Below are 144,179 nucleotides of genomic sequence, written 5' to 3' on the forward strand. Positions count from 1 at the left end.
TGTCAACGCTTCGTTAAAGGAAGGGGTCTTCCCTGTTGCACTCAAAGAGGCGGTGGTTCGACCCCTCCTTAAGAAGCCTAACCTGGACCCTGACATTCTTAACAACTACTATCCAGTCTCCAACCTTCGCTTTTTAGCGAAGGTTGTTGAGTCCGTGGTGGTGCAGCAATTCCCTCAATTCCTGGAGGAAACAGACTACCTCGATCCTTACCAATCTGGTTTCAGGCGTGGCCACAGCACTGAAACGGCATTGGTCACCCTAGTAAATGATCTCTGGTGGGCCAGGGATGGGGATGTTCCTCCATCCTGGTCCTTCTTGACCTCTCGACGGCTTTCGATACCATGGTATCCTGCTGCAGCGGCTCAGGGAGATGGGGTTAGGAGGCACTGTTTTACAGTGGTTCTCCTCCTATCTCTCTGGTCGCCTGCAGTCTGTTTGGGCAGGGGGTCAGGGATCCTCCCAGAAGCCTCTCACTTGTGGGGTGCCTCAGGGATCGGTTCTCTCCCCTCTGCTCTTTAACATCTACATGAAACCCCTGGGTGAGATAATTCGTGGTTTTGGGGTGAGGTATCATCAATATGCTGATGATACCCAGCTTTACATCTCCACCGCTGACCACCATAGGGATGCCCTTTCTGTGATGTCCTACTGCCTGGAAGCGGTGCGGGTTTGGATGGGGAGGAACAGACTTAGACTCAACCCTTCCAAGACTGAGTGGCTGTGGATGCCGGCATCCCGGGATTTGGAGGTTCCATCTTTAATGATCGGGGGAGAAACTCTTGCTCCCTCCGATAGGGTCCGCAACTTGGGTGTCCTCCTGGATTCTCGGCTGTCCTTAGAGGACCATCTGACGGCCGTAACCAGGGGGGCCTTCGCACAGATCTGTCTTGTGCGCCAGTTGCGCCCTTTTCTAGACTGGGATGCCCTCACCATGGTCACTCATGCCCTCGTTACCTCTAGGTTGGACTACTGTAACACCCTCTACATGGGGCTGCCCTTGGGATGCGTCCGGAGGCTCCAGCTAGTCCAGAACGCAGCTGTGCGGGTAGTTATGGGGGCGTCTAGATACTCCTGTGTAACATCTCTCCTGCGTGAGCTGCACTGGCTGCGGGTGGCGCTCTGGATACATTTCAAGGTGCTGGTGCTCACCTATAAAGCCCTTCATGGCTTAGGCCCGGGGTACTTGCAGGACCATCTCCAGCCGCTCTCCCACTATCCTGTGCGTTCTCACAGAGTTGGCCTCCTCAGGGTGCCGTCGGCCAAACAATGTTGGCTGACGGCCCCCAGGAGGAGAGCATTCTCTGTGGGAGCCCCGACCCTCTGGAATGGATTGCCCACCGAGCTCAGGACAGCCCCCGACCTTCTTTCCTTCCGTCGCGAGCTGAAGACGTGGCTCTTTCGTCAACTCAACTGATCCGTTTGGGGGTACATTGTCATAATTTTAAACTGTTTTTAATAGGGCCTCTGATTTTAATTTTATTTCATTGTGATTTGTATTGGAATTTGTCATTTTGTAAGCCGCCTTGAGTCCCCAGGGAGAAAGGCAGCATATAAATCGCAATAATAAATAAATAATAATAATAAATAAATTTATATCCCACTTCTTTTGATTTTATAAATACCTCAAGGCACCACATGTACCTAATCCTCCTTCCTCCTCCTATTTCTCTCTGTGAGGTGAGCAGGGGCTAAGAGAGAGTGACTGGTCCTAACGGACCCAGCTGGCGCTCATGTCTATGGTCGGACTAGAACTTACTGTCTCCCAGTTTCTAGCCTGGTGTCTTAACCACTAGATCAAACTGATCTCAATTTTTCAAGGAATTTCCAAAGTGATAAAAATAACTGTTTAATTCATAGTTGTCCATTCATTAAACATTATGATATTCAGATCTTACAGATTTAAGAATAATTTTATAGACTATTTCTAATTTTCCTGTAGAATAACAAAGGTGCTCAATTTTATATGGAAGCATTCAACTGAAATTATAAGGATTTATTTTTATATTATTCTGATTTTTATTGTAACAAGTTCACATTTTAAAAAACATGATCTTTACAATCAGATTGTCACTCTGAACTATATAGGTAAACTAACTCTATAGGTCCGTGATGGCGAACCTATGGCACACGTGCCACAGGTGGCACGCGGAGCCATATTAGTGGGCATGCCAGCTCAGCTCTGGGGCGCATGCGCGCGCCGGCCAGCTGATTTTCGGGCCTTCTGGGCCCACCAGAAGTAGGGAAACAGGCTGTTTCCTGCCTCTGGAGGGGCTGGGGGGGTGGGGAAGGCCCGTTTTTCTTTCTTACCTGGCTCCAGATCCTCTCTGTGTATCTGGGAACGGCAAAAAACAGCCTTTCCCATTCCCTTGGAGGCCCTATGGAGGCTCAAAAGGCCCATTTCCCCACTCCCGGTGGGACAGGAAGTGACGTTTTTTCCTATCCTCAGCCTCAGAGACTCCTAGAGAGGCTCCTAGAGACTCCTGGAGAGGTCACTTCCTGTCCCACCGGGAATTGGGAAATGGGCCCTTTCAGCTTCCGTAGGGCCTCCAAGGGAGTGGGAAAGGCTGTTTTCGCCGTTCCCAGATACACAGAGAGGATCTGGAACCAGATAAGAAAAAAAAACTGGCCTACCAGGCCATCATGTGCCAGGAGTGGGGGGGAAGGGGGGAGGGGGTTGCACACACATGCGCGTGGGCACGTGTGCGTGCGACCCTCCCCCACCCCCCCTCTCCTGGCACACGATGGCAAAAAGGTTAGCCATCACTGCTATAGGTAAAATCTAATCATACAAATAATCAAAATGTAACTTTATTGGAATACAGACATTAATATATAAAGGTAAAATATGTAACCTACAGTCTATGGAAAGCATCTTCTTATAGAAAATAGATTTTCAAAATCCATTACATCATAGATTCATACATGAGCATTGAAAGCCAATAAATCACTTAAACTATGATAAAGAAACTCTTTTAAAATTTGCATCTACCTATAGTAAATACTACCATGTTCTTTAATAGCTTGCTACTGCAATCTTAGCAAGCTGCTGATTTATGGTTGTGACAGATTTTCAAAATCAGAAATCCATCACTGTATCCTATCTACTTAAAAATCAGTTCACCTTATGTTACTCAGAATTTAAATCTTACGGGTATGTAAGATAAAAGTCAGAGCAAAAGATACTATATTGTTCATGTTATTTTCTTTACTATCCAAATATAACGATATACAATAATTATTTCTTAAAACAAGTGTCATTTTAAAAGATTATTGAGAAAATGTTTTAACATTTGAGCATAATGAAGCACAAAAAAGAATATAACAAAACATTTGTGCAAATTTTCAAGCCTAAAGACACTCTATTTTTTTTAAAAAAATAAAACTAAATAATTGGCATTGCTTACCTAAATTATAAAATTACTTAAATTTATCTTCAAAATATTACTAAACATTATCAAGTGCATTTTATCAAACTTATACAGAAATCTGTATTAAAATCTATACTTTAAGAATGCAAGTAATGCTAATTTTAAAAATAGCTAATTTGTTAAATACTTGACTAAAATAAGTGGCTGTGGTAAATAAATTAGATACCATTAATTTTTTCAATTTATTATCAGAAAATATAGGATGGAAAATCAATAGTGGTATTCAGCCATTATCTACATGGAGTTAATGAGGGAAATGTTTTTTTAATGGTTTTTTAAAGTATTTTAACAGCAAGTTTTCCCTAACTCCGTTTCTCAGATTATTAAACTGAGGTGATGTGGATGCTGAACAACGTATTTCCATTGTGGTTTGGCTGAAAGAGTTATGATGAAAGTACTGGTTATAAACAGGGGAATTCAATCTGTTTTAGATCCCTGCTTTTGGCCTCCATTTTCTTTTGTGGGACCTTGTGAGAAGCCACAGGGTGCTAGGGCTGAATGCTAAGATCAAGACGAATAAGACCTTGATAGATTCAAGGATAAACTTTATTTGTATCACTGAAGACTGGCTAGGAAAGAATATATAATGTGAAAGGCCCCCTCTGTTTCCCTCTTACCACCCTTGTGTGCTTCCTCTTGTTGTTGATGAGGCACATCTGGCCAAGCAAGTTCTTCGCTCCTCCGCAATACCTCCCCATAGTCTGGAGAGGCCTTCATGACGCTGTGCCAAGCCTTGCAAAGTTGTAGAGAGGCTTCATGTAGCCCTGCGAAGGCCAGCAGCTGCTTTGGAAGTGTGTGCCTCGTCAACAGCAGGAGGAAGACAACAACGCTTGATAGGGAGTTGTATGGGTGCCAGAACGCAAGGTGGCCAAAAGAGCAGGGATAAGAAGAAAAATAGGTGGGCAGAGGTAGTTGAATTGCATGTTGTGGGGCATAAATATGGAGCTGAAATGCCTGAATTTTCATCACGTGACTACAGAAGTGCTACAATAGCAATAATTTCAAGGATCAGTTGTAACTATCATTCATTCATCACCACAACTCTGAACAATCCCTGAATGAATAGTCGTTAAGCAAGGACTACCTGAAACACTAGTAAAACTATGTTTATATTCTCCATGTTTCCTGCTCTTAGAATCTCCTGCCATTTGTAAAAGCCTGAAAGCACTCCCCTTCAACAAAGCCTAGGAATAGCTCCACACCCTACTAACCCCTTTCAATCTGACTATGCATGATGGGCTGAAGATACAAACCTAACCCATTATGGGTTTTGCCCATTATACTTAACATACTGCAGAAGTTAGATCTGCCAGAAGCATGCCCTAACTTTAGAGCCTGAACTCCTGTTGAATGTAAAGATGACCCATTTATCAAGCAGATGGGAGATTATGACAATGTTTGAACTGGGCCACCTTAGAGAAAAACTCAACACCCTCTAACAGAACATAAAGGTAAAGGTAAAGGTAAAAGTTCCCCTCGCACATATGTGCTAGTCGTTCCCGACTCTAGCGGCGGTGTTCATCTCCGTTTCAAAGCCAAAGAGCCAGCGCTGTCCGAAGATGTCTCCGTGATCATGTGGCTGGCATGACTAAATGGCAAAGGTGCACGGAATGCTGTTACCTTCCCACCCTATTTTTCTACTTGAATTTTTTATGTGCTTTTGAACTGCTAGGTTGGCAGAAGCTGGGAGAAGTAACGGGAGCTCACCCCATTATGCAGCACTAGGGATTCGAACCACTGAACTGCCCACCTTTCGATCGACAAGCTCAGTGTCTTAGCCACTGAGCCACCCTGTCCCTAAACAGAGCATACATAAGCAAAAGTAAGTCTCTGTTAGGGTCTAGATTAGAGGAACTGCGAACCAAGATCCTTAGCAGGTGGTAACGAGTTGCATTAAATCAATTGCCTTGCATGACTAAGGCTAGGAGAAATAACAGAAATGGGAAAATAAGAACGAAATTCTTGACATCTGTTTTAACACAAGGCACAATTACAAATGAAGTCAGTGGCATTAAATACCAAAAATGTCCATCCAACAAACTGTCAAGACAGTGTTTCACTATCCTGAAGGAATTGAGAATGTACCAGTGGCCATTATGGCACAGTTTCTCTCGCATCCTGAAAAAAAGGTACAGAGTTGTACTAAGAGGAAATGAAAATTCTAAATTACCCTTGGGCCATTCAGTGACTATCAACTATTTGTAATGACTACCACTCCTGAGTGACAATAGATAAGCAGTTCCTCAATAGCAGCTTCAGCCAAATCTGTACCTGTTTTGAAGAACCTCCAGTTTACCAGTCACTGAGTCCTCTTTTCTCTATCTCTCCCATGAAACATACTTCTCCCTTCTCATTTTTCATACTTAATCATTAATGACAGTTGCACATTTACATTCTGTGTTCCCACTTTGAGAATCTTTTACCACTAATGAAATACAATACCAGAATCAAGCAGATTGATTAAAGTTGTTCCTATTTGCTTCATTTATATATGCTGTTTAATGCTATTCTGGTCAAGTTTTATATTAAAATCCACAGAACTTTTGTTTGCTTCATTAAAGATAAAGGCATGAGTGCCACCTAATGGACACTAGAAATAATGTACTACAAAGAATATTGGCAAGATTCTTATATTCAGATAAGGAAAATTGTTCAAAATTCCTAAAAATTAACAAAAATCAGTACTGCATAAAATGTCAACCACAGTTTCATGATTTTAGAAAATACATATGAAAATTTTTCTTTCCTTATAAAAATACATATACCTCTTTTAAAATATAATAATTCAAACTTGTTATGTATCATAGTTTATGCTTCTAGATAACAATCCTATACATGCTTGCTTTTCAATTAGTACTATTAACTTTAGATAGAGAAATATATTTTAAATACATTTTGTTATTAAGCTTTATTAAAAATAGTAGCACTTTTGTTTGAACATGTATAGAATTGAATTATAAACCTATTATACATAAACATAAATCAAATTTTGCTATTCATAATATTTCTTTTGTTTTGGTTTATTAAATATATTCTGCTTAGTAGTAAGTTGAGCTTTATCCCCAGTGGTTTTTTTTTTCATTTTTATACAGATGTGAACCAGTAAGAAATATTAATCAGCTGATATTAAAGTTAACCATTAATTCCAATTAATGTCACTTAGACAGGCACCTCGTTCTCAAAAAGAGCCCTGTGCTACAAATTTTTCTTCTATTAACTTAAAGACCTGATAGCTTTCACTGCAATTAACTGTGATCTGAAATGTAACATAATCAACAGTTGATTTCTCAAAGATTCCCTGCATTTATGGTCTCTGATGGGTTTGGTTGTAATGACAAATACTTGTCTGTTGCCATGAAGGATTTCTCAATTTAATGGATACAATCATAAGCTACCCATTTGTCCAGGAGTTGGGCTTTTCATTAAGCCATGATTGGCACAATCAAAATACTTACTGATTTAGCTATGATCTCCTGAATTTATTTATCATTTGGGTAAAATGAAAATCAAGCAATTTAAATCTGTAATTTATAAACATGTTCTGAACAGCTTTAATGATAAAAACAAAATAGAGCAGCAGAAATGTAAGGAATGCATAAATAATACAACACTGACATTTCTTTAATGATGTTTAGGAAATGGAGATGCAATCTGCTTGTGGGATGTATACTGGCTGCCTTGTTCTAAATAAAGAACATTACTATCTATCTTTAACTATTTATGTTTCACACAGTCATGTACAATGTGAAAAACTGTTATTTTTTAAGTCATTCTTTGCACTAACATCTGATTTCTATAGCAGCACTTTAGCAGAAAGAGTTGTAAACAATTATACTGCTTGAGTAGGTCTTCGATAACTACAAGCTACTTAATTATAACAAACTGTACCATTTATTGACAAGATGTCGTGTTCTACCGCATCCAATTGTAACAGAGGAACAAGAAACAGGTTGGAAAATCGCAAAGAACATGAAAAAAGTATTCTGAAATGGTTAATTGATACCAGATGTAGGATTACTAGATAGCCTATTCAATTTTGAGGAGCTTGATTATTCATTGTTACAAATCAGGAAATACCAAAAAGAATTGAAAAAAGCAATTAATAAACTCTCCCAATTATAATGTCAAGCATATTCCAACTTTGTCAAAGAACCTCATTTGACATCAGTAAAATGCTTCACAATCACAAAGTCTCCTTACTTTGTTCTGAAAGTGGAGTTCTGAGTATGACTGCACTCAAATAGTCTTCCAGCAAGAATGAAATCCTATATTATATATCCGCTTAATGAAAAATGCAAAACAATCAGATGCAAATTCAAACTAAATATACTAATTGAAGTGAATAGTGATATTAATTTATAATCATGTTAATTCACAAGTCCTGACCATTCAACAAGAAAGCATACTTCATTCAACACAGAGAATATACTTTTGAGGCTAATTTTGTTAATGTTGGGATCATACTTTAATTAGAATATGCTTTCATCAGGGAAACAATGTAATGTCAGGATCATAATGTACTCAAAAATCAAATACTGTAGCTGCAGGACATCCACAAAGAGTAAACTGTCATGCCATGAAATGCCTACAAAATAGCTATTCTCAGTCTGCTAAAATTATTAAGCATCTGGGACTTGACACTTATAGGTAGGTTGTTCTACTGCTGGCCTGCCTGCTACTGCCTGTAGTTTTTGCAACATACCAAAAATCAAAAGCATGAGACAACTTCTAAAAGGACAAAATTTCTCCAAGCAAAATATTTGGCTTCATGGCAGACTTTAACAAAACATATTTAGAAAGATAGTATGATAGCCACATCACTTTTACCATCCAAGTTCCTTTGGATCATAGTTAAGGTTCTGAGAGCCATTATCTGTATTTCAAATGGGTCTAAATCTTAAGACAACTCACCACAACCAATTCACCATAGCCAACAAGCCATGGCCAACTTGCCACAGGACAATTCACCACAGCCAACTTGCCATAAGGTAAAGGTAAAGGTTCCCCTCGCACATATGTGCTAGTTGTTCCCGAATCTAGGGAGCGGTGCTCATCTCCGTTTCAAAGCCAGCACTGTCTGAAGAGCCAGTGCTGTCCGAAGTCATCTCCGTGGTCATGTGGCCAGCATGACTAAATGCCAAAGGCGCATGGAACGCTGTTACCTTCCCACCAAAGGTAGTCCCTATTTTTGTACTTGCATTTTTTACATGCTTTCGAACTGCTAGGTTGGCAAAAGCTGGGACAAGTAATGGGAGCTCACCCCATTACATGGCACTAGGGATTTGAATCGCTAATCTGCCGACCTTTTGATCAACAAGCTCAGCATCTTAGCCATTGAGCCAGCACGTCCCTTGCCATGGGACAACTCAAAGTGGGACAAAAGTTACATAATATCAAATAAATGGTGCAATAGAATCATTCAAGAAAGAATGCAAAAGGAGGGACAAAAGGAAATGTGAATGAATGAATGTGAATTTTTAATTATTTTAAATAATTAAATAAAATTGTTGAATTGTTGCGCAGCAAGTTGGCTGTGGCAAGCTGGCTTCAGCAAGTTGACCATGGTGAGTTGGCAACAATGAGTTGGCCATGGGAAGTTGGTAGTGGCGATTGTCCCATTCCGGTTTGAAATATGGAAAGCAAACAAATTCTATTATTCCATTTTGTGATAGACACGTCTAGATTAAAAATAACATATGACATTTTATCTATATAAGCTTCAACTACATTCTGTTGTCTTCATATGTTGAATGAACCTTTAAGAATCCCAAGTGGGATGAAAGAGATAAAAGAGAAAAAATTGAAAACTACATCAACATTCAGATTAAATGATCCCAAACCAAACTTTCACAAAGAAGTGTTCCAAAAGTCAAGTGACAAGTTGAGATGCATTCATAAAACCGTCTCCCTATTCCTAGCTAGAACCAATATGAAAGCGAAAGTGACATACTATAATTTAAAAATGAAAATGAAACTTAAAAATAATATATAAATAGATTAATGTGGTTGATAAATCCCACAAAATGGAAATCTTTGTTGGATTCTGTGTCCTTTTGCAGCTAGATTGGATTGAACATTTATCACATCATTTTTAGTCCTAGCTTTTTTGAAAAGCTTAATATCAGCTTTTTATTTTTCTTAGCTTTTACATTTCCAGGTTCCTTGATCTGTTCGTATCACTTTTTAAACTGCATTTTCATTATTTAATGCCCTTTTCTCAATTAAGTTCTACTGCTTTATCAACATGGCTTCTCAAGTTGTATAAACTCTTTAAAACTGCCTTTTGACTAGCAATGGGGAAACAATCTAAAATTCTAAATGGCACGTTTTTTGAACCTTTGCCCTATTTCGTTGAGAAGATTCTTTCCCTCAGTGCAATTGCTGACAATGGCCTTATAGAAGGAGGACTGAATCCAGAACTAGTACTATCAGCACCTTAGTCTTAATGGTTGTATACAGCTTTCCGAATCAGAGACAACATGCCTTAAATACCAGTTGCCAAGGAACAATTGTAAACAAAAGCCACCTCCCTTTAGTTTTGCCTGTTAATTTCTCTATGTATCAGCCAATAAGAAATCTATATCAAGGTAAATTTCTTTAAAGTTTACCACTGGTCCTGAAATTCGGAGCAAGAAAAGTAATCACAGTAGTATTTTGCCAAATCATAAATAAAAACCAGTCTTAAATATAGCTGCTTCATTTATAAAGAAAAGCTGAGGAATGACACCTTGAAAAAAATGAGTGAGGACAAGCCACAACTTTCCACTATACTGTGCTTGTATTGAAAACTGCAGATGAAAAAAACATTCCTTAAAACATTTCAATGATTTTGTTGAAATACAGGAAGTCATACCATGCTTAACACCAGAAAAAAATGATAAAGGAGATAATGAAGTTAAGTAGATGAGATGCAGCATGTATCTCATCTACATTTGGCTTAAAATTTGTAATTGGTTAATTTTATAGGTAAGGGGTTTTAAATTGGGGAAGCCAAATTGATTTAATTATTTTTTAAATTATTTTAATTTTCATATTGTATGTATTTTAATCCTGGCTGTTCAGCGCCCTGAGTCCTTCGGGAGAAGGGCGGTATAATAAATAAATAAATAAATAAATAAATAAATAAATAAATAAATAAATAAATAAATAAATAAATAAATAAATAAGTAAGTAAGTAAGTAAGTAAGTAAGTAAGTAAGTAAGTAAGTAAGTAACAATTATCATTTGTATCTCAAGTGAGAACTCTGTTTTTCTTTGCTTTCTTTATTGTTAATGGTGTTCTCAGGAGTTCTCCAACATCAAAGTTCAAAAGTAACAATACTGTTTCTGTCCTGCTTCTTCAAGGTCTGGTGTTAAATTTATAACCTGTGAATTTGGGAATGTACAATTTCATCACATCTGGAAAGCATCAGATACAGCCTAAAGCTCTCTTCAATAGTCACACAAATGATTACTGACATAAGATAAAATAATTTGACATACTGATATAATTAATGTTTGGCTAATTCTAACATTAGAACATTTCAAGAAAAATTTAAATTTCACTATGAAAACAAAAATTAGAATCATTATTACTTTGGGCTTAAAGGCAAGAGCAATACTTAATTGTTTAGAGTTCCATTCTTACTAAACTATAAAGATAGAAATTGGACTAATAAGGAAATACTTGTCTGATACTGTATACTACCTGAAAGTGAATAGGAATGTAAAAGAGATGGTACAGAAATATGGTTTATACTTATCTAATACCATCGTCAAAATTATGTCAGCAATTCAATCCTTCTTTCCGAGGTCAGTAAAATAAGGACCCAGATTGTTGGGAGCAATATGCTGACTTTGTAAACCGCTTAGAGAGGGCTGTAAAGTACTGTGGAGCGGTATAAAAGTCTAAATGCTATTGCTATATTGAATTATATATTGCATATATTATAGCAATTCTCCCTATGTTTTTTAAACTCATGAAGCGTTCAGAAGAATAATAAATTTTAGAAATATTAAATGAGAATAATGCCTCCCATCTTCTTAAACCAGAGAAAGCTAGAAGTAGAAAAAAGTTGGAAACACTGTGATGCATTTAATATAAGCTGTATATTAATCAATTAATGTCCCAAGAATTACTCTAATACAGATAGTTGATTTATTTAATGACTGTTCAATTTATAATGGCATTGAAAAAAGTGACTTACAACCGGTTCTTGCAATCACGTCATCAAAATTTGCTTGGAAACCTGTATTTTCAAAAGTTGTAGGTATGAGTCATGTGATCAACATTTACAATCTTCCCAGGGCCTTCTGACAAGCAAGTCAATGGAGAAAGCCTTATCTGCTTAATTATCTTATCTGCTTAATTACCATGAGTCACTTAATGACTGCGACAAAAAATATAATAAAATTGGTCATGACTCATTTAACAACCGCACTGCTTAGTGATGGGAGTTCCACTCCCAATTGTGATCATAAATCGAAGACTACCTGTATTTAAGATTGTTCCACATTTTTGTTTACTACATTCACCAATAGACAATTAGCCCTCTGAAATGAGATCTGCAGAACTCCTCCTGACAGTGGCAAGACTCTTCTCTGGGGTAGGAGAAATGCCCCTTGTTAAAGGTATTCAAGATAAAATATATGTCTTTATTTTACTTATCAAGACCGTGATTCTGATACTTCGTATTGCTTTATAATATTAAAAGTGGGATCAGAAGAGTATTGACTCTTTTCAGCTTTGATGTTGAAGAAGATTTCTGAGAAAAACCACATACAGCCAAGGAAACATATGGATCACTGAACAATTCAACCTAAAGTTCTCATTTGAGGCACAAATGATCAGGTTCACGTAATCCTATTCTGACAAAGTATGCAAAGACCCAGTTCTCTGGAAACAACGTGAATGCCAGGAAAAGTAGCTGGAATCAGTTACAGTGGCAATGGGTACATCGTTGGAAAACCTGAAGGATCAGTTTAGAGACGGATTATCATGGAGAAAGTTTGTATGATTGCAGAGTTAAACCAAACTGAATGCACATAATATATCTGTACTTTTGTTTCTCCATTTGACTTGAATTATGGGTAAGCAATTTTGAAACAAATGACAATAATAATTATTTGAAACTGCATATCCATAATAAAACACTATGTAACTTGTTCTATTCACTTGTAGCAGCTTTACAGATGACTTTAAAAACTAAATATATTTTCTGTTACAATATTATTTAGTACTATGACCGAAAAAAAATGGAAGAATAAACAGCCTATTCAGACTATAATGGAAGAATAAACAGCCTATTCAGACTATAAGAAAACAGCATATTAAAACTTTTTGTATGTAAGCAGGATGGTGTAGAGCACGGGTGTCAAATTTGCGGCATCACATTGCCATCACATGATATTTTGTAACATTTTTCCCATTCGCGGAACTGGGGTGAGTGTGGCCTGCTGCACATGATGCATATGGCCCATGGGCCTCCAGTTTGACACCCCTGGTGTAGACAGAAAAAAAATCAAAATTCTGTTTGGGATAGCACACAGGTTATTTCTAACGCTACTACCTATCTTTCAAGAACTGTTCTACCTGTTTCCAATCCTCTGACTCTTATGCATGTGAGATAAAGGATCTCTATATGCTGCTTTCTGAGGATTAAAGTATAAAATTTCAAAAAAGGAAATTAATTTCAAAAATACAAACCTCCTGGTCATCTAATATAGAGGTATATGGTCAGGAAAACCAAATCTTTATTGGGAAACAAACCAATCTCACAGATAAACAAAAGCAAACTTTATTTTAAAAAGTAAATAATAAAAGTTAAATTTTAAATATAAAAATACAAATATTCAATCCTGAAGAAGCTATTGGTAGAGCTCTCCAATCATACTAAAAGCTGTTTAAAAGAAATGCATAAAAGAAAATGCAATATTCCAAAAAGATTATAAGACAGTAGTGTTTTGTCACAAATGGCTCATATTAAATTTATTTTATTTTGCTCTAAAACAATTCTTCCTGACTCTGGGTAAATTACCCAAAATTGCATAAAAGTGGTTTTTCTTTATTGTTAAGGACACCTTAACAATAATCCCATTACTAATCACAACAGAGACATTTAAATTTACTTAAAATTTTCATATGTACTAAAATATATTAAAAATCTCCCAAAATATCCCTATTAAAGTGAAAACCAATGAAATTACCAATAGTAATTATTGAAATGAAATGTCATAAAGTTTATTCAATGATATTGTTTTTTTAGTACAAGTAGTCCTCAAATTATGACCATTCATTCAGCAACCATTTGAAGTTATGATAATGCTGAAGGAAGAGACTTACAACTGACTCTTAAAATTCAGTAAGACTTTCTGATAAGTGTTTTTGGGTAATGAAGGAAAAATTTTGGGAAGCATTTTTCTAAAGCCTCATAAAACAACAGAACTGGTTAGGCATTTCAAATTAATTTGATAGGTTACAAGAAAATTATATAGAAAATTGGTATCTTCCATGCACAACCTGTTATGGAGTTCTCTGAGGTTGAAGAGTAAAACTTTAGAGGTCTCCCAGCTTGCAATTCAAGAGGCAAACAGTCATTAGTCACCTATGAATGATAGGTAGGATTCAGTGCAGGTGGCCACTGAATTCGGTAGAAAAGAGCCAGAGACTCTCTTTGGGAAAGTACCAAGCACTAAATCATATACTAAAATAACAGTGTTAACAGTGGAGGTCAGCACAGTTCTGTAAGAGATATTTACACTTCTCATTAAGTTCAGTCAGCTCTACAACAGGAAACTTAAACTTCCTTGTTGGAAAACTGTTTTTTGTGGATTTTTTTTTTTAGTGAATCTGATGTCTGCTTTGGCTCCTCTTAACATTCCTGTCTCTTAACTCTTATTGTATTAGTTTGTGGTGTTACATAATTTACTAGCCAAGCAAAATTATCTCTGAAGGGTCCAAATATTTGACTAAACTATTACCGTGTTTCCCTGAAAATAAGACCGTGTCTTATATTTTTTTGAACCCTGAAATAAGCACTTGGCCTTATTGCCATGTGCTCAAAAGCTCGATTGGGCTTATTATCAGGGGATGTCTTATTTTTGTGGAAACATGGTAGCTTTAGCTTCGCCTTGGCTACTAGTAGATACAAACATACACACACAGTCTGGTTTGTGTGTATTGGAACAATGATACATTTTTTGATATTTGAGCTACCATCACACTGAATCTAAAATGAAACACTCAAGATGTGAGTGAAGACTCTCAACTTTAATTTAAGAGGTTTGAAAAAAGTACAGCATTAACCATTGAAGGAATTACAACTATTTTAATACACCCAACCGCATTTTTGATGGCTCATAAATGATGGACAAACAGAATTATAAATATAAGTATTGTTTTTAATACTTGGATGAAAATCCTTTGCACTCAATGACTGCCTGAAGTCTAGAACTCGTGGACTAGCCTCAATGCTGAATTTCCTCCTTTGAGATGCTTTGCCTGCTTTTTACTGCAGCTGCCTTCAGCTGTTGCTTGTTTGTAGGTCTTTCTGCTTTCAGTCTTGTCTTCAATAAGTAACAACGTGCTCTATTGGGCTGAGATCAGGTGACTGACTTGGCCAGTGAAGAATATCCCATTTCTGTGCCTTGAGGAACTCTTGGTTGCTTTTGTTGTATGTTTTAGGTCATTATCCATCTGCAATATGAAGGGGCATCCTATCAGTTTTGCAGCATTTGGTTGAATCTGAGCAGAGAGTGTAGTCCTATACCCTTCAGAATTCATCCTGCTACTTTTATCAGCAGCCAGGTCATCAATAAACGCCAGTGACCCAGGTCCACTGGCAGCCATACATGCCCATGTATAACACTGTCTCTGCCATGTTTGACAGATGATATAGTGTGCTCGGATCATGAGCTGCTCCTTTCCTTCTCCATATTTTTTTCATCTTTATAGTACAAGTTAATCTTGGTATCATCAGTCAAAAGAATCTATTCCAGAAGTGGGAAGGCTTCTTAAGGTGTTTTCTGACAAAGTCTAATCTGGCCTTCCTGTTCCTGAGCATGGCCAGAGTTTGCGCCTTGTTATAAAGCCTCTGTATTTACATTCATGACTCCGTCTCTTGGCTGTAAACTTTAACAATGACACATCTACCTCAAGAGTGTTCTTGAGCTAGATGTTGTGAAAGAGTTTTTCTTACCCAATGGCAGAATTCTGTAGTCATCCACTTTAGTTATCTTTCAGGACTTTCCAGGCCTTTTGGTGTTGTTGAGCCTGCTAGTTAATTCCTTCTTTTTAAGAAAGTTTCAAAATATTGTTCTGGCTATTCCCAGTGTTTTTGCGCTCTCTCTCACAGACTTTGCTTTTTTAGCCTAATGATGGCCTCTTTCACTTTCCTAGACACCTCTTTGGACCTCATGTTGAGTGTTCTAGTGAACAGCTACCAAGTGCAAATGTAACACTCAGAACTTCATACTTTTATCTGCTTGATTTGTCAGAGTAACAAGGGAGCAGGCCACCCCCACCATGAAAATGTTTCTCAGCCATTTATCCATCACCAAATACGGGGATTGGTATATTAGAATGGCTGTAATCCCTCAGTGGTTATTGTCCCAGTATATACAAACCTGATTCTCTTTTTTTCATAGTGTGTGTTTGTGTTGCCAAAATTTTCCTGGACTTTCCACAACTGAAAATTCCAATTTTTAATAAGATGCTATGGGGAGATAGTAAACCATTTTTTTCTAGCTTCTCAAGTCAAAAGTTTCTCTAGTGTTCTGCCCTAATAAGAGTGTTTTTATACTAAAGCTCTAATAGAGGAACCATGGTATCTGAATCAGAACATGACCAAGAGTCACATCACACTGCACAAGATAGGGAACATATTCAGTGGCAGGAAAGGGACGGTATATGAGCCCTGTCCATTTGGCAAACTATTTATCTTAAATAGTTAAAATAAATGCTTCAGAAATTTTCACTATTAAATATGATTGTTTAAAAAATAAACAGTCGTGACTCATAGAAATGAATGTATTTTCCTTATGAGGAAGGAAAGCATTGGCTTGTGGAAAGAGTATATTGTACTTCTCAAACTGAAGTCCAACTGTAGCATTACACATTACATTATTTCTCAGTAGTAATAAAACACATCTATACCTGAATTCCTAGAGAACACGTCTAAACTTATATCCAGACTAATGTCAAAGTATTCTAGATGGAAGATGCCAGATGGAGATGGGATTGGGTAGAATATGTGCAATGAAACTGTTTCTTTGCTTCAAGTCCTGCGTATTATCCACCTCCCAAAACACTATGTTTGACCCTAAAAAATGTCTACCATTTCACAAAAGAAAAGACAATCATACTGGACAACATTTCCCACTCTAAGTCCTCCCAAATATTTCTAGCTGCATCCAATTTATATAGTCTATTCACATATAGAAATATGCCAGGCAAACATTGACAAAAATCCAGTTCACTGTAAGGTACACCTTGGAATACTCTAATGGGAAAGGGCGGGGGAAATTTTATATTTAGTTTCTGCATATAATATAATTCAATTTAAATCATTTTTAACAAAACTCATATTGCTAATATGACTTATAATTGTTTTCATATAGACTGAAATAAAATATACTAAATTGCTGATACAAATTGCTGATACACTATACACTTGCAATACTGTGTACAAAATGCTGCAATGCTCTAGAGAGTTCAACAAACTTTTATATATTCATAAGCATAAAAAATATGACTGTCAAATACTTTCTGAACCCAGGAATTAATGTGTGAGGTCTTCTGCTACTGCTATAGAAAAAAGTGATAATATTTTGGATTTTTAAGTCAAAAATCCACTAGTTAAAGACAATGGAGACAATGCAATATATATAGACTAGAATAATCACTTTATGTTTATGGCATAATAAAGCTAGGCCACAATTAATCTTGACAAATCTTCTATTTCTGCAGCTTACTTCTAGCAAATACTTAGGGATTAAATGAATATACATACATAACCTCTAACTCACACTTCAAAGTAAAGAACTATTATAAATATATCAGGAATAAAACAACGCAAAATTTTCTCTTTTTATACTTTTACTACATGTTTTATTAAATTAGGAATGTTCTTTCTCTTATTTACATTGCAGAGTCTAAATTTAAGTAAACATTTCAGATTTTATCTAAAACAAGTTATATCAAATTCAAGTAGAACTTTGTGAAAATGTAGGCTATAACTTTTAAGCAAAGATCTCATGTGGAATGTGAAATGGTGCATATTGTGTACCCAGTTTTATTTCAGCTTTTAAGACCATTTCAGATGCAAGACATGGTCTTAAAAGTCAGGCCAATCATTAATTCTGACTGAGCCAGAGGAAGTAATTATTCTCACATTCTAAAGATCATGCAATATATATTGCCCAGATTATCATATAATTACTGTTCTCTACCACCAGACTGTAATACTCAAATCTAATGTCATATTTCCTCAAAGCCTAATATGTGTGTTTAATATTAATCAGCCTAAACCCTTTTCTAAGAGAACTTTCACTTAGGAAAATTTGAGAATACAAGAAGTTGAGGGTCTGCAGTACAAATAATTATATATCCTATAGATCACGGGTGTCAAACTTGCGGTGTCACGTTGCTGTCACATGACATATTGTGACATTTTTCCCTTCGCGGAGCTGGGGTAGGTGTGGCCTGCACCTGATACATTCAGCCCGTGGCCCACCAGTTTGACACTCCTCCTATAGATATATCTATACATCTGCAGAGCCATCAATTACAAACTTACAATAGGATATATTAGACCAATATTACAAACAGATAAAATAGCATGTTTTAGGGTGTAAATTTTAACATCCACCTTGTGCTTTCATTATACATTTATAAAGTTACAAGTGGCAGAAAAGTTGTTTGACAGCAAGAATTTGAAACAAAGTCCCAGAAAATTCAAGCAAAAATAAAAACTATGAGGGAAAAAAAGCAACACAACCTTAAGTGAGTTAGTTGGCTTTTCTTCCAGGAAAATGCAGCAGCTTGCTAGACTCACCACCCTGGTATAAATGGCCAAGTGTGAACATTTGTGTTTAACCACAGTAATATGAACACGGGGAGAATGTACATTATTTCATCATCATATGCTTTTCTTCATTTGGAGAGGAAAAAAAAGAAAGATAAGTGACTCACCAGATTGAACACAGTTTCTACAATATCCCTGTTGGATACTTCCCCAACTTCCACCAATCCTGTCAGAACAGCAAATTTCATCCTGATACCCCGGATAGGGATGCCTGGATTCAAAGACTGCTTTTCAGCTGAGCTTCCATCTTTTCCTTGCCCAGTAGTACCACCACCACCTTCGCCGCGGCCTCCTCCTTTATCATCCCCCGTTGACGGCGAGGAAGAGCTCTGCCTTTCTTCACTAGCCATAGTTAGTTCACTTCCAGAAACACAGAACAGCCACTCTAGCCTGGATCTTCAGGTCCAGTTCTTAAAGCACCTTGAAAGGCAGCGCAGCAAACTCGAGTCGCGACTCCTCCTTTTCTTCACTCAGTGGCAGGGCCTGGGCAATGGTCTGTTGAAAGAAGGTCATTCCAGAAAGACAACAGTTAAGCATACAGGGCATTTTGTTAAACAATATCTACAAGCCTGCCATCTACCTGGCTATAAAACTCTGCTCCCTTCTTGAAGCACACGCCTCCCTCTCTCCCTCAATAAAACCAGGAGCAACCACACCACACAGGTAAGCTCCTCCTCGCTGCAAATGTTCAACTTGCTCGCGCCCGAGAGGGAGAAGGTGGGAAAAAATGGTTTCCTAAAAGACTGTTCTTATTTTTTTTTTAAAAAAAAAAAAGATATTGTAGATCTGAAGAGGCAGCACCTTCCCCGGGGCTATTCTCCAGCCTCTGCTGCTGTCCTTGTCTTTCAGCAGCTCCGGTAGGAGCAAGCGCTCTCCCTGCTTCTTGCCCCTCGCGCGCGCAGTCACAGGTGCAAGGACGAAGTCGGGCCAGCTGGGAAGTTCGCACTCACCCAGCCGAGCTCTCCGCTCCCGGGACGATCGGGGCCAAAGGGCAGGGAGACGCGCCTTCTAATGCCCGGCGGCTGATCCAGGCATGGAGATAGATGTCTTCTTTCGTTTCTCCGCCACCAGACTGGCGCTATGCCGACCTGAATTGGATGGAAACCAAGCGGGAGGTTCCGCTTTATGGGAGGGGGAAGACGCCTGAAAGTTTTTTGGGTTTTTGTTTTTCCCCTCCGTGCAGCTACTTCACTCTGCAGTCGCCACGGTTAGCTCGTCCATCGCTTCCTGCTCGCTCCGGTTGCTGCCGCCATGATAGCGCTAAGCCGAGCCCGAGGAGAGTTGCCGGGCGAGTCACAATGCGCCTGCGCGGTCAGGAAACAGGCGGGGCGGGCTACGAGCGGGAGGCAGCGGGCTCGGAAAAGGAGGCTTCCGCGCAGCCTCAGGTGAGTTAGGTGTGTCCAGGTGAGAGACGCAGCGTACAAAGTAGAAAGAAGAAGAGGAGGAGGAGGCTGGCCTCTGTTTCCCCCTACGGGAATGGAGGCAGCTTCCAGTTGAAAACCGCCGTTAAGAAGGAAGATGTAAAATCCGTTTTTTAGTATTGAATGAGACGCTGAAGCGAATCCCGTTTCTCCGTTGTTTGGGGAAGGAAAGAGTCGGGTGGAATATTAGATGCTACGGTTCATTTGGAAGTGCACTAAGGATTTGGGTTTTAATCATATTGAATTCAGCAGGAAATGTATTTTCTCTTGAGAAAAAAAAAAATCAGGACATTACTACAGAGGGAAAAAATGTCGTTCTCTGCTCCTGGGATAATTATAAGAACATGAAACTTCATTTGGCTTGGCTGCAGTTTACAAATAATTTTTAAAGTGGATCCCCCCCCCCCTGCATTTGTGTCATACTAAATAAGGTGGTTAAGGCATCAAAAAAATTTGAAATCTGAAGGCTATGAATTCTAATCCTGTTTTGGGCACAAAGCCAGCTGGACGGCCATGGGCCAGTTGTTTTCTCTCAGCCCTATAAACAGGGCAATGTCAAACCATTTCTGAATAAAACTTGCCAAGAAAATTGAAAGGACTTGTCCAGGCAGTCATAGAACTTAGAATAATAGAGTTGGAAGGGACCTCAGAGGCAGTGGTGAAATCCATTTTTTTTTACTACCAGTTCTGTGGGCGTGGCTTGGTGGGTGTGGCTTGGGCATGGCAGGGGAAGGATACTGCAAAATCCCCATTCCCACCCCACTCCAGGGAAAGGATACTGCAAAATCCCCGTTCCCACCCCACTCTGGGGCCAGCCAGAGGTGGTATTTGCCGGTTCTCTGAACTGCTCAAAATTTCTGCTACCAGTTCTCCAGAACCTGCTGGATTTCACCCCTGCTCAGAGGTCTTCTAGTCCAATCCCTTGCTCAAGCAGGAGAAATACCATTGCAAACAAATGGTTGTCCAGTCTCTTTTTGAAGCCTCCAAAAATCACCAAGAATCAGACATGGTTGAATGGAAGAAAAAAAACATAGGGCTTGCATATAATTGAAATAATTTTCTTTGAGCATCTGAATCTAGATTCAACATGTTTAACCTCCCAAAATCGCTGAAGCAATTGCAAATAAATAAAATCTTTGTTTGGGGATGAATCAATAAACATTACTAAAAAGGGGAACAATAGCCCATTGCTAAATTGCATGTTCTGCACAATCAAAGACCAAGCATCTCCAAGGTTAGAAAATGGGTTAGGGAAATAAGTTTACATTCTTTGGGCTTTGAATGTATTTTATACATTTTGCATTTACTGAAATAATGAAACACACATAAGCAAATAGTTTTAGTTGAATGCACTGGCACATATTTTTATATTTTTATATAGTTAAGAATCTGGAAAAATCTAAGCATATAATTAAAGCAAAATCTTAGCATATAATTCACATGTAATAATTCAAACAAATAATTCAGTATGCAAGTGACTGATGAGTTGCAAAGTCTTATTACATATAATAACCTAGCTTTCAGAATAGCTGTGCTCATTCGGAGAACCTGCATGGTTTTGCAAAACCACATACTTTTCATCTCATCTTGAATTTCCTGTTTTCTTATGTTTTAAAGTGTGCAAATGCACAACAAAATGTAAATGATATATTGCAAGCACAGGTGTTTGCAACGGGGTAATTGATGGCATGTTGAAAAAAAGGTGATTTACATGTTGGTTGTGATGCAAGTACTAACATGAATCCTTCACATGACATTGTGCCCTTTGCAAAAATCCATAATGAAAAATACTTTTAAAGTACCTCAAAGTTTTTGTTACTGTTATACTCCCATTTTATTACTGTTCTTTTAAGAATATTGGTAGTCATCTTTAAAGCCCTTCATGGCATGGATCCAGGCTACTTGAGGGACTGTCTCATCTCATTAGGATTGGCCCATCCCATGCATCCTGGCAGAGAAGGCATGCTGCGGGCCCCGATTATTCCAGCTGGCAGGGTCGAGAAAGGCCTTCTCTGCCATGGCATCTGCTCTCTGAAACATCTTGCCCCTCCCATGTGAGGTTGACCTCTTCCAGTTAGTTGGGGCCCCAATGGGGGAGCATCACAGTGGTTGATTAACAACAGATCCCACTTCCTTCCACCCTGCTCCTCTCCCCATCTGTAATTGGATCAAAGCGTTTGCGGGTATTTTAGTGTGTCTATCTATCTATCTATCTATCTATCTATCTATCTATCTATCTATCCTATCTATCATATTTGCAAGCCCCCAGAGTTACCTTGCTAGTAAGATGGGTGGCCAATAAACTTCATAAATAAATAGATAAATAAAATAAAATTGCATTTTATATCTTAATTCTTGCATCAATGCAGCATTTGGACTTTTTTATTAAAAATGAAGTCTAAGCAAGTTAATTTACCAAGATTAGGGTCAGTAGGCTTCTAAAATTTCATATAGTTTGGGCCATATGCGAGCACAACACCTCTTTGCTATGAATTAAAGCAAGCTTCCACCCAAGGCTGAAAAAGATGCTTCTATCTTAACTTTTAAACTAGCAGTTTCCACATTTTTCCCTTCCCTTTTCTCTTCCCTTTTTCTTTCCCTGTTTTCCCTACTGTTTGCTTTTGTGCTTTTTTTTGTATGTTATGTTATAAACCAATAAAATTGTTAATAAAAAAATAAAGTAGCAGTTTCCTTTTTCAGATTTATAACCTTCAGCAGAATCTGCAGAGGAGGGTTTAAAATCAGCAAAATGGCAGATGGAACATCACAGTGCCAGTACCATTCATTTTGATGTGATGTTGGCAAGTGTGTGAAAGACACACAGCTTATGGAGCAGGGTCCCATCTGCCATCTTCCTGGTTTTGTTCCCCTGCAGATACAACTGAGCTGATTTAAGGAATAGCAAAGAGATTCCGTGGTTGATATGAAGAAAAGATCTAATGGAGATTGTCAGGGAATTGCGCAACAGGTGTCTAAATGAAATAAGAGACACTGACACGAACTTACAGTTTTATATAAATAAATATATTTTAGATCTATATTTACAGCAAACAATATAAACAGGCAAACAGGAGCATCATGAAATAAATCACAGAGCATACAGGGCACACAGAAGAAAAAGGTGGGGGGAAGGGAAACTCCCCCTCCACTCCCATAGCAACCAATCACAGTGCAGATTGCTTCACGCAGGAGCCAGCAGTCTCCAATCAACTACAACTGTGTGTTCTGGCTCATTCTACAACCCATTGTACCAGCTACTAAATTTAAATATCTTAACCAAGAATCTTTTAAAAATGTTTTAGGACTGATTAATTTAAATCCCTGTTAAATGTAGTAGTATTCATTTTTTTATTTTTTATTAAAGATTTTTTTAAAAAAATAATACAAACTAATATTTAATGATTAAATTTATATGCCGCCTATCCTGATATCAATGATGCATTTGTATACTTGCAAATATAAAGTAAGAAAAATAAAAATAAAAAATCAAATAGGAAATTAAAAGTGCAAAAAAGGGTAGAAAAGGAAAAAGATACAAAGAAGTAGCCTCCTATGTTAATAAATACAATTATGAATTTACCTTTTACTCTATGGTTACAACATAACTCTTCTTTATATAATCTATCCTATCTAAACTAAAAACCATAAATCATAACTTCACTTTTTTCTGTTTTACACAAAAAGTTTGCATGAGGTCTTTTCTCTGCTCAAAGAAGTCAATTGAGCAATTTTAGCAAGTTCCATCATTTACTAAATATGTTGTTGGTACCAAATCATATCTGTCAAGCTCAGTCCAGCCAAATACATCTGTTCTCTTCCTGTGTGAGCCAGAACCAACTTCTGCTCCAAGATGCTATTGGGATGCATAGGCCCAGTTAATTTCTACCTTTACTGCACAGCTCCTCTGGCATGCCAGTTGTGTCTTTTCCAGGGTGAGATGACTTTCCAAACAGTCACTCAGGCCTGGTCATCTCATAGCTCAAATATTGCAATTTATTCCACATGGGCCGCCCTTGAGGGCCACCCAGAAGTTTCAACTGGTCTAGAATTCAGTGACACAAATTGTATATGCTTTCATCAACATGTCCACTTGACACATCTGCTTTGTGAGTCACTTTACTTTCTCTGAAGTGTCTGCACTTTGGAACAATGTCCCTTCATGTGTCTTTCCCCCTGATTTTGGTCCAGAAGGTCTTCCAAACCTGTCTATACTTCCAAGCTTTGGAGTAGAATTAATAAGGTAATGGTAAAGGTTCCCCTCGCACATATGTGCTAGTCGTTCCCTACTCTAGGGGGCAGTGCTCATCTCCATTTCAAAGCCGAAGAGCCAGCCCAGTCCAAAGAAATCTCCGTGGTCATGTGGCCGGCATGATTAAATGCCAAATGCGCATGGAACGCTGTTCCCACCAAAGGTAGTCCCTATTTTTCTACTTGCATTTTTTATGTGCTTTCGAAGTGCTAGGTTGTCAGAAGCTGGGACAAGAAATGGGAGCTCACCCCATTACGCGGCACTAGGGATTTGAACCAGTGGTGAACTCCAAATTATTTTGCTAACAGTTCTGTGGCGTGGCTTGGTGGGTATGGTGTGGCTTGGTGGGCATGGCAGGGGAAGGATACTGCAAAATCTCCATCCCACCCCACTCCAGGGGAAGGATACTGCAAAATCCCCATTCCCTCCCCACTCTGGGGCCAGCCAGAGGTGGTATTTGCTGGTTTTCTGAACTACTCAAAATTTCCGCTGCTGGTTCTCCGAACTGCTCAAAATTTCCGCTACCGGTTCTCCAGAACCTGTCAGAACCTGCTGGATTTCACCCCTAATTTGAACCGCTGAACTGCCAACCTTTCGATCGACAAGCTCAGCGTCTTAGCTATCCCTGTTTCTGATTAATTATTTTTGGAATTAGTTTTAATTTATTTTTATCTAATTTATTGTATTTTTGTACAGAGTAAGGAAGATGACCCTACCATTAATATGCAGAAGCAGTTGCCCAAGCAAAATAAAGATTGAATTATTTTCTTTTAAGTCTACAACAGCTAGATAACATTTGAAAGCTATTTAGACAAACATCTCCCTAATTCACTGAATATTAAAAAAGGAGATAAGCACAATCAGATATGGAAGTTTCTGTTATTATAGTCAACATCAGCAAATATTGTTTTAGCCATCATGTGGAATTGATTTCACGGTCTAATCTACCTAGTGTGGCTGATAATTTTGTTATTTTTATGCTGTTCTTTAAACCCAAATATACTTGGAGTCAGGCAGCATCAAAACTAAATAAATAAAAACTACATACACAGAAGAACAAAAGTTTCTAAATTGTTCAATTAGGGGTAATGGAAGTTTTGATTTGAAGTAACTGGCATTCAACAATAAATAAGAGGACAGTGGTAAGAAAACTTTCTCCTCGTAATAAGAGCTGGAAGAAAAGGTTAAATTTGTTTTCCTTTCTCTGACTTATGTTGTAAGAGAACATTTGCTTTTGTGCCTTATCAGTATATTTTTCAGTGCTGCTTTAATATAAGAAAATATATTTATATTTTAATATTAAGCAAAGCATTACATTGTGCATGCTAATAAAAGTCTCCTATGTTTAGCATCTTAGTCAAACAATATTAGATAACTAATTAAAAAATTGTGATGATTGGTCAGGCTGGATTCCTTGTTACAGCTATATTCATTTCTCTGATACACAGATTTTTTAAAAAAACCCACTTCATCTGCTGTCTTCTTACGGAAACTCTGCTAAAAAAATCTGGATACTAGATATAGTGCTTAAAATTATAAGCCTGCCTTAGTAGAACTGCAACAGGATTTGTCATAAGAATAGGAAACAAGGAAGCTGCAAATTCAATAGTATCTTTGGGAAAACCCCTTCAATACATATGGAAATATATTTTCATTGCAAAGGCCAGGGTAATATATTACAAATATAATTGTTTTAACAATGTACCAAAATTTCATTTGGATTGATAAAGCCAATTAAAAATGTTCCAATTCGCAAGACTGTTTTAAAATCTGTATGAAGATATTGTGGTTTCATTTATCCAGGTCTTCCCTGTCCAGAAGTTATTGCAATAGATTTATACACCACTTCATAGTGCTTCACAGCCCTCTCCAAGCAGATTACAGAGTCAGCATATTGCCCCCAACAATCTGGGTCTTCATTTTACTGACTTTGAAAGGATTCAACCTTAAGCCGGTGAAGATCGAACCCCTTGGCAGTGGGCAGAATCAGCCTGCAATTCTGCATTCTAACCACTGTGCCACCACAGCTCATTATATGCTGACTGTAGCTTTTGACATTTATTTATTTATTTGTTTGTTTGTTTTAATCTGTATACTGCCCTTTTCCAGCAGCACTCAGGGCAGTGAACAGCCAGAATAAAACAGAACATACAAAATTTAAAAACAGTTTAAAAATAATTAAATATTTTTGGCCCCAATTTAAAACAACACAATTAAAATCAATTCAATTTAACCAAAACAGTGGGATCAAGCCAGCCCGGCTAGGTGAAATAAATAAGTTTTCAGAGCCCGACGAAAAGTCCGGAGGTCTGGTATTGTGCGTCTCTTGGGGGAGGTTGTTCCAGAGGGCGGGCACCGCCACAGAGAAGGCTCTCCCCCTGGAGGTCGCCAGCCGACATTGTCTAGCGGACAGCACCCTGAGGAGGCCCTCTGTGTGAGCGTACTGGCTGGTGGGAGGCTATTGGTGGCAGAAGGCGGTCTCGTAGATACCCCGGCCCTAAGCCATGGAGCGCTTTAAAGGTGGTCACCAACACCTTGAAGCACACCCGGAAGACCACCGGGAGCCAGTGCAGCTCGCGCAGGAGAGGTGTCACATAGGAGCACCCCGTCGCCCCCATAATCCCCCGTGCGGCCGCATTCTGGACCAGCTGGAGCCTCTGGGTGCACCCCAGGGGGAGCCCCATGTAGAGAGCATTGCAATAGTCCAGGCGGGAGGTGATGAGCACCTGAGTGACCATGCGTAGGGAGTCCCGATCCAGAAAGGGACGCAACTGGAGTATCAGGCGAACCTGATAAAAAGCCCCCCTGGCCACGGCCGTCATATACTCTTCTAAAGACAGCCATGCATCCAGGAGGATGCCCAAGTTGTGAGCCCTCTCCGTGGGGGCCAGTGATTCGCCCCCAATAACCAGCGATGGCACCAGCTGGCTATATCGGGACGCTGGAAGCCACAGCCACTCGGTCTTGGAAGGGTTGAGTCGGAGCCTGTTTCTCCCCATCCGGGTCTGCACGGCCTCCAGGCACTGGGACATCACTTCAAGGGCATCGTTGGGGTGACCTGGGGTGGAGATGTACAGATGGGTGTCATCAGTATACTGATGGAACTCCACCCCAAAGCCACAGATGATCTCACCCAACGGCTTTACATAAATGTTGAACAGAAGGGGTGAGAGGACCAACCCTTGCGGCACCCCACAAACAAGGTGCCTCGGGGTCGACCGCTACCCCCCTGTTAACACAGAGAGGTAGGAGGAGAACCACCGCAAAACGGTGCCCCCCCCACCCCCAATCCCTCCAATCGGCACAACATGATACCATGGTCGATGGTATCAAAAGCTACTGAGGGATCTAATAGGACCAGGGCAGAGGAGCACCCCCTGTCCCGAGCCCTCCAGAGATCATCCACCAACACGACCAATGCCGTTTCCGTGCTGTACCCAGGCCTGAAGCCCGACTGGAACAGATCCAGATACGTCGTTTCATCCAGGTACTGGGGGAGCTGTCGTGCAACCACACTCTCAACAACCTTCGCCAGAAAGTGAAGGTTGGAGACTGGACGATAGTTAGCCAATACTGCCGGGTCCAGGGAAGGCTTCTTGAGGAGAGGTCTTACCACCGTCTCTTTCAAGGCGGCAGGAAAGACACCCTCACCCAGCGAAACATTTATAATCCCCTGGAGCCAGCCTCGTGTCACCTCCTGGGAAGCCAGCACCAACCAGGAGGGGCACGGGTCCAATAAACGTGGTCACATTCAGCCGTCCCAGAATCCTGTCCACGTCCTCAGGAGCCACAGGATCAAACTCCTCCCAGATAACACTCTCAAGACCTGCCTCAATCATCCCATCTGGACATACCCAGTCAGTGGCCAGACCTTCCCGAATCTGAGCGATTTTATCATGCAGATACTGCACAAAATCCTCAGCTCGACCCTGCAAGGGGTCATCCCGCATCCAGATGGAGGAGGGAGCGGGTCATCCTAAACATGGCGGCTGGGTGATTATCTGATGATGCAATAAGAGCGGAAAAATAGCTAGATTTTGCTGCTTTTATCACCACTAGGTAGGTCTTAATATGAGACTTCACCAGTGTTCGGTCAAATTCGGAACGGCTGGTCCTCCAACTGCTCTCCAGGAGTCTTTTCCGGCACTTCATCTCCCTCAGCTCCTCGGAGAACCAAGGAGCTAGGTGAGTTCGGTGCCAGGTCAGAGGCCGCAAAGGCACGACGCGGTCCAAGGCCCCGGCGGCCACACTATCTCAGGCGGCCACCAGATCCTCAGCCGAGTCATGAGCCAGAGTCTCAGGGATTGGCCCAAGTTCCATCTGGAACCTATCAGGATCCATCAGGTGCCTGGGGTGGAACCACCTAGTCGGTTCCGCCTCCCTGCGGCGGGGTGTAGCGGTTAGAAAGTCAAGTCGAAGGAGCGAGTGGTCAGACCATGACAAGGGTTCGATGACTATATCTCCTATATCAAGGCCACTCAACCACTGACCAGAGATAAAAATTAAGTCCAGAGTGTGCCCGCCTATGTGAGTGGGCCCATGAATTAACTGAGTCAGGTCCATGGCTGTCATGGAAGCAATGAACTCCCGGGTCACCTCAGACGTTTTGCCGATGGATGGCAGGTTAAAATCTCCCATGACCAAAAGCCTGGGGGTATCAACCGCCACCCCGGCTATGATGTTGAGCAGCTCGGGCAGGGCCGTTGCCACATGGCAGGGAGCCAGGTACGTGATCAACAAGCCCATCTGCACCCCACGACCCCACTTCACAAAAAGGGACTCACATCCGGCTATCTGAGGTACAGTGGTCTCCCTCAGATCCAGACCTTCCTTTATAATAACCGCCACCCCCCCCGCCCCTGCCCTGAGCCCTCGGCTGATGGAATGCACGGAAGCCTGGTGGGAACATATCCACGAGGGGAACTCCCCCCTCCTGGCCCAACCAGGTCTCCGTAATGCCCGCTAGGTCTGCTTCCCCCTCCTGAATAAGATCATGGATGAGGGGAGATTTATTAACAATGGACCTGGCATTGCACAACATCAGCCGAAGGCTCTGGCCCTGAGAATCTGAACAGCCTGGGGAACGAGAAAAGCATTGGGGACCGGAGTGCGCAATCGCTCTAAGGTAGCGAGTGCGCACTCCCCAACATGATGTGGCCCCCTGCTTCCGCCATGTCTGCCCCTCCCACTCACTATACTGATAGAACAGCCCTCCCTAAGTTGAACTCCAACCCCCTCCCTGACCTCTGGTTCTGCATCCCTAGTGTTGCAGCCCTCCGCAGAGGCTGGTCTTGACATGTCCACATTAGGATAATATTGATATATGGAAGTTGTTCTTTCTTTTGAGAATTTATCTTCATGTGATTTACCTAATAAATATGACAGTAATCACTTTCCTATGAATCTATGGATATTCATACCATATTAAGTTTTCTTTTTGCCTTTTCTTTACAAGTAGAATTAATCCATTTTCTCACACTGCAAAATTTCAACACTGGATTCTTCCTCTTTTGTTGAAGTATGTTGCTTCTCATGGGTTGGTTCTGAAAGATAACCTCTCTATTCCAACTGTCTTGTTTTTTGCAAGTAAAATATTGTGTGTTTCCTGTTGCAATATTTTCAGGATCAGACTCAATAATGATAATAAGAGTTAGAGGTTTAAATATATTTCTCTTTAATTATAACAGGCATTCTATATTCACTGAATATTCACAGATAGAAGCAAGGAAAATGGTGAAGGTGGCTCCTTATATATACAAGGGGTGGAGCCAAGAATGGGAGTGGTGAATTATGAATACATTAGGAACCAAAGAATAAGTTAACCCCCGATGTCCCATATATACATTATTTACACATTAGGGAATAAGGCATTTACATCTCACAAATCCCCCTCTAAATGCCGGTTCGCTATACAACACCAATTACATTCAGATTCAGGACAATATAAGACATATAATTTTGATGTTAAATATTTGTGCTGTTTTGAAGGTAAAGGCTTCGTCAATATGTCAGCTAATTGTTCAGAGGTATCACAATGCACTGCTTTGATAAATCCATCTTGAGACAATTGTCTCACATGCTTAAATTTTATATCTATATGCCTGGACCTTTGTCCAATGGCATCGGATCTGGATATTTCAATGGCTGCTTTATTATCTTCATGCATAACAAAAGGCAAAGCAGGTTTTTTCCAAACATCTGAAATCAAATCATTAAACCATACAAGGTTATTTGCAGCTTTGGACAAACAAACATATTCCGCTTCTGTGGTCGAAGTGGCTACCAGTTCTTGTTTACCAGTGTACCAGTAAACTGGACAGTCATTTAATAGAAAAATATAACCAGAAGTGCTCTTTCTGCATGATATATCTCCAGCCCAATCCGCATCTGCGTAACATGTAAGTTTTGGTTCTTTACCATTACTAGGTTCTAATACTAAGCAAAAGTCTAATGTACTTTTCAGATATCTTAGAATTCTTTTGACTGCTTCCCAATGATACATTGTTGGTTTGCTAACATATCTTGACAATAAGTTGAGTGGTAATGCAATATCTGGCCTGGTCCAATTAGATATATAAAGAAGTGAACCTATGACTGATCTATAAAATGTATTATCCTTGAATTCAGGGGAAGATTCATCAGTGTTTCTAAGGAAATCAGTTTGCATAGGAGTGTCACAGGGTTTGGCATTGTTTAAATTGCATTTGTTCAGAAGTTCAATGATTTTATCTTTCTGAGTAAGTTTGAATCCCCTTCTAGTTTTGTTAATTTGTACACCAAGGTATTTGTTTACCTTACCTAGAGATTTCAACGAGAAATGTTCGTTTAGCTTATTTACAAAGGTTTCTCTTCTCTCCTTGTGTTTTCCTATATATAAAATATCATCTACATAAATTAATACAAATTCAATATGATCATCACTCTTTTTTACAAAGAAACAGTTATCAGCAGTGGTAGCGTTGAAATCCATGGTCTTAAGTACTTTTACCAAGCAATCGTACCATCTTTTGCCAGATTGCTTTAATCCGTATAGACTCTTGTTCAATAGCCAAATTTCATTCTTATTAGTGTATTGACTGTGTGGTGCTCTTACATATATTTCCTTATCTAGTTTTGCGTGTAAATACGCAGTCTGTATGTCATATTGAAATACATCAAGATTGAGTGCAGATGCCACTACTAGAGCTGTTTTAACACTCTCTGTTCTCACTGTGGGGGAGTATGTGTCAGTGTAGTCCTCCGGATATTTTTGTGCATAACCTTGTGCAACCAATCTAGCTTTGTATAGAGTATTGCCTCCTTCTAGATTCTTAACTTTATAAATCCACCTGGTACCTATAATCGTTTTATCTTTAGGTGCAATCGCAGGTGTAAACACATTTAATCCTTGCAAACTTTCCATCTCTTTTTTCATAGCTAGTTCCCATTTTTCCTTTTCTTCACGAGGGAGTTTTAATACTTCCTCATATGTATTAGGTGTCATTTGTTCACCATCCATATGCATTATGTAATCTCTGTATTTATTTGGTACTTGATTTCTATTGTTTCTAATAGCTCTTTCGGGTTTGCTATGGTTATCATGCAAATATCTTGCTTCCTTTTTTGTTAATGTGTCTGTCTTTATTTTGTGCTGACTATTTGTCCAAGTTTTGGTTTTGTTTTTATTTTTGTTGATATTTTGATTTTCTATTGTCCCTTCCTCACAAGATTTTGTATCTTTGCATTTATTTGGAAATATTTCATTAAGATGTAATTTAGACCAATTGGCCTGTTCATGGAACACAGCTGTTCTGGAGACTATAAATTTGTTATTATTATCAATGAATCTGTACCCTTTGGTGCCAGTTTCATATCCCATAAATCTTAATCTTCTGGATACGTTTTCTCCCTTTCTTCTCAACTGCTTAGGTATGTGTACGTCTGCAGTGACTCCAAATATGTGCATGTGTGCTAATTTGGGTTTCCTATTATACATCACCTCATATGGTGTTTTATTCACAATACTGGACCAGGTTCTATTTTGAGTGTAATTTGAATAATGTAAGGCCTCTGACCAAAATTGTTTGCCTAAACCAGCATCCTCTAATGTGCACCTAATCATGGTTTGTAGTGTGGAATTCTTTCTCTCTGCAATCCCGTTTTGGAACGCAGAAAATGGACTAGACGTGAAATGTAGCATTCCTCTATCCTTTAACCATTGGGAGAATTCTTTAGACATGAATTCACATCCCCTATCTGTCATAATTTGTTTTATTCTGATATTATGTTGTGTTTCTATGCGTTTGTAGAATTCCTTAAATTTCTGAAAGGTTTCATCCTTGTGTTTTAATGTGTAAACAAAACCATAGCGACTGTAATCATCTACTATTGTTAGGAAGTAACGTTTTCTATAAGTGATTGATGGAGTTAATGGACCAACTAGGTCCATATGTACTAAGTCAAAAATTTTGTTAGTTGATCTGTTGGATTTTTTTGGTCTGGGACTAGTTTTTAGTTTAGTGGATTTACATACTGAGCATTCCAAATAATTTTCACAATTTTTTATTTTGACACCTTCTGCGTGTTCAGTCATTTTTTGTACTACAGGAAAACTTGCATGTCCTAACTTCCTATGCAAGATGTGAGCACACTCATCATGAATTGGTTTACCTATTCTTGGTTTCTTCTCATTGTGTGTATTTGCGTGATCATGAGATATTTTACATTCATCATTGTCACTGTTACTAACATTTTCATCATCTGCCTCAATACAATCTTCCATATTTGAATCAATGTTATGTAACCATCTTTCTTTTGTTATTAGATAGGGTAGGCCTCCTTTAATCATCACAGTGCCTACATTTGTTTTGTCCTTCTCTAAAGTTGCTTTCCCCTTTGAGAAAACTATATTGATGTCAGAATCTCTGCTTAGTTTTATGGCACTTAGTATGTTATGAGGTATTTCTGGAATTAACAATACCCCCTCTATTTTTCCTAGGCCAGGCAAGGTCACATTTCCTCTGCCTAATACTTGAACCTTTTCTTGATTAGCTACCTTTATTACAAATTTATCTTCGGTAAATGAAGACAATATATTTTTGTTATTAGTGGTGTGGTTGGTTGCCCCAGAATCAATAAGCCAATTATTGTTCTCATTTTGTTGTGTTTTAGTGCTGTCTTGTTTATTTAGTCCATTCAGTGAACCAGATTTTCTCTCTTTTGAATTTTCTCTACCCCCTCTACTATCTCTGTAATTTGGTGGGCTTCTATATTTATGTCTATCTGTGGAAGACTGTCTATAATTGTATTTGCTCCTATACTCTGACCTATGTCTCTCCTTTGAGATTTTGGGACAGTCTCTTCTATTGTGTTCCCTGGACCCACAATTATGGCATTTAAAAGCTTCATTGTATTTTTCCTGGAAAGCTACCTTCCTAAAAGATTTGTGTTCTGTGTGATTGCTGGAACGATTTTTTCTTGAATTGTCTTCTGCTATCAATTTGTTAGATAGACTTTCTATGGATAAATATCCTAGATTGATGGTGTCTAAGTGTGACATAAAACTATCCCATGATGAATCAAGTGAATTGATAATAACACTTTTCATTGTTTGATCTGAAATCACTTCCCCCCTCAAATGCAGCTCAGCTCTTATTTTGTTTAGAGATATCAAATGCTCACTTATGGAAACCCCTGGTTTTACTCTGGAAGAAAAGAAATCCTTAGACATTCTTGTAGTGGTAGCTACACTATCGCTGTGAAACAGATTAAACATGCATTGAATTATTTCTGAAACAGTTAGGTTTGGTTTGATGCTATGATACATTGCAGGAGACACGCTAGATATTATTAAGAAAAATGCTCTATGATGTAAACAATCTATTTTTAAAGTCCAAGGTCTTCTTGGAGGACTAGTGATAAAGAATAGTAAATTTTCTTTCATAAAGACAACCTGAAGCTGTTGATACCATTCTTGCAAATTAATGCCATCAACTCTAAGTTTTGGGAAGTCACTGGGTAAGTTTCCCACATTATTTTGTCCATTACTTACAACCTGAGGTAGTCCGTGGTCTCGCAAGTGCAGGAAATTGCAAAACGGCATGGGGATGCTCGCAACGAGTTTGCGCGGTTCTCTGGCCAGTTCAAGTCTTTCCGGACCGTCTACGTAGTTTCGCACATGCGCGTTGCTCATTTCTTCTTTGGCGTCGTCGTGGAAGGTTCTCTCCATTGCAGCTCGCTCGCTCCGCTCCTCTTCAGACGAGTCGGTTTCTGGCTCGGTTTTAGGAGTTTTGATGGCGGCGACTGCTCTTTTCTTTCTTTTGTGTGCGTTGGTACTTGATCCGGTCTGCGGTGTAGGGCGGAATCGACATGGCTCTCTGGGCTCGGGCGTCGTCGCTCTCGAAGTCAGGATGGGAGCGTGCAGGTCTTGAGGTATCGGCTTGTTCTCTAGCTTCTTCGTTGTCGCTTTGGAAATTTTTAATTTTGGCCCAAATGCAGCAAAAAGCGTCTTCATTGCTGACTTTACTTGGGATTTCGTTAAGTCGTCTTCGCTTTCTGATTCTGGTTCTTCTGAAGAGTTTGAATCTTCCTTTTCGCTTTCGTTGTCTGATAACGTTTTTCGCGCCAGAAATTTTGAACTGAGCATTTTGATTGGCTCTGCTTCGCTCACTTTGGAGGCTTGTTGGAACCAAGATGGCTGCCATTCAAAATTTCGCGCGGGATCACATCTTTTCTTTTTCATAACGACTTTCTCTGTAGTCATATCACTCACAGTTTTTTGGTCTTTGGGTTTCTCTTTAGCAATGTTTTTCTCTCTCGCTGCTCCGCTGTTTTTCAGCATTTCTTGGAGATTCGCGATGAGGCTTTCATCATTCTTCTGGCTTTTTAATAGTTTTAATATCTCTGACCTGAGTTCGTTATTTTCTATTTCGATTTCCTCCTGGTCATTATTTTCATTTATTAGTTCTTCTTCTTCAGTGGTGTATTCTTCGGATTCTCTCGAAATCGCGTTTGTGGATTCGTTGATTATTTCTTGTTCAGTTTCTATTTCTTTGCTGTAGGCCCTGGTGTTGGGCCTATCTTTCTTAGACATCTTTAAGTATTTATTGAGTCAATTAACCATCCTCTGCTACCAGCTTGTTGCAATATTTTCAGGATCAGACTCAATAATGATAATAAGAGTTAGAGGTTTAAATATATTTCTCTTTAATTATAACAGGCATTCTATATTCACTGAATATTCACAGATAGAAGCAAGGAAAATGGTGAAGGTGGCTCCTTATATATACAAGGGGTGGAGCCAAGAATGGGAGTGGTGAATTATGAATACATTAGGAACCAAAGAATAAGTTAACCCCCGATGTCCCATATATACATTATTTACACATTAGGGAATAAGGCATTTACATCTCACATTTCCTATATAAATCTATGCAAAACTTAAGTAAATTCCGTCTTCTGAGAAAATACTGCATTGTGAGAAAAATACTATATTTAGCACAAGTGGACAAAAATTGGCAAGCTTTCAAATCCCTTTCCAACATTTTTAAGGGACACATGAGACAATTTTGTGAGAGATAAAATGTGGTTTTAAGTTTATTTTGATAAATAATATTACTGTTCCAATTGGATTCAACAAGATATGTTTTAATGACAAGGAAGTACAGCTTAAAACAGAAATCATTTTACTATTTTTAGAATAAAGTTATTAGAAAAGCTGATTATAAGAGCTCACACCAAAATAGACATTTTTGAGTGCGCTGTACAGATGGTAACCAATTACAAAACAGTAGTGGATAATGGTTCAGCCAATATTTGAGTTTATTATAAGAGCTGAGGTGGTGCAGTGGTTAGAGTGCAGCACTTCAAGCTACTTCAGCTGACAGCTAGCTGCAGTTCAGCAGTTCAAACCTCACCGGCTCAAGGTTGACTCAGCCTTCCATTCTTCCAAGGTCAGTAAAATGAGGACCCAGATTGTTGTGGACAATATGCTGACTCTGTAAACCGCTTAGAGAGGGCTATAAAAGCACAATGAAGTGGTATATAAGTCTAAGTGCTATTGGTATTGCTATTATTTTCAGCTTTACATATATAGCCAATTGTGATTTATGATTGAACCATAGCTTAGTGCATTGTGTCAATCATATTAAATATTATAGTGGTAATATTCCTCTTGCACTTCATCCCCAACCCATGTTGCACCTGTTCCGCACTCCCATGCACCCTTTCCAACTACACCATATCTTCACATCTCCTCCCTGTTCTGCACAGCACCTCTCATGCATCCATCCTGACTCAAAAGCCCACCCTTCCCAAACCCAGACACCATCCATCCCAAACAAGGGAGGGGCAGAGGGAAGGAGGCAGGCAGGAAGGAAGGAAGATTGGTTTTCAATACTCTTTGCCAGCTTCCCACAAGGAAAATCAATTAAATGGAGAAGCTGGCAGGAAGTAACAAGCTGCTCCTGCTCATTCTGCTTTTTTGCCCACCCATGGTCATTCTATTTCTCTACAATAGTACCTAGGTATTTATTGTTAATTGGTTCCAGGAACCATGATAAATACCAAAAACAATGAGTACCAAACAAATTTTTCCTATAAGGAATAATATAGTGAATCACAAAGCAGCCAACATAAACAAGTTCTAGCTTGTGCATCAAAGTACAAAACAAACAATGAGTATCAGGATAAAATTTTCATATCAAAATGTATTGAATACCAAATTAGATGAGTTTCAAAGCAGTTGAGTACCAAGGTACCACTGTATTTAAATAAGGAAATATCTCTGAATGGTTGATAAAACAGGTCACATATAATATAGTCTTCCAAACAACATTGCTACTGTACATTATTTTTCTTAATTTAACATACTTCAAGGCAGTGGTGGATTGCCCCCGGTTTGCACCGGTTCTATAGAACCAGTAGTAAAATTGTCGGGAGGCTCCACCCACCAACCCCAACTTCATCAAAATGCTTCTGCGCATGTGCAGAAGAGTGCGTGTGCAAGTGAAGTGAGCGTGCGCGCCCAGCCCCGTTGCGAACCGGTAGTAAAGGTAAGTAGAACCCACCCATGCTTCAAAGACATATTTATCAATTTGTCTTACATAGTGGCATTTTCATACAACATCAGTGTGGACCATGTTTTTTTGGACAATCAATACTTTGTTCACACAACCACATATTGCTTTCGAACTGTGGCATTGGAAAAGACTCTTGAGAGTTCCTTGGACTGCAAGAAAATCAAATCAGTCTATCTTAAATAAAATCAACCCTGCCTGTTCTTTGGAAAGAGATACTGAAGCTGAAACTCAAATACCTTGGCCACCAAATGAGAAGAGAGGATTCATTGAAAAGGATCCTGAAGGTGGAAAAGACTGAAGCAAAAAGAGAAGGGGACAGTAGAAGATGAGATGGTTAGATAGTGTCATCGATGCAATGAACATGAATTTGGGCAAACTCACAGTGGAGATCAGACGTGCCTGGCATGTTATGGTCGAGTGTCGCTAAGGCGTATCGCGAAGAGTCGGACAAGCCTTAGAGACTGAACAAATGCCCATATTTCTTATTGCAACTGCTTCTTGCCCTGAAGAGCAGTGGTGGGTTGCTACCGGTTCTCCTCGGTTTGCGAGGACTGGGAGCAGTAATTTGGGCTGGTTCGGAGAACCGTTAGTAATTGCTGGCTGGCCATGCCCCCGAACCAGTACACTCGATCGCCCCAGCCGCCTGATGCTCGCTCACCCTGCCCCCCTCCACCCAGTCACTCCTCACTTATACTGTTTGGGTCCTCGCTTGCAGCTTGCCTGCCTGAAGTACTGCGCCTGAAGCACTGTGCCTGCCAGGTAAGCCTGCGAGTCGCCGCCTACCTAGTTGCCCCTGCCCCCCCACCATCCCAGCCTGTCTCCCCTACTCCCTTCCCCGCAGCCCATAGCCCTGCCATGCTTCCCTGCCTTCCATGCGGCCTTCCCAGTGTCCCTGAGGCCAGCTTGCAAAGGCAGGCAAGCGGGCCTGGCCACGGAGACCGCCGGGAAGGCAGGCAAGCATGGCAGGGCCACCCGGCTGTGGGGAACAGAGCTTAGTTCCTTCCCCGAAGCCCTGCCATGCTTGCCTGCCTTCCATGCTGCCTTCCCGGCATCCCCATGGCCAGCTTGCCATCCACCCCCACCCCACTTCCCTTTTACCTTTCTTTAATGCGCCCGCTTCTCTCCCCAAACCTTGGGAGGTGGCGTCCTCCACGCCGCAAAGCCCTCAAAGCAGCTGCAGGAGTGGGAAAAGAAAAAAAAAAAACTTGGCCTCTGAAGGCTTTGAAGGTGTGTGTGTGTTTGGTGGCGCTGAAGTGAGCCACACGAAGGGAGCCCGCTGGGTAACCACGCCACCTGCGATCGGCCCCTTGCCTTCCGCTGCCGCTGCCGCCCCTGCCTCTTCCTTCTCTCTGCCAACAAGTCGGAGAGGAAAAGGCAGTTGCTTTGCCGAGCGTTTCTCCGCATTTCATCCCAAATCAGCTAGAAACGCAGAGAAAAGGTCAGCAAAGCAACTGCCTTTTTTTCTCTGACGTCTGTTGGCAGAGAGAAGGAAGAGGCAGAGGTGGCGGCGGCGGCAGCGGAAGGCAACACTTTCTTCAAGCAATGGTACAGGAAAAAGTCTGCATCTTTCAAGAAGACCATAATTTTTATGCAGGACAATGCTCCATCACATGCATCAAAGTACTCCATTGCATGGCTAGCCAGTAAAGGCCTTAAAGATGAAAGAATAATGACATGGCCCCCTTCCTCACATGACCTATACCCTATTGAGAACTTGTGGGACCTTCTTAAACAGGAGATTTACGGTGAAGGAAAACAGTACACCTTTCTGAACAGTGTCTGGGAGACTATGGGTGCTGCTGCACAAAAAGTTGATCATCAACACATTAAGAAACTGACAAGACTCCATGAATGGAAGGGTTATGACTGTTATTGAAAAGAAGGATAGCTATATTGGTCACTGATTTTTTTGTTGTGAACTGTTAAAAATGTTTATTTGTGCATTTTGCGTTGTTTATTATTCTCACTTTAACAGATACAAATAAATGAGTGAGATGGGAAAATTTTAATTTTTCATTTAGTTGCATTCTGCAAACTAATAGTTGCCCAATAATTGTGCACACATAGTTATTCTCCTAAGAAAGCGAACACCTCACTTTTACTTTCTTAAATGTTCATGTTTGAGGTTTATTAACATTTTGGATTGACCAAGAGAACTGTAGTTGTTCAATAATGAATCCTCCAAAATACAACTTGCCTAATAATTGTGCACAGACTGTATATTGAAAGTTCTAACTTTCAAATAGTATATTATTTGAGATTTTACATGTCCCTATTGCGATTTTCCCAGATGGCTTCTGACCAAAAAAGTCAATAGGGGGGGGGGAACCAGATTCACTTAATGACCGCATGATTCACTTATCAACTGCAGTGATTCACGTTAACAGCAATGGCAAAAAAGGTCATAAAATTGGGCACAACTCATTTAACAACCGGCTTGCTAGGAATGGACATCCTGGCCCCCAATTGTGGTTATAAATCGAAGACTACCTGCATTAAACCCATTTGATATTAACAAAACTATTTTTCATGAAAAAAGCTTTATTTTAACACACAAAAATTAAAGAGAAGAATATTGTTTTAAATTTTTGCAAATATCTTCAATATCTGTACTCATACATCAGCTTGCAGGATGACTGTAACAGCTCTTTGTTGTGAGTTTTGTGTGGCTGAACATTTTTTATCAATGATCTGGACAAAAGTGTTAAGGCAATGAGTTGAGGTGCATCCTTAAGCAGGAAAGTCAACATTTGCCTGCTCATCAAGATCCTTTCACCACTCTATTAGATCACAAATTGAACTAGAGCCAACAATGTATGCAGCTGCTAAAAAGGCAACTACTATTTTGAGATTTAGGTGTTTTTTTCCGGTGGGACCGGTCTATCAGGGCAACCTGGTTTACCCAATTATGGGACAGAGCATACTGCTTCCGCTTTCGCCTTTTACCCTCAATCCAGGAGCCTCGCAACAAACTATTTTGTAAAACATAAATTCAATACTATTTTCAGACTATATATATTCCACCAGGTTGCAACTGTGACAGGAAAGCGCATCCTCAAAATGTACATTTGTGATTGCCCACGCTTAATGTGGCACGTATGCTGTAATGTATACTGTATACGTATGCCTAATGTAGCATGTATTTCTGTGGCAGCCCTTTTATGAATGTCTTTCCATGCTAATCCCACACACTGTATGGGATTTATTTATTTCCTAAACACTGAAGGCTAATAACGGCCATAGGTCCAGAGGTCTGAAACCTTGTCAACTTTAAGACTTGTGGACTTCAACTCCCAGAATTCCTCAGCCCAGGAATTCTGGGAATTGAAGTCCACAAGTCTTAAAAGTTGCTAAGGTCGGAAACCCCCGATCCAGAGCATCGGGTAACCCCCACCAGGGGCCGCTGTGATTTCGCGCCACGATTGAGAGAAAAAAGCCGAGCGCGTTTCCTCAAAAGTCGCGGAAGTCGCGGAAGTCGCGGTCACGTGACCCGGCTCTCGCGCAATTATCGCGCTCTTTACGGTTTCCGGCCTCTTTGGTTCCCGGTGCGGTGCTATGGCGGTAGGGAAGAACAAGCGCCTCACCAAAGGAGGCAAGAAAGGTGCCAAGAAGAAAGTGTAAGTGGCGCCCGGGGGGAAGCATTGGGGCCATAGCAATGCGGCTGAGCGGGACTCGCGGCTCAGGACTGTCGGATGGCGACGATGCTGACTGGATTGGGGAGGGGAAGAGAGCGCGGCCAAGGGAAATAGGTGCTGACATGGCGGCTTCCAGCAGAAAACCAGCGCGTGGGCACTCCGCAAGTCAGGAATGGGCGGGAGGAATTCCGTCTATTTCGCCCGCTGCCTAAAATTTAAAGGGGTCTCGTGCATTGGCCTCCCGACAGTGAGCAATTAAACCCAAAGCAAATCTGGATGGGGGCCACTTCTTTGGTCCGAAAGCTCCAGGGGTTTTACTGTGCAACTTTGGGAAAGCAGAGAAGGTTGCTTGAAAAGTGGCAGCAAGAATAGTGTGCAGGCCTAATGTCCTAAGGGCTAAATACGACAGCTTGATGTGCATCGCTTTTAAATAAGAGCCTTGATAGTACAAGGGTTTAGTGCACCCTGTTATTAACACAGCTGCCTGCAATTTCTGCTGGTTCGAATCTCTCCAAGGCTCAAGGTTGACTCAGCCTTCCATCCTTTCTAAGGTAGGTGAAATGAGGACCCAGTTTGTGGGGGCAATAAGCTGACTTTGTATAAAATATACAAAAGAATGAAGGCTATTGCTTAACGCACTGTAAGCCGCCCTGAGTCTCCGGAGAAGAGCGGCATATAAATCAAATTAAAAAAAAAAAAAAAATAAGAATTCACCAGAAATGGTTTTCTGATCCTCAGCTGTGGATCGCCCTATTCGTTGATTTATTCATGTAAAATGCTACTTCAGTAAAACTACCAGACTTTCGTTGACTTGAGATTTGATTTCATTTAATTATTTTTAAAAGTTATTTTAACTTTTTGTGTACAAATGTTTTTATTCTGGCTGTTCACCGCCCTGAGTCCGAAAGGAGAAGGGCGGTATACAAATCTAATAAAAAATAAAGATAAAAGATAAAGAAAGATTCAAAACCTCCCTAAAAATAACTGGAAAGAAGGTGGCGTTCCAAGCTTGCTCTTGAATCAGCTAGAAAATAAATGCAGGCCTAGATATGAAAAAGGCCCCTCTGAACATTTTCTTTTTTTCTTTTGAAAATCAGGGTGGACCCTTTCTCAAAGAAAGACTGGTATGATGTCAAGGCTCCAGCAATGTTCAATATTCGAAACATTGGAAAGACGTTAGTTACCAGGACTCAGGGAACAAGTAAGTTACCAAAATAAGAAATGCTGGCTTTTAAGCTATGCTATTATTTCTGAAAGACTTAAAACACTAACCAAATACCATTCTTTATTACTGTTTTGAATGAGACCATTTGCACTACTTCAATGAAAGGGACTTCTGTCCTACTTTAACATTGGACATAGTGTTTTGTTTACACATTTTATTATATATTCCTATATTTATTAAATTTATAGGCTGTCCTTTTCACTGATTCTGGGTGGCTTAGAATTATATATATACAATTATACATTGCAATTGTAATTATTTTGAATGTGGAGGACCATTTGAAATACATCTTAGAAAGTGATATATAGCTCAGTGGTGTTTTTAATGAACAAGTTAACTGTTTAATATTTATAGAAATTGCCTCTGATGGACTGAAAGGCCGTGTATTTGAAGTAAGCCTTGCTGATCTACAGAATGATGAAGTTGCCTTCCGTAAATTCAAGCTGATTACAGAAGATGTCCAGGGGAAAAACTGCCTGACAAACTTTCATGGCATGGATCTCACACGGGATAAAATGTGTTCAATGGTTAAGAAATGGCAGGTTAGTATAAGTATTGGTATGTACGTAAACTGAACAGTGAATACTGGAATTTTGTTGTTGATGATGGAGGCAAGTAAAATACAGGTTTCAGATGATGGTGGTTCATCAGCTATTTTCATATATCATTTAAAAAAATATATCATCAGATCCAGAATGTTAAAAGTTTCCAAAAATCTTGCTAGTTCTTCTCTGTATTCTGGTATATAAATATGTGAATGCTTCCTAAGCGTACTTTGCAAAAATTCCCCTGAACATGATTATCTTGTATAAATGCTTTAAAAATAGTCAATCTCATCCAGATATAGCAATTTGACTTGTTAAAATATCTGTAATTCTTACAATGTTCCAGACTATGATTGAAGCCCACATCGATGTCAAAACGACAGATGGGTATCTTCTACGCCTTTTCTGTGTTGGCTTCACCAAGAAAAGAACCAACCAGATTCGCAAGACTTCCTATGCTCAGCACCAACAGGTCCGCCAAATCCGCAAAAAAATGGTGGAAATCATGACACGTGAAGTACAAACAAATGACTTGAAAGAAGTTGTCAATAAACTGTAGGTGGATTTTTTTTTATCTATGTTTAGTAAGAGAGTCTTCAATGGCATACTACTTTAGAATTTATACAAGTAGTCCTGGTCTTAACCGTTCATTTACTGACCGTTCAAAGTTAAAACGGCATTGAAAAAGTGACTTCATGACTGTTTTTCACACTTACGACCATTGCAGCAGCCACAGTCGTATGATCAAAATTCAGACGCTTGGCAACTGACTTGTATTTATGATAGTTACAGTGTCCAGGGATCATGATCTTTAATGACCTCCTAAGAAGCAAAGTCAATGGGGAAGCTGGATTCACTTAACAACCTTGTTAGTATGTCTATGGAGATTCTCAGTCATCCAGGTCATGGTTGTCCCAAAGGTGCTTTTTCAAGAGGCAACTAGACTTTCTGGTTTTTCTTTGAAGACATTTTGCTTCTCATCCAAGAAGCTTCTTCAGCTCTGACCCCACCATCCAGTCAAAGTTGAAGCTTCTTGGATGAGAAGCAAAATGTCTTCAAAGAAAAACCAGAAAGTCCAGTTCCTTCTTGAAAAAGCACCTTTGGGGCAACCTTGTTAGTAACTTTTAACAACTGCAATGATTCACTTAACTGTGGCAAGAAAAGTCATAAAAAGCTCCCTTAACAAATGTACTGCTTAACAACAGAAATTTTGGGGTGAGTTGTCATAAGTAGAGGACTACCTGTAATGACCTATTTTTTGGATTTGGTATTTAATTATATTTATGTTAAAAGAGTTTTAGATTCTGTAACAATTCAAGTAATTGTGTCCCTTTTAAAGAACTGAAAATTTATAATTTATATTTCTGGAGAGTATTCATAAGATTAGATTTGAGTGAATTTAGTGGGTAGTCTCTAAGGCAATGGTTTAATAAAATAAGTAAATTGACTGGTTTCAATGCGACAACATTCTAAGCCAAGGCGAAATAAATTATTTTATGGTGTAATAAGATGTGCACATTTTTTCTTAATATTTTATTCAGCCACACATAGAATGATACCATTCTCATTGCCTTGCGTCATGCTGGGGTAATACATAATTTGGTTTGTTCGCTTTATATTCATGTGTGGACATAGTTTGTTTATTCAGATTGTGGATAAATGTTGTATAAACCAAGTTTATTTAATATTCACATTTATTTCAGGTGAATAAATTGAAGTTGCTTTGTGAATGCAGAAGGTTAGGTTCCAATTTATGATAGATTATTTTTCTTTACCTCACATACTTTAATCTATGCCACAGTCACTAGCAATTCTGCAGGCTTTTGTCTGATTTCTAGTTTGGAGACTTCAAAATACAATAGTTCGTTCTTATTATTCTAGGATTCCAGACAGCATTGGTAAAGACATAGAAAAGGCATGTCAATCAATCTACCCCCTTCATGATGTCTATGTTCGCAAAGTTAAAATGCTCAAGAAGCCCAAGTTTGAATGTAAGTATCTAATTGAAAGTGCTGTGTTAACATGTTTACTTGAAATGGGAATGAATGATGACACTTTGTTTCGGTCCCAGATGAAGAAATGATTACTTTATCCCAATGCTGACATTCCCATAAAACACAAGGCTATTTTACTAGTTTTTTGTACGATGTATAATGAATAAGTGAATATTTTAATAGAAAATATAGCACTATTCCTTTAAAATGTAACTCTCACGGAATTATATATATATTAATTTACATCCTTAATTATTTGTAGTGGGCAAATTGATGGAACTGCACGGTGAAGGTGGTGGTGCTGGAAAACCATCTGGTGATGAAACCGGTGCCAAAGTAGAACGAGCTGACGGATATGAGCCCCCTGTGCAAGAATCTGTTTAAAATCAGACACAAAATAAAAGACTTCATATAAATAATGTGGTAATGTGCGTTTTTATGGAATTGTTACTCATATTTTGCATTCATGCCACAATTTTGCTAAGCTACTTCGGCTACCAATTGATCCACTGATGAAACTAGAATTGGTGAAGATGTATATTTTATTTCACACAAGTGTTGCAATTTGAGTAATGATGAATAACAGTAACACTGTAAAAAGCACACATTCAAGCTACTTTGGATTTTTTTCATGCTTCGTTGTTTTTTAAAGATCCAGGTAATAATGCGCCAAAGCTGAATATTTTTAAAGGTAATCTACATACAATTTGTTATCACTTTTTGGTTATTATAGGTTATAAGAGCATTTATAATTGTGATCAGGCCTCTTCTAGTATTGTGAAAGTATTTAAATTTCTATGCCATCCATTTCATTAATATAGCAACTCTCTAGTAGCTTACAATAAAGTTAAAAAGTGTAAAAAAAATAGAAAAAAGGATTAATAAGTAACAAAGTGATGGGCAGTCTGGGTAAGTCTTTTTTCTGCCCTGTCAGCCGCCCCCAATATAGCAGCGCCTCAGGCCAAGCAGCAGAGCCAAGTTTTTAGACTCTTCTGGAAGTCCAGAAGTATGAGGGCAAATCTCATTTCTGATGGGAGAATATTCCAGAGAATAGGGGACACAGTGGAAAAGACTCTTCTGGGACTCAGCCAGCTGAAATTCTTTGGCCGATAGAATCAGAAGTAGGCCCTTTCCACTGGAACAAGTAGGGTGGGTTAGTCCCATTATGTAAGGTGCTCAGATTACCTGGTCCTATGCCAAAAAGGGCTTTGAAAGTGACTCAACACCTTGAATTGGACCTGGAAGCAAACTGGCAGCCAACAGCTCATTTTGCATGCTAGACCAGTTGTAGCTTCCGAATACTCTTAGCCCCATGCAGAGCATGTTGAGTATTTGAACTGGGAGATGACCAGTATATGACTGCACAAAAGTAATAGCTAATGTATTCAGCTGTAACTACTAGGAAAAAAGTTTCCTCACATTGCAAAACTGATCTTTTATAAGAAATGTAACTCTAGGTTACACTTCTCTTTTTAAGTTTGCAAACTTTAGTGCAAGCCACTCCTTCCCATCCATAAAAATGTTCAGTAAAGTCATGTATTGTTATTGAATGTTGTGAACTAAGTAGAAGATTGAATTCCTGAAAATCCATGGATAGTAAATTCTGGGTGTATCAAGACACTTCCCTCCAATCATCTCATTCCTTACCCCAATGCAGAAGCCTTCAGGTAGCATGCCATATGGTTTTACATGTTTGAAGGAGGGCAAGAAATGTTTAAATTTCATTCCAGTATATTTTCAGCTAAATTCCTTCATTGTTGAGCTTAATCAAGTCTATGGTGCTTCTATGGAAAAATCTCATTGAATAAAAAGTATGACTAGAATAGGCTACAGTTAAGTATCTTCAGCATTCTAAGCAAGAAATGAGTTTCTATAAAACATTTAGCGGGGCTAACAACGTATCCAATCTTAATTCCAAACGAAGTACTAAACTAGTAATATGGAGAGGGAAGATGAAATATTCTGGAAAGGCGTATTGAGATTTTATTATTGCAGCATCTATTGTGAGTATCTAGCTTGTAATTAACAGGTTTTTAAAACATTTTCATGGCAGATTATTACATCTTTGGTAGAAATGGATGAGAAATGGAGATAGCTTTTAAAATCGCAGCCCCATTATTTGCTGTATTTATGTCTGCCCTTTTTTTCTGAAAGTTCAAAACTTCATACATAATACTCCCAATTAAGTATTACCTTCCCAACAACTCTGCTATGTTGGGTTTAGAGAGGCAATGAATCCGAAGTTGACCAGCAAGCTTTGTAGGTAAAGAAGAAAGCAGCACACTAACGATACTGTGTGCTTACCTCGGTGCCATTAATCTGTCATCTATTGGTTCTGGGTTATGATTCCCAATTGCTTCAAGCCTTAGAGAATGCGTAAAATTTAAATGCATTAAATCAAATAGAAGAAAACTTCCTTTAATTGTGAAGTTTTAAAAACTGCATTCATTTATGATAAATTTCATTCCAGTTTGCACAGTTCATTGTTTGCAACAAACACATTTATTGGTTATATACAAATGTAATAATGCCATTAAGCTGAGGAACAACATTTTAATACTAATTTCCTGAAGCAAAAGTATTTTTGTAAATTTGTATAATCTGAAGAAAATTAATTAAATTGATCTGGAGATTAAAAAGCTACTATAATAACCTGGTTCACATTTATATATATATATATACACATAATGTATTTGTATCTTCAGCTAACTGCTGTACTTATATTCATTTGAGAATCTTATAGCATGTGATCTATAATACTTTATGGCCTCATTCTAGAAACTGATGCCAGTTTCTTAAATGGGACTGTCATTCGTATTTATCTACATTATTAACACTGTATTAAAAGCCCTTTAGATGGCACTCTTCAAGTGAAGTAGCTGTATTTGGCAATCTGAATACATAGATTTACCTGGTAAGATAACAAAGATTGCTCTGGTGAATGTTTGCTTACTTTAAACAATGATAAATATAAAAGTGATATTTACTACTAATGTAGAAAAAAAGAAATTAGTGCATTTTCATTAGTAACACGAAACAACCATTTCTCAGTCACTGGAAAATTACACGTTGAGAATGAATATGGAAAAATACAAAATCTGAAAATATATGAGTAAGAAAAATTATAAAAGTCATTTTTAACAAGCATTGCATTCAGTCTGGTACACAGTGGTTTTCAGTCAGCATTTGCAATGACCCTCAAAAGCCTAAATACTGCAACTGACATACAACAAAAAGAGGTCCATCGTTCCTAAAAAAATGCAGCAAAATATGAGATGGCAATAAAAGTTGCAATTGTGAATAATGGGTTCTGCCTTCAACTAACCAATTTAACATGTACTGTACTCGATGGTAATAATACTATTTTCATGTACTTCCACTCTTAATCTTAATGGAAAGCTGAATTTTGCTTATTTAACTATTTTTATATCATGGAGTTACTATATTCTTGAAGAATGACCACAACTAGGGAACAAGATAACACTCAAAGTCAACTACCTAACAGGTGTGTATTTTCCTCCAGTTTTTAAATGGAAATTTTGATTAATATTAATTTGTCCAATGACATCGATACCCTTTATAAGTGCCAAAGCACACCATTGTGATCAAAAAGCATGTATAAAGCTTTAAGAAATTTAAGATGGGAAACTACCATTTTATGAATAGGCGACACATTGATTGGATTGAATCGAAAGCAAAAGGTAAGATTTTTCATTGCTTTTGTCCTCTAAAATAAAATTTGATTTGCACAATATGCCAAACCTCAAACCAAAGTGTAGTTTGGTTTTAAAATCTGGCCCTAATTAAAAGCATGGGTGGATTGTTGTCAAAGCATTCCTTGGAAACCAGAAATAACTGCAGCAGGCCTGCTTATCACAATGAGGCTGGCTTTTCTGAATTAGAGGCTGCTACGTATTTTATGGCTTAGCAGCTAACTATGAGTTCTGGAAAATAAGAGTGTAAGAGGTCTGCAAAGAGAAGCTGTTCCTGCATGCTTCCCTCCCCCTTACTAGCCAAAGGGCATAGTTTGGAGGAAAAACAGGGCCCTGTGAAAGAATTTTCCTTTTTTTCATCCTTTGGGATTCGGTTTGTTCACATGATTGTTTTGCTATTGAGCCTTCATTATTTATTCTTGTTACTTGTGCCTTCCACACAATTGTGGCTTCCAGCAATTATAGGCAAAGCTGTGACTGTGCTGTGTTCTTAAGTACTGTTTCACCCCCTCCATAAAGGCATACAGTGAACAGTCAAAAATGTAATACTGGTATTGAACAAGAAAATGGATTTGGGGCACATTTTACTTAGTCTTGAGAGCTAGGAGGATCTACGCTTTAGGTCTTATATTTCAGCACTATCAGATTTATAAACATTTAATATTAATTCCTGGAAAAACTGACCGGAAATCAGCATTTGTAAAGAATGTAATTTTAAGAAATATGGGGCAAAAATGGAACTTAAAAGTTTAATTTTAAGATGCATTTTTTATGTTAAATTACATTACAAAGTTGGAGATGGAGGTAAGACAATACAGGCTGTAGTACAAGTTTATAATAATATCTACTCTTATGAGATAGTCATGACAGCAAGACCCATGAAAATTATTCTTCCATCGCTTATCATAGATAGTTTTCTGAACACACTTAATTTCTGACAGTAGATTTGATAAGAATAAGGCAATAGGGAGCATTACAGAATTTGAAAGATCCAAAATGATATCAGATTTTTAAAAAAGATCCAAGAATCTTTGAAAAGTCACTCTAGATATAAATCAAGAATATGATACAGCAGAACCCATTGGCTGCAAAAAAGTAAGAAATCTCTATAAGTGTAGTTTTATTTACTGAAAGTAATAAGAAAAGTTACCAGCCTTTCTTATCATAAAATATACACAATTATTATTCATTAGGATTGCGCAAAGTATTAAAGCATGTGCATGAATAGTATGAGGCTTGCAAAAACATGGATACTTTTAATCAAAGCAGGCATTTTGTACCTGCCGAACATTGCAATGGTCCTCTTCGATTGCTTTGCCCAGCCTTATTGTATATATCTTGCATTTATCCATTAAAAAAGGTCAGGCAACAAATGTTGGGACTCAGCACTGTTTGTAAGTTCCTGAGACCCATTAGTAGCTAGGATAGAAAACTGGATCAAACAGACTAATGATCTTTCTAGTCTAAGGCACATAAATCCATTATCATCTAATTGTTTCAGGATACTTCAATCCAGACTAAAAGTAACTGATGCACTTTTAAACAACTTAACTTACTTGGTTTAAGTAAAGAAAAAATCCAATCCTTTTACCCTGATAATCATATTTATGTATCAGGATTTAATGTTTTCATATGGTAAAACAGTTTCTGAAAACTTGACTCGCAAACTATAGTGTGGGATATGTATTGTTAAAAAAAAAGCTATTTGAACAGGGTTTAGTAATTAATTGGACTTCACAGAAAGAATAAAAAGTAAATGTAAAGGTTTCCCCTGTCCAGTTTCCAACTGTAGAGGGCGGTGCTCATCTCCGTTTCTTAACTGAGGGAGCATTGTCTGAAGACATTTCTGTGGTCATGTGGCCAGTATGACTATATTCTGAGGCACACAGAATGCTTTTACCTTCCCACTGAAGTGGTACCTATTTATCTACTCACATTTGCATGCTTTCGAACTGCTAGGTGGGCAGGAGCTGGAGCAGGTGACAGGAGCTCACCATGTTGCATGGCACTCGGGTCTCAAACCCAGGTTGTCAGGTTTCCAACTGACAAGCTCAGCATCTTTAGCTGCTGAGCCATTGCACCCCCACAGAAAGAATATAAAATGATTAAAATGCACCAAGTTTAAATAATAAGGCTTTGTATTCCTCGTTTTTTGTTTTGTTTTTTTAAAAAAAGTCTGCTCAGGGTCTGCTCAATATAAACTAAAAACAAAATATTGTACAGTCTAGTAAACATTTTACAAAAATAGTGCAAAAATGCATTTGATAGTCTAGATAAAATGATCACAGATAGCACTCTTTCTCCTTTGCCCAGAATATAACGTGGTTTTCTTCCAGCGAATTCACTTGTAAAACAATGCTCCAGAATTGGATTTCACCTTAGGAAAGATGTAGAATTTGGACAAAATTCTTTGGAAATATTCCAAACTTGTCTTGTAATTCCCCACTCATCCATTCTTCATCTACAGATTCTACACTTGTTATGATATCACCAACCTGTTGAAACAAAAATTGAAACCAACATTATTTGTTTTTCATAATATCCTTCACACATATTTAATACTCTTAAAAACTGTAGACTCTTTCTTCTCCCAAATGATACTTTGTTTATTTTTAAATTAGTTTTATATCAGATCAAAAGAACTGATAAGAAAACTGTTTTGTACTAGATAAACAAAATGTCTTAATATGTCAAATGAAAAAAAAATTCAAAGTAGGCGTCATATTCTTTAGGAAAAGTGTTTTAAAGTTGGGACCACTAGAAGCTTTGCAGTTAGATAATTTCTTAGGGAAAAAATAAATTAAGTGGATAAGTTTCACTGAGGTATTTTTTATAGATTATAATAACAGTTATAATAGAATATCAGCCCACTTTTCAGTTGCATTCAGTTCATTACAGAAACAGAAACTGTGTTCTGGATGGTTCATACATCACATTAAATCAAGATAATCTTAAATCCAACAGTGGATTTGTCTATAGGTTGTTTAATTGTTTTCTTTTGAACAGAATTTTTTGCAGTATAAAAAAGAAGAAACCCAAAATAAATACCATTTTGAAACAATTTCCCTAATTTTTATGCTGCAGGAGAAATGCAGGACAGTATTTTTCACAACGATAAAATATAATGTCTTTATCACTGCAGAACTGTATGTTTAAATCATGGGTGAAATGCTCCCGGTTTGGACCAGATCGCCCGATCCGGTAGCGATAGCAGTGGGTGGTTCGGAGAACCGGTAGCAAAAATCTCTGCCCCACCCCCGCCCATGCCCAACTGAGCCGCACGATCATCAGAGGCTTTTTTTTTTTCTTTTAAAAGCATTTTTTTCTACAACCTCTTCAGCTGAAGAGATTGTAAAACAAATGCTTTTAAAAGGTTAAGAAAAAGCCTCTGATAATCACAGCTGAGCAGCGCGATTGTCAGAGGCTTTTTTTAACCTTTTAAAAGCAATGCTTTTAAAAGTTAAAAAAAAAGATTGCGCGCCACAGCTGATCACCCCTCCTCGCTGACATGTACTGTGCATGCACAGCCAGCGAACCGATAGTAAACCAGTTCAGATTTCACCACTGGTTTAAATATGCTTACTTTGAAAGAAAGTTCATCTATGTTCTCTGCCTGGAAGTCATACAGGGCCTTAGCTTTTGGTTTCTTCCCTCCCTGAGGTTCTGATGACTGCATTCCAACTGTAAGATACAATGATCCAATTAAGTTTCTATCTTTGGGATAATATAAGAAAATATTTTGTTTGCAAATACCTTAATCTGGTTTGAGGTTAACTGAGTGAAGGGAATGAAAAGCACAACTCTTTTGCATAACACATACACTGCAAGTTTAATTTATGCCTTTTTCCTTTGAAAAAAATCTACTTGTATTTATTAAAAAACAAAACAAAGTGTTTTAAGAGCCTTGGTGGTGCAGCAGACTAAAGTGCTGTTAAGTAGCACCAGCTGCCTGCAATTACTGCAAGTTCAAATCTCACCAGGCTCAAGGTTGACTCAGCCTTCCATCCTTTCAAGGTAGGTAAAATGAGGACCCGGATTGTGGGGGCAATAAACTGACTTTGTATAAAAAAGAACACTGCTTAGGGGGGGCGTGAAAGCCCTACTAAGCAGGTATATACAAAAGTATGAAGGCTATTGCTTAACGCATTGTAAGCCGCCCTGAATCTCCAGAGAAGGGCGGCATATAAATCAAATAAATAAATAAATAAATAAATTTTACTAGTTATCAAATAGGAATAAAAATATATTTTCCTTAATTTTTCAAAGGGAAATGACACCGTTGTTCTTATATTGGACAAAAGCAAGCACTAATTACTTTTTCATGTCATAAATCTTTATTTCTTACCTTGGTAATTAACCAAGAAAGTTGCCTTGGAATAATATCAAGTCACTAGGGCCGTGATGGCGAACCTATGGCACACGTGCCACAGGTAGCACACAGAGCCATATCTGTGGGCAAACGATTGTTGCCCTAGCTCAGCTCCAGTGCACATGCACGTGCCGGCCAGCTGATATTCAAGACTTTCGGTCCCACCAGAAGTTGCGAAACAGGCTGTTTCCAGCCTCCAGAGGGCCTCCGGGGGGCGGGGAAGGCCGTTTTTGCCCTCCCCAGGCTCCAAGAAAGCCTCCGGAACCTGAGGAGGGCAAAAAACAGGCCTACTTGGCCCACCGTGCCATCGTGTGCCAAAAGCGGGGAAAGCACAGGGGTGGTGGTCATGCAGACATGTGCGGGGGGGCAGGGCACATTGAATTGTGGGTGTGGGCACACACACGTGCAACCTCCCCACTTTTGGTACGCGACAGCAAAAAGGTTAGCCATCACTGCACTAGGGGGATTCTAACTGACATCTTTAACCATTCCAGATTTTACCACCAGGGTGTGATCATGATCAGTTTACAAGGTACATTAGCCACACTACCAGAATACAGTAAAAGAGCTATTAAATCAGAGGTCTTCAAACTTGGCAGCTTTAAGACTTGTGGACTTCATCTCCCAGAATTCTCCAGCCAGCTATGCTGGGAGTTGAAGTCTACAAGTCTTAAAGCTGCCAAGTTTGGGGACCCCTGTATTAAATCATTGCAATATATTCTAGGTAATTTATGAGGGCAGACTGTGGGTATCATCATGCTTTTCTGTATGAAATGGCAGAGAAAGCATTTATTATGATGATGATATTATGATGATGATGATGATCCTTTGCAAGTATGTAAGTGAGGAAGGCTACTTGTATCAAAGAGAATTTATTTATTTGATTTTTATCCCGCCTTTATTACTTTGTAAATAACTCAAGGCAGTGATCATATCTAATACTCTCCCTCCTCTTATTTTTCCCATAACAACAACTTGTATGGTAGATTGGGTTGAGAGAGAGTGACTGGCGAAAAATCACCCAGCCAGCTGCATGCCTAGAGTAGGACTAGAACTTGCCCCCTAGAGAACAATGCATTCACTTACAACCTGCTGTTCACTTTACAATTGCAGTGTTTCCTTTACAACCACAGCATTCATTTTATGACTATCATGTTCCCTTAACAAGTGTTGCAAAAAAGGTTGTAAAATTGAGCCAGTTTATGACCATCATAACCTATAAATGAAATTGTGGCTCGATTACAGTTGTAAATCAAGGACCACCTGTATCTTTATAGCTTGTACAACAGGATGAAAGCAGTTCCATTTTTCTTTCAGCACTGTACCTGAACAAACATGAACAAACACAGCTGGGAAAATGCCTTCCTTTCCATTTATCCTCCCTCTATACCACTCTGAATCCAGTTGTTCTAACATCAAAATACGATCTCCTTTTTTAAACGATAAATCTTCCTGTGTTTCTGCTGTAAAGTCATGAAGAGCATCACACCACCGTCCAGCTTCTCCTTCCAGCTTTGAAAACAAAAGAAAACATAGGCATGTAAGCTTTATAAACTTTCCAGCGTTACTGAGAAAACAACACTGTCTATCCAATGAATTCTATACACATCATTTAATAGGCTTAAAACAGATTAATTACTTTAGTGCAATGGATTAACAGATTAGGAAAAGTAATCTTTAACCCTGCTGGTGAATCTTTTTGTTTCTTCTATGTCACTGCGTTTTTGTATTTGTCAGCTGGGCTCCCATTCTGAGATTTACGGTAGACTGATTTGACTCTTATCTCAGATGCCACTGCGCATGTCCACATTCCTTCTTTCACATTCTTTCACTTTCTTCTAACTTTCTTTGTTCGCCTGCCAAGAGGTATGGCAGGAACGCTGCCAAGATGTAATTAATTAGCTAGTAAGACTGTTTTTACTTCTTTATAATAAAATGTGTTTATTAGAATATATCTCGGGTTTATTTTCTTAAAGTATGCTGCAAGGAAAAAGCCACGATCCATTCTTTAATCAAGGTGCAATTATCCAAAAGCGGAATGGGATTAATTGCCACCCTGACATTCTAATAATGTATATTAGAATAACAGATTGTGCCTGATTGATTACATGCTATAAAATGATAAATACCTGTGTCATTGATCCTGAATGTTTACTCCTCAGCGGGAAGCTGCTATCACCTATATAAAAGATTAACAAATAAACATTATCATAATTTTTAAAATACTATTTAGAGTTTAAATCTAGTCTCTGCCAGTAATATTCATAATACATACACAGAAAAACAATTCCAAGAAACAATTCAGTGGTCGTATTCAGCCAGTTCTATCCACCCGCCCACCCAGCCATCAACACATCCCGTATTTGAGGCTCTGTGCATGCGCTCACATTTGCGAACCGGTAGCAAAGTTAAGTGAATACCACCCCTGAAACAATCTTAAACAGAATGGCTGGATTCATTTATCAGACTAACCAGTAATGTTGTTTGGAAAACCTAGTCATTGTGGTTAATAAACTGTAATTAACTGATTTATGAATTGTATAGCCAATTTTATCATTAAACCAGCTTAGTGTGTGCAGTGAACCCAGCCAGATGAGGTTAATTCAACAAAACAGGATTATCTCTCATTTTGGTGTGATTTGTGAAACCGACCTCAGAAGGGGTGTGTGTGTGTGTATCTTAGCTCTAAAAATGTCAGATGATGTTTCTCTGAATGTCTGAATTATATTGATACATAATGTAAAGGAAACATAATTGTTTCTTCATATAATTTGATTCACTATAAAAAAAATTCTATTGTATACCACCCTATCATTGCTTTTAAAAGGTTAAAAATCCTGAGTAATATAGAAAATTGACCGTAGGCCTGAGAGATGCATTTCAGCAAAAGTAATTTTAGGGGCGACTTTTCTCAAATTGCCTTCTAAACAAGCATAAGAGGAAGCATGTGATTTCTGTCATTCTTTGACCAAGTATTTTGGGGACTATACAGTTTAGGATTGAATGATAAGACAGAATGCACTGAATGGTTCTTTAATGCAACCTAACACTAGTACAGTATTGGGTTGCTAAGCAAGACAGTTGTTAAGTGAGTTTTGTCCCATTTTACAACCTTTCTTGTTAGCATTGTTAAGTGAATCGTTGCAATAGTTAAATTAGTAACACAGTTATTAAGTGAATCTGGCTTCCCCATTGACTTTACATGTCAGAAGGTCGCAAAAGATGATCACGTGATCTGGGACATTGCAACTGTTATAAATATGAGTCAGTTGCCAAGCGACTAAATTTTGATCACGTGACCATGGGGATGCTGCAATGGTCATAAGTGTGAAAAACAATCATAAGTCACTTTTTTCATTGCCGTTGTAAGTATGAATAGATGAACTGTTGTAAGTGAGGATTACCTGTACAAGAGTTATTATAAAATTTTGTAAAAGCGCTAAGATTCAGCTCACACTGTATTCTTTCATTGTGTACCTGTAGCATACACACGTTTAAAATTGTGCTTTCATGTTAACACAGGCACAGCATGAATATGCAAAAATACTGTTTTATATAATACATAAAATATCAATGAAGAAGGCTAGAATTTCTAATTTTGATATGTGTTTTTCTACACCCAAACATCTGTCTTTATTAATAAGGCATTTTGGTCATTAATTATTTACTGTGAGGTGCTGTTTTTTCTTCACCAGTTGGTTAGTTGTTTTTACCTGACTCAGGTAGATCTTCAATAACGTCCACAAAATTTAAGGGAAAAATTCCAGAAGTACCTCTCAGCTCTCCTTTGGCCCATTCTTCATTAATATATCCTTTTAAAATAATAACTTCACCTTCTGAAAAACTTAATTCATCTTTCAGGTCTCCAATGTATTCAAATCTAGCTCTACATCTTGGGCCACTAAAATAACAAAGAAAGAAAAAATAGTACAAGGAAAAATATCATTCTTTCATTCGTTTCACTTATGCTTCTGAGTTCACTGTATTAAATATATATTCACTATTAATACAAAAAAAGTAAAACCATTTTACATCATTTAGGCCCATGTTTTTATATTTGTCTGTTAGACCTGTATCACATATTTATTATTTGAATGATTTCTCTACTAGAAGAACTTTGAAGAAATATACACTGCAAAAAGTCTTTTTTTTTTGCCACAATATATATATATTGCTATCATATATTGTATCTGTATCTGTAGAAGATCTAGTAAAAAAAATATTTGTGTGTGTGTGTGTACACACACACACACATTCCAGGATTAGTAGTTAGTCCTCATTTATTGATCATTTTTCCAGCAATCATTCAAAGTTATGACAGTGCTGAAAAACATAACTTTAAGGTCCATTTACAACCTTTGCATAATTCCTGTCATGTGATTGTTATTGACCTCTGCAGAGCAGAGAAATTTGGAATTTGAAATTTGGAAAGAATAGATTGCAAGAGAATTGACTTTTTGCTCTTGTGTAATTGAAAGCAATTTGATCCCAGTTGCAGCCTTTGTCTGGGACCCATTGGTGACCTATGCAAACAGTTTGCATTACATTTTTCTCGCCAATCTCTCTTGTCTGGGGGGAAGAAATGCATTTTTACACAATCTCTCCTTTGCCTGACCATTCCTCCATCGCTGCTGAAAGGAGTGATTGGGGAGAAAGAGATTTCAAGAGAGTAAGCTATTTTAGACATCAAGACAATGAGATCTGGAGAGCACCAACAATGGTTAAGAGTCCTAACAGAGAGTTAAAAACAATATAGTCAGTCTCCAAAAGACTTGAGATATACCATTTGCAATTTACCTTAATTTGCAAGAGAAAATAACATTTCTATTCTATGCATAAATATATTCTTTACCACATTAACACTGCTTTTGAAGAAAAAGAAGAAAACTGGTTTTTTTAAAACTAGTTTTCAGAAATCAACAGCATAGACAAGAAAATAGCTTTCAATAAATATTTTTCCAATTAGTCAAGCCACCCAAACCATAAATATTTAAAATATTTAAAATCCTTAAACTAAACAATTCTATGACTTTGTTTTGTAATGTAATGTGATATGCTATTTTATAATTCCCTTTCCAAGAATTATTGTGTGTTTGAAGTCTCCAAATCAGGATTTTACTTGCTGTGAGTGGTAACCAGACTACCTTTGTATGAATGGAAAATAAATCTGCATTAAACCTCAAGACCACAAAGTCAACCCTTCTACGAAAACTTACACAATATTAGATGGTGAAAGCTGCTCCTTTTTCCAGTTGTTTTCTCCTGGAGTATCAGTCTAGGAAGGAGACAATAGGTACATTTAACTGTTTTATCTACATACCTTAATTAATTTCTATTGAAAAAATTATTAGGGCTCTATTCATCCTTCAAAGGTCAGAAAAGATTTTAAAGTGCAGGAAGGTGCACAATCAGCAAGGAGTTGCGTATGTTTAAACCAGGGTCTGCAACCTTAAATACTCAAAGAGCCATTTGGACCCGTTTCCCACAGAAAAGAAAACACCGGGAGCCACAAAACCTGGGTGGGTGTGGCCAACTCGATGTTACTCACTTCCACCAGTCACATGACCCCCCCTAGCCATGCCTACCCAGCCGGTCATTAGGGCAGAGAACCAGTTGTTAAAAAACACCTGGAACCACAAAATCCTTTTGACATATCTCTCTTCCCTCCCTCCTCCCTCTCTCTCTGTATCTCTCTATGTCTCTCTCTCTCCCCCTCTCTCTGTATCTCGCTGTCTCTGCCCTGGCCGCTTCTCCATCCCCCACCATAACCCTTACCTTCTCAGGTCAGGCGAGAAGTGACTGGGAGGGAAGGGTGAGGGGCGGGCCCAGCCAGTGATGGGATCACCTGACAGGGAGCCACAGGAGAGGGCCCAAAGTGCCACATGCGCCTCCGAAGCCGCAGGTTGCTGACCCCTGGTTTAAACCAAATACATCTTTATCCTGGATTGTACTGCAGTTTCAGAAGACAGCTGTCCAAGCCATTAAGGCTGGCCCAGCCCCACGAATAGGTTGCAATGACCATGACAGCACAGTTGACTTTTTGCAGTCAAGAATTGCGTAGATTCATACTTCTGAGTTCCTGAAAACCCAGTCACTAGTTTGGTCTAGTACAGGGGTGTCAAACTTGATACGGCATCACGTGATGTATCGCGACTTTCTTCCCCTTCCCTAAATCGGGCATGGGTGTGGCCAGCGCGTGACGCATCCAGCCCCCAGACTGAGAGTTTGACAGCCCTGGTCTAGTGGTTGAGGCAGTAAACTGGAAATCACAACACTGCCACTTCTAGTCCCATTTTAGGCATGAAAACAGGCTGGGTAACTTTGGGCCAATCATTCTCTCTCAGCCCAACCCACCTCACTGGGTTGTTGTGGGAAAAATAGAAGGAAGAAGTATGAGGCATGTTTGCTGCTTTGAGTTATAGGCAGTCCTCAATTTACAACAGTTCATTTAGTCACCGTTTGAAGTTACAAAGGCAATGGAAAAAGTGACTTATGACTGTTTTTCACACTTATGACCATTGCAGCATTCCCATGGCCATGTGATCAAAATTCAGTCACTTGGCAAGTCATTCTTATTTATGACCGTTGCTGTGTCCCAAGATCATGTGATCTCCTTTTCAACCTTCTGACAAGCAAAGCCAATGGAGAAGCCAGATTCACTTAACACTGTTACTAATTTAACAACTGCAGTGATTCATCTAACAACTGTGGCAAGGAAAGTCATAAAACAGGACAAAACTCACTTAACAACAAAAAGTTTGGCCTCAATTGTGATCACAAGTCGAGGACTATCTGTATTTATAAAAATAATAGAGGCAGGATTTTAAAAAAGAAGTTGTTATAAAACCGACGTAGGAATATTCTTGTGCTTTCTCTTAGCCTTTAAATCTGAAAAGCAAGCCTAATTTTTATCAAACTTGCTTGGTCAAACTGCAATTCTAACTGTATCTCTTCATATAGAAATGCTGAGCATTTACAATAATTTAGTAAGAGGTTTGCTTTGTTGTCATTTTTCTTCAGTCAGTATATTAGAAGATGCGCCATTGTACTTCTTTCTGATTTTCATTTCTTGGGCTTAACTGCAAATCTGATGCTAACAATCCTCTCTTGATTGCTCATATAATGACAAAAATCAATACTACGTGCAATTTTAAAAATTATTGTTGCTTTTGCCTTGTGCTCCTAATTGACACTGTGGTCTATTGTGATTTTTTTCACTTCATACCAGTTAGCATTGTTCAAACATTATACACTTCAGCAGGTTTTTTTCCCCTTTCATCACCCAAAAAATATATGTCTCAAATGCTACCATTATATTTATACAAAAGGAAAAAATTAAGAATATGATTGTAATAATATGTTACCCAGAATCTCTAGTATGCTATTTTTAATGTTTTGCAATTGCTGGATAGTCCCATTGCTGTTTCCCTAAAAACAGGAACTCCGGCTAACCATAGTCTTGAAAATACTGTTGCCAGGTAGGAAAAAAAAGGGGGGGCGGGGAATTCTACAAATGCAACAAAGATGATTAGGGGGCTGGAGGCTAAAATTGAAGAACGGTTGCAAGAGCTGGGTATATATCTAGTCTAACAAAGAAAAGGACTGTGGTGACATGATAGCAATTTTCGAATATTTGAGGGGCTGTCACAGATAAGAGGCGATCTAACTCTTCTCCAAAGCACCTGAAGGCAGGACAAGAAGTAACGAATGGAAACTTATTCTTGTGGCCTGTCAGCCACGGCCCCTCCAGCAGCCGAATCAGATGAGGAGGCAGCATGAGAATCAGGGTCAGCATCAAGGCAACCTGAGAGCTCCAAGGGGGGAGAGGGAATGGAGCTGGTAGAGAGAGAGACATAGGCGGAGCCTGGGCCGTCCGTCAGCCCTCAGATGGAGAGTCAAAGCCCCCAGGTCTGGAGGCGGCTGATGAGGAAGAGGAAGAATAGCTGGGTCCAGTGCCTGATGCGGGATGTGCAGAAGGCGGAGGAAAGGAGAGCAGTGGAAATCCGTGGGTCGATCCTTGGGAAGGAAGAGCCACCGCTGCTAGCGAAGCCCTACCCTAGCTCTGGGGATAAAAGACATGGGGCGGAGATGAATAAATGTGGCAGACAACTTTTCATCTCCCCTGCCGGACAGATTTGTTAGCCTGAGGTGCCGCCCTGAGTCTCCGGAGAAGGGCGGCATATAAATCAAATTAAAAAAAAAAAAAAAAAAAAAAAAAAAAAAGAGAAACTTCTTGCCGGGGCTGCTGGCGCTCCTAATAAAGAAATCATTGCTTCAAATACAGAGGGTTTGTCGTGTTTGGGGAGCTGGGTTAGAACACTTATCAAGGAGAGATCCAACCTAGAACTAAGGAGAAATTTCCTGACATGAAAAAAAATCATTAGCTTGCCTTTAGAATTGTGAGTGCTCTATCACTGGAGCTTTTTAAGAAGAGATTAGACAACATTTATCTGAAATGGTATGGGGCCTCCTGCTTGACCAGGGGATTGGGCTAGAAGATGTCCAAGATCCCTTTCAGCTCTGTTATTCTGATGCAACTTTTTGTGACGAAATTATGGGAAAGCTTAGACCAAGTCAGTTGAGAAATTAACATAATTGCATCTCTAAGGAAATTTCATGGAAAATATGTTTTAAAGACTTCACTTTAATTGGCATGCGGCGAAGAGGGGGTTGAGGGGTTTTTTATGTAAATTTTTGGAAAAAATCTTAAGGGGTCCCAGGGGAGGGGGAGGCAAAATTGGAACTAGGGTAGTGGGTTTGGGGGATAACCCACCAAGGGGAAGGTCAGGCCTGGCCACTATATGCGGCGGGGGGGGGGGGTGGGAGTTCCGGAGGAAATGGGGGGGGTCGAGCTTGTCCAGATTGTGTTTTTACCATCGGTACTGTGAGGGGGAGGGGTAGATATGGCGGGAGCAGGGGGCCATATCATGTTAAGGGAGCGCGCACCCGCTGTCTTCATGCGGTAGCGTGCTCCGGCCCCCAAGGCTCCACTCGTTTTCCAGGTTGCACAGACCCTCAGGGCCCGGGCCTTCGGCTGATGTTGTGCAATGCCAGGTCCGCAGTAAATAAAGCCCCCCTCATTTGTGATCTTGTTCAGGAGGGGGGAGCGGACCTGGCAGGTATTACGGAGACCTGGTTGGGCCTGGAGGGGGGGGTCCCTCTGGTAGAAATGTGCCCACCAGGCTTCCACGCATTCCATCAACCGAGGTCTCAGGGGAGGGGCGGGGGAGTAGCGGTTATTATTAGAGAAGGTTTTAGGCCGAGGGAGGCCACTGTTCCTCAGACGGCCGGTTGTGAGACCCTCCTTGTGAAGTGGGGTCATGGGGTTCAGATGGGTTTGCTGATCACGTACCTGGCTCCCTGCCACGTGGCAGCAGCCCTGCCCGAGCTACTCAACGTTATCGCTGCGGTGGCGGTTGATACCCCCAGACTTATGGTCATGGGGGATTTCAACCTGCCGTCCGTGGGTGAGACGTCTGAGGTGGCTCGGGAGTTCATGGCTTCCATGACGGCTATGGATCTGACCCAGCTAATTCATGGCCCTACGCACATGGGGGGAAACACACTGGACTTGATTTTTGTCTCTGGACAGTGGCTGAGTGATCTCGAGATAGGGGACATAGCCATCGAGCCCTTGTCATGGTCGGATCACTCTCTCCTTCGCCTTGATCTTCGAACCGCTGCTCCCCGCCGCAGGGAGGCGGAACCGATAAGATGGTACCGCCCCAGGCGCCTGATGGAACCTGATAGGTTCCAGACGGAGCTTGGGCCAATGCCTGAGGTCCTGGCTCACGCCTCGACTGGAGACTTAGTGGCCGCCTGGGATAGGGCGGCCGCTGGAGCTCTGGATCGAGTCGTGCCTTTGCGGCCTCTGACCCGGCGCCGATCTCACCTGGCTCCTTGGTTTACTGAGGAGCTGAGGGAGATGAAGCGCCGGAAAAGACGCCTAGAGAGTAGTTGGAGGGCCAGTCGCACTGAATCTGACCGGACACTGGTAAGATCTCATATTAAGAATTACCTAGTGGCGATAAAAGCAGCAAAATGTACTCATCTTGCTGCTCTTATTGCGTCATCAGATAACCGCCCGGCCGCCCTGTTTAGGGTGACCCGCTCCCTGCTCCATCAGGAAGCGAGGGAGGACCCCTTGGAGGGAAGAGCCGAGGACTTTGTTCAGTATCTGTATGACAAAATCACTCAGATTCGGGAAGATCTGGACTCCGACTGGGTAGATCCAGGGGGGATGACGGGGGCAGGTCCTGAGAATGTTATCTGGGATGAGTTTGACTCTGTGACCCCTGAGGACGTGGACAGGATTCTGGGTAGACTGAATGCGACCACATGTTTGTTGGACCCGTGCCCCTCCTGGTTAGTGCTGGCTTCTCGGGAGGTGACGCGAGGCTGGCTCCAGGGGATTATAAATGCTTCATTGAGTGAGGGTGTCTTTCCCGCTGCCTTGAAAGAGGCGGTGGTGAGACCTCTCCTCAAGAAGCCTTCCCTGGACCCGGCAACATTGGCTAATTATCGTCCAGTCTCCAACCTTCGCTTTGTTGCGAAGGTTGTTGAGAGTGTGGTGGCACGACAGTTTCCCCGGTACCTGGATGAAACGACGTATCTAGACCCGTTCCAGTCGGGCTTCAGGCCTGGGTACAGCATGGAAACGGCATTGGTCGCGTTGGTGGATGATCTCTGGAGGGCTCGGGATAGAGGTTGTTCCTCTATCCTGGTCCTATTAGATCTCTCAGCGGCTTTTGATACCATCGACCATGGTATCATGCTGCACCGGTTGGAAGGGTTGGGGGTGGGAGGCACCGTATTACGGTGGTTCTCCTCCTTTCTCTCCGACCGGTCGCAGTCTGTGTTGACAGGGGGGCAGAGGTCGACCCCGAGGCCCCTTATATGTGGGGTGCCACAGGGATCGGTCCTCTCGCCCCTTTTGTTCAACATTTATGTGAAGCCGCTGGGCGAGATCATCCGTGGTTTCGGGGTGGAGTACCATCAGTATGCTGACGACACCCAGCTGTACATCTCCACCCCAGACCACCCCAACGATGCCCTTGAAGTGATGTCCCGGTGCCTGGAGGCCGTACGGATCTGGATGGGGAGAAACCGGCTCAGACTCAACCCATCCAAGACCGAGTGGCTGTGGTTTCCGACGTCCCGATATAGTCAGCTGGTGCCATCGCTGACTATTGGGGGCGAAGCATTGGCCCCCACGGAGAGGGCTCGCAACTTGGGTGTCCTCCTGGATTCACGGCTGTCTTTAGAAGAGCACTTGACGGCCGTGACCGGGAGGATTTTTCATCAGGTTCGCCTGATTCGCCAGTTGCGCCCCTTTCTGGATCGGGACTCGTTACGCACGGTCACTCATGCCCTCGTCACCTCCCGTCTGGACTATTGTAACGCTCTCTACATGGGGCTCCCCTTGAGGAGCACTCGGAGGCTCCAACTGGCGCAGAGTGCGGCCGCGCGGGTGGTGATGGGAGCGACGTGGCGCTCCCATGTAACGCCCCTCCTGCGCGAGCTGCACTGGCTCCCGGTGGTCTTCCGAGTGCGCTTCAAGGTTTTGGTTATCACCTTTAGAGCGCTCCATGGCCTAGGACCTGGTTATCTACGGGACCGCCTGCTACCACCAATAGCCTCCCACCGACCAGTACGCTCCCATAGAGAGGGGCTCCTCCGGGTGCCGTCGGCCAAACAATGTCGACTGGCGGCCCCCAGGGGGAGAGCCTTCTCTGTGGGGGCACCTACTATCTGGAACGAGCTCCCCCCCGAGATACGGAGGATTCCGGATCTGCGCACCTTCCGTCGCACGCTTAAGACGTTTCTATTCCAGCAAGCCGGCCTGACTTAAACTTCTCCGTTTTTAAATGGGAATTTTAAATTCGGTTTTAAATTATTGGGGTTTTAAATATGGTACAGCCAAATTTATTTAATTTGTTTTATCTCTATTTTAAATTTTGTATTTATATGTTTTATTTTTATGGCTGTTCACCGCCCTGAGTCCTTCGGGAGTAGGGCGGTATACAAATTCAATAAAAACAAAACAAAACAAAACAATTAGCTCACTATAATGGAAGCTGAAAAAATCGTATTACAGTATTGAAAAATTCTCTATTTATACCAAACTAACACTGGACACACCCTTGTGGAACCCATGTTCTTCTTGCTTTCTTACTAATACCAGCTCTGTGGGGCTTGACACTTTTGGATTACCGTCAGCATCACACAAAATGTGAAGCAATGATGTAGTTGTGAGATTGTTAGTGTTAATCCAGCGTAGCTGGTAGAATATTAATATACCAGCTGAAATTAAGCACAGGTTAATAAAGTTATTAATAGGTTAATAAGTAGAAGGGTATTTTCTCACAATTTCAATTTATTGTAAAAATGAAAACCATAAAGATTAAGTCAGTTACAAATTTAAATAGATTTGCTGCATGTTACAAAAAGTATATCTGCTTTGTGCGCTCAAGCAAGATTTAAATACATGATATGCTCAATAAAATGCACGGTGGAAAAATTAAATTAGAACTCAAATGAGAACCCAGATGAAATGCACTATATTTCACTTGAAATGAGAAATATACTTACAATAATTTTGACAAAGCTAGCAGGAAAAATCCCAGTACGATTCTTGCATTTTCCTTTGTACCACTCATCATCTATTTTTTCCAGAAGAAAAACTGTGTCTCCAGTACTAAGGTCCAAATCATCAGTATGTTCTACATAAAAATTAAAAATAAAACTGGTTTAGTTGGTATTTACCAAATCAAAAATAAAATCTCACTTAGCTCTATTTCTGGTAGCTACAGTACATTATATAAATTTAGGGTAAAGGAATAGGCAGCCAACAGCTTTAAAGGTCTTAACAGAGCATTAAAGGTCAATGCTCTGAGTTTTACTGAGGAGTACAAAAAGACAGCGATAAGACTCTCGGTGGAGAAGAAAGCAACCTAAGCAGAAAAACCAAAGGGAAAAAGAAATGAAATTCAAATCATTGAGGACAGAGGCTTCGAGCATCTGCTAATATTTCTCTCCCCACCAACCTTTGCACCAAGGAATATGCCAGAAGCAAAAGGCTTTGAATTTAATGTCAGGACATGGCAACTAACAAGCTTTAAGATCAGGATGTCCAAGGGATTCAAATTTTAGCATGCTGCAGAAAGTAAACCAAAGTATATTAAGAATCGTTCAAAGAGCAAAACTATATTTCAATTTACTCTGATCTCACTTCTTACCTGCTGTGAAATTATGCAGCACTATTGCATGAGGAACACTTGAATCACTAATCTTCTGCATGTTAGCTGAATCCTTAAAAATACAACAGATTTGGAAATTACAAATAACTGTTGTTCTATCATTTCTCGAGTCACTGAACTGATATTTGGAACATTGATTGTTGAGTTAAAGTACTCTCTTCACTGATTTCAAATACAAAAACCCCAAACGTTAAGGGAAATCAATTTGGATTTTAATACAGTCAATCCTATTGAAAATTAATACAGCATGTACATCATTAAAAACAAAATCACTTTTGCATAATCTGCTTTGGGTACTTTGAATTAAATATTCCCAAATTCCTCCTTGTTTTTCATATTTTCTAATTCTTGTAGATGCTAACATTATAGTAGTGAGAGTAACATTCAATCCCTTTGATAAATAGTTACTGCTATAAAACGCAACATGTTTTTGGAAGATGTTTTGTTTATTCAGTTCATATGCCATCTCAATCATCCAAGGGACTCTTATTAAATCTTCGAAGGAGTCCAACATGATAAAATACTTAACAGACCCTTACACTATGCTGCAAAAATTATATTTGGGATTGGGATACGTATTCCAGGCAATATTGTATGCCTAGAATAGTGTTTAATTATCAAAATTTATACCTGCTGTTTGCTTTGCACACTCAGGGGAGTTATTATCTGCATTTGATATAAATGAACTTTGCCAGTTTCTTCTCCATTTTTGCATTTTATGTAGGTATTCTCAACTTGATCCACCAGAAAAAAGTACATTTCCACACTTCAAAATTATAAAAAGTTAGATGACTAAACATATTACACATAGACGGACGGACGGACGGACGGACAGACGGACAGACAGACAGACAGACACACTTCCATTGATGTAGAAATCTGCATTACCTTACAAGAGAGATGTCCAGCATTTTGAGGTGAAATGTCTTCTTTAGCAATTCCATGATGCACAGGAAGCTTGAAACAAATGATACACATTTCAGTCAAAAATAACTTTTGACAATCTAATATACATTTTCATGCTTTTTCTATTTGTCATGAAAATGTATTCAAGTATTGCATGTCATTTTCTTTTCTGGGATTCATTTTGGGGATCCAAATGAACTATGGCACTGTTGTCCCATTAATCCTACAACTAGTTAATTCCAGTTCTTTTTTCACAAAATGAGAAATCCCTGGTTTGAATTTTGCACAAGGTTTTGTATTCCTTTTAGTTCCCATAGGTTTTTGTGCATAACTGCTGATGGAAAATACTCCACATTGACATAATTACCTCATTTGTTATTTGATAGGTTTCAAGACCTGATACTTGCCCATACAGCTACACTGTTAGCTATGATTTAAATTAAGTTTTGTTCAACTCCTAAAAGACATAGACTGGTCCACATCAGGAAAGGGCAAACAATTTGCTGCGAGGGCCATATTGGTTTTTGTTCCTTTTTTGGGTTGTTGAAGAGCCACATTAGTATGTCATGACAAATGGTACTTACTTCTTAATGGTACTACATCTACATGGAGGGAAGTAAGCTGTGGGGTACCACAAGGTTCCGTCTTAGGCCTAGTACTCTTCAATATCTTCATAAATGACTTAGATGAGGGAATAGAAGGGGAACTCATCAAATTTGCAGATGGCACTAAGGTGGCAGGAATAGCCAACACCTCAGAAGACAAGCTCAGGATCCAGAAGGATCTTGACAGACTTGAACAATGGGACCTATCCAACAAATAAATTTTAATGTGGAGAAAAGCAGTTTTACATTTAGGCAGAAAAAACCAAAGGTGTAAGTACAGATTAGGCGAAACCTGGCCAAGAGTCCCTTGGGAGTTGGGCGGCATAGAAATGCGATAAATTAAATTAAATTAATTAAATTAAAAACAGTAACCATGAGAGGGACCTTGGAATCCTAATTGATGATTATTTAAATATGAGCCAGTAGTGTGCGACAGCAGCTAAAAAAGCTAACACAATCTTTGGTAATATAATATAAATCATGTGAAGTATTTAGTTGTTGTTGTTGTTAGTTGCAAAGTCATGTCCGACGCATCGCGACCCCATGGACAATGTTCCTCCAGGCCTTCCTGCCCTCTACCATCCTCTGGAGTCCATTTAAGCTCACCCTACTGCTTCAGTAACTCCATCCAGCCACTTGGTTCTCTGTCATCCTGTTCTTTTTTGCCCTCAATCTTTCCCAGCATTAGGCTCTTCTCCAGTGACCCCTTCCTTCTCATTAGGTGGCCAAAGTATTTGAAAAATATTTAGTACTACTTTATAAAACCTTAGTAAGACTACACCTGGAATACTGCATCTAGTTTTGGTCACCACACTACAAAAAAGATGTTGAGACTTTCGAAAAAGTGCAGACAAGAGCAAGTAAGATGACTAAAGGCCTGAAGACTAAAACATTTGCATTTGGCTAGTATAGAGAAAAGGAAGACTTGGGTTGACATAGTAGCAGTATTCCAGTATTTGAGGGGCTGCCACAAAGAAGGGGGGGGTCAATCTGGGAGTCCTCCTGGATATGCAGCTGTCCTTAGAGGAACATCTGACAGCTGTAACCAGGGGGATCTTTTGTCAGGTTCACCTGATTCGCCAGTTGCGGCCCCTTCTTGATCGGGATTCCCTGTGCACAGTCACTCATGCCCTCGTCACCTCTCGCCTTGACTACTGCAACGCTCTCTACATGGGGCTCCCCTTGAAGAGCACCCAGAGGCTCAAACTGGTCCAGAATGCAGCAGCGCGGGTAGTGATGGGAGCAGCATGGCGCTCCCATGTAACACCGCTCCTGCGCGAGCTGCACTGGCTCCCAGTGGTCTTTTGGGTGCGCTTCAAGTGCTGGTTATCACCTTTAAAGCGCTCCATGGCATCGGGCCTAGCTATCTTCGAGACTGCCTGCTGCTACCGACGACCTCCCATCGTCCCGTGCACTCCCACAGAGAGGGCCTCCTCAGGGTGCCATCAGCCAATCAATGTAGGCTGGTGACCCCCAGGGGGAGGGCCTTCTCTGTGGGGGCACCTACCCTCTGGAATCAGTTGCCCCCAGAGATAAGGAGAATCCAAGACCTTAGTGCCTTCCACCGTGCCCTTAAAACCCACTTTTTCCAGCAAGCCGGGCTGGCTTAAGAAGAAATTTTAAATGTTTTAATTGGTTTGTATTTTTAATTTTGGGCCAAATTTATATATATTTTAATTGTTTTTTAATATTTGTATTTTATGTTTTTTAATTCTGGCTGTACACCGCCCTGAGTCCTCAGGGAGAAGGGCGGTATATAAATTTAAAATAAATAAATAAATAAAAATAAAAAACTTATTTTCTAAAGCACCAGAGGATAAGACAAGAAACAATGGATGAAAACTATTCAAGGAGAGAAGCAACCTGGGATTAAGGAGAAACTTCCTAACAATGAAAACAATTAACCAGTGGAACAGCTTGCCTTCAGAAGTTGTGGGTGCTTCATCATTGAAGGTTTTTAAGAAGACTGGACAACCACTTGTCTCAAATGGTATAGTGTCTCCTGCTTGAGCAGGAGGATGGACTATATGATCTCCAAGGTCCCTTCCAGCTATTCTATTCTATTCTATTCTATTCTATTCTATTCTATTCTATTCTATTCTATTCTATTCTATTCTATTCTATTCTATTCTATTCTATTCTATTCCACTAAAATTATATTAAATTTTATATCCCAAAAGGGAGAAAAATGATGGAACTCCATCATTTTTATAAACTCCAATGCTACCAGAAAGTGCATCTGGAAATATATTTTATTTGCTGAACTTTCATACAATTAAAATCAATCTGCCTACTCTTTTAATAAGAGATGGTATGTACAAAGTCACACCTCCCCCTAGTGAAATTAATCTTCTCACCATGTATTTATTGTATAGAGGATGACCTGGCTTGGGTCGAGGGGGTAAATCTGAGCCATGTTTTTTAAAATCATCACTCTTTGTTTTTTTGATTCCCAATCCAAGCATGCTAGGTTTCTTATGGAGTGTCACATCAGATGATGAGCGTGGAAATCTATCAGTATCTGATGAGATTTTGGTGGATTTTGGGGGTGGTGGTCTTCCTGGGGCCCCTTTAGGTGGAGAAGGCCGAGATGGTATGATTTTCCCCTGAACGGGTCTAGAAATTATAAAGAAAGTATAGTATTAGAAAACACATTCTATTCCAATTATATTACAAATACACTCTGAATTATTAAAAACTATTGCTAAGTTAATTATGTGCCATCAAGTTGTTTGTGATTCCTGGTGACTATGAAGATTTTCTCCACAATGATCCATTCCTAATTTTCTCTCATCTGACTGTTCCCTAGGCAGGTAGCATCTCTTCTCTCCTCCTCCTCGTCTCCCAAAAACATCTCCATATACCATTAGAATTATGGATACGTTAGAAGTAATACTAATCCCCGTTAGAGTTTTTTTAAGAATCTGCTAAGAGCACTAGACTCTCTTTAGATCCAGAGGAATCAGTGATTGGCTTCTTATTAAACTATATTCTTACACATAATACACAATATACAACTTAATAATTTCTCTTCTGTAAAAATGAAATTCAAATGCCAAATGTATACATCTCAGCAATATTATATTAGCTATCTGAAAATAAGATGAGAATGGTATCCTACGTGGAAACCGTTGAGTAAAACAGGTCTTCATATAGTTAAGACAATTTCAATCAAGGAAACACAATATAAAAAGGATTGCATTGGCATGACTAAAACATCAGAATCCCATTGACTAAAACCATTAGAATACCACTGGAAGCAACTTCATTGTTAGATTCCCCTGTTAAATAGTTGGCATTTTTTTGTTTTGTTTTTCTAATCAATTCTAATTCTAATTATCTTGTGTAATTTGTTAAACAGATTAAAATTAAAACTGAAGATCTGCTTTGGGTTATTCACAATGACAACAAACACTGATTTACTACTGTATATTCTCCCATAGCTTCATAACATACTATTCTGCTAAATATTAAGAATCGGTCAGACTGTGAACATAATTATGTATATCTTCTATGGTGAAATTACAGAATAATCAATGTAATCTATAGTCCATATGTATTTTTACAATTGTAGAATATTTTACTTTTTGCCATATAATGTAACAAATTAAAACTATACAACTAATACTAATATTATAAAGCGGTAGCAGAATATGTACTGCACAACACCAATCCCACTGCTCCTCCTTTGCTACTCACCTTGGAGGCAGAACAGGCTCATTCTTGATTGGCTGTATCAAGCTGGGCTGTTCAGGTTCCTATTGGGTTATTAAATGTTATTATTATTTGGACACAAAAACCATTGGAATTGTTATGATTATTTCAAAGTAAAATGTCAGATAAGAAAAGGACTGGTAGTTGCCTGGACAAGTCTATACAAATTTCTTGGCAACATTTTTGGCCAAATGCCCTCTTCCTAAGATTAAGAAAGAAAGATCCAGTTGACTTCATGATTAAGGCAGACTAGAACTCAGTTTCCCGGTTTCTAGCCTGGTGCTTTTAGCCATTACACCACACTTGCTTTTGTGTATATACAGGTAGTCCTCAAGTTACGACTGCACTTAGAACCAGAATGTTTGTCACTAAACAATCTGACAGCAAATTGCAATGTCACATACGGTAACACATTGCTTAGCGATGGCAGTCCATGGAATCCCTGTTGCTATCATTAAATGAGGGTTGTGGGTCATTAAGCAAGCAGCTCCTCATAACTTCCTGCTGGTTTCCAACAACCACAAGTCAGCAAAGAAGCCATCAGAAAGTTGTAAGTCATAGGCAGCTTGGATATAGGCCAGTAGGCAGGTAAGTGACTGCTGCCAGTGGCAATGGATTGAGGTGTGTGCAATTGGCGAAATGGGCATGGCAGTGCTTGGGGTAGTTACCGTTGGGTGGGGGAGAAAGTGAGCAATGGTGCACAAGGAGGTGCAAATATAGCAAGGCTCAGGGAGGTGCATGAGGGTGTGTAAGTGGCAGGGGAGGGGTACCTCAAGCAGAGTGTGCAAGGGGAACATGGGTGGCAAGGGAGCTTCAATGCAAGTGCAGCAGGGTTATGGTGGCTGCTGATCTTGTTAAAAATGGATGAACTTTTTATTTCAATACATGATATAGTTAAAAAGTCAAAAATTACAAGATCAAATGGACAATTTTTCAGTTTCAATAGTCTTTCATATGAGTGATTCAACAACGCACAGTACAAACGAAAGCAGGATTATATGCTATCTAGGAAAATTGGTTGGAATGAGGCAAGGCAAGTGCAGTAACCAAAGCAGGAACCAGATAGGTCTGAATGCAAGGAATCTGAATTTATTTATTTGAAGATTGTAGTTATTTTCTCACTTGTACTATTTTGGGGAGGGGGAGAGAACATAATTGGTGAAATATGCACATTAAGCAGTGTAACACTTAAAGATTAAGTAAAATAGTGTATTAATGTGGCTTCATTTTTTAAGAAAGGAGGGAGGGAGGGAGGGAGGGAGGGAAGGAAGGAAGGAAGGAAGGAAGGAAGGAAGGAAGGAAGGAAGGAAGGAAGGAAGGAAAGAAGGAAAGGCATTACCTTGTTAATTATGTTGATGTTATTGAATTTTCCAGCTGCAATACCAGATGTGCTTCCAATTGGTTTCTCTGTAGGTAATGGAGGAGGGCTTTCCAGAATGTCATTTAAAGCTGCAAAAATATTTATAATTTTCCAATGTTAACTATCAAAATTCAGATTTTGATTATTAAAGAAATATTATTAAAGTTATTCTACAAGAATATTCAATGGAAAAATATAACAAGTCTCACTGATAGCGGAATTCCACTACAGGTAGTCCTCGAGTTACGGTGGCAATTGGGACCAGGATTGCCATCACCAAGTAATGGGTTGTTAAGCACAACATCACAGGACTGCATCACTTAGTCCTGGTTGCCATCATACTCCAAGACATGCAAGTCATTAAGCAAGAAGCAGCAGGAATTCCTGACAAGAAGCACCAGAGTCCATAGCTGGATGGGATAGACCCTAGCACTAGCTGCATGTAAGTTGGGGGAAGGGGCTGCTGTCGTATGTTCAGGATAGGAAGGTCTGGGATGGAAGGTGCAGGTCCTTGCAAGTCCAGGGAGGACTGTGGAGGAGGAGATAAAGTGCAGGAGGTCCAGGAAGGAAGGCATGGCTAAATGCATGTCTGCAAACAAAAAGGGGAAGGAAGCCATGGTACATGCAAATACATGAGGCAGGGGGGAGGGTGCATTGCATGCAAACAAGCAAAGGGGGAAGGAGGGTACAATACATGTGAGCAAAGAAAGGCTGAGGAGTGGAATGAGGGAAACAAAGTCAAGTCTAAATGGCTTGACTTTGCTTGGGGGAAGTTGGCAGGGAAAGTTGCAAATGGTGACCATTTGACTTGAGATGCTGCAACCAGTTTTAGGTGTGAGCTGGTTGCCAAGTGCCCACATTTTGTTTACATGACTGCAAGAACATTGCAACAACCGTGACTTTTAAGAGCCATTCATATGTCCCTTTATTCAGTGACCTTGTAACTCAGGGGTCCCCAATCCCCTTCCGTGGACCAGCACCAGGCCACGTCATGCCAGAAACAAGCAAAGCCCCATCTGCGGAATGCAGGCAGCACGCAAAACCACCACCCTTCCGATAGATAGAAAAACCTCTCTCCACGGAACCGTTCCTGGTGCCCCAAAAGTTCAAAGAGTTATTGTACAAATTGTTGTGTGTTGAGTGTTTCTTTCTCTCTCTCCCTCCCTCCCTCCCTCCCTCCCTTCCAGTACAGGTACGACACTCACTGCTATCTCCATTCTGGTTTTCCCTACTTTTTTTCTGTTCCCCCTAGAAGGAGGGAGGGGAGTAAGTATTGAATTATTATTTATTTGATTAGCTGCCCAATTCTAATGGGTTCATTATGGTTTACTTGAGCCTTGAGAAAAGGAAACCTGAATTCCAAAATTAAGTACACATAGATAAATATCTGAACATGTATGAAATCTCCAGTTTTGTTTTATTTAGACTTGGCAAGCCAAGTTTAGCAAGAAGAGGAAGGGAGGATTATATTTGTGATTATAATTTTTAAAAAATATTCTTTCTTTTTTTCAGGGGTTTGTCTAAAATTTAGAAAAATCATCTTTGAGATAATATGTTCTATGAAAAACAACTTTAGGCAAAAAAAGAGATCATATGTTTCATGCAGGATGGATGGATGGATATTATGGATATTACCTTTTGCTGGTTTAGATGGGATTCGGATTACAGTAGGTTTACGCACAACAGCTGGCTGAAGTGGTTGCTCTTTTGCAGATTCAGCTTTGGATGGCAAATTGGTAAGATCTAAGAAAAATGCCAAACACAGCATTTTATTCTGTTTCCATTCAAGAGGAAACATCAGTAACGCTCATAGAAGTCTAGGGTTGTATGCTGAAAGAAATATCTACACCAACCACAATCTAAAGTTTGCAGTAAATTTCAAAAAGGAAATTCCAGCCTAGTAAAGATAAGGCTGTTTTTCAAAATATTGCAAATGAGGAATAGATGGACATTTCAGCCTTATCTGTTGTGTGTGGCATCCACAATCAGTTACGGAATTTGAAGAATTAAATTCAAATAACACACAAGCTTCTCCTTAAAAGGTTCAATAATAAATAAGGAGTAATTTTTAAAAAAAAATTAGTTTACAAGATTTTAAAATCTTAACTCTTATTAATAAGATTGTATGAATCCTGCTTCCTTGGTTGAGAACTGCTATTAGGGGCTTGACCGCTTCCTTCCAAACAGAGCATTTCACTCACATTCATTCTCAGGGATTTTTTTGTTTGTTTTTTTTCCAATTTGCCCTGAACATTCTTTGGCTGCTGAGCTTGCTTTTTTTGGCAATTTGATGTTTTTCTTGGTTTATTATTATTTTTTACTTCCTATAAAGCTTTCCAAAACACACATAACATCTGTCTTATCTGCCTTCACATTGAAAGGCTACAAAAGCCTCTTTCCGTTGCCAGTTATCTCATTCTTCAATTCTGCATAGGCCTGCAGTAACTTGATAATCAGACTTCCCACAATGCCAATGTGATGATGCCAGTCCAAATTCACAGGAATGACAGCCAGTTACTAAGACAGTGAATATACACTGGGAAGCATTGACTTTGTTCACAGAAAAAAAAAAGGCAAATGCATCAGGCCCTCTCTTTCCTGAGTAGGAAAATGTGTTATTTTCTAGGGCAGTGATGACTAACCTTCTCCAGACCGAGTGTCCAAAGCGTGCACGCTTGCACCCCCAAAATGCAATGCGTGCAGCCCCCCCTGCACCCCGCCCCCCACGCATGCGTGTGTCCCCCCCCATGCACCTTCTCCCACGCATGCACGGCAGAGACCCAAAGGCCAGCTGGCTGGCAGGAGGTGCGCGTGCATGCATGGCAGAGCTGAGCTGGGGCAACAGCTCACATGCCCACAGAGAGGGCACTGCATGCCACCTCTGGCACGCGTGCCATAGGTTCGCCATCACAGCTCTAGGGAGTTCTAGGGAGTTCCAGCGAGCAATTGTTGTGCTTAATCTGGAAATAAAAGATCAGATCAGTACCATCTTGTGGTCTTTTGAGTTTTTGAGTTTAAATTATCTGCCAGCTGGTGTAATTCACCAGCTCAGTACACTAGCTCTTGCAACAATACATAGGCCACGAGTTTATATAAATTTATACACACATACACACAACTGTTTTTTTATTTACTTTTGTAAGTTTTTTTAATTTACTCTTTTGAGATCTTTCTCCCAGGGTGGAAGTGGTGGAAATGGAATGACACCACCCCTAGTCACTTGTCTTGATGCTATATGGCCAGGAGGTGCAATTACTCTCGTATTCTTATTTTTACCTTCTTACTTGCCAACTGTCTTGCTCACACTCAAAGTTAAAGGGGAGGTTACAAGGCCACAATGCCTCTTTCTCTCACCTCTTGAACAGAGTTGGTGGCAGCAAGAACTACGAAGCCAGTACCCCAGAACAGGAGGTGGGACCAGAGGGTGAAGTCCAGAAAGTTTTGAGAGAGGATATGTGAATTCTTCAGCCAATCACCCTATGAAATTAGCTTGAGTGCTACCACACGAATCACACCAAACAGAAAGAAAGAACTATTCTCATAATTATAATTTTTCACCCCTGTAGCTGGTCATGTTGATGAAATGGAAATAACTGCAGGAATGTCTGGTTTTAAATTCACAAATCAGTTCTATAGTTTTTAAAGTAAATTATAACTTTCATTCTTTGATATCTATATTAACTAGAGCTTCAATAGAAAATCAGGGTTTTTTTTAGTATCATTTTATTTTTGTATAAATAAAGTGCTATTGATCTACTTTAAAAATCTGCCTATAAACATTGTTAAATATAATAAGATTCTTCTTTCACTGGGACCTTTGCTATACACTGGTTGAAAATCTTTCATAAATCAGTATATAAAGCTGTATTTCTAATATATGAGCTGCGGTGGCGCAGTGGTTAGAGTGCAGTACTGCAGGCTACTTCTGCTGATCACCGGCTGCCAGCAGTTTGGCAGATCGAATCTCACCAGGCTCAAGGTTGACTCAGCCTTCCATCCTTCTGAGTTTGGTAAAATGAGGACCCAGATTGTTGGGGGAAATATGCTGATTTTGTAAACCGCTTAGAGAGTGCTGTAAAGCACTATGAAGCGTATATAAGTGCTATTGCTATTGCTCACAGATCTACACAAAAGTAGCCTATTTCTACTATTCTAGAGCTAAAAATTTACTAAGGTTAATGTAGTATTTGTACCAGCTAATTATCAGCATCAGTATGTTCCATCTGCATTTTTAGTAACAATAATTAGCTTATTAAATTTCAAATGTGTTCAGAGTGATTCCCAGAATTGCAATCACTCTTGCAACAGTTTGAGTTTGACATGTAAACTCATACAAGTACATTTATTTAGTTCTTAACCTCTCTGGTACATACTGTAGCTCCTGAATGTTATTATCAGACCTCAAACTTAGTATCTTTTATGCAAGCCTTATGAAAGTCTAATAAAAAATAATTGAACTGAATTTCAAAAAAATCAACCATTAGCCAGTGCCTGTTTTTTCTGTTCAATTACAGACTAATGTTCAGTTCTATTTGTTGTAAAGTTTGAACAAGTCAATATTTGAAATAACTAAAATTTCATAATTAAAAAAATACCAAATATTTACAAATTTTAATTAGAAAGGATCTGAGAAATTGGAAATCAAATTACTATGAAATATACCAAGGCAAATATGTGCATGCATATGCCTTAAGAATAATCTGAAAAAAATATTAATAGTTTACTACTATACTGGATAGTATAAAATATATTATACAATGCTATATATCATCTTTCCCTCCCTTTCAAATATGCAAAATGGTGGAGGGGATTCAGATAAATAAGCACAAAAGGAGTAATGAGAATTGGAGGGGTTCCAGATAATAAGCAACAAAAGGAATAATGGCAGCAGAACAAAAAAAGTAAAATAAAGGAGAATGTAGCCCAGGGTTGAAATGAGAGGTCCTTGGTGCTCCCTGAGCTTTGGTTGTTTTCTTGCAGATGTTTCATTACCCAAACTAGGTAACATCATCAGTGCTACTCAGGAGTGGAGTTCCTGACCCAATGTTACCCAGTTTGAAACATTTACAGAAACTTCTTGCAATTTACAGTATTTACTGTTAGATGTGGCAATAGTATTTTCAAAACAATGTTTTCCTTTGATGTTATTCAAGCACATGTTTTCTAAGAAATCAAATATAAGGAGGGCCATTCCAGAATACAGCTTCCTTAAAATTAAGCACACAAACCAATCCTGGCTATAATCTGAAAGTTTATCTGGAGTCTCTGACCTATTGTAATTCAAATTAATAGCATCTACCGTTATCACATTTCGGTTACCTTGGAGAACATGGAAGATAGTAACAAACAAACAAACAAAAATCCAGTAATTCTGCAAACTATGTATTTGGAGGATAAAGTCAAACAGCAATAGTGTAATCTTTAATAGGCACTGATTTGATACCATAGATCTCAACTGGAAAACTCTCCAGTGCATCCGACCAAATCCATTATCGACAGAAACATTTGCAGATGAATGAGTTTTGGTTTCATAAATTTTATATACATACTAATGTTGCTATTGAAATGCGCCTGCATTTACTATACACCTTTTTTTTTTTTTTTTTTTTTTTTTTACAAAAGCTCATTTTCTCTTTTTAAAGCTTACCTGATTCTGAATGAGAAATTTCTTGAACAGCCTTGACAGGGTTAAACGATAAAACATCGTCGTCAAAGCTGATCAGATCTCCTTCTGCAGAAGTAATATTTTGTGTTGGAGATGCTGTAACACTGCTTGGACAACACTCCCCTGGGGATCTAAAGGCATTTGATTGGGCAGCTAGAGAGGGCTTGGGAACAGTACTTGTTGGTTTCAGGGGAAGCATAGGAAGGGAAGGACTTTCAAAAGAGACGGACTTCTTGGGAAGAAGTGGCCTAGGAGCAGGAATGGGAAGTTTTCTCTGTCCATCAGTATTCTCCAAAGCTGATCCAGTTCCTGAATTAAGGAGCCCATTGCTATTACTCTTTACAGTCACTAATGTTGGCTTCTTTGGCAATTCAGGCTTGGTTATAATGTTGCTCTGAACTTCCTCAGCCTGAAGGGGCTTCTCTTGAGAGGCAACTTTTTGCTTGTTTTCTGTCCAAGACTCCCATTCTCCCGATACTCTGTTAAGGCCTGGCTTTGGTGCCACTACAGGCTTTTTTGCACTAATGATAGGTTTGGGGCCTAATGAGCGTGGAGATGCTTCTGGTTTCTTGGTTAGTCCCGAAGTGTCAACGTTCCCTTGCATCTCAAATGATTTAATCCGTGATAATATGTTACTTTGGTTCTTGTCTGTATCCATGCTGTCCATTACTATATGACTTTCCCTAAGGCTATTGTCTAGTAGGAACATCAAAGGATTAGTTAACTCATCATTTTCGCTCCTTGACGGGCTCGTTTGTTCCTGATTGTTTGCTTGATTGTCTTTAGCCACTGGTTTCAGATTGCCCTTTGATCTTGGTTTTGGCACAGGACATACTGCAGCATTAGACTTCTCTTGAGATGTCTGGTCTTCTAAAATAACTAAGAGTTGTTCATTTATGGGAAGATTGCTGTTTATCAGAGATGATGAAGATCTAGGTGGCTTCTGAGAAATATGTATAGCTGTAAAAAAGCAATGTACATATACAATAGGTTTCATTGAAAGATTGCAACATCAAATAACTTCTCAGGCCAGTGGTTCTCAACCTTTTCTTCATCACGGTCCCCCCTTTAAATATATTTTATGGCCATGGACCATGGCCACAGACCACCAAGACTTAACTCAAAATTTAAGTAACATTTCTTCAGGCCTTCACATATTTCCTCCGATGACATTACATCCACCAGGGGTCCACAGGTTGAGAACCACTGCATTAGACTAATCATTTTTAAAATAAATAATTGCATAGAATCGTCCTGCAGTGATAGAATCAGTACAACTATCTGCAGAATATCAGTGCTAAGAGCAAATAGATTATAAAATTACGTTCATGTAAGAACTTATCGAAATTGAACATTGTGTTCAAGCATATTTTGAAAACATATGCAAAAATTATCTTTCAAACTTTGGTCAATATCTACTAAAATAACTGTGCCATAAATTCCAATAAAATATGCTTCATAAGTACTTTACTTATATACAAATATAAATGACTCAGATAATTCATTCATAAACTAGAATTTATTTAATTTGGGAATTATATTATATATATATATATATATATATATATATATATATATATATATATATATATATATATATATAATATATATATTAAGATATAGATTATATCTTAACTAAGCCTATATATGTTTCCTTTTCACTACTATATCTAACCAGATATGAGCTTTAAAGTAATCGTCTGTGCATTAGAATTTACTTGCTGATAAATTTTGTGTAAGATTCTTTAAACTATTTTTGGTCATTTCAATCATGATAATTGGGGATCACCAACTATACATAGGTAACATTGATGGATTGTTTTACTGGTGGGATACAAAACGTGTTGTGGGTGGATTTTTTTATGACAATGTTGAGATATACACCTTTGGGATTGGATTGGCACTGAAATTTTGTTAATAAAAATTACTATACATTTATTTTACCAGAAAAATCTTTTTGCAAAATATGTTCTTTGTGGTAGTCTTTGGCTAAATATTTGTTCATTTCTTTAAGTAATTGGGAAATTATTTTCAGTTTGGAAGAAGTTTGGAATTTCAAGTTTGGATATTATGGGCAAAGAAAGATCTTTTCCCTGAATTCATATTTTATAGCTTTTTTAATTTCTGAAAAGTATTTTTGACATATTCTCCTAGATGTTCAATTACCCAGTACTTTTCAATTACCCAATACTCAAAATCTATGAAAATATCTAAGCTTGAGTATCTAAATAAAAGTCCAGTACCATTTCATTTCTGAAAATCTAATTGTATGAGTGTGCCCTGGTGGCATACATTACATGTTATTACATATACCAATGCCATCTTATTTCAGTTATAAGACTTTTGTGTCAAACAAATAGTAGCTGAAACCAACTCAACACATATTTTGCATAATACATCTATCAAAAAAAAAATCTATCCAAAACAATCCTTTTAAACATCATTCAACTAAAATTAACAGCAATATACCTGGAGTATTTTTGCATTCAGAGATAATGGACAGATTATTTTTCACATTTATTACTGGCAAATTGCTGATTATCTCTTCTGGAAAGTCAGTCTGTGTTGAAGATGTAGTAGTACATCTAGAATTAGCAGCACAGGCAGCATTATTATTGCTGGCTGGGATGATTGGCACTTGATTGATCTCTTTGATTACCTGCTCATATGAAGGTGGCTGAAAAATAAAAATACCAAATGTACACACTATTCATGTTAAAAATTCAGCATTTACAAATGTACAAAATCCTAGTCCATGTCCTAAATGCTTTTTAATTGTAATTTTACTAAAATTCCAACTGTTATTAAAAAAACCTAATATAAACTAAAAGGAAAAAGAAAGAAAAAGGAAAAAAGGTCCAAAAAAGGAAAAGGAATACAAAACAATAGAAAAGAAAAAGATAATATGGCAAACAAAAAGAAAAGAAATAAAGAAATGATGTCCCTTTCATCACAAGCATAAACAATTTTAGTTAACTTGTTACCTTCTTTTAAAATATAACATATTCTTTCTTCCCATATCCCATCTATTATCTAAAAACAAATCCTTAAAATCTCATTATTTCAGTCCTGATCAGCTAATGTACATTAAGAGATATCAGAGATAACAACATCTATTCTAACCATGATTACAGAAACCAACTTTATATTCCTTCTACTTTTAAGAATCTTGATCTTTCGTCCCTTCAAATAATGCTCTAAAACACGGGTGACAAACTATTACGCCACGTGACGTATCGTGACTTTTTTGCCTTTGCAGAGCCAGGGTGGGCGTGGCCTGCATGTGACGCATCCAGCCTGTAGGCCGCCAGTTTGATACCCCTCCTCTAAAACTTTGTTTCTTTTCATTTTTTCTTTGTTTTTTTTTTCTCCCAAAATTTTTCAACGCCTTAACAAGCATCTTTTGTAAATACAATATAGGAAAATTATCCAAGTCACTCTCTTGGTTTGTTATGTATATATCCTTATTAATTATTAAGGCATCAGCTGATTTCTTTTGTATACAAAATGTAATCTTTTTTTATATCATTTTGTCATTTAAATCTTCAAATTCACCTTCAAATCAGCTTCAGTTCAGTGTCCGGTAAAACTTGTTCCTCTTCCATAACATCTTTTAAACATAATCTATCTGTAGAAGCAGACACTCTTAAAATTAACTTCTGGATCCATTGTTCAAAAAGTATCCTTTAATATGTTGAAGGTTAAAATATTTTGTTCCATCCTATATTAGTAAATCAAAATTAAGAATTCTTCTCCTTTAATGGTAATATTTCTTCTTTTTAGTTCCCTCTAATGTCCAAGCCACAAAATCCTATTGTATTATTTTTTTAAAAAAATCAAAACCAAAGCATTTTCCCATGAAGAGGACTCTTATAATTAATTCTAAAATCTTATTTCAAAGTTACCTGGACCCTTAATCCGTTTGTAACTTTCTAAAAATCAAAGTTTTATTTTTTCCATAAAAGTTTCACTCTTTTGATGTTTATTCCAGAAAAAAAAATTAAGGCTGTAAACTTGTATTGAAAATGTATTTTGCTAAGGATTGATGGAAACTCAATGTAATGGAATGGGTGACCTTGAAGAAAGGGGAGAAGAGATGTTGCTTAGGAAACAATCAAATAACAGCCCAAGTCACTTTATGCTCTGAGGAAAGACCCACCCTAATGGAGCAAGCATTAAAAGTGAAGGATGCAAAGTTTGTACTTTCAGACATTATTAATGTAGCCTTAATTAATGTAGATAATTAATGTAGCCTAAATGTAGATTTAGTTCATTTAGTCATGTTTCCTGTTTAGTTTACCAAAGAGGGTTGACACTCACTATACAATTTGTCAATGGAAAGGTTCCTAACAATTGAAAAGCAGCTAACAAGCAATTTCCAATACTGATTAATAAAGGAAGTATGTAAACTCAGTGTCTTTTGAAGGCATCAACTGGGGTTAGAGCAAAATGACTACAGATAGTCCTTGACTTACAGTCATAATTGAGTCCAAAATTTATGTTATTAAGTGTTTTTTTATTCTGCTCCACTTCACCATCTTTCTTGCCACAGTTGTTAAGTGAATGACTGCAGCTGTTATATTAGTATGTTAGTAGCTGTTACATGAATCGGGCTTTTGCATTGACTTTGCTTGTCAGAAGGTTGCAAAAGGTGATCACATGACCCCAGAACACTGCAACCATCATAAATATGAACCAATTGCCAAACATCTGAATGTTGATCACATGACCAGGGGGATGCTGCAATGGTCATAAGTAGGGGGGAAAGATCACTTTTTTCAGTGTTGTTGTAATTTTGAATGCTTCCTAAATGAACTGTTTTAAGTCAAGAACTATCTGTGTTCCCTTATTTCTCAGAGCTCCAAATTGCCAGAGACTGCAGTCTCATAGTTGCCTCACGAGAAGCAATTGTCTGAAGAATTTATGGCAATCTCAAGTTCTCTTCTTGTTCAGAGAGGAATTTCAAAAGCCAGTCTACCTGCTGGCTTTTTATTATGCCATGATCGTTAGTTCTACTTTTTGCCTCTTGAGTTCACCATTTCTTCTCCTGAACTCACTGTTCATGTCCTAAATGCTGCTAACAATGAATTCTGATACTACAGTTATTTCACTACATTATAATGCTCAAACAAACATCAACTTGAACCAGGAAGGAAACCCTGTGCTTCCTCACCTCTGCTGTAACAAGTTCAGTGGTTCTCCAAGGCGTTTGGCTATGAGTTGACTGGAACAGTAGCCCTTGTTGAGGGAGACAGTTTCCACCTGGAAACCAGGAGGATGGTCCAAGTGGCTCAGCTGCAACTATTGTGATTTCAGGGCGTCTGGAGGGGGGGGGGGGAGGAAAACAAGACCTTATGATTACACAGTATTTGGAAAGTGATTGGGCTTTTCTAATTCAGTTGCTGGGAAACACCTGTTCTCATCTATTAGTGCCCATAGATAAGTCCATTTACCACCTTGTGTTTTTGTTGCCTATATCTAAGAGGCCAATAAAATTTCCAACATTCTTACACTTGGCAAGAATTCAATTTTCGAATTTTTGAAATATCCACATAGATTTGCTTTAACCATGGTTGTCCAAGCTTTTGGTTTGCTCTTATCACATTTAAGAATGATCGTGGGCCGCGTATAAAATATGTAATATAGTTAATGTATATGGATAACAAACTTCATTTATTTTTCTATTTGTTTTATTGCCTCGTGGGGCTGCACTAGTAGCTGTCCCACACTATGTAAGGCCCATGAGCTGCAGGTTGGCCATGCCTTCTCTAAACAATCAGCCAATATAATTTTGGGCATCTAAAGCGTGAATTTCCACAACATATAAAATATTGTAGAGTCCAGATTTGGTACAGATTTGATCTATCACCTTGTGATAACAACATCTGTGCACATAGCAAAATCTTTCACCCATCTACTTTTCCCAATCCCTTGTCTTCTATCAAGGTTGTAATTGTTAATTTATTATAAACTTTTAATATCAATATTCATTTTAACTGTATTATTAATTTAACTTACATTATGTTTTAATCACTAGATGCCATCCTGATTGTTGAAGAATTAGACAGAAAGAGTAGAAATTAAATAAATAAAAGAACAAAGTACTTGAAACTTTGTATGAGTTCTTCCCATCCCAAATCTCTTTTTCAGTTAATGCAGTCCAATAAATATGCCACAGGAGAGAGGATTGATTTTAAAATACAATTTCCAAAAAAAACATATTTAAATCTATTTATTGTCTCATTTTTAAACACATGTAATAAAAGATACCCAGTACAATATTTAGATACTCTATAACAACACTTTCATTTATATGTTATAAGTCATTTCTTACACTTATTTTATTGGTAGAATAATTATAAATGAAGGAGTAATTATTAACCATACCTTCTTTCTCTTTGCTGTTCACTGTGATAAGTTGTCCGAGAAGCTAATTTTAAAAAAAAAGGCAAACAATTAACTTTTTACTACTGCTAACATAATATTTAAATGTGTGTTTCCCAAATGATTACTATCCATAGGTGACTATCAAAAAAAAATATCATTAATTAATTATATAATTAATTTAAAACACATGATTAAAGTGTTTTTGAGTCCAGCATTTGATCAGCATCTCCTTATGGCTCTGAGATTAAGGAATTTTCATTAGAACAATCCTTATAGCTCATGAGACAATATCTAGAGAATTCAAAATTAGTCCCACAATATTAAACTATAAGCATACTGTACGTGGTTGATTTATTAAGGTCTTTAACATACACATATACTTGATTTGACTTCATTTTAGTACAAAGGCAAAAAGTCTGATATGAGAAATATCCACACAGTCAATTAAACCATATGAACTTTAGCTTAGCATTATTAAGTGAGGCATGTCTGGTTTATAAATCAGAAATTACTTAGTGATCCATTATATATATTCATGAGGTTTTACTACATCCATCATCATATATTTTCATCAGATTTGACTTAGCATACTATTTGAACCAAAAGAATATGTGATTGCAGAGATGGACTTCAAAAATTTTAGCAAGGGATTCTCTTGGTCTGATTGCTGGGTGGGTGTGGCCATGGTGGGCGTGGCTTAGTCGGCTTCCTGCACCCTGGTGGGGGGCGTTTTTGCCCTCCCCGGGCTCCGGAGGCTTCCTTTGACCCTCTGGGAGGACGAAAATGGCCCCCCCATGCTCCAGAGGCCCTCTAGAGGCCGGAAACGGACCTGTTTCTGGCCTTCCCAAACTTCCAATAGCCCATTTTTCGCTGTCCCCAAGCCTCCGTGTGCACCCCGCACTTACCTGCATCTAAAACGGGCCACATGGGGTCTCCTGTGAGGGGCGGGATGGAGTGGGCGGGGCCAGCCAGGAGTGGGATTTGGAGGTTCTCCGAACTGCATAGAATCTTAGATAGAGGTTCTCCCGAACCCCTGTGAATCCCCAGCAGCCCACCCCTGTGTGATTGGCTGTATCAATTTGTTCTACTTTTCTGAGACCCCCATTTCATGTCTGTGCTTTCAAACGACAAGCGAAAAGTGGACATTTCCAGTAATACCATAATTCCAAGCATAATCTCAGTAAGATTCAGGCAATATTACTACTAATAAAAAATTAATTCTTATGTTAGGTAGTTATATTAGAGCACATTTCATTATGTAAAATGACTTAACTATAGATTTTCTCATTACAAAGCTTATTAAAATAACTGAAATATTATTTGAATGAAATCGTTTGCATTTATTGTATATAATTAAAACAATAGCAAATTAGAAGGAATATTTTCCAGATAACATGATTTAGCCGAAAATCTTGTTTGATTAAGCAGCAGCAAATTATTCTAATTGCACCATTTAAAATTTATAGAAGCGAAGCACCAGGTGGGGAAGTGAGAAAAGACATACCTCTTCTACGGGGCATATTTGAGGTGCACTATTCATGAGTGCTAAAGGAGAAAAAGAAGGGTTACAGAAGAAGAAAAAGAAAGAGAAAAAAGAACAAACCAGGTGAACAGTAAAGATCCATTAGACTGTCTTTGTTAGTTAGATAAGGGTATCATAGTATGTTTTCCCCATAAAATGAACTCTGGCAGTGTTTTAAATGCCAGTTTTAAAATTCAAATCTGGTTTTAAAAAGGAGGGGGGAAAAATAACCAGCAGCTTTATATTGTATCTATTTAAACAACAGAATTAAACAACTTCCTTTTGAAGTTGTTGATACTTTTTTTCTCTGACTCTTCAAACACTGGTGTATTAATTGAAGATAGTAGAATTACTCAAAACTTCCATGTTCTACAATAGCAAAACGTTGTTTTGATTTCTCTATCATAATAAAACATCAATTTTGTAACAGATGTTCATGTTTCCTTATTAATGACTTTTTCTGGGAAGAATACATGCTCTTTTTATACTCTCCTTCAGTGTCAGAGGACAGGCTGCCTGCAAAATAGCCAGCAACGTGTGGCTATAAGAGCTGAGCAGAGACACAGCCCAGTATGGTGGTATTGGCATGGGAATCAGAGGGAAGATGGTTTATGGTTGTTTGGGAAACTAAAACAGCCCAAAGCAGCCTAAAGCAAATAGAAGAGTTACTGTTCTTCAGAAGTAGGGCTTACATAGAGAAGCCGTGTAGTAGTTGTAGTAAAGCTGTAGTAAAATAGGGAAAGAGTGATATAGTAAACTGAGTACTAGCCTTTGAGTACTTGTAGGTGTGTTGCCTAGAGGCCAGGTGGGTTGTGTTGACTCTCTGGAGCTTTGGACACTCAGATAAACAGATTTATCTTTGAGAAACACAATCTCTCTCTTGTTATTATCATAATCTATCACTGCTTTTAAAAGATAAAGGCTCACTATGCTTCATATAAATCTGCGCACATAAGAAATCTGACAGAAAATTGTCAGTCAAGATCCATGCATAAACAATTTCTGCTTGTAAACAAAATCTCCTTTTCCATTTTAGTCATATGGACTTAACTGAAATTGCCTTAGATAATTTCTTGAGTTTAAAAAGCTTTCTGGCAGGGAGATAAGGCTCTCTGGGGCATTAGATTGTTATGCTAGGTGTGGGGAGATCCAGCTTCAAGTCCTCTTCAGCCTTAGGGACATTAAGTCACTCAAAATCTCTTGTGTAATTTATCTAATTTGATGACATATAATGTTATTTTTCTCCCAGGGCTATGGAACTATACTCACTGAAACCTAATAAATGCTAAACCATTTCTTTTACATGCATACAAACAGTGTCCAGGTTAAGAACGTCTAACTTAAAGGCAACCCCTAGTTACAAATGGGTTACCTATTAGTAAAAACGGTGGACAGCATTGCCTTCCTTGAACCCACAAAGCACTGAAGCTGTGCGATGATGATATCACTGAAGCCACACATTTTTAATACATAACCTGTTTTCAAAAATTCCAGAAAGCACTGCACAACTTCAATGCTTTACCAGCTCAAGGAAGGAACTCAATCTGTCAGTTTTAGTAATAGGCAGTCCATTTGTAGTAATAGGCAGTCCAACTTAAACAAAAATGCAGGTTAAAGACAATTGAGAACAAAACATGTTCTAACTCAGGCACCTTCCCTATTCACCTTTCCAAACAAAAAATATTGTAAGCATGCATACAATAATTGTGTGCATCCTTTTGTAAAAGTTACCAGCTATTCATAATAATATTCCAGAGTGGCACAGAGTCATCTTGCAGATGGGAGATGGGCAGCATAAAATATAGTAAATAATAAATAAATAAAATATGCCTGTATGCATGCCTGTGTGCATGTGATGTGTACCTACTTATATATAACAAACTTAAGTAAAATTGCTGCATAAGCACTCACCAGTATGTCACATGAACTACTGCACACTTGGAAGAGGTAATAATGTTTACATAATCTCATGAAATGTTGTCTTGTTAAAGCTTTCATTGGAAATAATTGTGTATATTTGCAAATAGAGAGGGAAGTGACCAAGCAAGAAAATGCTTGTTTGTAGATAAACTATACATAAAGGAAAACATTCCTTCTATTTTAAAGAAAAAGAAACAAGTATATAGGGAGGAATATAACAAGTTTCAGTATATGCACAAATCCTCATCTGTACATATGCTCACATATGTACTAAACAGTGGGACTAAACAGAACAAATGTACAGAAAGGGAAAGCAGATGGGGAAGATTACTGTGCTATCAAGATGACAACATTACTACAAACTTATGTGCACTCTGAAAAAAGTTCCTTCCAATGCATATAATTGTTTTTGCTGAAATATTACCCCAATTAAGGGAAAACATGAAAGAGAGACAAATTTCATTAATAGAGACAAACATTTTTTAGAACTGTCATTAACAGTTGTTCTAAAAATATCTTCTGGAAAAAAAACCTCTGATCTTGAGAAACTTTGGTTCTTCTCTTTAATTTAATACTACCCTCCCCCCCTCCAAAAGTTGGGGAAAAGTTACTTTGATTGGAAAATTGGAAAAATGGTTACAGGAAATATGAAAAGTGTTTTAGTAAAATTGTATTTACATATATGACAATTCCATACAAGCAACAATGTTAGTTTGAAGTAAAAGAAGGTGAGAATTTGACAAAAATGCTTAAGGGTGAAGGGATGAAAAGGAAGTGAAACAGTATTCGTTTATCAGACTCAATTTAGTTCGCCACCTATTTATATTATCTAGAACATTACAAATAATTTATCATTAAGCCTGAATTAATATAGTCATACTACTTCAAATAGTATATTTTTCAGTTATTACAATGCAAATAATAGCATGAAAGTTGGCCTTGTGAGACAGTACGTGACTTCTGAGCCATTTCATCTTGCTAAGTTTCTGAGGCCTTACAGTTTTCAGACAACAGATCAGTATGCCACATCTCTCAAGTGGCCTCGGGTAGGTATGTGGCTGTGCTCCCCTAGAAGGAGCTAGTGCACAATTTGTGGATCCTCCGAAACTCTCAGCTGCTATTGGAATAGCCAGTGAAACCTTTATCTAGCTGCAGCTAGCCTGCCAGGTGCTACTCTATCTGGAGCCAGAAGTACAGGCAACAGTTGCTCACACTAACATTTCACTATTGGAATACATTCTACATGGGACTGTCCTTGAAGGTCTTCCCAAGACTACAACTGATACAAATTTTGGCTACACACATGTTAAAGGGATTACAGGTAAAGTTCTATAGCACCCATTATTGTAGGAGCTACAGTGGATGCCATTCTGTTTCTGGTTGCAGTTCAAGGTGCTATTTATCACTTTTACAGTTCTCATGGCTGGAAGCCTGTTTATCTGTGGGATGATAGAACCAATCCATACAACCAAAGCATTCATGCAGAGAACATTTGCTCAGATGTCCAACCCATATAAAATATAATGAGAAGACACTCAGAAGCAAGCATTTTCTGCAGAGGCTCTGTTGAATAGAAAAAGGGTCCCCAATCAGGCAACATGCGAAACCAGCCCCCCCCCCTACACTGAAAAACCACCCTCCATGGAACCAGTCCCTGGCATCCAAAAGGTTGGGGGGGGGCTGCTGGGGTAGAACACCATATCATAATATATATGATTTGTGCCTGGATCTTCACAACCTTGAGGTAAGAGATAATTGTGCCTGTGGTGAACAATGGTGGCGCTATTAATAAAGTATACAATTCTTGACTGATTATAATAAGATGGCATTTTTGTTATTGTCATGGTTATCAATTAATGTTTATTCATTTGCTGTTGCTATTATACAAGCTGTTGATACTATGAATAAAGTTATATTTATTCATTTGCTGTTGCTATTATATAAGCTGTTGCTTTATAAATAAACTTATATTGATTTATTTTCTGATAATATAAGCTGTTGATATTGTAAGCTGCTTAGATTTGTACTGACTGAAATGACATAAAAACACCAGAAATAAAAAAATCTTTCAGCTATTCAAATAACTCTTAAAATCAAATGAATACTAATAATATCCCACTATGCTATATCACAGTATAATTTACAACCACTAAATATAATGACATGGTTACAAGCTCATCTAAAAAATAAATTGAATATTGACATTTATTAGACGGAAGAAGCAAGAATCAGATTCTTTTCCTTTGGATTCTAGATCAGGTGTGATCATGTAATACTTCTATCAGCCTGCTTTTAATTTTGATTCAGAATTAACATTAAACCATAACCTAGCATTACAATAACAAGCCATAGCAAGTTTTACAACAATTGTTTTTTTTCTTCCTTTACAAAGAGAATTTTTGAAAAAGTTTATTTTGGATTAACTATAAATTTCCTCATCATCCAAATTCAAAGAAATCTTGGCCAATTTCATATTTTAATTTTTGGTAGTGACACGTTCAACCAACCTTATTCAGATTAACTACAGACTAGAAATCAAATACTCTAAAGTCAGATAATATAAAATAGAACTTCTGATATCTTTCTTCCAAACTTGCTGGAGATGTAATGTAAATGTAAATGTAAAATGCAAATTCAAGTTTCATAAAATGAGTAAATAACAAACACTGCAATCCAGCTCAGGTTTTTATACTAGAAAATGAAAATGAAATATAAGCAAAGAAATACATTTAAAGTACTCTACCTATCAACATTTTTTTAAGCAGGTATGTTCGGTGGGAAGGAAAATAACTGATCTGAATAATCACTAAAAATCAAAGCACCTGGAGGTCTATTTAATTAAAATGTTAATAAACATTTGTTCACCTCTTCGGCATTCATCAGATAGATATAACAGACCAAAAATCTACTTACTTCTCTTGATTGCTGCTTTAATAGATGACAAGGGACCTTGGCTTAAAAAAGGAAAAGTAGAACAAAAATATAATTACATATTATGCAAAAATACAGATCATCTAGTAGAGAATTATTCAAAAACATTGCTTATGGTAGTCCTCGACTTGAAACTATTTTTAATGACCATTCAAAATTACAACAGCACTATAAAAAGTGAGTTATGACTTTTTTTCACACTCAAGACTGTTGCAGCATTCCCGTGGTCCAGTGATCAAAATTCAGGCGCTTGGCAACTGGCATGTATTTATGACGGTTGTCATGTCCCAGGCTCATATGATCACCTTTTGTGACCTTTTGACAAACAAAGTCAACGGGGAAGCCAGAATCACTTAACAACTTTGTTTCTAACTTAACAATTGCAGTAATTCACTTAACAACTGTGGCAAGAAAGGTCGTTAAAATAGGGCAAATTTCATTTAACAACTCCTTGCTTAGCAATGGATATTTTGGGCTCAACTTATAGTCATTATTGCAAATGAACAGAATTGCAGAAAAACTGTAAAAATTTTCCTTCTTCACTGATTGACTGAAACCAATTATGGAAATGAGAACTACAGGGATTGCCTCATGCCTACAGGAAAACATTCAGTTGTTTACCAATTTAATAACAAAAATTGTATCATATTCATATACTTGAAATGTATAGATAAATATTTTTGCAGACAATATATTTTGAGTTTTTTTATTTGTTTTGTTTTGTTTTGCCCTGGGATTTTTTTACCAATATATATTGGTAAACTATATTATTTTACTGTATCTGGACTATATAGTTCAAAATCCAGAAACCAATTTAGGACAATGAGAATCATCACATACAGGTAAATTCTGATGCTCCAAATCAACTGTTCCCAGCAGCTTAGATTTCTAGGTCAAGATTATGAACAACAAAAAGGACAAATGTAAAGTTCAACCATTTGTCCAGGGATAAACCTTGTTTGATATTTCTGGTAACTCTGGTTTTTGTTGCCTTTTTATTTTTGTTTTCTTTTTTCTTTTTCTGCACCTTCTGACCTTTTTTATCTTCTAGTTAGTTTTATCTACGTGTATTGAAAACTTTAATAAAATTGTTAACTAAAATAGAATCCTTCATATGATCACTCAGACCTTAACCCTTCCACAGGCTGACAACTAGAGAAAATAATTCTATATAGAAGTAATATAATCTATTTTATATTCTATTGTTTTAATCTGTATAGTTTAATCTACTGCATGCTTTAGCAAAAAATAAAAATAAAAAACAAAAGGCAACCATAGAAAAATATACACAATAAAACAGTTGTCACCACAAACATTTAGTTTCTCTGGTTACTGTTAAAGCAATAGAATGCACATAGTTATTGAAAAATATCTATAAAACGCTTTTAAAAAATTTCTGGGCAGCACAGGCAGGATGTTAATATTTCTGGTGGCTGAAATCCACATAATACAATGTTAATTGACATATTATGATTATCTTTCCCTTTCTATCTTTTTATCCTGAAATATATTTCACATTAATCTAAAGATGTGAAAGCTTCATTTTTCAACTAAATTGATTTATATAATTTTATTGTGCTTCAGTAATGAAATGTAACTACAAACAGATTAATGCATATACTATGAGGAAGAATAATACAGGAAGTTATACATTACCCAAGAATGGGAGGCAATAGGTCTAGAAGTTGTAGTAGAACTATTGTTTTTTACTTTTTACTTCCTATTTTCCTATTCAATGCACCATATCACTTCAACAACCCTATTGATCCTTTCAAGTCATCAAGAGAGGGAAAGAGGCAACCCTTCTCACTTTACAGTTTCTAACCTTTCTAAAAATCTGAGGTGACTCGATCAGCAACTCCAGAAGTGAAGACAAACAATAAGAGTGTCCCTTGAGGATTGGGTGTGTTTTCTACTATAATTTTGAAGATTCCTGCTCTGAGTAGGAACAAACAACCCCTTCTCTTGTTAAGGAAAATACAGAGAACTGAAAAGAAAGAATATTTTCATAGAAATTTCTAAAGTGAGGAAAATAATTTTTTATAGGCATTATAAAATCTACCAAATGTGCTAGAGGTTGTTTCTAAAAAGATGCTTACAAAAGGACCTTTAATTTTTTGTCACCTGTTGTCAACAACAACACATCTTCATCACTGTTGCAATTATCTAAGCTCTTAATTCCCAAGCACAAACCAGAATACAGGAGAAAAAAAACATAATGAAAGCATCTGGAGTTGCCCTTATAATAACAGAGGAAGTTAAAAATCCCTAGGAGTCTATTATCTCACACAGGAGTGAATCACTGGCTGGTTTTTTGGATCTTCAGCTATTTCTCATTTCAAACCATTACTATGAGAATATTAATGATGAATTATTCTTCACCAAATTAGTTTTGTTCTTAAATAGTAGCTCTCCCAGACGGACAAATTAGTTTGGGGTTTCAACATAAAACTAAGACACAACATCGTATATTTCAACATTGTTTGGGATAGGATAAAAACATCAAATTAAATTAAACGATTGTGAGCTCCAATACAACAAAAGTGTATAGCAACAGATTCATTGTTAAAGCATTAATGCTATAACACAAATGTGTTTGGAAATAAGCTTTGTGGATCAGAATCTAAACAATTTTAATACTTAACACTTCACACTTTAAGCGTTTAAGATCCAGAGAACTCATTCCTGCTGTTCTTTTATATTTTGTATTACAGATAATTTTAAGATGATCAAATCTTTATAACAGGAAGAATCTCTTCTACAAAAACATTATCTTTCTGCTCAGTAACAGCTTGTTCCAAATTCTCCTTGACTCAACCGAGTTACACCCTCTATACATTTTGAAGTACAAACTTGTAAGAGTGGCCATTTGTGAATGTGCAGTGTGCAGACATTCTAAATTAATGTGATACAACCACACCTCTTCTAAACTTGTCTTTCCAAATGCAGTAATATAGTATGCACAGCTATAGTAACAAAATGTTTAATGTTATCCTGTGTCTAATTATGGTACATTTCTACTACATTACATTGAAGAAAACAATACTTGTTTATATCCTAACACAACTCTCTTACATCCTAGCCTGTGATACACTTATGAAATGCAATCCTATTTTTTAATGCTGACCAATATTTACCTTAATTTTTATGTATTTTTATTTTATTTATTTGTATCCCATTTTTATTATTTTTTACAAACAACTCAAAGTGGCAAACATATCTAATATTCTTCCCTTCTTCTATTTTCCCCACAACAAAAACCCTGTAAGATAGGTTGGGCTGAGACACATTAACTAGCTCAAAGTCACCCCCAGTATGTACAGGCCAATATTTAAGGCATTCGGAAACCTTTTAGACTAAAATGATGCTACATTATTTTACTCCCCTTGGGAAAAGAGAGATTATGGCAGTTCTCATTATCCTTTAAATACTTAAAATGTGTGTTAAGAAATGGCTCTTCAAAATCTCTTGCAACCTACTCCAAAAAGGCTGGACTATTTGTCTTACTCCCAGTATTGTAAGTGTCATTGAATATGTATGTAACTTTCAGGGGGTAGAAACCATTTTTAAGAATGTGTCAAAACCTATCAGAAACATTATCCAAACCCGTTTTAAAGAGCTACTTTACCTTTACAACTACATGCCTTAGTGACTTGCCAGAATAACCTCAGTATAAAATTATTTGAACATTCAGAGACTGGTACAAGTTCAAATTATCATTCAAGTACCACATTGTTCAAAATGATTCTTTTGTTTCTAACAGCCTGACTTTTAATAACATAAGAACAATCTTATTGTTCAAACAACGTAATTTAGGAACTTTTCATGGTTCAGGATATTGGTAATCCTGATATACTAATAGCTCAGGCAGATGCTAAACAGATACTGAAAGATTCACTTGAAAGATACCTGATCAAATTACCCAAGGTTATTAATTGTTCAGTTTGTATTTATGTCTGATGTGTTAGAAACTGCTCAGTAAATATCCTCAAAGATTAAGATTCCTGATACGTTTAGCCAACTAAGTTTGGTAAGTTCAGTTAGCAAAGCTACACTTTTATTTGTATTTTTAAAACCATTTCTGACTTTTGTGCACTGGCTACTTTAATAAACATGCTATACTAGATTAGAAATTAGAACTGATAAAATATAAATTCTAGTGAAAAGAGTTGTCTTATCCACATAAAACATCCACATCTACAGAGGCATTTCATGAATATTTCTCTGAATATTAAAGTGACTTTAACCTGAAGTTGTTGTAAATTACAAGGGTGACATGTAAAGCAGGGGCCCCCAATCCCCGGGCTGTGGTCCACTACCAGGCCTTGGCCCATTTGGAATCAGGCTGTGTGAGTGGTAGGTGCTTGCGCGTGCCATTCCACTTGCGCAAGTGCCACTCACAAACAACCATTTTCCCCCCCCCCATGACCAAGCCTCCAAACTGGAAAAGTTGGGGACCACTGTTCTAAAATATATGACACAGGGCTGTCACATTTCACACCTGTTGGGAGTATAAATGTCCTGATCTGTCACCCAGATGAACATAATACTCCTCAGTGTGGTATATTTTTATAAGCTTGATTCAACTTTGATAATTTCCTACTGCACATTTTCAACTATGTTTAAATAATTATAAAATATCTTACATGAGTAGGAGGCCAATTAATTTTAGGTGACAATTTCATGTCACCTAAAAGAATGCACTAAAAGAGTCAAGTAAAGTAATTACTAAATTCCTTGCTGTTGGCACCTATATTTCTTGTGTTAAAAAAACAAAGACTAACAATGCTTACAGCATATTAAACTAGACCTAGGGTTGAGCAATCTATGGCCCTATAGCCACCTATTGCCCTTAGTTAAATTACATATGACCTTGTCCTAGTCAAAAACATTTCCAAGCTTGAAATGTGAGAAAACTGCAACAGTTTTTAGCAATTATATCTTAAAGGACTCAGCATTCAGTAGTTTAAAGTAAAAAAAAATACTTGATGGCAGCGGTGAAATCCTACCGGTTTGCACCGGTTCAGGCGAACTGGTAGTGATAAAAAATTAGGGTGAACCGGTAGTAAAAAAACCCTACCAGTTCCTCCAAACCGGTATTTCTGACAATCAGTTGTGCCGCGTAATTTAAAATCGCTAGAAAGCAGGAAATCCTGCTTTCTAGCAAATCTAAATCGTGCAGCACAGCTGTTCCCCCCTGCTGTTTTTTTTTATTGAAAAAGTTTTCAAATACAAATTTTTCCCCTTTTTTTCCCCCTCTCCCTCCCCCTCCCTAACCCCCCCTCCCCACCCATCCCCCCTGTGACTTCTTCATAACAAAAAAAAAACCTAATTCATAACAGATTACTTACTCCTTCCTCTAAATATTGACCTTTACTTACTAAAAATATTATTAATATTATGACATCCCCCTTTATCCATACATTTCAAAAAAGAGAAAAGAAAGAAAAAAAAGACATTATACTATAACATTATAGAATAACTTCTCCACTTTAAAACTATACGAAAAGTCCTACTTTAACATTTAATCTTCTATATATATTACTATAACATTTCAAAGCGGCCTTCCCCATAAAATCTAGTTTAACATTTATTCCACTCTATCCATTTCCTCCACTCCCCTAAATATATCACTTAAAAATCCCTTTTCTTAGACTAATCAATCTACTAACTAGCTTATTCACCCACTATCATGCAAAATTACCATACACAACAATTCTTAATATCTTTGATTCACTGCCCACACTACTTAAAAATATATGTCTATATTTTCCATTATATCTAAATAAAAAAAAAAGAAAAGACAATGACTTTAAATTTACAATCCATATAATATCTTCTTTGAGGTCTTTCCACTGGATTGGTAGAACCAACATCCATAATCGGGTAACATAGCTTGCTGATGCAACAGTTTATTCAGGATCTTCAATCATATCTGCCCCCATCAATAGTAAATATCTTCTTATATATATAAAGGTAAAAACAACCACCCGAATGACATTATAATTATATTCCATATAGTAATAATTGTGGGTTTCATCAGGATTATTGATTCCCATCATCGTAGTGGGTAACAACCCGATCTTCTGCATGCCCCAGCATAATTCTCTTGCCTTGTGATTCAAGATAATTATAATATGTTTATCAACACAAAAAGAAATTCCAAAATGGATAATTCAAATCCATCAGTTTAAGGCTCTTTTCACGTCCCCAGATTACGGCCATGCAGAGATCTGCCACAATCCTCAGGATGATATTAACCAATACATCGCCTCTTCTATGTTTACACATAATCATTCATATTTTAAAGTCACTGGCTTTACTGTTGCTTGATTTAGAAATTTCTATTTTTATGCCACCTTTTTCTTTTTTTCTTTTCTTTTTGTGGGTTTGGTTTCCATCCTGGTTTCCTTTCTACAAATTGTATATCATCTGGTCGGTTTTCATTCTGCTTTGTAGATTGGTCTTGTTGGTTTTGTTTTTGTGTCTCATGTTTCTTTTTTATCCCTTGTATATCCCCTAATTGGTTTCCATGCTTATCCTTGCCTTGATAAGCCATCACATTAAGGTTAGATGCCACTTCTCTCAAATTTGTAGATAGTCCAGCTGGGGTGTCCGATAAATCCAAAGGCAATTCATCTGGTACAGTCTCTGTAATTCGATATTTTACCTTTATTTCCAGCTCCTTCTGCTTATCCTGTATTATACCTGAAGATGTTAAGTTCATTTTCAACCTATTTTGATAAAATTCTTCCGCTCTTTCAACAGTATTTAGCTGATATCTTTCTCCTTGATATCTGAATATAATACCAACTGGGACATCCCACCTAAATGGGATATTTCTCTTTTTTAACTCATTCACCAGAAAACCAAATTTCTTCCTTTCCATCAATATCTTAGGTGGGAGTTCCTTGTAAATCCAAATCTTTCTTCCATACAATTGCAAATTAGAATTGAAGGAATTTTGCACGATATTATTCCTAATTTCTTTATCTGTAAAATAAATCACCACATCTCTAGGCAATTGCCTTTGCTTGGCAATCCAGGAGTTTATTCGATAAACTCTGTCAATCCTACAAAACACTTCCTCAGGTTGAACCTTTAGAATCCCAGCTAGAATTTCAGAAGATATTTTCCTTAAATCATCTCTATTATTTTCCTGCAAACCTCTTAATCTTATCGCATATTCTGTGAAATTATATTGTACCATTAAAATCTCTTTTTCGATCTTCAGCTGCAGATTTTCTACATTATCAGACTTTTGATCAGCATCCATTTTAGGTTTTTCTTCTAAGCTATTATCCTGAGTGTTTGTCAAATCATTTTCAATTTTTTGAGTTCTATTGTCTTGAATTTCTTCCATTTTAGACTCTAGTAAATTAGTATTTGTGTCCAACTGTATCATAAATTCTGAAAAACCATTAGCCACTTTTGAGAATTTTTTCTCCAAAAAATCAAACTTAGATTTCACCAATTCTTTAATTTCCTGCTTAAATTTTTCAAGTTGCTGATTCACAATCTCCTCCCTTCTTTCAATCTCCTCTAAGAAAAATTCTATTATATTAAAATCAGGTTTCTGAGACTGAAGAGTTAAGACTTGTTCCTTTAAATTGTTGGTGGGGGAATCCCCCCCCACAGCCTGTTTGTCTAACGGCAGGGGTGGGTAGAACTCTCTGCGGAGTCCCAAAAGTTTTTCCTTTACTTTTGGGACGGAGCGGATGAGATGCCCCGTATCCCCAGCCGCTGCTCCGGGCTTTGGGAGACCTCTGCTAATGCAGAGCCAGGCGTCAAAAGCAAGCCTGCAAATTTAACAGATTACTCAAAGAAAATGTGAGCTGGACCTGTAATACTGAATCGCAAGTATTTTACTGATTTTTTAAAAATTACTTAAGAGAGAGGAGGAAAAGAAAGAGGAAAAAAAGCCTTTTAAAATGGCGTCGGCTGGAGGAGAGGCTGAAAGAGAAAGTCCTTCCGTTTTCTATTATTACAATGTAGCGGAATAAATACCACTGGCTACATTTGTAGACAAAACTTCGCTCCTGTGTCTTTTTCTCTCCTTTTCCCTTGGAGATTTGATATTGTTGTTGATTGGAAAGAAGTCCTTTTTTTTTTTCCTTGTTTTTTTTTTTTAACAAAGCCTGCCTGGGCGGAAACATGGCACTGAGACTTACAAAGCCCCCTGCTGTTCTACTGATCTTCCCAAGCCTTTTTTTGCATGTTTGGCGCATACTGTGTATGTGCACACATGCATGTGTTTTGTGTGCACTGTGCATGCACGCACAGCATGCGTTTGCACACGCAGCGCACATACATGGCCAGCGAACTGGTGGCAAACCGGTTTAGATTTCACCACTGCTTGGTGGGTAGAAAACATTATCTCAGCAATCAAATCAGATGATACCCCTTTTCATGTTTCTTTATAATTATAAAAAAAGTAAAATTTTCCATTTGCCGATTAATTAATTAGTGATATCCATGGGTAAGCACACTTATCAATATAATCACACTTATCAATATATAGAAATATCAATTTATGAAATACAATTTGCCATCACCCATATAGTACTGTAACAATTTTCAAGTGAACCGTATCTCTGCCTTCCTCTGCCTTATGAACTGTTTACATTTACTGACTGGGTGCTAATATCTTCAAGAGGCATCTTAAATTGCTTATAATCTTTGAGATTATCATAGATAAGATGGAGCAGAGACTAATGTTCTGTAAAATTGTAGACATAAAAAAGACAAATAGTCTTACACAAGAGATATGCATTTAACTACAAGATCTTCACTCCTTGTATTACCACGTACGTATTTTATCACTATATTTCCTTTTAATTATTTTATCCCAGAATAAGATTGTGTATTTTTTATTTTATTGATAAGATCATAAGACTAATCTATTAATAAACTATTTTATTCTACAAGGACATGTGGATGCTTAATTACACAAAAAATAAATGCTACAAAATAATACATTCTAGTCATTTTAAGTTCCATAATGTCCCTACATCTTTCAGTGGCTACATTCACAGATTATGATATAGTATTAATTATTTTTAATCATAGTTTATAAAATATACTGAGTCAGGGATACAAGAATTTTCTGATCACATTTACCTTTTAAGTGGCATACTGAACACTGTTACAAAAAACTAGAATTCTTTCCATTTGTCATAATTATTAAAGTCATGCATATTTTAGAGCACTTTTTTGTTTTTCAGTCCTACATAAAGGTATTATAAATGCAAGAAATAGAAAGAGAATACACATGGAGTCAATAAAATGTTTACCCCATTTGAAAATTTGAAAGGACTCAATATGATCCTTTATACACTTTAATTATCAGAGCAAATCTAAACTGCAAAATTAATGTTTTTAATATTTTCATTCAATTACAGTTTCTTAATTCTTTTTAGTACAATATAGAAAAATATAAACAGAACAAAAACAGAAAAACAATCTCACCCTGATGAACGGTGCTCTGGTTTATTTCTTTCTGAACGATCTAGAATAAAAAAGACACGTCCACAAAAGATGTTAATTTAGTTCACTATCCTACAGATATGAACTTTTTAAAATGATATTTTTAAAAGCTAGATTTTACTTTGTAAGGAATATTTTGCCTGAAAGAAATACAAACATCTGCAGAGAATATTTAAGCATATCACTGAGTGTCAGATGTAAATGCCTTATTCTCTAATGTGTAAATAATGTATATATGGAACATCAGGGGTTAACTTATTACTTGAGCTTTAATGTATTCATAATTTACCACTCCCATTCCTGGCTCCGCCCCTTGTATATAAAAGGAGCCATCCTCCCCATTTTCCTCGCTTCTATCTTGAATATTCAGCGAATATAGAATGCCTATTATGATTAAAGAGAATTATATTTAAACCTATAACTTCTATTATCTTTATTGAGTCTGATCCTGAAAATATTGCTACAAGCTGGTAGCAGAGGATGGTTAATTGACTCAATAAGTAATTAAAAATGTCCAAGAAAGATAGGCCCAACACCAGGGCCTACAGCAAAGAAATAGAAACTGATCAAGAGATGATCAACGAATCCACTAATGCGATTTCGAGAGAATCCGAAGAATACACCACTGAAGAAGAAGAACTGATGAGTGAAAATAACGACCAGGAAGAAATCGAGATAGAAAATAACGAACTCAGGTCAGAAATATTAAAAATACTAAAAAGCCAAAAGAATGATGAAAGCCTCATCGCGGACCTCCAGGAGATGCTGAGGAACAGCGGAGCAGCGAGAGAGAAAAACATCATTAAAGAAAAACCCAAAGATCAAAAAACTGTGAGTGAAATGACTACTGAGAAAATAGTTGTAAAAAAGAAAAGATGTGACCCCGCGCGAAATTTTGAACGGCAGCCATCTTGGTTTCAACGAACTTCAAAAGAGAGTGAAGCAGAGCCAATCAAAACGCTCAGTTCAAAATTTCTGGCGCGAAAAACGCTATCAGACGAAGAAAGTGAAAAAGAAGTCTCAAACTCTTCAGATGAATCAAAATCAGAAAGTGAAGACGATTTAACAAAGTCTCAAGTAGAGTCAGCAATGAAAACACTTTTTGCTGCTTTTGGGCCAAGATTGAAAATTTCTAAGACATCAACGAAGAAGCAAGCAATCAAACCGACAACTCAAGACCTGCGCGCTCCCATCCTGACTTCGAAAACGACGACACCCGAGCCCAGAGAGCCATGCCGATTCCGTCCTACACCGCAGACAGAATCGAGTGCCAGCACACACAAGAGAAAGAGAAGAACCGCCGCCATCACCAAAGCCCCAAAAACCGAGCCAGAGACCGACTCATCTGAAGAGGAGCGGATCGAGAGAGCTGAAATGGAGAGAACCTTCCACAACGGCGCCAAAGAAGAAATGAGCAACGCGCATGTGCAAAACTACGTAGACGACACCGAAAGACTTGAACTGGCCAGAGAACCGCGCAGACTCGTTACAAGCATCCCAATGCCGTTCTGTAATTTCCTGCACTTGAGAGACCACGGACTGCCTCAGGTTGTAAGTAATGGACAAAATAATGTGGGGAACTTACCCAGTGACTTCCCAAAACTTAGAGTTGATGGCATTAATTTACAAGAGTGGTACCAACAGCTTCAGGTTATTTTTATGAAAGAAAATTTACTATTCTTTATAACTAGTCCTCCAAGAAGACCTTGGACTTTAAAAATAGACTGTTTACATCATAGAGCATTTTTCATAATAATTTCTAGCGTGTCTCCTGCAATGTATCATAGCATCAAACCAAACCTAACTGTATCAGAAATAATTCAATGCATGTTTAATCTATTTCACAGCGATAGCGTAGCCACAACCACAAGAATGTCTAAGGATTTCTTTTCTTCTAGAGTGAAACCAGGGGTTTCTATAAGTGAACATTTGATAAATCTAAACAAAATAAGAGCTGAGCTGCAATTGAGGGGGGAAGTGATTTCAGATCAAACTATGAAAAGTGTTATTATCAATTCACTTGATCCATCATGGGATAGCTTTATGTCACACTTAGATACCATTAATTTGGGATATTTATCAATAGAAAGTCTATCTAACAAATTGATAGCAGAAGACAATTCAAGAAAAAATCGTTCCAGTAACCAAACAGAACACAAATCTTTTAGGAAAGTAGTCTTTCAAGATAAATATAATGAGGCCTTTAGATGCCACAATTGTGGATCCAGGGAACACAGTAGGAGAGACTGTCCCAAAGTCCCAAGGGAGAGACATAGGCCAGAATATAGGAGCAAATACAATTACAGACAATCTTCCACAGATAGACACAAATATAGAAGTCCACCAAACTACAGAGAAAGTAGAGGGGGTAGAGAAAATTCAAAAGAGAGAAAATCTGGGTCACTAAATGGGCTAAATAAACAAGACAGCACCAAAACACAACAAGATGAGAACAATAATTGGCTTATTGATTCTGGTGCAACAAATCACACCACTAATAACAAAAGTATATTATCTTCATTTACAGAAGATAAGTTTGTGATAAAGGTAGCTAATCAAGAAAAGGTTCAAGTATTAGGCAGAGGAAATGTGACCTTGCCTGGTTTAGGGAAAATAGAGGGGGTATTATTAATCCCAGAAATACCTCACAACATACTAAGTGCTATAAAACTAAGCAGAGAATCTGACATCAATATAGTTTTCTCAAAGGGGAAAGCAACTATAGAAAAGAACAAAACAAATGTAGGCACTGTGATGATAAAAGGGGGTCTACCCTATCTGATAACCAAAGAAAGATGGTTACATAACATTGATTCAAATATGGAAGATTGTATTGAAGCAGATGATGAAAATGTCAGTAACAGTGACAATGATGAATGTAAAATAACTCATGATAACAAAAATACACACAATGAGAAGAAACCAAAAATAGGTAAACCAATTCATGATGAGTGTGCTCATATCTTACATAGGAAGTTAGGACATGCAAGCTTTCCTGTAGTACAAAAAATGACTGAACACGCAGAAGGTGTAAAAATAAAAAATTGTGAAAATTATTTAGAATGCTCAGTATGTAAATCCACCAAACTAAAAACCAGTCCTAGACCAAAAAAATCTAACAGATCAACTAACAATATTTTTGATTTGGTACATATGGACTTAGTTGGTCCATTAACTCCATCAATTACCTATAGAAAACGTTACTTCCTAACAATAGTGGATGATTACAGTCGCTATGGTTTTGTTTACACATTAAAGCACAAGGATGAAACCTTTCAGAAATTTAAGGAATTCTACAAACGCATAGAAACACAACATAATATCAGAATAAAACAAATTATGACAGATAGGGGATGTGAATTCATGTCTAAAGAATTCTCCCAATGGTTAAAGGATAGAGGGATGCTACATTTCACGTCCAATCCATTTTCTGCCTTTCAAAATGGGATTGCAGAGAGAAAGAACTCCACACTACAAACCATGATTAGATGCACATTAGAGGATGCTGGTTTAGGCAAACAATTTTGGTCAGAAGCCTTACATTATTCAAATTACACTCAAAATAGAACATGGTCCAGTATTGTGAATAAGACACCATATGAGGTGATGTACAATAGAAAACCTAAATTAGCACACATGCACATATTTGGAGTTACTGCAGACGTGCACATACCTAAACAATTGAGGAGAAAGGGAGAAAACGTATCCAGGAGATTAAGATTCATGGGATACGAAACTGGAACCAAAGGGTACAGATTCATCGATAATAATAACAAATTTATAGTATCCAGAACAGCTGTGTTTCATGAGCAGGCCAATTGGTCTAAGTTGCACCTTAATGAAATTTTTCCTAATAAAAGCAAAGATAATATATCTTGCGAGGAAGGAACAACAGAAAATCAAAATATTAACAAAAGTAAGAACAAAACCAAAACTTGGACAAATAGTCAGCATAAAATAAAGACAGACACATTAACAAAAAAGGAAGCCAGATATTTGCATGACAACCATAGCAAACCTGAAAGAAATATTAGAAATAATAGAAACCAAATACCAAATAAATACAAAGATTATATTATGCATATGGATGGAGAACAAATAACACCTAATACATATGAGGAAGTATTGAAACTTCCCCGTGAAGAAAGAGAAAAATGGGAACTAGCTATGGAAAAAGAAATGAAAAGTTTACAAGGATTAAATGTATTCACACCTGCGATCGCACCTAAGGATAAAACAATTATAGGTACCAGGTGGATTTATAAAATTAAGAATTTAGAAGGAGGTAATACCTTATACAAGGCCAGACTAGTTGCACAAGGTTATGCACAAAAATATCCAGAAGACTATACTGACACATATTCACCCACAGTGAGAACAGAGAGTGTCAAAACAGCTCTTGTAGTAGCATCTGCACTCAATCTAGACGTGTTTCAATATGACATACAGACTGCATACTTACATGCAAAATTAGATAAGGAAATATATGTAAGAGCACCACACAGTCAATACACTAATAAGAACGAAATTTGGTTACTAAATAAGAGTCTGTACGGATTGAAGCAATCTGGCAAAAGATGGTACGATTGTTTGGTAAAAGTACTAAAGACCATGGATTTCAACGCCACCACTGCTGATAACTGTTTCTTTGTAAAAAAGAGTAATGATCATATTGAATTTGTATTAATTTATGTGGATGATATTTTATATATTGGAAAGCATAAAGAGAGCAGGGAAATCTTTGTAAATAAGTTAAACGAACACTTCTCATTGAAATCACTAGGTAGAGTGAATAAATACCTTGGTGTACAAATTAACAAAACAAAAAGGGGATTCAAACTTACTCAGAAAGATAAAATCATTGAACTCCTAAACAAATGTAACTTAAATAATGCCAAAACATGTGACACACCTATGCAAACTGATTTTCTTAGAAACAATGATGAATCTTCCCCTGAGTTTAAAGACAACACATTTTACAGATCAGTTATAGGTTCACTCCTTTATATATCTAATTGGACCAGGCCAGATATTGCATTACCTCTCAATTTATTGTCAAGATATGTTAGCAAACCAACCTTGTATCATTGGGAAGCTGTCAAAAGAATTTTAAGATATCTGAAAAGTACATTAGATTTTTGTTTAATATTGGAACCCAATAATGACAAAGAACCAAAAATTACTTGTTATGCTGATGCAGATTGGGCTGGTGATACATCATGCAGAAAGAGTACCTCTGGTTATGTTTTTCTATTGAACGATTGTCCAGTTTACTGGTATACTGGTAAACAAGAACTGGTAGCCACCTCTACCACAGAAGCAGAATATGTTTGCTTGTCTAAAGCTGCAAATAACCTTGTATGGTTCAATGATTTGATCACAGATGTTTGGAAGAAACCTACTTTACCATTTATTATGCATGAAGATAATAAAGCGGCCATTGAAATTTCTAGATCCGATGCAATTGGACAAAGGTCCAGGCATATTGATATAAAATTTAAGCACGTGAGACAACTATCTCAAGACGGATTCATCAAAGCAATACATTGTGATACTTCTGAACAATTAGCTGACATATTAACAAAACCCTTACCTTCTAAACAACACAAATATTTAACTTCTAAATTATATGTATTATATTGTCCTGAATCTGAATGTAACTGGTGTTGTATAACGAACCGGCATTTAGAGGGGGATTTGTCAGATGTAAATGCCTTATTCTCTAATGTGTAAATAATGTATATATGGAACATCAGGGGTTAACTTATTACTTGAGCTTTAATGTATTCATAATTTACCACTCCCATTCCTGGCTCCGCCCCTTGTATATAAAAGGAGCCATCCTCCCCATTTTCCTCGCTTCTATCTTGAATATTCAGCGAATATAGAATGCCTATTATGATTAAAGAGAATTATATTTAAACCTATAACTTCTATTATCTTTATTGAGTCTGATCCTGAAAATATTGCTACACTGAGAAATACAATTTTCTTTGTGCTTGTTAAGTTTGTTTTTTATGTTTAACAGATGCTGTCCTCTTTTAAAAACCCAACAGTTTTCCAAAGAATGTAGGAGAGGAGTGGAAAAGAAAACCACAGAATTAGTCAGCGCCTAAGAATCATTTCATGAATCACAGCTGGCAGACTCTAGGAAAGGATGGGAGAAACATTCAGTGACAGCAACAGTTTGTGTAAATACAGACTATATTTCTATTATGCCGTTCTCCATGATCTTCTACAATTGCAGGCATCTAATCGTTTCTGTGTTCTTTTGAAAGAGAAGTGTTATTACTAGACTGATTTTCTTTTTAATAAGACTGGGTGGTTGATTGAAGATTGGGCAAGAGGAACTGAACATTAGTTACAATTATAAATCATACTATATTAGAAAACACTTTCGAGTTTTAAAATTACAATGAGTTGATTGTATATATAACCAAAATATAAACAGTTCCCCAAGACAGATCATTTCCTCTGCAAAATATTCTATGCTATTTTTTTTTCCACAGAATTTTTTTTTCTTCCACCAAATCCTGTCCAATTTTTGGAAGCTGCCTGAACAAGTTTCAGCAATTTTCCTGGCAAGGTTTTTCAAAAGTACCATTGCCCTTCCTAAGGCTGGGAGAAAATTATTCCGTTTCCAGCCTGATGCCTTAACCACCACACCAAACTGGCTCTCACAGGAAATTTACAAATACAGCTCTTCAAATATAAAAACACAAAAATATTACTAAAGACTTGCACAGTATTCTGCTGTGCTAAATCTTATTACCCATATTTTCATTAACCTCCCAGGAATTCTATTTAACTTTCTTTTTACTTTTTATAGCATATCTAAACTATGTATTGCTTTATAAGTTTATAACTGCAATATAATTATATAGTCCCTTTTCCGTATATAAAGATTTTTCCAAAACAGTACTTTAAGTTACAATATCTGGAACCATATAAAGGTTTCATTCCATTTTATAGGCTGCCAAACTAGTTTAAAATACTTTTAATACAATTTCTTACATTTTAACATGATGCTTGATAAACAGAATAGCTTCACCTATATCATCTCTTGTACAGCTATTTTCTCAAACTGTGCAGTAGTTTTTAATTTGTACTTAATTTTTCTATTTTGCAAGCGAGGGTATTTATTGCCACCTATTCCTAGCAACCGAAGCATGCCAACATAGCAGCATAAATAATTAGCACTAAAACTACATTTGAAAAACGAAGTCAACATTCAAGATATAATCTTAAGGAGTCATCTCTTATATATTTTCTTCTTTTATTTGTTTTATTTTCTGTCTTCTACTTTCCTTTACTATTCTTTTTTAAAAGGTCTTATATTTTTCTTAGTTTTTAAAAATCTATTTGTAAGCTTTAATAAAATTAGTTTAAAAGAAAAAAGCTTTCCATAGGGAAATATGTCCTTTTCTCTCTTAACAACCTGGTAATTACCATACCTGAAATTACAGAAGAGCATACAGTCCTTTCCCTTCATGCTGCTATCCTGTGCAGAAAGTAAACTTTTATGGTCATTCATACAGCTGTCCAGCAGAACGAATCAAGAATTTTTTCAAGTGGTACAACACCAAGAATGAGAAAGAAAAATCACAAAGCATGTAAATAGCATTCGAAATCATCCCTCTAAGGAGGCTTCTGATTGGCAGTTATACTGTAGCCAATCTCAGAATTGGAATGCTGTCATTCAGGAAGTGAATGTTTTTCCATTTTCCCCCCTTTCTTTCTTTCTTTGTTTAAACAGGAAATAGTTTAGCTGGACTTGCATAATTTACTGCTTAAAACATCATCCCAAAATGATAGCAGATTTTTTAAAGCAAGAATTTTTTTCAAAAAAAGACTGATAAGTACTAATCTTATTTTCAATAAAAAAAAGGTTCCTAATTTTTTTTAAAAGAACCATTTTATTCTAGTTTAAACAGGATTATTAATCAGTGAAAATGAAGTCTGTTAGCTTTCTTAGTCCCACAACTTGGTGCTACATACATGGGGAGAAGTTATTAGGAAAAAGTTTTAAAAAAATAGACTCAAAATATGAAACTGGTATTAGGCATTTAAAATATTTTTCCAGATTTTATTTGTCAAAAACTACATTAGCAGTAATATTATTTGAAAGAATGTTAGTATCCAAGTCCAGTTTTTAAAAGTGATGTATGCAGATTATAATAAATATACATGGATATTAATATATTTAACATTTAATAACTGAAGCACTGAAGTGTACAATGAGTAAGATCACACAGTTATAGCTAATTGGTTAAAGCCAGCTGGCCACTACATGAGGCAACTTGAGCTGTGATTGGTTGCTGTGATTAAAAAGGGGAAGTTTCCTTCTTTCTCGTCTTTTTTACTCTGGGTGCTGTGTCTGCTCTCTGTGATTTACCCGATAATGTTCCTAAAGTATTGATTTACCTGATTATGCTCCTGTTTTCCTCTCTTATTTACTGTAAATATATTTATTTATATAAAACCCCAAGTTCTTGTCAGTGTCTCTGACTCCATTTGGACACCGCCTATGCAATTCCCTGACAATGGATATGTTGTTTTAGATAGCGCAACTGCACTTAGTAATATATTAATACATTTTGGCAGAGCACTCCAAAGTTAGGAATTTTCCAAACTACTATTCAATAATAAATACTTTCAAACACAGTCAGGTAGTGGGACATTGGAAAAGCATGTGGCCATTCAGATCCAGGATTTCAGATGCTTTTTGAGCAGCCAAATACAGAAGTCTCATTTACCAATGGTAATTGGGACTGGAAACTCTGCCACTAAGCAATACAGTTGTAAGATGTGATGTCACATAAACAACAGCAATTCCAGCATCCCCAGTTGCCATCATTAGGCAAATCCCTAATGGACTAAGCAAGGAGCACCTTTAATAGAAATTCACCTAACAAAGAAAATCAATTTCTTAATCAGTTGGAAATTTCTCTGTTGATAAAGACACCATTAAAAACAATACTATACTATTAGTATTAGCAATACAGGGTGATCATAACTTTTTGTTCTATAGGTCCCCGATTGTATGCCTCCATAAGAAAAGAAAATGAAAATCATTTTACTATGTTATACTAAGAACATGTTCCAAATTTGTTTTTTGCCTTTTCAAAAAATTAGAAGAATACTGCTATCATGTCCCCACTAGTCCTTTTTTTCCCTAGACTAGCCAAACCCAAATCCTGCAATCATTCTTCATATGTTTTAAGATGATTAAAGGCCTGAAGACTAAATCATGAGGAATGGTTGTAGGATTTGGGTTTGGCTAGTTTAGAGAAAAGAAGAACTAGGTGGGACATAATAGCAGTATTCCAATATTTGAGAGGTTGCCACAAAGAGGAGGGGTCAACTTATTTTCCAAAGCACCAGAAGGCAGGACAAGAAACCATGGATGAAACCTAATCAAGGAGAGAACCAACCTGGAATTAAGGAAAAACTTCCTAACAATGAGGACAATTAACCAGTGGAACAGCTTGACGGCAAAGTTGAGGGTGCTTCATCATTGGAGATTTTTAAGAAGAAACTGGACAGTCGCTTGTCTGAAATGGTATAGGATCTCCTGCTTGAGCAGCGGGTTGGACTAGAAGACTTCCAAGATCCCTTCCAGCTCTATACTGATTGAAGTTGAAAATGCATGACATTCAATTTCATCTCTCCAGATGTTTGACACCATATTCAAGAACTTGCTTATAGCGGAAGAGGCATAACATGCTAGCCAAGTTTACTGCAGACAAGACAGAAGCCACATATGCACAGAAGATCTGACAACTGAACAGCACAGAAATCAATCTTTATATGTAAACTGGGGTAAAGGTTTAAATTTTAGCCCTGAATTTTTAGGTCAATAAATTTTGGCCATTCTCTTACCAGCCTTGAAATCAAGAATGATCCACTCAGTGTTTATGTATTGGTTCTATTTATCCTCAGAACCATTGGTTTCCATGCTCTCAGATTTAGCTCCTTCATTATCATTAATGCTTATGAAGCCTTTACCGTTAGTCCTTGACTTACAACCATTCATTTAACCACTTTTCAGAATTATAACCGTACTAAAAAAACATGACTTATAACCAGTCCTCGTACTTAACAATTGTTGCAGTATTTGTGTAGTCATGTGATCAAAATTTGGGTCCTTGGCAACCAACATGTATTTATGATGGTTGCAGCATATCGAAGTCACAAGATCGTCATTTTCAATCTTCTCAGAGTGCTTTCAACAGATAAAATCAATGAGAGAAGCCAAATTTTCTTAATGACTACCTGATTCACTTAATTGCTGTAGTAATTTGCTTAACAACCATGATAAAAAAAGGCTGTAAAATTGGGTGCAACTCACTTAACAACTGCATTGCTTAGTATCACAAGTTCCAATTCTAAATGTGGTCATAGGTCCGTAATGGCGAACCTATGGCAGGTGTGCCACAGGTGACACACGGAGCCATATGTGTGGGCACGCGAGCGTTGCCCTAGCTCAGCTCCAGCACGCATGCGTGCGCCTGCCATCTGATTTTCAGGCCTTCTGGGCCCACCAGAAGTCGGGAAATGGGCTGTTTCCAGCCTCCGGGTGGGGAGAAGGTCGTTTTTGCCCTCCCCAGGCTCCTAGAAAGCCTCTGGACCCTGGGGAGGGAGAAAAATGGGTCTCCCTGGCCCACTGTGCCATTGCGTGCCAAAAGCGGGGGAGTGGGGGGGGTCACATGGGTATGCACAAGGGGCGGGATGCATTGAATTATGGGTGTGGGCGTGCGAGACACCCCCCCACGCTTCCACGCTTTTGGCACGCAATGGCAAAAAGGTTAGCCATCACTGTCATAGGTAAAGGACTACTTGAATTTAATTTATCAATTAAAACTACCAGCCCTTATACCTATGTCATAGTGTTTATAATAATTTTCCATACTTTGGCTTATGCCAGCTCCTCAAGATAGACAAATTCAGAAAACAGATACAAAAAATATTAGAACCTTATTATATTGATGTAGGCCACAATAATAGAATCGTGAAAGCCTGACAACATATTCTTTTCTTTCCCTTTTATACCAAAGAGATTCAAGGCAGGGCAATTTTAAGTTTCTTTCTCACGCTTTCTTATTTTGCAGATCCAGCTCTTAATTTGCTAGCACTCTCCACATACCTCCTCCAAGGTCAACTTTGCTTCTCTACAATTTTTCAAATGGTGTCCTCCAGAACTTTAGATTCTGTGAGAACTTCAGTGTAAGTTTCTAGGAGAAACTATAGGGGAGGGCAGAGTTCACCTGAACACAGTCAATATTCTATATCACTAAAGCTGTACTTTTGATCAGGAGTTCCAGGAATTTTCTTTTCCTTTTTAAACCAGCCAAGCTCTTTGACCTGAAAAGGATAAGAAAACTACTCCAATGATTGATGTTTTTAATTGGATCAATTGCAACAGTGAAGAAGAAGGAACACAAGATATTTCTTCTATAACTATTCAGTTCTTGAGATATGATCCATTATTAAAAATAATATACCACCAAATTCTCAAATTAATGTTAATTAGTTTTCCACATTAAATGATACACAACCAGTGAACAGAAACTAATTAATTTACTGATTGAAAGTAGAGTTAATTTATTTAGCTACTGGAAAGAAAATGGACCTCGGTTATCTTATTGGCCTAATGCAGTTTTAAAATTATGTAAATGAATGAACCTAAATATAAGAAATGGCAAGATGGTACAATTATGACAGAACTTAAATATTGAAGATTTCATACAATATTAACAAGGATGAAGTGCATTTTTATTTATCATTTATCTACATCATTTATCTACATCATTTTTTTAATGATGATCAAATATAACAATTAAGTTATTTCAATTACTGTATATGGAAGAATGCTGAATCTCTGCATCCATCAGGACCAAAGCTATTTTAAACTATTAAGTACCTTGGATTTTGAAAGTCAGAATATGAACAATATATCAAGGATAAGTTACTTGGCAACTCTGCACAAAATCTTTGCTGTAGGGAACTTTATAATGTGCTTCCTTATTGCTCTTGACATCAGGCTGGGTCAATGTACTTTTGACACAACACATTTACATAGGTTTTTGTTTCAAATATAGGAAATTTTAAATCCAACATTCTTTCAAGAATGCGTTGCCTCCCACACTTGCAACACAGGGAAGAGAAAGTAGATTACATATATATGCCTATAACATGCCTGCCATTAGAGGTAGTCCTCGACTTACAACAGTTCATTTAGTTACAATTAAAAGTTACAATGGCACTGAAAAAACCATTTTCACCCTTTCAACTATTGCAGCATTCCCATGGATCCATAATCAAAATTCAGATGGTTGGCTGACCCATATCTATGTCATATCTATGACAGTTGCAATATCCCGGGATCATGTGATCACCTTTTGCAACCTTCTGACAAGCAAAGTCTATGGCAGGGGTGTCAAACTCAAGGCCTGTGGGCACCCCCTTGGGGAAGCGGGGCTGGGCTGGGCTGTGGGGTCCCAGTGCCCTGGGAGCTTAAGGGCTGGGCTGGGCGCTTGCCCTCCGCTGTCTAAGGCTCTGGACAGCCTGTGCCACCATCCAGGGATTCTCCGCGTGGCCTGAGAGGGACAGCAAGGCTCCTCTGGAGGACAAGAGTTTGGCGCTCTCCCTGGTCTTGCCTTCCTCCACTGGAGACAATGGATTTATTTATTTTAACTTTCAATGCTTCTCGAGCAAATTTTTAAAAACTGTGCCAAATTTCAAAAGCTTTTATAAAAGATTGGTTAAGATTATAAAGTCTTTGCCAAGATCTATCTCATCCTTCATATAAAATGTTAGGTGAAAAAAGGACCAAGAAACATAGAAAGAGGTGTAAGAAAGAGAAGAGGGATGATTAGAAAACAACAGCTTTATCCACTTACTGTGGTTTTGTCTTTCTCCAATCAACAAATGACTCAATAACTTATCCATGAAAAAAATCCAGGGAGGGAGTGAGGGAGGGAGGGAGGGAGGGAGGGAGGGAAGGAAGGAAGGAAGGAAGGAAGGAAGGAAGGAAGGAAGGAAGGAAGGAAGGAAGGAAGGATCAGCCTGTCCATGGTTTAATAGTTTGATAATGACAGGATGGGGTTTGATTTGCGAAAAAAATCTCACATATAAATAATTTCCAAAAACAAATTTGTTTGAAATTATGGAATCACTTACAAAGCAGTTCTTAGGCTGATATAGAACTTATACAGAAAAATAATATAGGAATTTGTAGAACATAAAAATGGAAAAGGGCTCAAGATATCCTGTGTTTTTTTACAATGAACAATGCCATAATTTATAGTCTTAAAATACCCACTCAAAATACAGTGTGATGATGGAAACCAAGAAATAGGTGTTTATAATTACAACCTAAAATTAGAGCATCTAATTCCATGCCAATGTCACAGACATGGTCTTCCACATTATTATATTATCAGAAGATATGTTCAATTTACTGGCAGATTTGCATGTAACCTTAAATATAGTATTGTCATTTTTCAGAGTGAGATGGAAAGCATGTAAATTTAATAAATAAATCCTGATTCATCAAATTAAAGATAATAATTTGATTTGCCACAACGGCAAGCAAAGGAACACCATCATCTAATTATAATTTAGCATTATGTAAACTAAATCATTCAAACACATATCTGATACACATTCAATGTGATTTGAACCATTTATATTCTTATTTATTTTATTAATCAAATTTATATAGCTGCCCATCTAACTGAAAATGACTTAAGGGTGAGAGCATAAATCCCACAGTGTAAGACGCCTTAATATCCTGTTTCCCCCAAAATAAGACATCCCCTGATAATAATCCCAATCAGGCTTTTGAGAGCATGGCAATAAGGCCAAGCGCTTATTTCAGAGTTCAAAAAATATATATAAGGCAGGGTCTTATTTTCGGGGAAACATGATATAGTCTCTTGATTTTATCTACTGAATAAAGCTAATGATGTTTATGGCTAAGGGTGTTGTGTGACTACATCCATTTATGACAAATTTTTAGATTTTGTAAGCGAACTATTACTTAATATGTTGCATCAATTCACTCAGAGCCTATAAGATGGGCACTCCCAAATCTTTTAGCTAGGAATAAACTACATTGTCCATACTCATTTCTCTCAAGTTTTCTTCTCTGAATGCTGGGAGAAACTATTGGAGCGACTGGGTCTTATGTATGAAGAGTAAAATATGCATGGATTTTCCATTCTAAAAATGTGGCAAGAAAAACAATGTTGACGAAGAGATGTGAATGAAAGAAAAAAACCTGTTCAAATAAGTGAACTTGGAGAATACATTTTTTTAGCCTGTATGCATTTTTCTGAAGTAGTTCATGAATGGCAGTATTCTCACCATAACAGTCACTTTTCATGATGATCATACCATTTCTCCAAATTCCAAATGTGCTTATTAGCCAGAAGTTTTAGAATTTCCCTACTACTTTATCTGTTTACCCTAAACAATTTTAAATTAAATTGAAATTTATAATGAAACAGATATTAATTAGTGTACAAAGTTATATTAGTATCTTAATTGTAATAATATTTTTGCCTGTGTTAAGTTCATGTCTATCACTTTATTCTTGTAAGATTACCAAAAGGGACATAAGGAATTTACAGTATTTATATAATGTGTTTTCTAAACTTTTGCTGAACGTATTATGCATTTACTTGCTTTCATCATAGGAGTGGCTTTCTGACATAAATATCTACATAAATGTGAATGTCCAAGCTCATCAGGAAAAGCATCATATGCTTAAAACAACAACTTGAATTTCTAGCTTAAATTTGTGTATTTCAGTTTTACTCATTTGTCTATTTCAGAGAAAGAAACTGCTTTTTACTCTTTATCTTTGGATTTTTAAAAAAATAATTTTTAATTCTGTGTTAAGAATTGTATTTTTTTACAGATCATGGTTTTTACAGTTAGTGAAAAACTGCAACTTCTTTGTAGCTCCATGTGTCCTTTGGTACAAATACCAACAGACAAGTACTTTTCTGTAAAATTAAAACAGCATTGTGCTTAGTGGTGCTGGTTCATTTCCAAGGACAAGCAGCGATAGATAATAGTCAAAGAGCCTCTGTTACCATCCCTAATTTATTCCAACAGTACGTGAGCGAGAACCAGCTGACTTGAACAGATTCTTCCTACTGACTTCTTTTGCCTAAAGAAAAGTTATAGGGATAATCTTTTGCTTTTGATATATTCAATGCATACATGCTCACTGACTACTGGGGAATGCGGTCAATTGTAAAGTCAAAGTAGTGAAAGTGACGGGAAAATAAGGAACAATGAATTCAAATGCCTACTAGAATGTAAAACTATCTACCTAGCACTCTTGTCACATATCAAAACACACATTTCTGACATTTAAAAACAAAGCATGTGCGTTGTAACAAAAGTAGTTGCACCACAACAATGAAGATAGCCATATACATAGTTTGATCCTATAATTTGATATACTACCCATATAATAAGGTTACATGAGAAAATAGTAAAAGCATAACACGAACTAAAAATCATCATTAAAACACCTTAGGTATAAGATGGCTTATGTTGTAGCTCTACACTCCACGTATTGTGATTTCATGGGCTTCCAAACTGAAAAGCAGGCAGGGACTGTATGAATTTCTGGGCAAGCATATTCCATAAAGTGGTATGGGGGGAGGGGCACTGCTGCAAAAAGACTTGCTTCTAGGCTTGTTTCCACCCTTTAAATTTCCTGGAAGGTGAACTTAGAGCAGGGGTGTCAAACCTGCGTCGTCATATGACATATCATGACTTTTTCCCCCTTTGCTAAACCGGGCGTGGCCAGAATGTAACGCCTCTGGCCGCAAGTTTGACAGCCCTGACTTAAAGCATGCCTCTTGGGCTGATTGAACAGGACAAGCAGATTCCCTCTAAAAGAGGCGGCCTTGGGTTTCTTGGGCATAAATAATATACAGTGGTGCTTAAAAATTTGTGAACCCTTTTGCATGTTCAAGGTTTCATTTTTTTCAATAAATAAATAAACAAATCTAATATTTTTGATTCATTTGTTTAATTGGGTTCTTTTTATAGCACTTAGCCTTATATACTGCTTCATATTGCTTTATAGCCCTCTCTAAGCAGTTTACAGGGTCAGCATATTGCCCCCAACAATCTGGGTCCTCATTTTACTGACCTCGGAAGGATGGAAGACTGAGTCAACCTTGAGCTGGTGAGACTCAAACTGTCCAACTGCTGGCAGCTGGCAGTCAGCAGAAGTAGCCTGCAATATCTAGGTTTTTTTACTTGTGTAAAGTATAGACCAAGTTTTATATCATACTTATGCAAAGATATTGAAAATTCAAAAGGAGACACAAACTTTGAAGCATTACTTAGGGTTTTATAGACAATGACCAACATTTTACCAGAAATATACTGCTAGCTTATGGAGCATCCAAGTATAGGTAATACATTGTTTCATAGCATATGGCCCAGTGCATGAAGTTTTCAAGTTGTCTTCAGATGAAGAGTGTTACCCTGGTTTAACTGACAAATAAAGAGTATGTGTGTTATGGTCACTAAAGTCTCCATCTGTACTTGGGGCCACAACCAATGGCAGCAGGGAAAGACCACTCCTTCATAAACTCCATCTCCAATTCTAACTGTAACTGTGACTCTAAAAGTAACTGTAATGACCATCAAGTCATTGACCTATTTCTTAATGGGACATTCTCCCTTATAAATAAAAGAATGTGCCAGAAAGCCCAAAGTTGGCCACACCCACCTAGTCACATTACCCACCACCACCAAGCCACGCCCACAGAACCGGTAGTAACAAATTTTATATTTCACCCCTGATGTCACCCATATATTGATGCTGCCTCATCTGAACCAACAATCTATTATATTCAGGGGTACCATTTATATAATATGGAGGAAAGTACAGGATACACAAATGGGATATGATATACTCTGCCCTGGTTAATATTATTTTGAATTACCCACTCTGGATGAAGGGTAACACTGTAATCCAATGTCTTTAATTCCTAACCCTCTTAGATAGTTTAGGACAGGAGTATAAGCTTGCAGCCTGTGGGCTGGATGTGTCATGCGCTGGCCATGCCCATGCCCGGTTTAGTGAAGGGGAAAAAAGTCATGATACGTCACAGGATAACGCAAGTTTCACACCCCTGGTTTAGAAGGATACCATGGTTGTGCATGAAAGCAATCAGGATAATTTCAATTCCATATCCAGAACTAGCACTGATTAACAGCAAATTGAGACCCAACAAGACTATCAGAGATGATTATTTTAAACTGTAACAGAGAAATCAGCAGCACAAATTGCCAATAACTCTTCTCTCTATCTGATCTCTTCTCCCATTTGTATGATGCAACTTTTTATCAAAAGTAAATATTAATCCAGTTAATATATGACTACTTAAACACACACAGCCAGGTCCCAAATATAGACAAAGTCCATCCCACAATAACATAATGCCACCTAGTATCTTATTTGACTCCTGATATTCTCCAGATACATTCTGGCAGTTCCAGCTGCCATTGTTAATTGAATTCCATGTGATTGCAGCATCCCCCCAGTTATGTTATCACTGTTTGTGACCTCCTGCCAGCTTCCCCAATGTCTTTGCTTGTTAGTCAGCAGTAGAGGTTACAAATGGTGATCATGAGACTGTGTGCCACTGCAACAGCCAAAACTATGAGGACCCATAGTAAGTACCCCTCATTCAGCGCCACTGTAACATTAATAGTTGCCGAATGAATGGATGCTAAGTGACATCTACCTGTATTTCATACCTATCTGCAAGGAGGGTGTAATATGTATAAAACAAAAAAATGCCTCAAATGAAATGGTATATATGACAAATATTGCATGCAATATCTTTACTGAACGCTTGTGAAACTCCACAGCTCCTATACAACTGAAATGTACAAAAAATGGCCAGCAGATAATCTGTGAGGATAACGGATTAGTAAACTTTCAGCCAAAGGGTGAGGAGGGAAGATAGCACTTTAACACAGAACATTTTAGTGCAAACATAATGACACGGCTGATAATTCAGGAAGTTTGCAAAGTAAGCAGTCCAACTCAAGTTTAAAGTATGCCAAGTCTCAGAGGAGATGGTTCCCTCCCTTTTTATAAAGACTTGATAAGTATTGTGTACCACAGGAATTTAAAAAGCTTCCTGAAACTAAGCTAAAGCATTGATTTATATTGTTCATTATTATCCATTTTACGCTTTCATCAATTCAAATTGAGTATTTCTCAATTCTCCCAGATCACTGAGGAACTAAATCATGACACTTGTTGCACAAAAATTCATGCCTACCAAGAAGCTATCACTCTTCTTTTTAGAAAGAAAAGTACTTTTATAAAATGTCCTATCATTAATGTGTGTATGTAATTACTTCATTATCAGAAATGTTAAATATTAAACTTTGAAACTTACTTCCTTTTACCCAACCATGAGTTATGTGAACGGCCTCTTAATTCATTGTGAGATAAGAAAGGGTGTAAAGAAAGGTAGCTGTTTGCTTTTTCCACTAACCCAGAATAAATGGAGGACTCTGGACATCATTATCTGGGTTTATGCTTCACACTAAGCCATAGTTTCTTTAACCAAAGCTTTATTGAAATCACCATAAAGTTAAGTTTCCAACTAACTCTGAGCAGGTCCAAAATATAAACCCCAACAATACCAAAGATACATGACAACTCCCAGCTGTTACCACAGCATTACAATGATGTAATGGTAGCTCTTCAAGCCATCCAAAAACCCATCCTTTCCTGGTTCAAACAGGAACTGGTAAAACTGCTTTATCAAGGAAAAAAAAAAAAACCCAAAGACCTCCACGTTTCCTTTTGACAGGGTCCAACAGCATATTTAAGAGGTGGCATAGACAGAATAACCGAAACTGAGAAGGAGGAGAAACAACAGCGAGTGACCTTACGCTGTACGTAGGCTATTGTGCTGGGGAGAAAATTAAACTCGGATATAAAAGCCCGTCGGTGGAATCAAGATAGATTCTTAAGCCCCCCCCCCCCAAGATCATCTCTTCGATCTGCAGGGCTTTCTGACACACCCCAACACCTCAACACCGAATGGCTATATATGGAGGGCGCTCTCCGTCTGGGTTGTAAATGTTGATCCCCAATCCAGCGGCGCTCGGTTTCCCCGGGCACTCACTCGTCCCCGCCTTCGGCTAAGCAGGCGAAGTTCCCTCTCGCCCGCCCAACGCCGCCGGCATACCGGTCTCCTTTCCTCCTCGGCTTACCTGTCGCCGGGTTCAAAAGCGCTCTCCGGTGCCTTCTGGTCCCCTCTTTCCGCTCCTCCTCGTCTTCTTCTAGTCGCCAGGCTTCAGCCATCGGCCCCGGGGACAACAAAGGCGGCCTTCAGGCAGCGGCGTCCACCATTGCGCCTAGACGGACTCTCGAGGCTCCCCTTTGTCCGCACCTGCACCTGACGCTTCCCGCCGGAGAGGGCGGGGAGTCCCAGTTTCGACGCTGCCCTCCTCCCACCCACCCCCACCCTTTGCTTTCTCCTCCCTCCCTCCCGTCTCGCCAAACTGCAATCCAGGCCTCTTTTAAGGGTTCCGGTCCGAAGGAGCTCCGGGACGTTTCCTTCCAAGGAAAACGAGGGACGACTAAGGCTTCCACTACGGTGGGCAGATCAAGCGAGCGAAGGTGGCGGTTCTCTTGCCCGTTCACAACATTCCGCTATCGACAGGAAGCGAGACTCTCGCCTGATAGTAAAACAAAAGGAGAACAGGGGGGGGGGGGGGCTGGGAAGGGAGATAATGTGGAGCAGCAAGGAGCGAGCGCGGGTCAGGAATGCGAGGGGATGAAGCGACCTCCGACTGCGGTGGGAAGCCGAAGGGCGGGTGCGAACGGACGCTTGTCTCAAGAAGTGGGGGTGGGCGCAGCGGGCGAGAGGTGCCTTTCTTGTAAGCCCGAGAGGCCCCGTTCCTTGGACTCCACAGCTTGCTTTTTTTTCTTTCGCTAGAGCTCTCTGCCAGGAGCGTTTTCCTCACACTTTCGACATTTTGCAACGGCACAGATTTTCGTTGAGAAGCCAAGTGTGTGCCTCTCTGCGTTTTGCGTTGCACAATGGGAACGGAGATAAGGCAGACGGGAGCTTTGTCGTTATTATAATTATAAAAACAGAAAAAACCCTTGTGGTTCAGGCCTGCTGTGTTATATTTTTTTGTATTTACACCCATCTGAACTAGCAACTGGTGATGTTACCTAGTTTGGGTAATGAAAACTTCTGCAAGTAAACAAGCAAAGCTTAGAGAGAGCACCGAGGACCCCCTCATGTACCCATCTTCGCTAGTCCCGTACACCATGGAGGTGGTGGGGCAATGGCAAAAGATAGTGGAAGAACCCAACTGATAAGAGATACTTGAAAGCAAGGGTCAAGTTATCCTGTGTGTTTAAAAATACTGATTATTAAAAACATGGGGAGGGGGGGGCTTGTCTCCACCTTTTGTTTATATTATGGGGAAAAAATTTCCATAGCAAAATTACAGAGTAATTTATCGTGAATCAAAAAGTAATATGCAGTTCTACAATTAGTAAAATGACAGGTCAGTTTTTATAAAGATACTGCAAATGAAGAAATATGTAGAAGTGAAGGAAAAGCACACATACTAGTCAGCAAGGGCATCCACCAGCAATAATGGAACCTTTAGTAATAAGAATAGAATAGAATAGAGTAGAGTAGAATAGAATAGAATAGAATAGAATAGAATAGAATAGAATAGAATAGAATAGAATAGAATAGAATAGAATAGAATAGAATAGAATAGAATTCTTTATTGGCCAAGTGTGATTGGACATATAAGGAATTTGTTTTGGTGCATATGTATATTTTAATGCATATTTTAATATGTAGATTACCAGAGAAGAAGAGACTAATGTAGTAAATTACTACCATGTCATACAAAATAAGAAATGAAAACTAAGTATTGTGCTCTCATTCAATCCAAAATTTTCTTAATAAAAGGAAATGCCAGAAAGATTTCAAACTATGTTGTGCACAATTTAAAAAAATTAAAAATTCTGTCAACCAAAGTTGCTATTAATGGTTTATAGCCAATCTATAACAAAGATTTATCACCAATCATATGAAAGATGGTCTAATTATAATTATGATTCTGTACTTTGTAATTAATGCTGTTCTTTAGTGTACATTAATTTTGTATTTAGAAATGAATACAGTTATGGACCTCACTTTTCCAAGGACTGAGAACCTGGAAGGGCATATCAATTACCCTGACCTGACCTTTCAGTTAGTAGAAAGTTATTAGTGTCTTACTGGCACTTTCAACTTAGTATGTTCTGCTTGAGTACAGATGGAGATATCTAGCATGCCCTTCCCCCACCCTCCGGTTTTTAGAGAAACAAACATTTTTATAGATTCCCTAAATCTAGGTGTGCATAGATGAGCTGACATGTCTAAGCTATAATTTGCTTAGCCGCAATTGACTAATTTTACTCATCTGCACTAAATAACATTTAAAGCTAATTAGAAAAAACACAGGAAATGCATCACATTAGTGCCATTATTATACACCGTTTTATATAAGAGTTGTCAAACCCAAGAAACTACAATAGGTAAAGCAAATATGTGGACAAGTTTTGCCTACATTCCCAAAATAATACTAAGAAACCTAAACTTAAGCCTAATAGATACAAATATTCAAAGAATCTGGACTTACAAAAAGATTACATTTTTAGAAACCAGATTCAAAGGAAAAAACCCCGACTTAATGCAATTTTGTGCAGAGAGCTTCATATGACAAGCCCAAACACATCTATATAATACAAAAGAATATTTTGGGACATAATCCTATATAGAGACTTGCTTTAGGGAAAACAGGATTTACCAGAAGGCTTCCATACCAGCTGAACACCTGATATCTTCCTACCATGACTAAACAAGTTCACATACTATTGCAATGGTATGCAGAAGAATAACTAAAAAGGGTAAAGGTATTGGTGAAATATGTCAATGCAGAGAAGAACTACACAATGACCTGTTTTAAATAATACACTAAATCATGTCATGCTTAAGAGTAAAAGAATTCTCTTCCAGTGATTATAATACGATTTTTAAATCCTATCTTATTTCTATTCAGTCATTGTTTCTAGTATACCAAAGCAACTTGAAGGCTATCGATCTTCCTTTCTGATAACCTTGCAACACTGAAAATAAGAAACATAGGCTAACTGCTCCATCCCAATATGTCTTAGGTCCTAGAGTAGCAACAAGTATTTCACCCTGAACTCCATGTATAAAGGAGTCCCTGCAGATTTTACTCTGGTAGTCATTGCAGATTGTATGGTGTGGTGCTCATCTCCATTTCAAGGCCATTGAGCCAGCATTGTCCAAAGACATTTCCATGGTCATGTGGCCAGCATGATATAACGAGTGCTGTTACTTTCCTATCAAAGTGGTTCCTATTTATCTACTCATATTCGCATGCTTTCAAACTACCATGTCCCAAAGGTGCTTTTTTTCAGGAGGCAACTGGACTTACTTGTTTTTTCTTTTGAAGATGTTTCGCTTCAAAAGAAAAGACATTTTCTTCAGCTTCAGCTGAAGAAGAATGTCTTCAAAAGAAAAAACAAGAAACTCCAGTTGCCTCCTGAAAAAAAGCACCTTTGAGACAACCATGATCTGGATAACGAAGAATCTCTACAGACTTTCAAATTACTAGGTTGGCAGGAATTGGGGTGAGGACAGGAGCTAACCTGTGGCATGGCACTGTTGTGGCCCTTCAGTGGCCTGTGCAGCTAGTAGCTGATTCTGACAGCAAGGAGGCTGGTGTGGTGCTGCGCCAGCAGCCTAGGCAGTTGGCACTCAGACAATGAGGAGGCTGGAGAAGATATGGTGCCAGAGGCGGGGATTCAGCCAGGGCCTTCAGAACCTCCAGAAGCTCCTTTAAGTGAAAAGGACTAAGAAGAGGAGCCTCTTCTCAATGCACGCAGAGCTGCCAAAAGGCAGGAGTGGCTCCTCAGGAGGAGGTCTCCTCGCGAGTAAGGCTTGGGGCTAATTGGCCACTCCCTTAGCCTATTTAAGGAGGAACGCCGACTGAAGCAATTTGCAGGGAACAACTTCCTTCACATACCTTGGTATCTTGTATTGCTTATATTATCAGCTTCCTACAAATTGCTTCTGGGCATTCTGCCAACCACAGTAAGCTTTCAGTATTATTCTTTGAATTCTTGGTGGCAGTTAGTGCAGTTAATTAACAGCCGTTGTTGTAAAAAAACTGGTTTATTTAATAAACTAAGGTTTGAACGGACTTCGTGTGTGCTGCGTTCTTTGTCGTCCGTAGCTGGGGCAGAACAGGCACTCAGGCCTCAAGTTTGGGTTATTGGCTTTTCAGCCAACAAGCCCAGCGTCTTAACCACTGAGCCACTGCACTGTCCTACTCCAAGCATATGAGAAATGAAATTATTTTCTCCTGCCCATCTGTATTCTTACTTTGTGTTGTATGCATTTGTCATGTCACGGAAAACAAAATCCATTCAGCTATTAAACCACCTTTCCCCTTAAAAGACTGTATAGAGCAGTGGAAGCTCTGGAACCAGGAAATCAAGTGAAAACGTTCCTATAAATAGAAAGCGACATACACCCAAGTTGTACAGATTCAGTGTTTCAAAGAAACAATTAATATTGCAACTCGCTTCTTCGACACAGCCAGTGTCGTGGAATCATAGAAGTCTCCATTTTATCTGGCATGCAGTCTTTCTGTAGAAATCATGTATGTTAATAATTTTGTTCCAAGGAGAGTTCAGTTCAGTTAAGTTGATATGGGGTTAGTTGTAAAACACAAAAAACAGCTCCAGGCAGATGTATACAGTTGGGGTCATAACAAAATATTTCATAAAAGAGTAAATATTGGTAATTTGGTTCATGCATTATACTAAATCCGGGGAGGCATCCTAAAGCCTCAAAGCTGGCTGTTGCCTATAGACCAGTGAACTTTAACTTTTTCCGGGCCATGCCCACAGCGCGCCCAAGCCCCCAAAATGCAATGCAAGTGGTCCCCACGCATGCACAGCAGGGACCCGAAGACCAGATGGCCGGCGGGAGGCATGCGTGCATGCGTAGCAGAGCTGAACTGGGGCAATGGCTCGCATGCTATCAGAGTGGGCGCTGTGTGCCACCTTTGGCACACATGCCATAGGTTCACCATCACAGCTATAGATCCTACGCTTATCCCTAGCTTCTCACTGAGTCTTCATGTACTCATGCAGACACCCCCCAAAAACAAATTATACTTACTATGCTGAAAGAAACTCAGACTATGTATTAGTTGACAGGAAATCATTCTCAAAGGAGGGTAGGGTGTCAGATATGAAGTGGTAGAAAGGGAAGAATTCCCAGGAGAAATGTGAGAGGAAAAGCTTGGAAAGCTTTGGTTTGCCTAAAATGGCTAACATGAGTTTAGTAAGCTTGAGTGGCTTTCAAAGATAGACTCGTCGTTTCATTCCATAGAAAAAAAGGTGAACCAGTCAGTGTTTACACAGCTGAACACATTAATTTGTCAGCACTTCAAAGTTGACAAAACATTCTAGGGTGCAATTTTAAGGAAGAAGAAAAGGAATGATGTGAGACTTGATCTATTCATTGCAGAGGAGTTTCAGTGGGGATGATGGAAGGAAGTCTTAATAGTCAAAGGATCATCAGCTAGATCAAGACCACTTGCCAATTTATTTGACTGAGGAAAAATGCCACCAATATCTGTAAGCTTGTAACTCTAGAATTAGGAGGAATACACAGGAGTAAAATTAAAATAGAATGTACATATGTTAAGCCCATATGTACACCTACATGCTTAGAGTAAAGTAAATCTGAAAGTTGGAATACAGAAAAAAATATTTTTATCTGTACTTTTGAAACAGTCTTATCTGAAGGGGAGGGGAAAAAATCACTATGCATAACAATTCAATGGCCATAGATCATATTTGCAAACCTTGAGGCTAAGTAAGCCTAGATCAGACTTTTCCAATTTTGCACTGTACAAATGTGTTGAGATTTCAAATTTCAGAATTTTAAATCAGAATGGAAAGGTGGGAATATAGCAAAAAAAAAATTGCATAAAATTATTTATAATTTTAATAATAAATGTATTATTATAATTAAGTTTGCATTGCCCGAGTTCATACAACATACTCAGCTACAACCAAACAAGCAACATTATTACTTCATGTATTAGATAAACCGTTCTAAATCATTTGAGCTATCCATTAAAATCAGTTAATTGATTTAGTTAAACTGGTTTCCTATGCAGGGACCAGAAATGGTACTTGCACATTTTTCAATCCTAAGAATTGAGTTTTTAGAGTCTCATGTTATAAAACTGATACGGCTAAATATAATTGTTTCATTATAAATCTATGACATCCCAACCAAATGCCATGAAGAAACCAGAGCTGCTTTTTTGAGTCCCTGGTCTAGATACCAAATGTATACAGAGAGAAATATATGATTTTTCTTAGCTATATATATTTATGGGAAGAGACACTGGATGCAATCAGATCACATATACCAGCATAACTATATGGTTTAGGAAATGGTTTAGGAAATCAGAATTTCTGTGATGTGCAAATATCTAGCAATTTAGCCATGTTTTTTCCCTCTTAGAATGTTGTAAACATCAACAATCCTTGCTATGCTGATGATATCCTTACAATACAATTCTCCCCACAAAAACCAAAGAAGGCCTGGAACATCTGATCAAGAAAGTCAAAGAAGAAAGTGACAATTTTGGCTTCTTTCTGGATATCTAAAAGACCAAGTTCAGGACCACTGCAAGGGAGCGAAACATCAAAATAGAAACTGACGGTGAAGAGATATAATGTGGGGGAAAATTCATTCTCCTAGGATCACAGATAGCTCAAAGAGGTGAATGCAGCACAGAAATAAAATGTCGGATTGCACTGGGTTGCACACAGCAATGATGAACATGAGCAAGGATATTAGCCTGCCAACCAAATGGAGGTTAGTGTGCTCTATTGTTCCCCGTAGGTACCTATGGTTGTTAAAGTTGGACTTTAAATAAGCAAGACAAGAAGAAAATCAATTCATTTGAGCTGTGGTGCTGAAGAAGGCTCCTGCATATTCTTTGGATAGCGAGTGACTAAAAAGGTAGTAGTGGAGTCTGTAACACCAGATATGGCGCTAGAAAGCAAAATCACAAAACTGCACCTCACTTTGGCCATGTCATGTGGGGGAATTCACTGGAGAAAGTAGTTGTGTTAGGAAGAGTTAATGGTGAAAGGAAACCAGGCCATCAAAGAACATGGTGGCTGGACACTATCAAAGCTGACACCAGACATAGAAAAACTGAAAGAAACAGTGCAAGATCAAAAGACATGGTGAGATCGACTGAATGGATAACATCATAATCATTAATATTGCCAGTTTAAAAGATATGCCAAAAAGCTTATTACAATAAGTTATCACATCCACTTTTAGACTCTAAAGGTTTTTTTAAGTGTTTTTAATTATTTAAAGAGATTTTTGTTGACAAATCAGGAGGATCAGGACTGAGAACAATCATTTTAGAAAGCTAAGCACCATACACATACACTGCAATACCGTATATCATACACATACCATACACATCACATATAAATTTCCTTCATATCATCATACTGATCTTGACCATGTTTGCCGGTAAACAGAAGTTTATATTTTCTGCATCTGATTTCCACAGGTGGAAACCAGTGAATTTTACTGTGGTTGCTGGAATGGAAAACTAGCCTGTAAAAAAAAAAGATTAGTAATCCGGAATGGAGAAATGAGGAAAAACTAGAAATTTGGCTGGTTGGGGGGTGGGGACGGACTAGTAAATAACCAATTTTCTTTCTTTCTCCCAGTGGTTCATTATAAATGGCTTATTGGCATAATCCATGCCTGAAGATTGCAAGTAAATCCTTTTCTAGACTCCATGGGGGGAAAAGGCATCAATACTTATGTCAAGCTTTCTGCTAATTACTTTTAAAACATTTAAAGTGTTGCAAAAAATCATTTCTTAAGATTGCTGAACAGCAATTTATTAAACGTATCTTTTAAATATATTTTGTTAAAAACCTATTGATTTTATTACTTGGGCCTGGTGATCTCTGGCTCATAAATTATTAACATCATGGAATGGAGGAGCTAAACACCATCTGTTAACCTATCACACAACCTCCTAGCTATACTAAGGGTAGTTTGACAAGAGAGCAGTGGGAGAGAAGGTTTTTCACAGACAGAGGAAGTCTTGACTGGGTATGTTTATCAGAGGTGGTATTCAGCAGGTTCTGATTAGTTCTGGAGAACTGATAGCAGAAATCTGATCGGGAGGAAATGGGGATTTTGCAGTAACCTTCCCCTGGAATGGGGAGGGAATGGAGACTTTACAGTATCGTTCCCCTGCCACGCCCACCAAGCCACACCCACAGAACCGGTAGTAAAAATTTTTGAATCCCACCACTGATGTTTATGTATTAGAATTAGGCAGCCTCAGCTGCTGAGGAGATATAAAATCCTTACTATCAGTAAGGAATGTATATATACGCCCATTTCACAAATATGACTCTGGGTGACCTACAATTTAAAAAAAAACATTAAAAAGACTCAAACATTAAAAACTATTCTGATTAAAATATCAATGTTATTAAATATACTAGAAGGGAGCATCTTCATTGTTATGTAACATGTAATCATCTTAACAGTTCTCCATATCCCTGAGATCCCCAACCTGTTGACATTGCTATGTTTTGAGGAACTCCTAGAAGGATAGCAAGGACAAGGCCACAGAATATTCCAAGGGTGGATTTCATGGCAGAAAAAAAAAAGATGAGAGCAGCAACATACTCTTCTACCAGATTTGATGGGACCGACAGTTGTAATCAGGAAGAGACAATCTTGATAGGAGGATGTAGTATGTATGGAATGTTCTGTTTCAGGGGTATCAAACTCGCATCATCACATCGTTGTCACATGATGTATCGTCATGACTGTTTTCTCCTTCGCTAAACGAGGTGGGCGTGGCCAGCATGTGATGCATCCGGCCTGTGGGCCATGAGTTTGACACCCCTGTTCTACTTGGTGAATATTTTAAAAAAAGAGGATTCAAGATGTTTCAAGCTTTAGTAGTCATGAAAAGTAGGCAGCCAAATTTTAATCAGAGGCCTCAATTATTTCTTTGGGGAATTTGGTAATCACTGAATTCTAGAATAGGCATTCCCCTTCTTTACTATTGCTGTTTTGGAGACAGATAATCTTTGAATGGTGCAACAATCAGGTGATGAAAAATTGTCCAGGAAATTGAAGCTAGGAATGGAAAAGATGCAAAATGGAAAGGATCCTATTTATATGTTACCAATAGAAGAGAATATATGTACTTCAGGGTTGACCTGTGGAATACTTGGTGTTCTCTGAGCTTAGTTATCTAGTCAGTTAATAAAACATTTGCAAGAAAACAACTAAACTTCACTATTTATATGTAGCAGGTGAATTGCACTTTCATAGTTATTTGACTGGAAACGCCAATCTTTCAAAGAAACTTAAGTCATTCTATCTTTGCCAGGAGAAAAGTTTGTTATGATAAAAAGGGGTTTATAAGATGCACTTTATTTCATGACAATATAATTAAAAAGGTTTCAATTTTTCAAAATCTGCAATCAACATTTATATGCAATTGCAAAATTGTACTAAGATCGATGTAGAAAACCTGCAGTTAATCTGAACTAGTAATATGTTCACTAGTAAGTGTTTGGAGACTACAGTTGGTCCAGAATGCAGCCGCGCGAGCTATTATGGGTGCACCTAGATACATCCACATTACACCAATTCTCCGCGAACTGCACTGGTTCCCTATTGGTCTCCGGACACAATTCAAGGTGTTGGTTATCACCTTTAAAGCCCTACATGGCTCAGGGCCAGGCTATCTTCGAGACCGCCTTCTACTGCATAGCTCCCATCGACCGGTAAGATCCCATAGAGTTGGTCTCCTCCGGGTCCCATCAGCTAAACAATGTCAGCTGGCGGGCCCACAGGGGAGAGCCTTCTCTGTGGCTGCCCTGGCTCTCTGGAACCAATTACCTCCTGAGGTCCGGACTGTCCCCCACCCTATTGGCCTTCCAGAAAGTGGTGAAGACCTGGCTCTTCCGGCAGGGCTGGGGCCGTTGATCTCACTACGGTGATCTTGCGAGACCCGGCATGGAATGGAGTCTATGGGTTTTTAATGTTCTTTTAAAAATTTTTTATGGGATATTGTTCGCATTGTTTTTTTTGCTGTAAGCCGCCCAGAGTCGTTAGGGAGTTGGGCGGCATAGAAATGCGACTAATAAATAAATAAATAAATAATATCCCATTTTAGCAAATCAATGAGCTGGAGTTTTATATATGGAACTTTGAGGAACTTTAAGCTTTGGATCTTTTTTTGTCTGACATTATGAATTTTGCAGGTTCTTAAGATTATTTTTTAATCTGTTTCAGAAAATATGTAGCAAGGGTTTGATTTCACTTTGATATGTTGGAATTGAATTATATTTGGCCTTGTTCTATACTGATACCATTTTAGTTTATTATTCATAAAATTATAAATAGGTTGTTAGAAAAAAAAAAGGAGTACAAAAGGGTTGCTGAATTATATTCCTCAAAATTAGAATCTGTCTAAGTATGAAGAACTTTGGAAATATCACCACCTGGGCAGCTTTAAGGTTTTATTCTTGTGGATTCTAGTAAACTTGACTTAAAACTCTGGATGAAAATTGAGCAATTAAAATAGGTAAAATGATATTTAGCACTATAAAGCTTCTATACTAGGTCTTGTCTTTATACTATAAATATTACTTCACTTTTTCAAACAGAAATTTCAGTTTCAATTAAAACTCATAGAAGCAATATAAAATATCAATTAAATAATGGGGAAAAAAGAAAATGAGGAGAAAAAGAAGAAAATGGCTTTTACCATAGTTTCTGCCCTAGCAGTATGAATTAAGCAAGATTTGGAGAAAGCTTTTTTCTTTTCAGACATCCTTCTTCATATATACTAACAGAATAATTTTTCTGAAGACATATGAAGGTAAGGAATTAATGTTCAGCATGTTTCAATTTCTTTGTTTTAATAGTTGTTAAAGTAAAGAAACTTCATTAGTCCCAGCCTAACCAATACTTTAGTAGCAAAATTCTGACTTTAATTTTTCAAAATGATTTACAAATGACAGTCAAAAAACAATGTTGTTATGCAGCAGAGTAAAAATATAAAGTCTAATCTCTTCTTTCTCTTCCTCCTTTTGCTCCTCCTCCTCCTCCTCCTCCTTTTTATGGCATAGATTTATCCAAGCCCTATGGAAAGAAGAATGTTTTAGCAGAAAACCTGTAGTTCTAACTAACACCAGAGAGTGGCAGAATGATAACAGTAAAAACAATTTATCCAGCTCTTGCAAACATTGATCCCTTTCTGTAATATATTCTGAATTCTACAATGCTTTGAATACTGAAAAATAGAGGATATGCTCAGTAATGAACATTAGTAAGATTAGTAAAACTGAGCTATTTAGTAGTATTAACTTATCCCAGATATTTTCAAATAGAATAACTACCCATAACGTGTTCTTTCAAATAATCTTGTATTTTATCTCTTTTGGCTCCAGACTTCTCAAAATTGGTGGCCCATCTCTGTGAACAGGTGAAATCCAGGTTTCGAGAGTCAGGGCAGTAGGTGAATGATTGATGATCAAGAGAACATTCTATACAACTTATTGTCAAAGTTGCCAATGAGGTTTTTGGTCTAAGTCTTAGACTCTAAGACAACTGTCCAATGGCCAACTTGCCACATGACAACACGCCACAGGATACTATACTGATACCATTTTAGTTTATTATTCATAAAATTATAAATAGGTTGTTAGAAAAAAAAAAGGAGTACAAAAGGGTTGCTGAATTATATTCCTCAAAATTAGAATCTGTCTAAGTATGAAGAACTTTGGAAATATCACCACCTGGGCAGCTTTAAGGTTTTACATGGGATAACTCAACATGAGATAAATATACTGTTATCCATCACTGTTTCTTTGACATTATTTTCATTTTTGTCATTCACAGTTCATTTGATTCCTCCTTTAGCATCTTTTCTTTAATGATTCTATTCCACCATTTCTTTGATATTAATGGAACCTTTGTATTTCTTGATTTACTTAGTTTTTTTTTTACCTGCTCTAAAAGCACAGGGCAGGGATGTCAAATTGCCGGCCCGTGGGCTGGATGTGTCACATGCAGGCCACACCCACCCAGCTCTGCAAAGGCAAAAACATTGAAACACATCACATGACATCAACGAGATGCGGCGAGTTTGACACCCATGCTTTAGGGCAATTGCAGATGTACCCTTGCCATCTGGTAAACCATTTTTCGTCAGCATTCACTAGGGGATTGCTCATTCTGTGAGGTTTTCTACCAAAATTTCATGTTCAAATAAACCCAGACAATAAAAAACACAAAAAATGTTTTCTACATACACACATACAAAAAAAAAAAAAACCAGACAAAAAACCCCACAATGTTTTACATCATTTTTATCTATTTAACACATACCATATAATATAATATATAGAAAAACTTAAAAATTTCATTAAACTTTAAAATAAAAAAACTAGAAACTCAGAACGAAAAACCCAAATCTGGATTTAAAAATCCAGCACTAGCAACCCTGATATACGTACACACTCAGCATTAGACCTAGAACTAAACACGTACTTACTATGAGAAAACATAACTGAATATTTTATTCTATCTTGTTCCTAGCACTGATTTGGTCATACTACATTGACTTTTAGAAAACATATGCTTCATAATTTCCTCTAGCAGCAAACTTGGGCTATAATAATTTTTTAAACTGAAAGAAGCTGCAGATCTCAATTTATACGGAAAAAATTCAAAACTTCTACTGGCATTCAATTATTAGGTTGATGCTTTTTCAGTGTTATGTAATAATTTCGCCTGAATATCATATTTGTTCAATAATTTAACAATCTAAACATTAGATGCAGATGGTTCCTTGATTCCCAATGATGACCACTTTTAATGTATTGTAATTAACATTAAGCAAATCCTCCTTAAAAAAGGAACTTCCTATTGATCTATAAAAGCTTACTTAGTTGGTAAGACTGAGTTACATTTTGGTTAGTTTGCATAAATATTGCAAGCACTTACCCCTTTCTCTGTGACAGGTGAAAAGCACTTAACATGCTAAGAGTTACGTTGCTTATTGAAGTTATTAAACTGGAACAAACAAATACTACTGTGAGCTATGTGCTTTTTAATATTATATGGTGCCATCTAACTTCAGTTTCTGGTATCAAATTCTGTCAATTTATACTTTTGCATATAGAGTCTCCCACAGAGGATTGTTGGAAATTATGACATATTCTGCACTGGAAAAGGAGAAGAATATGAACCTCTAACATTGTGTATGATATGTTAGATCTTAAAATAGTGTTGCTGTTGTATTGATAACATGTTGAGTGCTCTGGTCTTCCAATTTAAATGTGCAAAATCCCCACAAACTCTTGCATTAGAGTGATGGAAGTGAAACTACACTCAGAAATAAAGCAAGAAAACTACACTCAGAAATAAAGCAAGAAAATCATCAAGTAATTTTATGACTGAAGGTGTCATTGCTCAAAAATTCACAAGGACCCATCATTGGGCTACATAAGCTAATGAGATGAAATCTTCTGGGTGCAAAAGTCTGCAAAAGAACAAGGAAGATTTTAAATTTGATCGGTTCTTAATGCTGAACTACCAAGACCAAGGATGTCAATATTTTGCACCCTGGGGTTGAGGACGTAGCCATTGTTGATCTTGGATGGAGCATCATTTCCCAATTTGGAGGTCCTTTTGACCTAACAGTTACTGATCAAATAGCAGATGGCAGGTGTGGCCAGGAGGACTATCGACATAATTTTATATTGTGTACTAGTTGTGCTCTTCTGTCAATCCAAAGGCTCTTCATACATCCCCTAAACTCTGCTGAAGATGTTACCTAGGCTGATAATGAATTGTTCAAAAACCAACCCACACGCTTGGAGGATGAACCTTCACTCTTGCTCTTCATAGTTATTAATGCCCTGTTTACCTCATACACTTTATATTGAAGATCATCCAGAAGCTACAGCTGCTTTAGATGAAGTGGTATGAGCAGTAATGGGCACTTTTCAATACTCCCATGAGTCATCTCTATTTAGGTGAGTTGCATCACTTTCCAGCTTCCAAGTGCAATTCAAGGTGCTGATTATTACGTATAAAACTCTACATGAAATAGGACTTGGACATCTGAGAGGTCACCTGTCTCCAATTGCCTGCATGGCAGGTTTCAGCAAATCAGGACTAAGGAAATATATCTTCATCATGCCTCATGCCAACTGAAACAGCACCCAGTCCCTTGTGGTTCCAGGAACTGTTTAAAACATGGCTTTGGTTCCTGTATGTATTGGGTGGGGCCAGGATTCTTGCTTTTATGGTTATTTTAGTCTGAACTGTTTGTGTAGTTTTGTATGCTTCCCAGAGTCTACTGGATCTAGGCAGCTATAACAAATTTAAATTAATAATATTGTTTTAGACTTTATGAATCAGTGTTCAAATTTTGAGAATAAAATAAACTGGCTAGTGTTAATTGGTACAATTTATTTCACGGGTGTCAAACTCGTGGCATCACATTGCCGTCACATGATGTAGCAACATTTTTTCCCTTTGTGGAGCTGGGGTGGGTGTGGCCTGCGTGTGACACATCTGGCCCACGGGTCACCAGTTTGACACCTCTAAAATTTTATTTGAATGCAATGAAGATAATAATTTATTGTTGTGTTCTGCTTGCCTCTCTGGGAGCGTGACAGCTTCTCCACTACTGTTAAAAATCTGCATGGATGTACCCCTGAAGTCATCTAATGTCATGCTTGATTTGACAGCACTTTATCTTTACAAAGCATTGAAAAGTCAATGAAAAGCTCCCTATTTGTATCATGATAGCATGGCAAAATAATTAGCAGAGCTTGCTGCAGAACTGGTCCATATATTTATAGCTGTTATATAGTATAACCTTGTGGCTAATAAGAAACCATGCTTTTCTTGTAGAGGGAACAGTTTTTATACGTGTAAAGGAATAAAGATTTTTTAGACACACAGGCTGGGCTTAAACATATTAAACCATAATGTGATGTGGTCGTTAGCAGCCAAACTATGTCAATTTTCAAAAATATTTTTACAAATAATGGCTTAGTGAGATATTTGATCCCATTCATTGCATCAGAGCTAGTCCTTGCTTAATGATCATTTGTTCAGCAATCATTTGAAGTTACAACAATGCTGAATGAACAGTAATTAAGACCACACCTGTTATGGTCATTGTAGTCATGTGATCAAAATTCAGGCACTTGGCAACTGGCTTTTTTTATAAAACCACAGCATGCACTTCAATTTCCCGAACTATTTCCCCCATCTCTGTCCTTTTGGCCACCCTGAACTTCACTACCTACTCTTGCCACATTTTCTTCCTCCTGTTGCTGGTTTGGGACCATGGCTGGATGACTGCACAATCCCAAGGTCCATGCAGTGAGTGTAGCAGGGAGCTTGCCGGGCCTGGCCAGGGACAAGGCAGTGGAGTAGTTTGTGCAGGACAGAAGCATCCGATTATGATGTAGTCCTCGCCTAAAAACTGTAACCAGAACTGCGATTTCTAACTGCCCCGATCAGGTGTTTTGCCTAATAACCACCTTGCTTAGTGACAAAAATTTCAATGCCAGTTAGCCCCATTAAGCAAGAACTATCTGAATATAGGTTATTTGTAGGAAATAACTAAAAAGGAACAGCCAAGTCAAGTTGCTGAATAACGGATTCTCAAAAATTTTGATACTGGTATGATGGAGCTAGTCAGCTATTCTGCTGGAAAATAATTCAGACTGTTAAAAAATATAATGGTAAAAGAAAACCCAAATTATAGTTATAGTGCTATGGTATGTAGTTCTAACATTAGAACAGTGCATGTATTTAATTCTCAATAGAGAATATTGTCATTTGTGTGACTGTGACTATATTAACATAATATAGAACAGTTACAGTGAAAGCAATCGATGTAGTAATGTATTAATATCATAGATGAAATGAAATATTATATTGGTAAAAGTGATGCGAAATTTCAACTTCTTCAGTCTTCAAAAATGTATATATCTGTCTGCACCTGCATGTGCATTGGATCTGATCTGTTGGAAATGATTTATCTTCAGGTGGAACTAACTTTATCTTCTCTTTAGATAGTGCATATTTTTAGCTTGGACTGTACCACAGTTATAAGGAATCACTATTTGTTCCATGTATCTGATTTTGTGCTATAAACAAAATGTATGATGAGTCAGTGCTGAAGTTAAATGCATTAAAACAAAAGAAAAGGAAACAAAAGAATGTTGGGGAAGAAAAACAGTGTTTTATTTAACCATTAATGCTCATGGTCATTGTTCCCGTCAGGAGTTCTGCATTAATAAGCATTATTTCCCAGTATTCTACAAAGCACTTCAGCTCATGTTCTTGCTGGCAAGACATGTTTCTGTTCAACTTACCTTTCTCTGTTGTCCATAGACAGAATTACAATACATTAGTTTGTTGGTTATGGGTTGCTCTAATTTTTGTCTTCCATTCATATTAGATCATGTACACAACATTTATTCTAAACAGGTTATTTAGGGGAAAAAACCCATCATTTCAACTTTATCCCAGATGGGATATCCCACCAAAAGTATTCAGTCGTTTTCACATACATGTTTGCCCAAGACGATTGTATACAATAGCACCAATTTTCTGCTACTTTTGTAATTGTGACATATTTATTGTATTCAATAAACTGACAAGACTGCTTTTCCTCCATGGGAAACATGGGAAGCCACTTTCATTTTAACTGTGCAAAAACAATCCTGAAAGATAAGATACATTTATTTAAATAGATATATGCTGCCCATCTCAAAAAACCAGATTCTGAGTAGTTGATAAGGGGACTGACAAAAATTTTAAAAGTACAATGTTAATACAATATAAAATACATTTCACAACCAATTAAAACTCAAAGTGGCTGCCAACCGTACCGTACATCAGCAGTTACTCCCAAGTCCATGCCTGGGGAGTAATGTCTTCAAGGCTTTCGAAAAGGTAAGAAGAAGTGGGACAACCTAATCTTTGGTGGTATGGTGTCCAGAAGGCAGACACAGAAAAGATATGGGAAAGATTGGCGTAAGAGACAATAAGTAACTCAAAATCATCCAGTGAGATACCATGGTTGAGGATAGACTTGGTCTTGGTTAACTACACATATAATATACAGTTGTGAGATATACGTCTATTGAACAACGGGACTGTGGCTGAAAATATAAAACAATAATCAGAAATGTACATTTTATTCCTTGCCATTTTCAGGATGGTAATGATTAGAGATTTAAACACACACACACACACACACACACACACACACACACACACACATTCTTTTTCCCTGATGACAGATATGTCACTAGCGCTCCTGAAATTGTTATATACCAGTTGATCCTTTTGTGCAATTTCTAATAACATATTTAAGAGATATAGAAGGGTAGTGATGGTTACATTTTTATTGCTGATATTTAATCCTGTTTCTAACCATCTAAATCACTTTATCCAGCTGTTTTCTCCATCAAGTGGAAAAGGTTCAGAAATTGGTTGTTGCTAACAGGAAGATTTAAGCATTAAATCTCTAATAGCAAGAGATTTAAGCATTAAAGATAAAGCATTCTCAAAATAGTATGTCTGAGAAATATATAACAGCATCATGGTTCATTGAACAAATGTGGTTTTATTAAAAAAAAATACAGTGGATAAATGCAACATGGGATGAGTTACCTGCCAGCATGTATATACTTGAATTTTGCATTTTTTTTAAAAATTGCACTTCATAAAGATTGAGTGATTCACCTTTCTCAAAAATACTTAGTTTCCAAGCAGAAAAAAAATAGGCTTTCTGTATGACATTTAGGGTACAGAAACCTGTTTTACAGAAATTAGGAAGTACATGCTTGTATGTATGATTATCTCTCAGTGTGTAACCACAGTGGGGCAGTGGTTAAGATAGTGTATTAGAATTAGACTGAAGTCCACCCTCAACCATAGAAGTGAGTCACAACATCCTCAACCATGGAAGTGAGTCACAACATACAGTACTTCAGAAAGTTGCTGCTCTGTTAAAACTGGAGGCAAAGGATCATCTCCATGGCTTTTAGCTCCTGAGTAGGCTGATTTTCCTCAAGTTTCCAGCTCAAGCAAGCGCTGCCACCTATTGAAATATGGCAGAAATATTTAACATATTTAATTTTTTTTAAAGAGTTACTGTGAATATGCAATAATTGTTACCGTCATTCCTGGCTCCAGCAAGACAGGATTATTCATTTCTCTTTTTAATCCCCCACTAGAATCAATTCGTTTTTGAGTTTTGGCGAACAAAACCAGCAAAACTAAATGGGGCAACAGTACTAGCGGGTATTAGAAGTGCCACTGGTTGCCTGGCAGCCGAGGAAAGGTTTGCGCGGAATCTCAGAGAATTAAGCTGCTTTCTAGAGCGAAAGGCCAGGAAGGCGGAACTCCAGGGAGCCTCTGTACCAACCAAGGTAAATTTACAAGTTGAATGTGTTTTATTCAATAACCTCATAAAATCTAAACAGACTTTTTGTCCCAGCAAGAGCAGAGAATGATTTTTTTTTTTTAGCATCAAGATGGCACACCATCGGCAGGCTTCTGCTCAGCCTTCTCCCAAATTTCAAGGTTTAATGACAAGAAGGACTGGGAGCTACATGATAGCAGTGTGTGCTCCAATATCTAAGAAGAACGGGAGGGGGATTCAACCCATTTTCCAAAGCACCTGAAGGCAGGACAAGAAGCAATGGATGGAAACTAATCAAGGAGAGAAGCAATCTGGAATTAAGGAGAAATTTTCTGACAGTTGGAACAATTAATCAGTTGAACTAATTGCCTTCAAAAGTTGTGACTGTTCCAACTGGAAGTTTTTAAGAAGAGATTGGATAACTATTTGTCTGAAATTGTATATAGGGCTTCCTGCCTGAGCAGAGGGTTAGACTAGAAGACCTCCAAGGTCCCTTCCAACTCTAGATATTCTGTAAAGTTCAAGTTCGCATCCCGCGCCCCGCCGTCTGATTGCTGCCGGGCGCCGCTTCCCTTCCCCTCCGAGACTAATAAATCCGCCACGTGGTCGCCTTAACTCCTCCTGGAGACTCCAGAAGCCGGGAACCCAAGACCTACTCCGGCTCCCCGCCCTTCCTCTCAGCGCCTGGAGGATTATGGCTCAGAGCGGGCCGCTGACGCTCGAGCAGGCACAGGGAGGGACTTACCTGCTGCGGCTGTTGTCGGAAACGGCGCTTCCCCCGCCTGCCGCCTCTCTCTCTCTCTCTCTCTCCGAAGGCCGCTCCGAATTGCGCATCCTGGAATCCATCTAAGTGACCCAGTCGAGGGGGCTTCTTCTTTTTTTTTTTCTTCGCCTCGAAAGGAAAACTTTCAGCCGTCCAAACACGCGGATTATTATCAAATCAGCTGAGACGCGCGTCGAGGGTGGGGTCTGGTGGCGACGACACCACGGAGGGAAGAGCGGAGTCGCCTCAAACCGCCAGGTATCCCCCTTTGGTCCTTCCAGAGCGAATGGGTGGGAGCCAGCATATTGGTCGCTCTTCGCAACCACGTGGTTACCAGGGGTGGAAAAAGTTCCCTTGTAGATCAGGGGTCCCCAACCTTGGTAACTTAACTTTAACTCCCATAATTCCCTAGCCAGGTTTAAAGTCCAGAAGCTTTGCTGGCTGGGGAATTCTGGGAATTGAAGTCCACAAGTGTTAAAAGTTGCCAAGGTTGGACCGGATCGTTAGACGATAAGGACCGTGTTATATGCTCCATAAGGGGCTGTCAGGGATATGGAGGAAAAGGGGGGGGAAAGGGCATAAGACTCGTCTAATGGAGGGGGACCTCGTCGTACTCCTTCCCTGACGGCTGAGTCTTAATCGGGCGATCGCACGCTGACCTAAAAAAGCCCTAAAAAGAGCCGGACTGGGTTTCTTTCGCGTTTTTTTTTCAGTCCAAAATTGATGGGATGTCCATTCCTCTTCATTCGATTTGAAAGGCGTAGCAATTGAAAAGCTTTCGAAATAGGCTCCTGTATAGGAAGGGGAATCTCTGAGGCGCTGGATGTAAAACATTTGTGAGTTTTGTCCTGGTTTTCCATGCATGGTCACCTGCCTCTACCCAAGTGCCATAAAGCAGGGGGGGGGGTATCCAAACCTTGGACTTCAATTCCCAGATGATTTCCTGGTTGGAGAATTCTGGGAATTGAAGCCTACATGTCTTTAAAGTTCCCAAGGTTGGAGACCCCGGTCAATGAAAGTATTTCTGAGACTTGTTGCTTAACCAGAAGTACTCCTCCCGCCCTCCTTTGTAAATTGCTAGCATACTTGGGAAGCAGAGGCGTGAACGCAATAAGCGTTGCAACTGGATTGGGTGGGTGTTTTTTTTTTTTTTTTCTCCCTTGGGCCGACCTCGGCAATAGCTGATTCAAAGCATCCTTTTCGCTGTTTTTCCTTCCCTCCCTCCATCCCTCCCTCCGTGAGCGTCTCGTTCTCCCGAAACAAAGCCGGAAAACAACGAGCTTAATCCGCTCTCATTTGGAGACGGATGGCGTCGAGCTGCTTGGAAAAGAGGCGAACGCGGAAATGAGCTCCTCCTTCGTTATGGAGGCAGCCGCGTATTATAAAGCTACCAGCCTGATTTATATACAGATTTACTACGGATCTTGGACTCACTGTTACGCTTTCAAATATGTTGGACTGACCTCTTCCCGTTGCGCTTTAAAAGAGTTAAGAGTTGGCTGAGCTCTATTCCGACTTCATTTCTCGAAAGCTCGGTGGCATCCCCCCCCCCAACTGCTCGATTCGTACATTATTTAGGTCACCAGCTAATAATTCGAATATAAGGTTCTTTATCTTTAGAGGGAGAAAAAAATTTCCTTTTACACTGTTGCTTGTCTTTCTCGAATCAAGGCCATATTTGGAAATAATAGTTGTTGTTTTTTATCTGCATAAAAATACTTATTGGAATACCATATTCTTGAACCAGGATGTGTTGGACTATGAATTAGCCAAAACTCTTATTTTTTTATTTTTTAATTTTTTAATTAAACAGACAAAAATACTTACAAACATGTATACATAAAGACAATACAGGAAAAACATACTAACTAACTAACAACTAACATTGTTTCAGCCTATCGGCTGACTTCTAGAAAGCTGTTGCATCGGTGATTATTTTCTGAGCCAAAACACTCTTTTAATGTAGCAGTAAATGCAGACCTAGCACATAAAGCTAGTTTATGATGTGTTGTGTGGTCCTGGAAAATAAAGTAAAACATATAATATTGGGTCATTGAGAGAAATGAACATATTTGATAGGTGATGCATTTTTTTCTAAATTCGCAGCACTCATTTAAAATCAATAAAAAGAAATATCTCTGATTTTGGATATAACAACTACCTCACGTCTTTTCGGTAAAATACCTGCAGACAACATATATTTTCTTCCTTGTAGATATAGGCCCAATAGTGGGAAAACTGGCTCAGAAAGATGTAATATTGGATTTGGCTCCCCAAATGGTCACAGCTATCTTCTCCATCTGACTTTTATAATTTTTAAGGTACTTTTAATTATGTTTTCAATTACATTTGCCTGTTTTGAAGTTTTTTTAATGTAGGCATTTGTTACTTGAATTTTTATTTTGAAATTCTGCAAACCGCACCCATAACCCTATTTCCTCTGACATGGTACTTCTTAGATACATTGTTAGTTTTTTCTAAAGGCAGTTTAAGAACATAAATGCATATCTCTCATTTTTGGTCATAGGGCAGTATAAATTAATAACATCGTTAAGAATTACAGTCATTTTAGTAATAACTGGAATCTGTCAGGTTCCTAAAAGAGAGATAGCTTGATACTGCTTAAGGTCCTGGTTTAGAAACCAGGAGACTGTGAGTTCTAGTTCCACCAGGGATGGGTTTTAAATTTTTTTACTACCGATTCTGTGGGCGTGGCTTATTTTGTGGGTGTGGCTTGGAGGTCATGTGATGGTGGGCGTGGCTAGCTGGTCAGAGTCATTTCTGGAAGGTCCTCACACTTACGACCTGACTCATTTGTTTGCTTTTAACACTGATCAGCTGTAGGACGGCCCTTTGAAGCCCCGCGGCAAGAGTTTAAACAGTTTTTTTCTCTCTAGTCATCAGCTGGGACTCAGGAGGCAGCAATAGATTGGGGGTGGGACCAAATAAAAGGTAAGAATAACATGGGTGGGTGGGGGTGGGTGGGAGAACCGCTACTGGCTCGGCCGAACCGGACCAAACCGGGAGGAACCCACCACTGAGTTCCACCTTTGGCATAAAAGCCAGCGGGATAACTTTGGGCCAGTCACACACTCTGGGTTGTTGTTGTAGGAAAAAGGAAGGATGAAGGAGTACTATGTATATTTTCTGTCATGAGTTACCTATACAGTAATAAAGCTGGGATAAAAATGTAATAAATACACAAAAGCTGACATACCAACACAATACTATAATATTAAAATAGTCTTCTTGTCCTTCGGGCTAAGATCAAGTGTAATGAAAGAATATAAAAGTAATATACAGTCTTGGGGTAAATGGGGAAGGGATTATAAGATTTGTGGTTCTTACTATACTAGCAAGCTGCTTCCTCAGGCTTTGTCACATGTCCTTCAGCCTACTTTATAGCAATGAACCTTTGGATAGGAAGGATCCAAAGGAACACTGTCCTTTGGATTCTGAGAAGACAAGTTTTGTTCCCTTTTATCTGTTGGTAGCATTAACCCTTAGCAAATTCCTTGCTGGAAAAAAAATGGAGCAAAATACTGTCATATGATTTAGCACTTTGTACTGCCTTTTGTAACCGAAGCTGAAGCCTCTTACATAATAGTCACACTGAACTTGGTAGGACATTTGAGTGAACATTCTTTCTTTATATTGTAAATTTATCTCTATTATGGTTGAGGATAACACTGGGCGGGTGAGGCAGTTTTTAGGCATCCTGTTTACTCCTCTGGGCATGTATTGTCTTGCATCAGCTACTTATGCTAGCTTAGTTTTATGCTAGGTAAAATATTGCCAAGTGTTGTGGGAGGAACACACGAACCAAGCACATCTTTCTTCCCCCCATATTCCAATACTTGTCCAGCTTCTTTTATCTGTCATACTAACTTTATTCAATCTGGTGCTCACTATATGGGATTACTCAAAACTCAACATTCTTTGCCTGTGGACTGAGACTTCTGGAAGGTACAGAGTTAGTGAACACTGCCTTATGATGCTACCACACCGTGTAATATTAGGATGCCATAATTTGGACATTGTGCTGTTGGAAGAAATGTCCATCTAGGTTCAGTTCCAAGTGGGGAGAAAGATACTGGAAACATGGAGACTGCTTGAAAAGATGGTTTAATGGTGGACAGGACCACATGGTTTTGAGGTCCTGGGCAAAAAAGCACATGGGGGGGGAGAGAGAGAGAGAGAGAGAGAGAGATTTATACCCTCTCTTGGGCCCCGCCTTGGAGCTTCCTGTCCTTGTATTCTGATTGGTTGTCAGACTCCCATGAGGCCATGCTTTGTAGTGTTTTGAGTAACTTTGTAGTGTCTTGAATCCCAAGCTTGATTGAATCTTGCTGGGTGATGTAATCTCCCCAGGTGCCATGTGGTGAGTTCGGTTGCTAGATGGGTAGAGGGCTAATCCTATCATGTCTTGAGGGTCATGTCTTAATCCCATCACCCTGGAGCTGAAGGGGGGGCCCAGGGAGCTTCTTTGTCTTTAAAACATGTTTCTCCTTTTCTCATACAGGGAAATATAATATTCTGCCTTTTTAATATTTCCTAAAATATTTCATTCTTCTAGGAGGCGGGGGTGTGCTGCCTTCCTACAGCCTTCCTACAGTGCTGTTGCAACTTGGAACAACAGCAATATAGCAATAGCAATAGCACTTAGACTTATATACCACTTTACAGTGCTTTACATCCCTCTCTAAGCAGTTTACAGAGTCAGCATATTGCCCCAACAATTTGGGTCCTTATTTTACCCACCTCTGAAGGATGGAAGGCTGAGCCAATCTTGATATAAATGATTTATTGTAATACTATTTTCTGTTGAGCAGGTATAGTTCAACGACAGAATGTCATTGTCTATTAAATTGAAATAGAAAGATTGATGCTTGACTACAAGAAGAATTTAAGATGAAGACATTTAAAAGTGAATTTGTTAGGAATATATTTAGCATACTTCCTTTTCCTGAATCTCTTATATTTAATAAATAAATAAATAAATAAATAAATAAATAAATAAATAAATAAATAAATAAATAAATAATAAATAAATAAATAAATAAATAAATAAATAAATAAATAAATAAATAAATAAATAAATTTATTTCTATACCGCCCTTCTCCCGAAGGACTCAGGGCGGTATACAGCCTATTTAAAAACACAAGACAAAACAGCGATTAAAATTTAAAATAATTAAGTAGATTTGGCTCAATTTAAAACCCCAGAAATTTAAAATACCCCAATTTAAAACTATTATGTTGATAGCCCGGCCTG

The 144,179-nt window shown here is 38.2% G+C and overlaps 3 protein-coding genes and 1 non-coding gene across 5 annotated transcripts in view; 2 read left to right on the plus strand and 2 right to left on the minus strand.

The window, feature by feature from the left end:
• The window catches only part of LRBA (LPS responsive beige-like anchor protein), a 369,838-nt gene extending 350,864 nt beyond the window's left edge, over positions 1 to 18,974 (minus strand). For both annotated transcript variants that reach the window (XM_070948936.1, XM_070948937.1), the window contains exon 1: positions 18,599 to 18,974. In XM_070948936.1, the coding sequence (XP_070805037.1) occupies positions 18,599 to 18,841 (243 nt within the window). In that variant the 5' untranslated portion in view covers positions 18,842 to 18,974. The remainder of the gene's footprint in view (positions 1 to 18,598) is intronic.
• A 21,753-nt stretch (positions 18,975 to 40,727) lies between these two features.
• Positions 40,728 to 45,037, plus strand: RPS3A (ribosomal protein S3A). Its single transcript, XM_070948568.1, has 6 exons — positions 40,728 to 40,836; positions 41,952 to 42,055; positions 42,434 to 42,621; positions 42,971 to 43,179; positions 44,506 to 44,615; positions 44,881 to 45,037. The coding sequence occupies exons 1-6, from the start codon at positions 40,775 to 40,777 to the stop codon at positions 45,000 to 45,002; spliced, it is 795 nt and encodes a 264-aa protein (XP_070804669.1). The 5' UTR covers positions 40,728 to 40,774; the 3' UTR covers positions 45,003 to 45,037.
• LOC139320784 (small nucleolar RNA SNORD73) lies at positions 44,665 to 44,731 on the plus strand. Its single transcript, XR_011600728.1, has one exon. It is a non-coding gene; the product is annotated as a small nucleolar RNA SNORD73 (small nucleolar RNA).
• A 4,408-nt stretch (positions 45,038 to 49,445) lies between the features above and the next one.
• SH3D19 (SH3 domain containing 19) lies at positions 49,446 to 119,827 on the minus strand. Its single transcript, XM_070948733.1, has 21 exons — positions 119,737 to 119,827; positions 100,438 to 100,477; positions 90,952 to 90,992; positions 84,597 to 84,639; positions 83,383 to 83,530; positions 80,679 to 80,886; positions 78,192 to 79,169; positions 74,180 to 74,287; positions 72,524 to 72,633; positions 71,170 to 71,228; positions 69,828 to 70,086; positions 66,817 to 66,916; positions 66,590 to 66,693; positions 65,939 to 66,011; positions 65,292 to 65,422; positions 57,917 to 57,975; positions 56,414 to 56,601; positions 54,830 to 54,879; positions 54,026 to 54,212; positions 51,915 to 52,012; positions 49,446 to 50,826 (listed from the first exon to the last, which is right to left on the minus strand). The coding sequence occupies exons 1-21, from the start codon at positions 119,825 to 119,827 to the stop codon at positions 50,710 to 50,712; spliced, it is 3,192 nt and encodes a 1,063-aa protein (XP_070804834.1). The 3' UTR covers positions 49,446 to 50,709.
• Between the last annotated feature and the right edge of the window lie 24,352 nt (positions 119,828 to 144,179).

Source organism: Pituophis catenifer, unplaced genomic scaffold, assembly GCF_029215685.1.
Source record: "Pituophis catenifer annectens isolate HBS135680 unplaced genomic scaffold, rPitCat1.0.hap2 SCAF_8, whole genome shotgun sequence".
Lineage (NCBI taxonomy): Eukaryota > Metazoa > Chordata > Lepidosauria > Squamata > Colubridae > Pituophis > Pituophis catenifer.

Excerpts from the sequence above, each read along its gene's own strand:
- RPS3A (XM_070948568.1), top strand. The coding sequence starts at position 40,775 with ATGGCGGTAGGGAAGAACAAGCGCCTCACCAAAGGAGGCAAGAAAGGT. Across the intron at positions 43,180-44,505 it reads AAAGAAGTTGTCAATAAACT|GATTCCAGACAGCATTGGTA; the intron begins GTAGGTGGATTT and ends TTATTATTCTAG. Across the intron at positions 44,616-44,880 it reads CAAGAAGCCCAAGTTTGAAT|TGGGCAAATTGATGGAACTG; the intron begins GTAAGTATCTAA and ends AATTATTTGTAG.
- SH3D19 (XM_070948733.1), bottom strand. The coding sequence starts at position 119,827 with ATGGCTGAAGCCTGGCGACTAGAAGAAGACGAGGAGGAGCGGAAAGAG. Across the intron at positions 84,640-90,951 it reads TAAAGCAGCAATCAAGAGAA|CTTCTCGGACAACTTATCAC; the intron begins GTAAGTAGATTT and ends TTTTAAAATTAG. Across the intron at positions 57,976-65,291 it reads CTAGCTTTGTCAAAATTATT|ACTGATACTCCAGGAGAAAA; the intron begins GTAAGTATATTT and ends TCTCCTTCCTAG.